The following is a 144179-nucleotide window of genomic DNA, read 5'->3' as shown; positions in this document are numbered from 1 at the left end:
ACCTTCCCTACGAGGGGATGTTCAAAGGAAACTAAAGTGTCTGCTTTGCAGACTAATGTTTTGCAATTGGCAGTGTGCTTTATTTAGAAATCAAAATCAACTCTTCACGTTCAGCTGACAAGATTTGAAAAACTGCTACTGTCTTTTCTGCCGGTGCAGTCTACTGAAAGTGATTTTTGTAAAAAATCTTAAAGATTAAAACAAATAATAACCAAAAAAAATGCTACTATAGAGCAGTTATATTATATTATATGTTATTTAAAACGTGCTTAATACCCAGAGGTTTCTAAGCGCGGACCCGGAAATCGAACCTGTGTTGCTCCATGTCGTCTTGCTTCCAAGGGAGAGCACGTTGCCCCTGAGCTATCCTCCCGAGTCTTAATTTAACCCATGCGTGGGTTTTCAGTGAACATGAAACGTTGCTCTACTTCCCTCAAAGCGGTTCTCAATTAAGCTACATCAGAATGGCTGCAGATTGAATGCTTGGCAGGTGACTGACCCCATCCCAGCCCCACCGGTCTTTCTGTACGTATTGCCTGCCAGCCGACGACTCTCCATATTGTAAAATTGATAATCTCAGGTGCACTCATTAAAGTAATCTCAGGTTTAAAAAAGTGTCATCATGCACTCTCAGTCCAGATGTTACTCTATACCAATCACATAGATTTGTTGGAGCTACAAGTCTGACCGGAACTACTCCTAGTAGGGTAGTTTTATCTGTGCCAAAGGGGCTCCTTTTATCAACCTACTGATCATGAAGTGAGACCCTGAGATCCCTGACATGTTATTGAATTTCTCGGAGCTGCAATAAAATCTCACAAGTACCCACTTCACATGCAAGTATTTCACCACCCCAGGAAAGAATGAGAGGCTAAATTATCCCAACTCGGAAAAAACCTGGGACCAGCATTTTACAAACAGATCTCTGTAGTAGGCGGCTACACTCCATGATATATCTCAAAGCAGAGCGAAATGTGCTGTTTTTATCTTGATAACAATCATAGCCTCACCTCACCCCTCACGTTTCACCTGCTCCCTGCAACCTTTACATTTTTTCAATCTTGTTTGAAGAACAGAAAGTGGGATCACAGATAAAGATTACTAAAAGCTGCCTAGTGACACCAAGTCATCTGGAATTGTGAAAGTACCAAGTCCTGAAACAAAGACGTTGGGCATGATTCATGAAAAAGTGTACAGAGATCCCGCAAAGCCACGTGCCAAGCACACCTCTGGGCGAGCCTGCGTGCAGATGTTTTTCTGTGGGCTACGCATATTCATGGAATTGTTCAGACAAAGTGACCATATATGCAAGTCTTGGCTGGAACGCCCCTGATACACCCCCATGCAAAGCAAAAGGAGCCAGAGACAGCTAGCTGTGTGTGCTCTTTGGGCGTGACCACATGACCCCTTGGAACAGTGCGTGGGGTCCACTGCAACCAGGTAGGCACCTCAGGACACTGCACAAGGCCCCCCGTAACTATTACCAGCACCCTAACAACATGAATACACATTTACATAACTCGGGTAAAACTCCAGAAAATCTGGGTGTGAATACCCGTAAACCATTCATGCACACCGCGATAATGCGTACAAGCATGCCTACGTTAGTTCCAAACCCCTTCTGCATGCACACACTCCTAAATCCAACATGTGATCTCACCACGCAGAGGTGATTGCTATGCGCAAGTGTCTGTACACCTGCCTTTCGGTGGTGGATAGATTGAGGGCTTTCCGTGGGCCTTTCCCCAATGAGAGCTTGCGTGGTCATATCCATGAATACGCCTCATTCCGTGCATTTGTGGGTGTGCATTGGACTGCCTTCAGCCAGTTCCTTGTAATGCCCACATTTTCCTATGTTCTTCCACATTTTGGGTGTTCTGCCCCGTACTCTGGCCTCTGCTCAGGCCAAATCCACCCGCTGCAAGGTGCTTCACGCAGGGCTATCGACAACATGCAGAGACATGCAGAGACTGTGCGAATTACCTGCAAAGTACGCAAAAGTCCTGCACAGTCGAGTCCACAGATCGACGAACGAAATTTCACGCACGTTTTGGCACACAACGTCCCTATTTACTGCACAGAAAATTCAAGGTATCAGGCCCTTTATCGTAAGACATTCTCTTGTTGCAAAACCTTTTCCAGGAAAGAAAACCCAGAGAGCCACCTGAGGTTGGAGAGAAGCCATTTTTGAACGTTTAGTTTCCCCCAAGCTTTAATTAGTCAAAGCCATCAGACTAGGTTTGACACCTCAGGTGTTCTTTATTCCTTCTATGTTTATTTGTTTATCCCAAACCATAAAAGATACCTAATGTAACACTTAAAACGTATATTTCTGAGTGTGTCTGGTCAGTTGATTCCCTTGATGAATGTGACACGAGTTCTCCAGTCTGTGCCTGTCAGTTTGAGCAGGAAATAGCATCAGTCGTCCCTCCTCCCCAGCCCCCCTGCCTTAATAAAAGGGAAGGGTAGGGGTGTTGGCAGTCAGCATTGACCCTGGGGCAAAAGTAATCACACAGGCCTTGAAAGACCACCCATTTTCGTAAATGGACATGAAAAACGATGCCTGTTCTGTTTGTGGCCTTTTTGGGGTGCTAGGGAGACCCTGGGGTCCCAGAGTAGTATATTGACTGCCCCCTACTCATCATATGTGGGCCCGGGCCCCAGGGGACTATGTGCGATCTAGCGATCCAGTGTACATTACAATGCAGTAGTCCAGGCACAGTAGGACCGGGACCCTTCTAACCCCTGTTCACTTATAAGTTTGTAGGAGTGGTAGGATTTTTCAGAGCATAGAGTTGAAATTTGGCACCTATGACCTGTATGTTTTTCTGGGTCCGGTGGAGGGGCAAGTCCAAGTGGAGGTTTATGTTGGCAGACTTTAATTTCTGTTTAAGGGTTGGGACCATCACGAGGAATAAACACCACACTGTCTTGACCTCACAGATAATCGTGTTCTCTTTTTTGGTAATATTATGGTAAAGGCATCAGTAATACATATGATCCAACAATATGATATGATAGGTTATTTATAACGTGCTTCGTGAACAGAGGTTTCTAAGCACAGACCCAGGGATCGAACCTGTGTTGCTATGTGTAGTCTTGTTGCCAAGGCGAGCACGTTGCCCTTGAGCTATCCTCCCGAGACAATTGGGTGTCTTTTACTTTATTCTCTGGCCCATTTTGCACCCTATAGACAAACTAGGTGTTATCTACAAACATCTTGCCCAGAGGTTGATGCTTCAATCAGTTATTTTTTAAGTCATAACAAATTCATAAAATAAAGGCAATATTACAAAAATCAAAACGATAAAATCCTGCAACAAAGGTCACCGTAAAATCAACAGCCTATAGATGCAACTTGATGACTCCTTAGGTTGGAATCATATAAATGCATTATTACATAGCAGTGCATAGCTGATACAAACGTACTCCTTAGTGTGCATGCCTTCATTGCAAAAATGACTGTTGCCATACAGTGTCCTGCAGCTCACTAAGCTTCAGCAAGATCATTGGCTCTCCCATTGGTCTTATTCCATAATTATTCAGTAGTGGTTTTACCCAGCACCCTCTTGGATGCTGCTACAGAGGGCATGCACACCTGAAGTGGTATTCTTCTTTACCACTTACGGTGCACGTGGGACATTCAGGGGACTTCTCGTATCCTTGGAAACTGGTCAATTTAGAAAGCGGGAGAAAGACTAGGTGTGATTGGGCAAATACTATTTGTGGGAACTTTTGTAAGGAAAATCAATATATCTTTCAGCCAGAGCTAATTTGAGCAGCGAAAAAGGTGATTCTAGATTTTTGTTATAGCTTGAAGCAATATGATCATTTAAAGGAGAGTGTTTAAATGCCAGATTCACAACTGATTTATAGTATTCCCGTATTTTGCAAAGATCGTCCCAGAGACTTAAAAGGCCACTGGAAAAGATCTTTCTTTAGTATGTTTAAGCCACACAATTTTCATTGCATCACGTGCCGCCAAGACATCACGCAGGACTGCTAAATATGTACTCAATTCATGGGTGCTCCACATCCCTAGCCGATACACGAGAGGTTTCAATTTGGTTAAATAACCAATTCCTGTAATTCCAACGTCAAGGCTCACTGGAGTAGAAGGGGCACTGTAAGGTAACCCCAGAGGATGCTGTACCATTTAGTTTTCCTTTCTTTGTAAGATAGAGGAGATGCTATTGTCCATATATATGCCCGCTGGACTGCTGCAAACACTGCCTGGGCTTTATAGACTTCTTGGGCATGGGATATAGTCTTTCCTTTGAAATGTATTATGTTATGTTAAAGGTATTTGTACCACGCACCGGCACCACCGGATTTGGTCCCCAGGCACTCTGGAGGATCTGAAAGAGGACGGGTGTGTGGTTATTAGGGAGTAGAGGGACTAGGAGAGTGAGAGCTGTGGTGTCCTGTTGGCAGCTTAAGTTCATTTTGCACAGTGCACTGAGCTTGTGTGTATCGGGTCGGTGGGTGTGCCCATGTGCTGTTGTTGTCAGTTATGTGTTGTTCGTCTGTTGTTGCGTTGTGGTGAATTACGTGCGGTTTGCTGTGCGGAGATGTGGATGTGTGGGTTTCAGTGTTAGAGGCGCATGCGTAGAGTCTGAGGTTGTTTGTTAGTGGGGGAGTAGTTGGTATTTCTTACCTCTTAGATTTTGCAGCCAAGTTACCTCTTAGAGCTTAGAATGTGCAGCAAAGGTGATAACCACCTCGCCTCACTCTTCTCAACCTGGGGTGACCAGGCATATCGTTTGTGGAAACGAATGACTGCATAACAATTCCACCTCCTGGAGGGGGCATCACTTAAACTATATTTAAAAAAGTAAAAAGTGTGCTAAGCACTCGAGGGGCAGGGCATGTGATAACTTTAGTTTTTGCAGATTAATGACTAAACCCAGCTCGCAGCACTTAGCAGCAAATATATTCAGATGGAGTTGTAAACCACAGGGTTCGTCTGCATAGACTTTGCAACATAATGAAATCATTAATGTACAAAAGGAACAGCAGGAGTGCTAAACCATATCTGACCTTCTTCGTTATTAATATTGGCTGGGTACATTTACCTAGTATGCCCCATCGAATAGAAGCAACATTTTTTATCATATAAATTCAAATTGCACAAAGCAATCTAGTTGTAATCTACACCACCAAAGATTGGCAGGCCGTACCAAACCAAAGGCCGCTTTCAGATGAACGAATGCCAGAAATGTGGGCTGTTTTCTTAAATTGATGAATTTGGGAAAGATCAGAAAGAGTCTGACCTATCGCCAAATTTTGTTTAGCTGTTCTAGCCTCGCCAACCCAAGTTTAGAATATCATTTAGCCAAAGAATCTAAAAGGGAGAACAGCCAGTAATTATTGGGTGAATTGCAGTCCCCCTTTTTGAAAATAGGAGAAATGTCATCTGCTTTCCAATTTTGGGGAACTGTGTTACCAGCGTTAACTTTATTGAACAATCTGGCTAAGAAAGGCTCCCAGATTGTTGGGCTACTTTTGAATAAATCCAGCGGACTTCTGCAATGCCACTGTTTTTGAAACAACTTCCAGGTAAATATCATGGGAACAATGGGTGAATGCACTCTTTATTCCTTTGCAGTAGAGCCACTGGGATTACAAAGTCTTTTGTTTTACTTAAGCAATTCGAACCCACGCGAGGCCTTTAACTTTAGCCCGGGGCATTACCTGGCCCGGTAATGACCCCATTCGGAGGTGTTTATTGCTATTAGTATATCGGCACATTGTACCCGGATACTAATAGTGGTGTTTTTTTGTTTTTTTTTTAGAACTGGCGTGTTTGCTGTTTCTCAACTTGAAAAGAAACGACCAAACAAAATGGCCTCCATGGATCAGGGAGAAGGGAACTACATGTAGTATTGTGTCCCTTTCCATGGCAGTCATTGCCGCATCAGGCATGCGCCGGGAACACTAGTGTTCCTAGTGCCGGTGAGGGACTAGGGAGCACCAGGTTAATTGGGCGGGATGGGGGATAAATATGTGGAAAATAGGTGGTAGCTGGGGGAAGCGGACATGAGGGAGCACGGGGTGCACTTACCTCGGTTCTGGCAGGGGAAGAGGGCAGCCTCCAGCTTCAAGGAGGCTCAGAGCCTCCTGATTGGATGGGAGGCTGCCACCACACCTGGTCGTGTACTAAATTTCTATAAAGCAATGACAGCATGTCCCAGTGTGCCAGAGCACAGTGACATGGATCACATTCAGGAGATGGTAAAACATACTGTATATAGACATCAAAAATAACACGAAATATACATTTCAGTTATTCACCTACCAAATCAATCAAGGAAAATCTGGTATATTAAAAACAGAACTTGGGGGCAGATTAGCAAAAAGAGGAAAGGCAGATATCATATGTTTTGAAAATGATTTTGAATGATAGCAAGTCGACCATCTGGTAAAGGGAAATCAGCAACTAATTTCAGCACAAAGCAACCTCCTCAATGGGCAGGAACAGATGTGTCTGGAAACCCAAAGCGCAAAGTCTCCCATTTCTAAGGCCCTGCTGTCCTCCTGAGATCACACGTTTAGTTGCTAAGTAGCTGGGAGTTGAAAGCTGGGCTGCCATACGAGCAAGGAAGGCGATCATCACATTAATTCACACCTGAAGCAGGAGCCAGTACAATTGTTTAAGGATTGGATTTATCCTTTGAACTCTTCTGGCCTCGAGTCAACAACACAAATAACGAAGAAGCGCAGCCTTGGTCTTGGGTACCCAACGAAGACAAAATCACCAAATAATATTACACCTGGAGCGGAAAATCTGGACCAGAACTAAAGGGTTTAATAGGCTTCTTGCAAACAGATAATGGCAGCCTTTACTAGAGTGATAATGCATAAGACAAGAGACTGGACAGGGACGTGAATTGAAGGCCAGAGATTCAACATTGTATGCACATAAGGGAGGGGATCCTTAGACAGGAAAACCATCAAACTAGGGAAGAGTCTACACCATAACATTTGGGGCCAGCAAATAAAAGAAGTTTATAATGAAAATAATCCATAATTGGAAGAAGCCCTCCAACAAGCTATCCCTTTAAAGCCGTTCTCATCAAGCAGGGCATATTTTGCAGCAAGACCGGCAGGTATGCCTGCATGCTGCCCGTCTACTGATGCATGAGGACTCTCATGCTGGTCACTGATGCATGAGGACTCTCATGCTGGTCACTGATGCATGAGGACTCTCATGCTGGTCGCCAGACTTTCCAATGTCTCCATGTACTGCTTGAATAGCATGAGCAGGGAAATCCAATTCTATGCCACATTCAAGTGAGGTCAGAAAGGGCCTGAGGTTTAAACCCTTTCCCGATCAAATCACAGCGATTACACAGGAACGAGAAGAACCAATGAAAGGCTCTTCCTTCAAAGCCCATTACATGGTGACAATTTAGGAGAGATTCCCTTTGCTGATCAACTCAGAAGCCACTGGTGCATCATGTGTGTAAGTGGATGCACGTAGATGTTAAGGAAAGCGCATGACAGGAAGGCTCACCCGGGTCTGTGACATTGGACAGTTATACTGGACTGCATCACATCACAGTAGAACATAGTATGACAAAATGTGATATGTCAAGATATGGCATGATGGAACCCAAAAGTACTGCAATAGATTTTTTTTTTTTAACCATAACACACCTAATACCGTACTTGAGTTTGGTTTCTAACTACGGATCCGTGATTCAAACCTCTGTTGCTCTGCGTGGCCTTGTTTCCAAGACCAGCACGTTGCCCCTGTGCTATCCTCTGTTCGCCTGTCACCGCTAAGTGATTAGGGTTAACTAATAGAGTTCTGATGGTTAATTGGTTCATTTAATGGATGAGTCATCATGCCGATAACTTTTTCGCTGATCCCACGGAATCCTACTACAGTGTCCTGTAGTTATATATCTCTCTTGCAGTATGCAGCAAGCACGGCAAATTGCTTCCAAAAGTCGACCAACATTTTGTTTTCTGGGAAATACTCCTAAGCCAATATTTTCTACACACCTCTGGGAGTCTGTAATCCGATCACAAAACATGTTGATTTGCCATTTGATTTTTTTTCTGAGGGGATTTTAAGGATTACTCAAGTCGTTGGTTACTAGTCCACGGTGAAAGCGCAGACCTTGCCAGAAATCATGGAGCAGCTTAGATTTGATGCCCACTTTGACCTGTTTTTGGTTTGTACCTTTGTTGTGTCACAGCCTGTCTTGCTGAAAAGTATAATATTGCCCTAACTGCCCCCATGAGTAATCACTGCAGGACTTCTATGACAATGAGCTTTTGATGAAAGATTTGAGTTTTACTTTACATCTGTTGGGGCTGGCTAAGAGCGTGCAATGGAACAACATCCTCCTACACGATAGAAACTGGAACAGCAGAAGTGAGAAGCCCTCGCAGACCAGTAAGAAGGTCTGGACTAGCCTTCGATGTTATTGTCATGGCATGAAAGTGTATTTTGGATACTGTACTTGGGTGGCAGGCCGTTGCTGAGGGCAACAATATAGTGCCTCAATATAACCAGAGATTAGCTCCAAATGTTTGCTGTGTTGAGTGATGGCTGTGGAAAAGGGTGTGCTCGTTGTTTAGCATTCACATGGGGGCAGTGCTTTAAGTGGGGTAAGAAATTGAGGGGGGGCCCTCGTTTGGGGGCGTGGCTTCCATTGTGGGCGTGGCCTAAAACGTGCACAAATCATTGTAAGGTGCGCAAACAAATATATAAATGTATGTGAGCATTTATATATTTGTATGCGTGCTACTATGGTTTGTGTACCTTTCAAGCCTTATAAACATACCAATGTTACGTATTTCTATGTTTATAAAAAGGTGGCTTGAAAAGTGCACAAACCATAGTAATTTACGCACACTTGTGTGCTTACCTTACTATGGTTTGTGCACTTTTCAAGCCACCTTTTATAAGCATAGAGATTTGTAACATATGTCTATGTTTATAAAAGACAGCTTGAAACGTAAACAATTCAAGGCATCTTTTATAAAGCGTTGAGGACGGACAAAACCCGAGGTGGCTTTGTCCATCGACAAAGCTTTATAAAAGATGCCTTGAATTGTGCAAGTTTCAAGCGGTCTTTTATAAACATAGAAATATTTCTACGTTTATAAAAGATGGCTTGAAACGTATACAATTCAAGGCATCTTTTATGAAGCTTTGCCGATGGAGAAAGGCGCCTCGGGCTCTGTGATCTCTGCTCAGAGCAGATAGACCACTGAGCCCGAGGCGCCTTTCACTCTCTGCAAACCCGCGTGCTCCCTGATCTAATCTGCATATTAGATCATGGAGCCCGCAGGTTCGCTGAGGGTCAGTGACCTGGCGAGGGCAAACAAAGGAACTGTAACTTCCCTGATGACCCCTCAGATGAGGGGTCATCAGGGAAGTTACAGTGACTGACAGAAGTGCCAGCCAGCCTCAGCGATGCTGTGCCTGGCTGGCACTTCTGTCAGCTCGCCTGAATTTAAACTGGCGGGTGCATCTCCCATCGCGGCTGCGGCCGCGGCGGGATAATGCATCCCGCCAATGTTATGTGGGATGGGGGGCCCGGCAGGGCCCCGGCTCAGTCCTACTTCTTGGAGACTGCCGGGGCCTGGCCCCGGCCCACTTTAAGCACTGCATGGGGGTGATAAGTGAATGCTAGTACCGTGCTGGAGCCCTGCCTGCCCTGACAAGAGGAGTCAGCACAAGCCCTCGGCAAAGCCAGTGAAAAATGGAGTGTTGGTTGTTTTGCGTTCACATGGGGGCATAGATGGACGCTAGGACCCTGCTGGCTAGAGCCCTGCCTGACCTGAAAAGTGCAGTCATCACAAGCTCTCGGCGAAGCCCATGGCAAAGGGCATGCTCGTGTGGCGTTGTTTGGCGTTGTTAGCTGGTGGAGTCTGCAGCTTTCTTTGGTCTCCTGTATGATTGCTTATTGCGCCTACACCTACTGCATACTGCTGCTCCGGGGTGGAACTTGAAATACTAGCAGATCCTTAGTAGAGACGCAGAGTTGTATTGCTGCAGCGAATGTGGTGGCGCGCCCCTGAGCTTCTGAGCGCCGGTATTGTTAACACTGTGTTTCTTTTGTTCTTTCAGCTTATTACAATCTGGACCTGGGCTGTGGCTTTGGAAGGAAGGGCAGGGAGGAGTGTTGGACTAAGGCAGCTCATTCAGCTGTCAGGCATTCCCTGCCCGCCAGTGGTGGAAATGGAAAACAATTGGTGGGGGATTCCACTAGGGCTGGGGTGGGGGCAGAGTTTTGGGGGCGGTGCCCGAGGAGGCAGGGTTTAGGTGGGCGGAGCTGGCAGTTGACCTCCGATAAAAGGAAATGTCCAAAATAATAGTTTAAAACTGCGCGACTTCGTTCATGCTGTTTCTTTTCCAAACTATAAATCAATTCCACTTTAAACCACTTCCATGGCACTGGTGATGAGTTACTTCACTATGCGTATAATAGTTTTGACCAGTGTTGCTGAGTAAATATTCTTTAAAATGCACAATTTGCATCCCATTTTATAAACAAAACTCCCCCTTGGGTACCATTCAAACATAGTGATTTCTGTTCGCCATAAGCAACGTTTTATTTTATTTTAGCCCCACCCTGCACAGCTCCTGCAGCCCCCCCTCTGAAAGCAGTTGGGTGGCTGCATCATGTGTGATACTTTCAATGATAATAGGGCTATTTATTTATTCATGCACTGTTTGTCGGATACCTGTATATTTATTTATTTATGCAATGTTTGTAGTATACATGTTTCCGACAAACGTTGCATAAATAAATAAATAAACTGGGCAGTAGCTGAGCAGTGTAACTTCCTCTTGTGATCCCTTGCACAGGGTCACCAGAGGAAGTTGCAGTCAGTTTCTTTTTTTTCTTTCCCCACATTTTCTTTCTCCACATCTGGTGCCGGATCTCAGATCCGGCGAGAGCCGGCTCAATCACCAGCGCTGCTGCCCACCTTAATATCTTGTGTTTGGGAACCTATAGTATTTGCTACGGCCCCACATACAGTGGCGTGCATTTTTGCTCCCGAACTGGCTTCGGACTTGAGCATCTCTTTTGCACTCCTCTTTGCACAATGGATCGATTGGAAAACATTTTTAAGTACTACTTGAGCACTCACTATCTGGATAGACATATGTCATTTTTATAGGGTTCTCATGTACTCAATTACTTCAAAATGTCTTCGAAAAACATGGGTATTTATGCTTTAAGGGGCAAAAAGGCGGTGGGGAAGGATTTTGTGTAGGGGTAGTAATGAAGTGGAAGGTGAGCATGGAGGATGGTCCCCAAAAGTACAAAAATAAAAACATTAAAATAAAAATGTCAAAGTGATTACTTCGTAGTAAATTACCACAAAGTAATTACTGTTGATGAAATTACATGGAACCAAATTATCTACTGTTATTGTATTATTGTCGTATTATTATATTATTGCCTTGTGTGTATTTCCAAGGAGTCAAGAGGCTAGGGGGTAATTATATTTTTAAAAAAAGCTACACAATACCCTCATAGTACCAAAACAGTTAAAAGGTCAGCACAGTTTACTAAAAAGATCTATTAAGCAAATGTAATGATAGAGCAAATTGAATGCTGCTTCAAAATATTGAAGGGCCTAACCCTAACCTTACTGTACCAGATAAGGGCACTAAGAAGAGGTCTATTGCTAGATCCAAATGCGTGGCTATACACTTCGAAGGAGCTATTGGAGATTAGCCTTGTATGTAGTCAAGAAAGAACTAGTACTGGTACTAACAGGTACTGGTACTGGTACTAACAGTACCCACAAGGGGGAGGGCAGCCATGGCTATTCACTATACAAACCTGTACAAATCAACCCTGCCTATTTTAGTTAATGTTGGGAAAACCCTTGCAAATTCAAAAATAATGCAGCCTGCATTAAAGGTGGAGGGTAAAAGTTATCAAGTACCTATAGAGGTAGTTACTAATGATACCAATAGGGAGGAGAGTGGTTAATCAGAGAGAGCCCAGGAAGGGTGGCACATGAATAGCATAGTGCCACCCTTAATCTACCCAGCAGATATTGTCATCACAAACAGATTCGAGCCTATCTTGAGTAATGATCTGGCAGGGGGAAATAGTGGAGCGGGTGATGTGTTAGAATCCAGTGGATTGGTTATAGGCTCCCTTTTTGGGGTACGTGCAAGCAGATGGAGAGAGTAGTATGCCACCTCATCAAAGAAAACACAGTCTTGCTCAAAGAGCTTGATGACCTTAGGGCCAAGGCAGTTACCTCTAGCAACATCTTGGAGAGGGACACAACAGGCACAGTGTTCATTATATCAACCAGAAACCACAATAGCAAGGGAAGAGCTTCAAGTGTAGTTCATAATGTCCATAGTGAAGTAGGGAGAGTTAGAGATGATTTTGTAAGAAATATCCCTCCTGCTAGATATTGGAACAATGCTAATGTTAGATTCTATCGCAACGCATGCCCCGCAAAGGACATCAGAACGTTACTTCTGTCCCACTTATCAAGCCAATGAACCCAGTTTTTCTGGTTAATGGCCCAAATATCCCCCCAACGCATCCAGAATCACCGGATTTGATGTTTAAGAAAACTATACATTGGTTCAGACATAAGAGGGGATGTTATTCACTTATAAGAAGTGACCTAGTTCGTTGCTCTCATCACACCTGCCCAACCAGGCAGAATAGAAGAGTAGAATAGAGAATGCATCCAGGTAGAACTCAGAGAGAAATATCTACTGGATTGTAGAGGAGCAGCCAGCTGACTTTGCAGGAAGTCCCGCCCCCCTACTACCTGTATGCTGGAAGCCTGAAATAGTGCCATGCTTGACACCAGCAGTTGTAACTATTCAACTTCGAGTCTTCGAGCAAAGGTATCCCCTAAGAAAACCCTATTAGATGTATTCCAGAAGAGATAACAATCTCTTGGAAGAGATCCCTGTAGGAATATCAAAAACAGAGAAAGAGAATTTGGTGACATCACAAGAAGTGAGCATGACCCACTGAGAAGACTGGCTGACGAAGAGAATGTATGGACCTTATAGAAACTGTGGACGAAGTAAAGAATCAAGTACACTTGTGCGAAACGAAGATTGCATGTGTGAAGAGCATTGCAGAAAATGCAAATCATTTGATAACTGTACAGATGCAGCAACGCAAGGAGAATAAGTGATCATAGAAGCTGGCTATACATGGTGAATAGACTGCAGGCAAAGCCGCCATTATAAAGAAGCTGGACATCTATGTCACAATTTTAGTAAGTTCAGACCATGAAGAGAAGGGCTGAAGGGTGTGTCGCTGCAGAGAATTAGCTGGGAGCATGGCAGAAACTAGAAGGTCTGTCTGGCCTGGTGTCAAGACTGGAGGCAGCCAAGACTGGTTATCTATTCTTGAAGGCAGAGAACGTGAGAAGCTGAATCATCCCTCGTTAAGGTGCAAACAAAGAACACCTTGAGTGCCACGTTTTTTAATTCAAGACAAATAAATGCTATAAAATGGGCTGAGTTGCGGTCTCCTGTCATGTGAGCCAAGAATGGGAAAGAGTTGGGCATGCAGTTCAGAACTTTGATAAGCATGTGCTCACACTCGCTTATATAACCAGAGACGAGAAAACATTTCAAAGCCAAGTTAAAAGACAATCTGTATGGCAGAAGGCATGAGTGAAGATAGGTGATGGGCTAATTAGGTGGGGAGGTACAGTCCAGTCTACCCTCTGGCCCCCTGGGTCTGAGCTCACATGCTGCTAAGTGAACCGAGTGTTCCAGAAGGGAACGAGCGTGCCAACCAATTGTAGAGGACCATAAAACAAAGGGCCTTATACTTTGAGAGCCAAAAGAGTACAGTGTTTCTAATAACTGATGAAGATGTCTTGCACTAGGGGTGGGCATGAGTTGTCCACCTGACTGTAAAGACCCAATCACAACCCGAACCCTTATAGAAAGTATATTTAGATATTCCCCTTGAGCTAACCACAATCCCCTTACGTTTTTCTTATTTGCCACGTAGTATGACGTCACATATGACAAGTTATTTGTTGTAAAAGTTTTGTTTTTTTATGAAATGCTTTGAGAGAACGCTGTGCGACATCTGTTGCTGTCCATTGTAGCTCTCTGTTTTAGATAATTGATATTAAAACAGTAAACAAACTTTGTCATCTTCCTGAGTTGGTCTGATTATTGGTGTACAGAGTTATTCTGTTTCCCATCCACCTGCATGACACGCTACCTAAATAAAGGCCCTATGGTCAGGATAATTTGCTAACCATGGAACAGAGGTCCCTAGTCGCCTCCTCTTGGAGATGTCTATTGCTTTCAGCCCACCTATTCGATCTGGCAAACTGAAGTCTAATGAGCTAAGCTGCACTGAGGGGATAGGATTTGGTAATTGTTTTGCTGACATATCAGTATGTGTACTTAGGCCTCCCTCTTGTGCATCATCCAATATTGTAACGTCGAACCCTAGGACCACCCATATCCCCAATGTTTTATCCTTAGTGGGTGGCAATTCTGTGAGAAGTAACAATCCCTGCTTAAATTCAGAGGAAATAGCACTTGTTGGAAATAGAAGCAACAGGAGAAGGTAAAACCATGCAGTACCAGGCATGGAGAGACCCCAGTATGACATAGCCTACAACTTGACCCAAACCCGGCTGCCAAAGTAAGTGGAATGGACAATCCGTGAGAGTCAGTGGTGTCCAATTTGTCTTTGAACTTTGCAGGGCTGAATAGGAATTTAGGGGGTGACCAGTGGATAGAGTTCATAAGAGATCAGGAGACTGGGCCTGAAACACAGGATTGGTAGAGTTTAAATCCTTATTGTCTCTGTGTGCTTGAACCCCTTCTTCCCTGCGGTCCAACCCTTCCCTTTGATCCTCAGCTCACTTTGTTTTCTTGGAAAGTGTGCTGTCCGTCCTGCTTTCAGCGCAGGGGCGCGTTGATTGATGCGGGCTCGTTGCTGCTTAGTTACTTCACTGGCAAGAATCCGACAGGTAAGTATAATGAGTCTTTTGAACAGTTCTCTAACTTCGTTAATTTCCTTCCTTAGATGATGACCGGCGTCCGGGGATGGCGACATGCTGCTGAGATGAGTAGCGCTGAAGGTGAGTAAGAGCGCGATGCGCGATGCGACCCTTTCGTATTTGTATTGAACTGAGTTCTTTTTCTGTGTCTTTTAGGTGCTGCAACGTTTTCAGCGTGGATGCCGGTTATGAAGAAGAAATGCGGTGAGTAAGCACGGTACGTGGCGCCTCTAGATGTTTCCACGCTAACCTGGAATGTCTTTTCCCTCTTGCAGATGGATGAGAAGTTCCGGAGACAGAGTTCCCCCAGAGAGGCTGTGATTCAGGTAAGCGTTTGAAAGCTTGTACAGTCTTTAAAAATAAGCGAAGATTTGCTGAATGCTTACTAATGCCTTTTTCTGTTCTTTTCCCTTTTCCTTAGGAAGCGGCGTGCCGGGATGGGAATGACACCGCCGAAGATGCCCGCAGAACAGAAGAAGTGATGAATGATGGGCAGAAGCGCCGCAAGGTAAGGCTGTTCTTAGCGGTGTTCTTGTTCTTGCAGGAGCTGAGCGCAGAAGAAAGATGCAGGCCTACTGGAGACCGATCCGAACACTGTGAGTGTCACGCTGCAGGTGCAGAAAACACAAAGCATGTTTCTCAGCCTGGGCGTGGCTTAAATAGTCTCTGGGTATCCCAGGTGTCTCTGGGCTGAACCACACCCAAAAGACTAGATTGCACATGCAGTTCTGGGAACCAAAATATGGGGGGCATCCATCTTGTCCCCATCAAAGCACTACAAGTCCAATCCCCAATGTTATCCTATGGGAGTGAGTGAGTCTGGTGCCACAAGCGCCAAGTCTGATTCCAAGTGGGCCTTTGGAGGGATGGAGGGGCCCTTGAGGGCCATGTAGGTGATCGTGGCCTGGCTCCAGCCTGACATCTTGGAGGGCTGGGGACATGTGTGGCAGGAATCATGACAGCTTTTGCAGCAAACATGGGACGGAAACAGCCCTCCTTGACCTCTAAATCCGCTGGATGTATCCAATGAGCAGGGCCTCCAAATAGATCTCCTCCTTCCTGGCTAACAGATCCTCCAGAGACTTCACTGGAGAGGTCGTTGCCACCCCCACACCCACCACATTTGGCACCCCACAAGGTGTTACTCACCACTCCGAGTAGGCCGAAGATACAGAGATAATGACCTTGGAGATGTTGGTGGTATAAGATTCCAAACTCAGCCTTCCATCCCAGCTCCCCTGAGTACAAGACTCAGGCTTCCTCAAAGAGGGGCTCTTTTCCACAATGTACCTCTCTGCTGTTTTAGTTAGAACAGACAGAGATGTCAATTGAATAAAAGAGCGGGGAGAACACACACCGCCAATACCAATGCTGCAAAAGAATACCAAGATATTAGACAGTGTTGATATTATGCAAGTAACTAGAACAGATGAAATGATGGGACAACTACCTATATAGATATTGGAGTGGAGTTGAATTTCCCCGGGAATGATCTAAATAAAGAATAACACAAATGAGTGGAATTGAACTAATTCAGTATCGGTTCCCACTATAGCTATAGGATTGACAACCACTGACCTGAAATAAGATAGTAGAGTATGAGGAGTCCAAGATTCTGAAGACAACGACAGGAGAAAATAACAAACACGGAAGTTAGTACAGGTAAGTAACCCCGAACGGCACGAGGGACGCACTAGTACCGGGTTGGTGCAGTTCAGGAGGGCGTTCGTGTGCACTTAAGAGCAATCACAAGAAAAGTCACTCAATGTCCCAGAATCCAACAGAAGACAATATCCATGGAAGACAATAGGTATGTACCTGAGTACACAAGCATAGCTGAGTAGTTGATCCAGATAGAAGACGGCAATTGAAGAGCAGAGCGGCAGCTGGGAAGAACCGCCGAAGACGAGAGACGTATCCAGTAGCGTTACGAGTCCAACAACCAGATGAGCACGACAGGAATAAAGGATGAGACAAAGCAATCCAAAAGTCAGGCAAAGGGTCAAAACCAGGAGTTCAGAAGGATTTGTGTAAGGAAACACGAAGAGGAAACGGTACAATAACCGCGTGTAGCTGGTAACGCTAATTAGCAGCAACGAGCCCCTTGGAAGACGGTGGTTTTATAGTCGTAAGAGGGGCGTGGCTTGCTGTGCGTCTTCCACGTACAAGACGTGTCAGGTGACCTGGAGTGTGTCGACGTTTGTACAGACGCCATGGTAGCTTGTACCTGGACCATAGAGGAGCCTGTAAAGAAGTTGTATTTTGCAAGGATGCCTGCTGGGAAGTCTGAAGTGTAACACAAGGCTCCTGCATCCCCCCCACACTATACAATGTGTATACCAAACCCCTCTTTGACCTCCTGGATGCTCTGTGTGCCTTGCACACCAACTATGCGGACAACACGCATCTTCATCCCCCACACAGGCGACTACCCTACAGACACCCTCTCTATCAACGCCATCTACGAAACCATCCAGTTCTGGATGGCCGCACACAGCTTATGCCTCAATGACGAGAAACCCGAGCTGTCCCTTAGAGGCCTCCCAGGCCACCTTGCCAGACTCGACAATACCTACAAATCACAAATCCTTCATGATCGATGGCCACACAATACTTGTTGCTTCTTCCGTCAAGACCCTAGGCGTTTACTTGAACACCTCACTTTCCATGGAGCGACAGGTCAAACACATCGCCTCCTCCTCCGGATATGCTACCAAACTCATCTACGCTAGCAAACCATTCCTCTACTCCCAGAACCCCCTCGAAATTGCCTGTTCACTAATAGGATCCAAACTGGATTACTGCAATTCCCTCCTCTATGGTACATCAGCAAAAAATCTTCAGAAATTGCAAACAATCCAAAACAATGCCCTGTGTGCTGCCCTGGACATGAGCAAACAGGCCTACATCTCTGAGGCAAGAAAATCTGCTCACTGGCTACCGGTCAAGGGCAGAATAAAGTCGAAGGTTCTATCCGTCACCCACTGATGCCTCTCCTGTGACGCCACCTCCAACCTGCCTGAAAAAAATCAACCAACACGCTGCAAATAGACCAGTAAGATCTGATTACCAGCACTGTCTGGTAACACCCAGGTTCAACAGAAAGAAAGTGGGAGGAGCTAGCTTCCTAGTCAGCGCACCCTTGCTCTGGAATGACCTCCCCCCAACCATCCCAACAGTCTTTCAGAAAAAAGCTTAAAACACATCTCTAAAACTGACACTGACCCTCAGCACCATTTTCTGTCTGCCACTAGTGCCTAGATAACCATGGGCTTTGTGTGCCTCCCACAAATGTATAAATAAATAAATAAAGATTGATCTCAACCTCCAGTAGGAGCCTCTGCCTCTGACTGAGGATTTATGTGAGGAGGAGGACAGACTCAGGAATGTGGAAGGCCTTTGTGCTGCAAGCCCAAGGCATCCACAAAAGAATGCAGTGGAGATACCCAATATGATTATGTCGCTGAGTACGACAGTGCGCAATGGAAGATTTCCCTGGGAATCTCCTGCAAAGAATACCTTTTTAAACAGTTTGCGAGTTTCACTAATTGATTATTATTTGGTAACCTGGAATTCTGGGATGAAATCAAGGATTTTGAAATCCTAGAAAGAGTGGAAAGTGACCACCGGCCTTTGGTGCTGAGTGTAGCCCCCTCTTTATATCGATTGATGTGGGACAGTCAAGGGATGGAAAATACTGCCCTTATGATATCATGCAAAGGTAGAAAGGCAATACAATGGGAGAGAATTATTATTGGGGAAATAATACCCCATATTTATGGATCTATACTCCCAGTGCTATAAGCCTTCTATCAAGGTGATGGCGGCCCCCCTCAAGGTGTGATCACAGCACACTCCACAGTTGTAGATGGAATGACACCCTTTTTTACAACCAACCTCAGTTTGATTCGTAGACATGCACTAAATGTTAATACCTGATTTGACAACGATTGCACGAGGGCCAAAGGCAATGTATTCGGAAGAGTGAAAGGATTCTCCCATGGCGGTAAAGTGGCTCTACATGAAGCTCGTGCCTGCTACAAAAATATTTTCAAATATATGAAACATAAGTCTGAAAGTTTAACCCGAGTAGCCCTCATGAAATCCATACAACATAAGGACTCGAAAGGTTTTTGGAGACTATAAGGACAGGAAGTAGTCATATCCATTTGCAAAGTCAGTGTAATTTCCCAGAATCAGTCTGGTACTCACATTTCACAGCATTACATGCAGAATCAAGGGTGTTCCCAGGTGCAGAGTGCGTGGATACAACCAGCACTACTGAAGGGTATTTCCCTCTTAAATTGAAGTCTGTATCGCCCTCGCTAGCCAAATAGAGAAAAATAAAGAAAGCACTAGGACCTGGATGCGGGATGTTTTTTGTTTTTTTTGGCTGGGTTTTTTACAGCAGATTTTTTAATGACAAAAAACGAATTTAATTTTTTAGGGGGGTTAGAAAAATATATATTTAGGGTGTGGGTGTTCGGGAATATATAAAAAAAATTAAATGGGACGGAGGGTTTCGGGGCAGGGGTCCCCCCAAAAATAAAAAAATAAGAAATTCAATTTGTTTTTTGGTTAAAACACCTGCAGTAAAAAAAAAAACCTTCAAAAAAACATCCCACGATGAAATGACATGAAACTGACCTGACAAAGTATCCGTGGACTTTTACAAGTCAGAGCCAGTGATCTGGGTGCTATATCCCACCAGGCTTTTCAATACAGCCCTGATAACGAATTATGTCCCAGAGACATTGGGTTAAAGCTGAGATTGCCCCGCTGTATAAAAAAGGTGGAAGAGAGGATCCGTGAAATGATTGTCCCATCTCCTTGCTAGAGCACGGCTGTGAAATAGCAAGTAACCTGATTGCCATGAACATCCCCATAGCCATTATGAGAGCAACACAAAGCCTCTACACTGGGAATAAAGCTGAAATCAGTTGGAGTGCTGATGGCAGGACCACCGATAATGTCCCAATCCAGATCGGGGTGTGTCATGGGTGCGTGCTTACTGTCAATATAAAAAATCAAAACTAAGCTATGGTCTTCAAGAAAAGTAAAACCAAAGGGAATCACAAATTGGAGTTCAGCTCAATGATGTGTCCATTGAACAAGTTAATGAATTTGACTACTTAGGAGTTAGATTCTCTGAAAATTGAAGGTGGTCACCGCAGCTCTCTAAAGCCGAAGTCACCTTAGCCCGCTATAGTGGGGCTATTGACAAGTTTTCTCGGGATTTTGGAAATGGGCTGTAAAAGTGTCGCTAGAGGCATACTCTGCTCAGGCTAGGCAAGCTGCTTTGTATGCGGAAGAACTGTGGGGAGGAATTGTGACCAACTGACAATAAGTGAAAACAAATGTGTTAAGGGTATATTGGGATTCCCTAGAAATGCCCCTTACTCTCCCCGTTTTCCTAGAGGTGGATTTGCAAAGAATTGATCAAAATTGCAGGTAGGCTCTGGAGGACATTTCAATACAAGAGGGCGGAAGCGTATTCCGGTGGATAGCACGTATAAAAGATTATTTTGCCATGCTAGGTTACAGCGAATGCCGGAGTGATCTGCAGCACCTTGTAGTTTTAAATTGCTTATCAACAACGCCCTGCGCTCAGTTGAAGAACGTAAACTATTAGACACTGTTGTAAGCACCGAGGGCCTAAAGAGATATTGGGAGGTTAAACAATCTTTGGTTATGAATGGTATCGGGACGTTTTATCTCCCAAATTCGCAAGACCGTTGTATCTAAAATTACGCATGATCATACTTCCACTCGCACAGGCAGAGCTATTACACAAATGGAGGAGCGAAGTTTCTAACAAATGCCTCTCTTGTGAGGACAGGATTGAGAACGTGATGCACTTCCTGTTAAGTTGCCCATGTTACCTAGGAATACGAAAAAGGTTTTTTGAGCCATTATTCGGGGAGAGAGCTATCTGAATCACCCAACAAATGCTAGCGCTTTTCCGAAATTCAAAAGGTGATTTAGCAGTACATTCTGTAGCCATCTATCACACCCGGGCCTGGTGAAAAAGGGTATTTCTAAATGATTCCTTTCTAATATTTTGTGTATTAACTGACTTATTGATGTCCTTCTAGCATTGCATATTTGCACATTTTGCACTCAGTGATTTATGATGGATTTCTCTTACCCTAATTTGCAGTTGGTCAATCCTTGTTGTTTTTCATTATTATTTTTATTGCAGCTATATGATACATTGGGAGATTATTAGAGGTTATTGAGAAATGATCCAATACCTTAGTTCGAAATAGGCTGCCCGACCCGATATTGACGCTAAAGGGTTTATACCACCAATTTATGGATTTAGGCTTCACTGACAGAAGTAACAATTATCCTTATATATGATCCATGCTCCAACTTTTTTTAATCGTGTGGATAAGTGCGCTGTTTTAATGCCAAATCGTATCTTGTATATTTTACCTTGTATATGTTCTACTTTTAATGAATATATTTTATTTATTTGTTTATTTATTTATTTAATCATGTGATGAATTTGTTGACAGCACCCAAACCCGTAAGTGTCAGGGCGCTGGTAGCTTAGGAACATGGGAAGACTATAGTACGACACACCTGGGCCTTGTGAAAAAGGTATGTCTAACTGATTCCTTTGTAACATTTTGTGTATTAACTGATTCATTGAGGTCCTTCTAGCATTGCATATTTGCACATTTTGCATTGATATGAAATATTGTATGTTAATCCAATGTGCTTGGGGTAACTGCTTTAACGGTCTGGTGACCGAAATAAAGTCAAGTGACTGACTGAGTGAAAGTGAGAGCTGCAAATGTATTAACACTTCTTGGGATGTTTACCCGCCTCTAAGTGGTTTGCCGTGGTTGTGGCAGACTTCAGGAGAGATCTTTACGGGGATGTGTGGCATAGATGCACATTTCCAAGTGTAGAAATGTGGAGTGTCATTGGTCAGTGCACCTACCCAACATTAGATTGAAATGACCCAATGAGAGCCTGGAGGAGTTTTCAGCAGTAAGAGAGACTGCTCAGTAAATTGAGTAGCCTGCCGGAATCTATCCATACTTAGGTCACAAAACTGAGTACCAATTCCATTGGATAACAATGATTGTATCGCCCAAAAGAGTTAGAGGTCTGCATCTAGAGCTGAAGCGCATTATAAATAATAGTACTGCAATTATGTGCAAACAGCTGCAAAAGTCCCAACATTTTGTATTAGCATGAAGTGCTTCGTATGCTCCTTTTGATCATATGTTTAAGTGTTTTGTTTAAACGTTAGATGTTGAGTCTCTGTGCTCTGTTTGTGCTGAAAATAACCCATATCAAATAAATGAAAAAACTGCATGCACTTTGGGAAAACAGCTGATTTTGGCACTTGAGGGATATATTTTTGACTCCAGCTCACCCACTTATAAAGGTCACAAAGCGGCTGTTGCCGTGCTTTGTTTGCGCCTTTGCCCTGCTATCTCTCCGTAATCCTCCATTTTTTCCGCTGGCGATGGATTCGTTGCCGTGCCATTCTATGTGTGCGCTTAAGAATCACTTAGGACAACAGCCTTTTTTCTTACACTCATAATTTGCAGTAATTTCATACTGGAACGCTCGCTGGTTTGTTGAATATGACAGTTATGTATACTATGTTGTTTGCGCGTGTTTATCTCTATAACTCTGTTGGCAGCTCACTTTAAGCTGTGTCTCTGAAATCAGATCCATGCCCCTACCCGTTTTCTTTTAACTTTTTTGATCCCCTTTCTCCCTTTTAGCATTTTTTTTTATTGGAAATAATAATAAATGTCTCTTTAATTGTTTGTTTTTGTTGGTTGATAGGAAGACCTAACGTGGCACACTCAACACAACTTGATGCTGATGGCCAAGCTGGTGATGAGGACCTTCCTGGTTTAAAGGACCAAATGACAAAAGAGTTGACAAAAAGGAGTGGATTTGAGATCATTATTGGTTAGCAGCAGAGTCGTAGACAGGGTAGGGCCTGAGTGGGCAAGGCCCACCCAAAATCTGTAAATGCCCACACAACAGCGCTGTGTGGGCATTTACAGATGTTAAAGCCACTGCAGTGGGCCCAACTACATTAGCTTCAGGCCCCACTTGTTAGACAATCCTGGTTACGCCGCTGGTTAGCAGGGAAAATATAAGCATTTACGATCACGATAACCTTGAGCTCCTACGATGTATCATTGCTATGATCAGTCTTTTTTGTAGATATCCACACCATACTTCTATTTTCTTTGTGTGCATCTACTTAGAAAGATGGCTTTTTGTCAACTATCATAAACCATAATCGCTTTGGGCTTAGACATGCTGTAACCCAACTCTGGCCCATTGGTTGCCACTGAACGTGTTCGGAGGAGTTAGATCGCTGCACGGTGATCCTCTTCCAGAATGAGGCAATCAAATTCCAAACTCATGCGATCAATACAACTTCAGAGGAACAAGTGTCCTGTGTCAGGCCGCGCCAGGCAACTGGGAAACTTAAACAGCTTAGAGCGTCGGAGGGCGGAACCGAGACATTATCCTAAGCATATGGAATCCAAATTGAATTTATCCTATTGTCGCGGGGATTCACTTCACTTAACCATATGTTCGTCCGCGGAGGCACTGAAAGAGATGATGTCAGACTACACCATACTATTGAGTGTAATGACCAAGGGCTGTCGCTGTTTGTGCTGCACCTCTCTGGAGTTTTCTCTTTGCTCTACGGTACATACTGGGAACGGTCCCCAAATCAGGTAAAGTAAGGACCATAGGCATCCCTTTGCTCCCTCACTAGTACACATTGTCGAGCAATCTGAGAACGACCATAAGAAGTGAAATGGGCTGGACATAGTACAACTTAATACATTATTACATTAAATACAAGGCTGCCAACACAAAGGGGGGTTTAAATTTTTGATGTATCTTAATTAAGGAAAATCCAAAATGTGTAGCTTCAGGCAGCGTGATTTGTAAAAAGTATGAAGTACTTATGTAGTAGTAGTCCTTTTTCAAAGAAGGTCACGTCAAGCATCAACTATATGAGAAAAGGGGTTTTTGGGGTTAATTGGTCATGGTATAGTTCATATGTGGTCTCAAGGTGAATGCAGAGCAACCTTGCTTTTCAGCTTGAAAGCAAAGAATGCCCCATGGTCAGGGTGTGAGATGGTCCTGATTCTGAGCTTGCTTAACGTTAGGGCCTACAGTCAGGTACGTAGTCAACAGCAGAGAAAGGTAACACTTTTGAATGAGACTTATTATTATTAGGTGAAGTTATTATTAAATTATATATGGAGGGCGGACCTAGCTTCGGGAAGCAACAGAGCACTTTACAATCATAGGGGGAAGAACAGTGTGAGGGCAGCAGAGATAAAAGGATTGGGAAGCTAACAGGGGGAGGCCAGGGTAGGCAATAGGCAGCAAGGGATCTACAAGCAACCTGGGGGGGGGGAGACAGTGGGGAGCCAATCACTGAGTCTCAGGTAGGGTGCGGAGTGCAGGGTGTGTGAACATAGGTGTTAAGGAGGAGTAATTCCTTGAAGATGAAGGTCGTGAGCTCTTTCTTGAACTGTAGAAGTGATGAACCAAGTCTGATGTGAACGGGGAGGAGGTTCCAGAGTCTTGGAGCATAGAAGGAGAAGGTATGTCTTCTGGTTCTTTCCTTCCTTCACTGTCATAATTCAGTTCTGCACATTTCCTTACTTCTGGTGGATCGCAGGCCTCCGGAGATGCTGAGATTCTCAGTGAAGTAGCTTGAGGACTTCAGGACGACAGCCTTGTAGATGATGTAACAGTATTTGAAGTTGATACAGGCTTTCATTGGGAGCCAGTGCAGTTTAATGAGGGTCAGGTTGATGAGTTGGAATTTGCAGACTCCTTTAATGAGTCTTGCCGCAGACACTTTCAGGGGTTCCAGCATAGTTGCCAGAAGGCCTTCCAAAAGGGCATTAGAACCATACAGGTGGAAGAGGACCAAGGCTTGGAAAGGGGACCTGAAGTTGTTTTCTGGGATGAAGTGCTTGATTTTCCACAGGAGTGATAGTTGGTACCAGGCCATTTGTGTCTTACTTGCTTAGTGCTTTTTGAATGTGAGGCGTCTCTTGATGTTGAACCCAAAGGACTTGGCACAGGCGGCTAGCTGGGGTATGGATCCCTCAAGGTTCATAGCAGAGAGCTAGGTCTGGATGTCAGGGAGTTTGCTTCGTTGATCAGCAGTAGGAATTCAGTCTTGGAGGGGTTCAGATTCAGGTAAGCATGGGACATCCCAGACTAGATCGATGTGAGACAGGCCTTGAGTCTGTGAATGTCTTAGATGAAGGATATCTCGAGGTAGAACTGTGTGTCATTTGTGTATTGTTGAATACGGATGTAATGTTGTGGGGAGCGAGGAGGGTTGTGAGCAGTTTCATGTGAAGATTGAAGATCACAAAGGAGAGGATGGATCCCTGCAGGATTCAACGGGAAATGGGTAGAGTCGGGGATCTGGAAAAATCCGTTTGTACAAACTGTTCGAGATTCGCAAGATAGGATTTTAACCAGCTGAGAACGATATCGCTGATCTCCATGCAGTGATGTAGATGTTCAGTGAGTGTCTGGTGGTCTACTGTGTCAAATGATATGATATGATATTATATGATATGATATGGCATTTATAATGCATCTATACACAAGTGTATCAAGGCACAACGAGGCAAGGGAGGGGAACAAAGGGAGGACAGACAGCGATCCTACTAGGCCAGGTGTTATTCAGATCATGCAAGGGCATGGGAAGGGGGCCGGGAAAGTGCAGTACATGGGAACAGATAATAACAATAAGTAAAGTAGCGGCCAACATGTGGCAAGTGCAAGGGTAAGTGCCGACATCAGGTGTCAAAGGCTGGTGGGGGGACTGTAGGGATACAGAAACAGTCCCAAGTGCGGGGGTTGCCAGGCAGGCAGTGCAGGTGTGTGACATTGGCGGGGGAGGGACCAGGGCCCGAGATCAGAGGGTGACCAGGTAGCCAGTAGCCAGTGCAGTTCCGGTTACAGCCAGGAGGTCAGAAGAGTAGAGGAGGAGAAAAGGCAGAAGCAAAGAGAAAGGTTTTGAGGGGCTTCCGGAACCGGAGATGGTTCTCCTCAAGTCTAAGGGAGGCAGGGAGGCTGTTCCAGGAGGAGGCACCAGCCGAAGAAAGAGATCTAGCACCAACTCGTTGCTTGGAGAAGCGACTGGCCCTGAGGAAGTTGGAGGCGGATGAGCGAAGAGCTTGAGAAGGAAGATATTTAGGAAGAGAGAGTTGAAGGTATTGAGGCCCCAGACACCCCAGAAGGCCTTGTGGACGATGCAGAGGGTTTTGAACTTAATCCTCGCAGCCACTGGGAGCCAGTGCTTAGATTTGAGTCCTGGAGAGATACGATCCCCGGCCTTGAGGTCAAGGACAAGTCGCGCAGTCCTGTTTTGGATGAGTCGCAGAGGGCGGAGAGTAGAGGCAGGCAGATTTCGAATGAGACTGTTGCAATAGTCCAGCCTAGAGAGAACCAGACCTCTGGAGACAGTGAGATTCTGGGGAAGGAGACTTGAGGCCATGAGGCATGCTGCTGGGAGGTCAGGGAGAACTAGGAGGCAAGGATGGCCATCAACAAAGATGTTAATGGCTTTGTCAATCACCTTAATAGTAGCCGTTTCTGTGCTGCATCTGGGTCTGAAGCCAAATTGGTTGAACTGAAGGAGGATATTGGTTTTGATGTGTTTTAGGAGTTGCATGGCTAATGCTTTCTCAAAGTTCTTAGCTAGGAAGGGAATATGGGTGATGGGGCAGTAGTTGCTGAGATTGTCAGGGTCTAGTGTTGGCTTCTTAAGAAGCCAGGAGGATTTGTTTGTTATTGAGGATCGAGGGGAAAGTGCCTTGAGTAATGGAGCTGTTGATGATTGTCAAGTAAGGGAAGAGTTCTTCATTTGGAAAGGTTTTCAGTACAGAGGCAGGGAGGATGTCGTCTGCATACGATGTGGCCTTGAGGGATGCTAAGGTGGCAGTGAGGTCTTCCATTGCTAATGTCTTAAAAGACTTACGGTTAATCTGATGTCTCCAAGTTCAGATCTCGACCGGTGTGACTCAGTCATTCATCCAGCTCAGATCAATGCATTCTGTCCATTAAATTGGTACAGAATTCTCCTCTGAATAATTACAAATTACTATTTTCTGCACTTGTTCAGATGTCAAAAAAATATTTTCTTCTTTCTGACAGGTGTCTCTCCTTGTTACACTTCTGGTCATGCTAAGTGGATGATTTCTAATAGATTGTATTCAGATTCCTTCACTTGTTGACTACATAATTCATGCTTAGGTGGTGTCTTTTGTCACAGTAACACATATTTATTTTTTTTATTTATATTTTACATTTATATCATGCACTAAACCCCTGGGCATCAAGGTGCTGTTGCAGAACAAGTTGCAATGTGGAAAGTCATTTGCTTGGGTGAAGAGTGCGTGCATGGCATGCTTTGTTGTGATCATTCAAATAATTCTAATATGTTGAACTGGAGTCAAATTAGTTTCTCTGCAGTTAAAAAGTGTTCACATAGCAGATGAAGTGACAAGTTCCTTTCTTAGTGTTACCCTTTACTAAAAAACCTAGCACCAGAGTGTGTGACCATGAAGTGGATATGCAATAACTTGAAGTACACTTATGAGAAGTTAATATGTTTCAGCTCAAGCCTGAAGCCTTCAAGAGTGAAGGAATCGTATTCAGACAGAAGCACGCAATCAGTTCTTCATTGAGCACCTGATTTTTTACTCACCCATATATGAGGATCTCAAATGAGAAATAAGGCCTGATTTACAAAGTGTTTTTCAATCAGGGTTTCTAGTTGAAACGGCTTTTGTAAATCAGGCCCATAGTGTTCCAGGGATATGTGACCTTCAATAGTCATAATGGATTATTCTCTGCTCCTACTCCAGCATCTACCTGGACCCAGAATTTTACATGGTGAAAGGAACACCAGAAGCTGGGGAAGGCTACCTGGGGGCATGAGTGGTACAGGGTTGGTAGATGATGTGATTGGCCAATCTCCATTTTTGTGTACCCTATTTTTGGATGCTGTTTTGGAGCCCACAACACCATAACTTCCTTGATCCCGCATGTTCACAAAGTTGCAGTACTATATATTTTTTCTAATAAGAAGATGGCCATACTTTCCAAGTAATTATGTCAGAAGTGAGCCAAAAGACACCTGAGTCTGGCTTTTTGGAAGTCCTGTGCATTGAGAACTGACTCACCTTTGGGCAAACCCTATTTTGATAGGTAAGACTCAGTGATATTAAATGATTCTGTATTGTCACACAATGTGTTAGGTTGTGATGCCGTGAATAAGGCCTATTCTACAGTTTAGGTAGTGACCTCATCACTTCGGTTTACCTACAGTATTTTTGAATTACATTTTTTTGAATGCCATAATGTTGAAAACATTTGGTCGAAAAAAAAAGTTTTAATTTTAATTTTTTTATTTTCTGTTCAAAATGGAGGGGGGATTCCCCCTAACCCCCCCCCCCTTTTTAATCCCTTTTTTCACTCACGAAACAAAAAAGAACATGTAAATTAAAATATAACACATTCGAAGAAAAAGAAATGTGGCCAAATGTTTTCGACATCGTTGTCATTCGAAAAAATGCATTCGACATAGCAACTGGATACCCATCACTTCATAGCTCTGATATCCCAATAAGGTACAATTCATTGTAAATGTTTGGCTTAGGCTCTACAGCATATAAATGTATGCAGCATTTGAATGCATTATTTGGCACAGTTACTTTATGTCATATTATGTTATGTTTTTTTAGGTTTTCTGACTGCGGTACCACCACCAAAAGAGGCTTCCTACCTAGACCAGACTAGGAAAATCTGACGGTTTTTGGCAGTAATGTGGAGGATTTACCTCCAGATAAATGCTAGAGGTGAATCCTCCACTTCACTTCCAAACTGCAAGGACGGTAATTCTGTTACTTCCACGTTACTGCAATACGTCATTTATAAATGAGCTTGTAATATGTCACTGTAAAAATGCCCAGAAATCCTGCAACGTCTGTGCGCCAAGAACATCATTGCGCGAGCCTGCACGCAGAGGTTTTTGTGCGTGCTCCAAGTATTCATGGAATTGTTAGTTTAAAATAACTGTATAGGCAAGGCATGGCCGGAACACCCACGACACCGCCCCATGCAAATAAAAAACAGTCAAAACAGCTAGGTTTGTGTGCTACCTGGGAGCAAATATATGCACCCTCAAAACAGTACATGGCTCCCCCGCAAGCAGGGCTGCATTTCGCGGTCCCTGCACGGCATCCCCCGTAACTGTTACTGGGACCCCGACAACATGCATACAATTTATCGTAACTCCGGTAAAACTCTGAAAATCTGCATGCACATCCCCGTAAACTGTTCCTGGATCCTGCTACACTGCATACAAGCACCCCTAAGTTAGACTGGAACCCCAGCTGCGTGCATCCAACCCTAAATCCGACACCCGATCTTACCTCTGCACAGTGAATCCTATGCGCAATTGTCTGTACGCCTGCCTTCAGGTGGCGGATGGTATGAGGGCTTTGCATGGCCATTTCCCTGCCCTGGAGGTTGCTCGCTCGGATCCATGAATGTGTATTGTTCTGCGCCATAGTGGGCCTGTGATGGAATCCCTGCAAGCCGTCCCCTGTAACGCTCCGTTTTTGGTATGTTCTTCCCCATTTTCTGTTTTCCGCCCCCTTCCCACCATTTTCAGTCCAGAAAAATGGATATCTCTACTTTGTGACCGCAAACGTATTTTGATGGCCGTGGGCCAACCGTCTAATGCACAATATGACTGAATGTAGGTTTCCGAGTTTGCCAATGAACGGCCATTTTGATGTAACAAGAATCGCCATTTTGTTTTCTAACCATTTCTCATTGCTTTCTGTTCTTATTGCTTCGCAGTACATTTTCTGCTTACACTGCTCGACTGTAAAACATTGTTGTCTGCACGTAAAAGGACAAGGCCGCAGGGCCGCGAGGATAACAAGAGTTTGTTGAAACACAACGTATGCAGCGCCAGGAAGAATGCCTGGCTCCCTCCCGAATGTAGCCTTGAAGCAGAGCTGCAGGGCATTTAATCATTTCGCAGCTGCCAGCCGGTCTCGTTATATGGTAGAATATGTTAGAATAAAGCAGCTAAAGGTTTGAATTATGCTCTTCTTACGGCCCCCCCCTTTGCTGAGCCCCGTTAGAGCGTGTCGGCTCCCAGGACACGAATAGCACCTCATAGATAGCAAGGTCTGGAATGCAACTCTCCCCCCGTATGTAGCTCGCTTCCAGGAACAGAAGTGCTGTGTTCTGTTCAACAACTGAAAGATGCCTCCGCACTCACAAATTGCAAATTGTTACTAGAAATAGATGTTTGAAGGTGTCATGGTTGTCGAAAGTGTCTATCATCACACCAAGTTCAAAGAAACTCAATACAGGGGGGTGTTATACATGTCATAGCTGATTGTTTGATATACATTTTGTATATATGTAACTGATGTACGTAATTCACTCTCTTGCGTCCCTCGAGGTCTAGAGATACACATAGCGGGGCGTGAGACCGAGTTGGCCAACTGAGACTTTTGCTTTGCAATAAACCCTAGCTTTGGGAATACAACCTTGTGTCTGGCGACTCGCCTTCTTTCCATAAACGTAAGGGACCCCTAGGGGCCCCTTTCAAGATGGCACCCGAACAGGGACTTTGTTCCATCACATACGCTGTAATTAAGTAAGGCGGAGAACGGTGAGGACGGGACGATCGAACCGGGATCAAGAGGTGTTTGGGGCACCCTGTAGAAGTGATGAGAGACTCCTTTGCAGATCTGCACACATCTGATCCCTGATCGACGTGCCTGGCTAGAGAACAAGGAGGCGAGGGTCCCGAAACGAGGCGGAAGCCAAGAAACGCAGACACAACGTCATTTGGTGCGTCAGTATACAGACGACTTGATTTATCAGGTGAGTCATTCCCCGATTCAAAGTAATCCTTATATTGGTTGAGAGTTGACTTTGCAAAATCAAACGCCCTAGGTAAGGTTGAAACATGCCTAGGGTATTGTCCACCGTAGCAGGGTTTTTCTGCTGTGGTAGACAATATTTGGAAGATGGCCAAATTGTACCACCTGGGGGAACGCCGGCGTATGAGATGTATGTGAAGTATGGTGTGGGTGCGATAATATTATGTGAGACTTGGCATAGGCAAACCAGAAAGCAACAAGACCATCAGTGGCCGATTAATGGTAGTTTTGAAATAGCAAGAATAGATAACTTGGAAAGGGTGTTGATAAGAAAGAAAGCACTTCCTGCAGCATTTGATACCGTTAAAGACTGGAGAAGGGAAGTAATGCTCCGATTTAGAAGTAGAGTGAAGCATGCGCGCAGGCATGAATCGAAAGGTGAAGTAGCGGAAGAGAAAGAAGAGGAGGAGTGGACTGAGAGTCTAAGAAGGGCAGGTAAGCGTGACCAGTTGAATATAGAAAAATATACCCACAACAAGAATTACACATAGCAGATGAATTGATAGAAAACATATTGACCCATACAAAACAAGGCCCAAGATCGGAAGTGAGGCCAGACACGTCAGTAACTATTGCCCAAACCCCGCCCATAGCCCAAGCTCTCCCTCTGGTAGCTCAAGCCCTCCCACAGCCACAGACCGTGCACGTAACACTTCCTATTACCCAACCAGGCCCAAAACAGACACTCCCTGTTCCCATTGTCCCATCCGCACCTCCCACCTCAGACACAGACTCGGTACCGTCCGTTCCTCCCGGGGTTGAAGTTGAAACCACGGGGCGAGAGGCGGGACTGAACAACGGGGATGCACGAGGGTAACTCGCAGTGCGATCAGCAAAGAAAGGAAGGTGGAATTGCAGCATCAGGCAGAGATGTATATAGACGGGAATGATGGGACGGCAGCATTGGCTTCGATGTATGACTTCCGAAGAAGCAACGAAAGACAGGTAGTGTTGGAATGCATGGGTGAATATTTGGTGGAGAAATGTAAACAGTTAATTGGGAAATTACCACCGCAGCGATTGTTAGATTTGAATGCATTAGCACGCTGTAAGGAGAGGGATGAAGAAGTGAGAGAACATGTACATGGACTTTTTGAACTTAAAGATGAATTAGATAATGATTATGCCGAAATGTTTACTACACCTGGGTACAGGAGTAGGGATATCGGGAGACATAGGAAGGAAACTGTAGAGCCGTATATACAACGACGACATTCAATGTCGTCAGTACAGAGGGGCGACAAGTTAAAAGTATGTATACGAAAAGCGTTTAGATGGATGTCAGATCCCAGTATCCCCACAATGGAGATACATGAGATATTTGATGAATATTCCATGCCCATGAAAAGAAAAGCACTGAAGTCGATGGCTGAACATTTATTAGACAAAGATATAAAAAACGATAAGGCCAGCCACCTAAAATAATGGCAGTATATAAAAGAGAACTAGAGCGAGGGACAGGAGAAACAGCCCTATCGCTTGATCTGGGAATATTGTTACACATGAGAGAAGGGGGAGGGACAGTAAGTGGGGCATTTCCTATGAGAGAGGTCCCACCTATCTTTGTGCCCAAAGTAGAGGTTCCCGCAGCGGGCAATGTAGCGGCGCAGGTAACACCAGCCCATTATACCGCCCAATATGTGCATGTTCCCTTTTCCAGACAGGAGGTGAACAATATAAAGCAGACGATTCCTGATATAAGAAAGAATCCTGCAGGGTTTTACAAGGAAGTAGAGTCCTACTTGCAATCATCCGTGCTTACCATGGGTGAAAAAGACCTAAGTAAGGCTATGAGGGGCACAGTAAGGTGGCCGTCTGACTCTTACTGAGGCACATCGTACAGTTTTTGGCAGTGGGCTGAGGTGGAGGACTGATTCCTAAAGGAGGCACGTAGTGGCTGGCAATGGACGTTTCGGGGTCCTCGGTGATTGACACTGGGTTGGTTCAGTTATGCCACACAGGATATGGTAGGCGGCTAATTTGGTGGGTTTGCTATAGGCTGTAGCAAGCAAAGAGAGTTTTCACAATAGGCAGGGATGGCAGGCAGTTTCAAATGGCTAATAAGTGGTTATCACATATTGTATTTGGTGGTGACAGTGAAGACATTACAATTCATCAGAGGCATTATAATACAGTACAGTACTAGTGTGATTATGGCTAGCATTTGGCGCAATGAGCATGCAAAGGTACTGTGAGTGGGCAATGGTAAGAGGTCATCAGAGCATTGAAAGGCCTTGCTAGGGCAGAGTTTACATGAGTTTAGCAGTTGCAGTTATGTCATAACAGATAACAGTTTGCTGGTGTAATTCGAAGTGGATGGGTTTATCTGTGGCTGTTAGGCAAAATGGGTTATAATCATACATGCAAGTGTACATACATCTTTGCATATCTGTGCCTCCATGGGACAATGTAATGCGTATAGGCAAGCACATGAGTTGGAGATAGCACGTTGAAATGGTAGCGTTTACAGTGTGCAGGGTCTGCGGTCCCTACAGGTAGCGTATACAAGGCACTATAATTGATGGGTAAACACACAGCTAACTTTACTGCATTGGTACTTACAGCATAAATATTGTCAGGAGTTGTAGTCCAGTAATGGTCATCATGTGCCGTCCAGCAGCAAACAGGGGCAAACAGGGCCTTAGATGGCCTTAGATGGCCTTTGATGAGGCCGGCTCTTCCGCCTGCCGGCAGATGCAGGGCAATTAGAGAATGATGGTTGCTTAGCAACCACGAGGACACCTAGACTCGTTTTGGCGCTGCATCGCGCCCGACATTTTGTTTTCCTATTCAAATGTCGGCGCTGATGCAGGCGAGTGACCCGGGCTGCCCAGGGTGAAAGTGGGGTGCTGAATGGTTGCACAGTGGCAGCCCCTGGAGGTCAGTGGACATCAGAGGGGGGGTTCACGTCAATGGGGTGGTTCTCCTTCGTTCTGCATGGCACGGCAGATCTCCTTCGGTGCTGAGGAGGTGGGGGCTCCTATCCTCGGTGCTGTAGAGGTGGGGGCTCCTGCCCTCGCCACCAGATGGGGAACTGACAAATTTCACTATGTGGATATATTCCATAGGAGGTTCCGTGTGACATCTGTGAGGGAGGGAATGCACAGCTTGACTTGTCTGTGATGTCACTCAAAAGGTGAAATACACTCAGTGCTTGAAAGCTACACATCTACAAAGTTACATTGAATATGGCACCCCTTTGCTCCATCGCCACTTCTGCACTACAACGTATGTACCAGCATTGTAGCACGTGTATAGTTGAGGCATGTTGGTCTATTGACAACATAAAATACATATTCGTCATTGCAGATTTGGCAGTGCCGAAAAAAAAGGTAGGAATTTGTGGTATTTCCATCACTGCCACTTTACCACCAATTTCCCACACTGCCAAATTCTGAGTTGGGGGTTAAGGGCATTTCCCACAGGCATAATTACTGCCATCGATCAATCCCCTAAACCCACACTGGAGTCCTATAGGCACCAGGAATGGGGGTGAACACTGCCATTCTGCCACTTGTATGTCTTCTATGATTTCTACTGCCTTAAATGGTAAAAGAGTTTGGTGGTATTTCCATACTGCCAAAATTGTAATGAGACCCCAATGGAAATACTTGCTAACGGCGTTTCTACGGCAATATGTTATGTGAATGCAGAATACATCAAGCAAGATGAGCTATTCTAAACTAAATTCACATGTATTTGAATCTAAATAATAAGACTTAATCGCGCCTCCATTTTTCATAGAGGTCCTACCACATAGGGGTGTTTGTGTGTAGACCATGGGTGCACAACATACAGCCCGCGGGCCAGTTGCGGCCCACCATGCTGTTTTGACCGGCCCGCGAGGCACAAACACTTTCCTAATGGAGGGCGGCCCGCAAGCAGCATCGGCTGCCCTCCATTAGGAAAGTCTTTGTTGTCTTCCGGGCGGGACAAAACACTGCCCGTCATTGGCTCAGCACACACGCACCACATCGCTCCTACGAGCCACGTAGTGCGTGTGTGCTGCACCAATGGAGGGCCAGCACTACGGCTGGCGTGGCCAGTAAGGCTTGATGCCGGAAGGCATTTCAGCCTTGCTGGCCACGCCGGCCATAGTACCACTCACCTCGCCAGCGTTCCAGCTTACCTGCCTTCCAGCACGTCCGGTAAGTGGTTTGTTCATTTGTGTTTGTGTGTCAGGTCTGTTCTGCTGTATGTTTGTGTTGTGTATGTTGAGATGGGGGGCGGGGAGGGTGTCGGATATGTATGAATGTTGGTTTTTGAGTGTGTTGTGTATGTTTAGATGGGGGTGTGGGGGGTGTTGGATGAGCATGAATGTTTGTTTTTGAGTGTTTGTGTTGTGTACGTTGAGATGGGAGGGTGGGGGTGGGGGTTTGTCGGATGTGTATGAATGTTTGTTTTCGAGTGTTTGTGTTGTGTATGTTGAGATGGGGGGTGGGGGTTTTGGGTCTGTATGGGTGCATGCTTGAGAATGTGTGTGCTGAGTTGGGGGGTGGGGGGGGTTCGGTTCTGTATGGGTGCATGCTTGAGAGTGTGTGTGCTGAGTTGGGGGGGTGGGGGGTTTGGGTCTGTATGGGTGCATGCTTGAGAGTGTGTGTGCTGAGTTTGGGGGTGTGGGGTTTGGGTCTGTATGGGTGCATGCTTGAGAGTGTGTGTGCTGAGTTGGGGGGTGGGGGGTTTGGGTCGTATGGGTGCATGCTTGAGAGTGTGTGTGCGGAGTTGGGGGGGTTGGGGGTTTGGGTATGTATGGGTGCATGCTTGAGAGTGTGTGTGCTGAGTTGGGGGGTGAGGGTTTGTGTCTGTATGGGTGCATGCTTGAGAGTGTGTGTGCTGAGTTGGGGGTGGGGGGTTTGGGTCTGTATGGGTGCATGCTTGAGAGTGTGTGTGCTGAGTTGGGGGGGGTGGGGGGTTTGGGTCTGTATGGGTGTATGCTTGAGAGTGTGTGTGCTGAGTTGGGGGGGTGGTGGGTTCGGGTCTGTATGGGTGCATGCTTGAGTGTGTGTGCTGAGTTGGGGGAGGGTGGGGTTTGGGTCTGTATGGGTGCATGCTTGAGAGTGTGTGTGCTGAGTTGGGGGGTGTGGGGTTTGGGTCTGTATGGGTGCATGCTTGAGAGTGTGTGTGCTGAGTTGGGGGTGGGGGGTTCGGGTATGGGTGCATGCTTGAGAGTGTGTGTGCTGAGTTGGGGGTGTGGGGGGTTTAGGTCTGTATGGGTGCATGCTTGAGAGTGTGTGCGCTGAGTTGGGTGGTGGGGGGTTCGGGTATGTATGGGTGCATGCTTGAGAGTGTGTGTGCTGAGTTGGGGGGTGGGGGGTTCGGGTCTGTATGGGTGCATGCTTGAGAGTGTGTGTGCTGAGTTGGGGGAGTGGGGGGTTTGGGTCTGTATGGGTGCATGCTTGAGAGTGTGTGTGCTGAGTTGGGGGATGGGGGTTTGGGTATGTATGGGTGCATGCTTGAGAGTGTGTGTGCTGATTTGGGGGTGGGGGTTTGGGTCTGTATGGGTGCATGCTTGAGAGTGTGTGTGCTGAGTTGGGGGGTTGGGGGTTCGGGTCTGTATGGGTGCATGCTTGAGAGTGTGTGGGCTGAGTTGGGGGGTGGGGGGTTCGGGTCTGTATGGGTGCATGCTTGGGAGTGTGTTTGCTGAGTTGGGGGCGGGGGGGTTTGGGTCTGTATGGGTGCATGCTGGGGGTTCGGGTATGTATGGGTGCATGCTTGAGAGTGTGTGTGCTGAGTTGGGGGAGTGGGGGGTTTGGGTCTGTATGGGTGTGTGCTTGAGAGTGTGTGTGCTGAGTTGGCGGGTGGGGGGTTCGGGTCTGTATGGGTGTCTGCTTGAGAGTGTGTGTGCTGAGTTGGGGGGTGGGGGGTTCGGGTCTGTATGGGTGCATGCTTGAGAGCGTGTGTGCTGAGTTGGGGGTTGGGGGGTTCAGGTTTGTATGGGTGCATGCTTGAGAGTGTGTGTGCTGAGTTGGGGGTGGGGGGTTTGGGTGTATGCTTGAGAGTGTGTTTGGGGCATAGTTTTTGGTTGGGGGTGAGGGGGGCATGGGGCATAGTGTTTGGTTGGGGGTGAGGGGGCCATGGGGCATAGTGTTTGGTTGGGGGTGGGAGCCATGGGGTATATTGTTTGGTTGGGGGTGGGAGCCATGGGGCATAGTGTTTGATTGGGGGTGAGGGGGCCATGGGGCATAGTGTTTGGTTGGGAGTGAGGGGGCCATGGGGCATAGTGTTTGGTTGGGGGTGGGAACCATGGGGCATAGTGTTTCATTGGGGGTGAGGGGCCCATGGGGCATAGTGTTTGGTTGGGGGTGAGGGGGCCATGGGGCATAGTGTTTGGTTGGGGGTGGGAGCCATGGGGCATGGGGCATAGTGTTTGGTTGGGGGTGAGGGGACCATGGGGCATAGTGTTTGGTTGGGGGTGAGGGACAGGGGGCATAATGTTTGCTTGGGGGGTGAGGGACAGGGGGAATAGTGTTTGGTTGGGGGCGAGGGGGGCATAGTGTTTGGTTGGGGTGAGGGGGCCATGGGGCATAGTGTTTGGTTTGGGGTGGGAGCCATGGGGCATAGTGTTTGGTTGGGGGTGAGGGGGCCATGGGGCATAGTGTTTTGTTGGGGGTGAGGGACATGGGGCATAGTGTTTGGTTGGGGGTGAGGGACATGGGGCATAGTGTTTGGTTGGGGGTGAGGGGGCCATGGGGCATAGTGTTTGGTTTGGGGTGAGGGGGCCATGGGGCATAGTGTTTTGTTGGGGGTGAGGGACATGGGGCATAGTGTTTGGTTGGGGGTGGGAGCCATGGGGCATAGTGTTTGGTTGGGGGTGAGGGACATGGGGCATAGTGTTTGATTGGGGGTGAGGGGGCCATGGGGCATAGTGTTTGGTTGGGAGTGAGGGGGCCATGGGGCATAGTGTTTGGTTGGGGTGGGAACCATGGGGCACAGTGTTTCATTGGGGGTGAGGGGCCCATGGGGCATAGTGTTTGGTTGGGGGTGAGGGGGCCATGGGGCATAGTGTTTGGTTGGGGTGGGAGGCATGGGGCATAGTGTTTGGTTGGGGGTGAGGGGGCCATGGGGCATAGTGTTTGGTTGGGGGTGAGGGACAGGGGGCATAATGTTTGCTTGGGGGGTGAGGGACAGGGGGAATAGTGTTTGGTTGGGGGTGGGAGCCATGGGGCATAGTGTTGCACTCCAAGAGTGAACCCAATAATAAAGCTAAAACAGGCACAGTTAGGAGATGTACATCCTTTGCTTTTTGAAGGAAACATGACTCAACGAAAGCCATACTCCTCTTGGGCAACCCAAACAGCAAACTATAGCAGTCCAAAATAACGGAATGTCCAATCGAGGGTCAATAAAATATATATAATTTAATTAAACAGATGATATACAATAACTAAATAGAAATAAATTATAATAATGGAAAATGTGTAGTACAAAATGTAAGTTTGAAATGCAATAAAAATCGTTACCCCTCAAAAACATATTTTTTTTCCATGTGTTTAATACAAATTGGGGGTTGAAAAATCCTCCTACCACGCCCCGCTTACCGCCCCGCCCACATTTACTTTTTCGGCCCACTATAGCCCTCATGTAAGGTACTTTCGGCCCTCTGTCAAAATTAGTTGTGCACCCCTGGTGTAGACGATCGTAATTCTCATGCAGTGTCTCTTGATTTTGGCCGTTTTACCTGCAAGCCATTGAACTTGTATACTTCAGGAAAACATTGAGGGTGCACAGCTCCCATCCGACCACTAGGAGTCGCTTGGATCCCACAGCAGGATATGGCGTTCAAATCTGGAGCAGCCAAGAGCGCTCCGGAGAGAAATGAAGCTTTGGGAACCAGACGAGCGTGATGCCGGCGTGATGCTTGCTCTATTCGAATAAAGTGTACTGCGCTATGGAATGGACAATCGTCCCATCTGAGCAGCGGCGAGATGAACCGGGGAGCCGAGAAGACCAAGGACAGTAGGATAGGGGGTGGCACTGTGAACGGGGTCAGCTGAAAGCCCTATATGCTAGGCACTTAATGATTTTGGTGATTCATATAACCCGTCATGCAGATTGGCTGCTTCTAAGCACTAGTATAATCAATGTTATGAACCACTTGCGGCACTTGATTTATCGACTTCGAAAATGATGAAAGGCGGAGTCAACCGTGTCCGGGGTTCAAACCCTGTTTGAACAGCGTTGTCCCGATCCACCGCACTTGAGCGATTCCTTCGTGTCCTTACTAGAGTCTGCTGGAAGAGCATTCGAGAATGACTGAGCTTGGCAGGCAAGCTACGCAGCATGGATGTGTCCTGCAATGGCGCCCACGTTGATTCATTGTGCATGTGGATTGAGAAGTGATGGGCGTGGAACATTCCGGAGTACCCATGCAGTGGCTTATGGGTGATTGTAGAAAATGAACGGATGTGTTTGAAACACTAAGGGCCTAATTCACAGAAGTGTTTTATAATGGTGCAACCCCGCGGGGAAAAGGCTCTTTGATTCATGCCCAAAGAGAGATTGGCGGGGCTGACGTGAACCGAGTGAATGAACATGGCCTTGTCCACGCCCTCCCTTATACTGTTCGTGATGATAGGTTTTAAGAGCGATGCTGCTGTTCCTCTTTTTTCTCTACTCAGAAACACTCCTGTAAGTGACATTGTCAACCTATAACTGAGCTTTCAAGGAGCAAGCCCTGTATTTGTTTGTATTGTATTTGGTTTTATTTTGTGAAAACCTATCTAGAAAGCAACAGACGGTTGTACAACTATTTAGGAGGTCAGTGGAAGGGGGGTTTACAGGTCAGAGCAGTTTGGATATCCCATACAACCGGGGTGGAATATGCCTAGGGGAAGCAGGTCTTAAGTGACAGCCCACCCCTAGGTAGTCCTTGAAGAGAATGGTCTTGTGTACCCTTCTGAACTGCAGTAGTGTTGGAGCAGACCTGATTGTGACTGGGATGCGTTCCAGTAGGCTGCAGCGTAGCCCGAGAATGCCTGTTCCCTTGCTTTGTCTTTGCATGCCAGTGTTGCCTCAAGCCTTACATTATTTTGGCTCTTGGATGAGCGTGTCCCACCTAAGCCCATAAGTTCTGTGGCTATCTAGGCTAGTGTCGGGGCAGTAGTTACAGGTGATGCAGACAGTTTAGAAGAGGATCCTGCCTGGAACGGGTATCCAGGTCTGGAGAGGTTACCTGTGGTTGCTGCACAGCTTTACTTCGTAATACGGCCACCGCAGATGCAGGTAGACTGCAGAGGTAACACTGCTTGGCTGGATCTTGTTAACTGCCGCATGGCTCTCCTGCGATCGATCATTGCTCTGCTGTAACACGGAAGGCTCTGCAATTTTAGTTTTGGCTACTAGGTGGCGCTAAAAGCGCTACATATAAAGCTGAAACTATTGTCATTGGAATAACAGCTTTAACATGAGAGCTTGAAACAGGGGCTTTTGATGCATGTTTGTTGTAATGGTTTTCAATGGAGGTTGGCATATTAGGATGGATACGTGGTAGTTTGACCATGTGTCCCACCCATTTAACGCCCATCGCTAAGTGAAAACAATGGGCTGCTCCTCCCATTCCCACCTATCACCACCCACGACATGCCTCTTTTTGCACTCTTTGACTACATTTCTACTGTGTGGTGGATTTGTCGGTCATTTTTGCGTCCAAAGTGGCAGCCACCATGTTTTAATGTTATAAAATAGTTATTTGACTTGATTGATGCTTTTAAAATTATGTACAGCATCTTTCAAGTTATGTTACACATTCTACAGTATTTTAAAAAATAAACAAGGTAGTTTAATATTATGTTTTTCTTTAAAATTGCACTGAAAATGTACTTCTAATGATTTGTGCAGTGTTGTTCAGTATTTTTGATGCAAGCAGCACCTGATTGGCTGCTAAATTGGTGATGTCATTAGGATGTGATTGGCCGTGAAGTGTCTATTGGTTTCTTGAAGTAAGCCATTTTGTTTCCTCATTTGAAGAGCAATGTGAAGCAGTATTTGATGGGCGAGGTAAAGCTGTCTTTAGTGTGTTTAATAGATATGTTTTGCAGTCTAACGTTACTAAAACAAAGTTAGAGTGGTGCAAACCACTCCGAGTTTGGTAAAAGTTAATCAAAATTAATTCATAGCCCATCGGCTCTAAACTCGTAGCAGTGTAACGTTACTTAAATTAAGTCAGAGCGGGCCTGCATGAAGGATCTCTTGGTGATTGAGCAGACTTGCTTGGTGTGTTTTAAGTTTTAACATGAATCTTTCCACTGTTCCATTGGTTTGTGGCCAAAGAGGTGTGATTCTGCGATGCTGGAAGCCAAGGTGTTCTGGGAAAACATGCCAGCTGAAAGGGGGTCCATTATCTGACTTCACGATTGAGGGGATTCCATAGTCGGCAAATGTTTTGTCTAACACTGGTATCACCGCCTGAGCACTGGTAGAGTGGATCAAATGGACTTCCGGGAACCTGGACATCTCATCAATGATTACCAGTACATATTTACCATTGGCTAGCAGACCGAACATGTCGATGGCGACCTCGTCCCATACTTGTAGTGGCATTGTTGTCATCTTGAGAGACTCAGGAAATGTGCGCTGGGCAACTGCCTTGCACGCTATACATTTCCCTAGTATCTATTTCACTCTATTGTCCATTTGTGGGAACCATACTTTGGTCATGAGCTGTAATTTTGTGGACACGATTCCCTGGTGTCCCGTATGTGCCAGAGCGAGTATTTGGTTTTGTAGAGTTGCAGGGATGACAATCCTGTTTTCTTTTAGCAATAATCCCTCCGGGGAGATAGACAGTGTATGCCTTATGAGTCGAAATGTCTGAAAGTGTTTCTCTTCTACTACCGATAGTGGTTGGTCATGCTTGTTTGCTTTTGAGGTACCACTGGCCAGATGTTACACATTTCTGTATCTTCATGAGCAGCTGGTCATTCTTCAGGCACTCTAACAGTTTTGCTCTTGTGACTGATTTGGGTAGTGCATTGCTTCATAGTTTAGATATTGATTGGCCTTAATGGATTGTCTCTCATCTTTGGCTGTCATCAAAGATCAGGATATGAAGTCCGCAGGGTTGCTGTCCTTTCTTGGGCAGTATATAATGTTGAAAGAGTACTCCTGCAACCAAAGTCCCCACCTGGCGATGCGAAGAGGCGCCTTGGCCGTTGGTTTGCCATAAATGGTTGCGAGAATGCACACACTGTGGCGGAGAGGCTGCGACTCGCGTACGCTACTATGCGTCTTGCCAAATTAAGTGGAGCACCTGGTTTTATTTGTGCTAAAATCGCCCCCCAAACTGACAGGGCCGGCATCTACTGTCATTTCAATTTCAAGTTCAGGGTCGTGATACGCCATGCATGATGCAGAGGCAATGCGTTTTTTGATCTCTTGAAATGCCTCTTCGCAACCTGTCGACCAGGAAAATTCTTGTCCTTTTCCGGTGAGTAGTCAGAGGGGCGTTGTAACTGAAGCAAAGTCCTGAATGTATCTGGTGTAATAACTTGCCATTCCTAGAAATGATCTGACTGCAGATACTGAGGTTGGTGTAGGAGCTTCCTATAGTTCTTGCACTTTGTCTGGGTCTGGTTGTAGACCATTGTGGGAGAAAATGTGCCCAAAGAATCTTGGCGTCGATTTGCTGAACTCACACTTGTCAGCATATAATGTCAGGTTTCCCTCTTCAAGCGCCATGCACACCATCCTGAGTGTGTCATCGTGTGCTTCTTGTGTGACCCCAAAGATTAAAATGTCATCCAAAACTTGGAGGATCGTCTTTCTCTCACCAGGCACCCAAAACCTGGAATGACCTACCTACGAATATACGGAATACAACAAACCACCTAGCATTCAGGAAACTCCTCAAATCATGGCTCTTCAAAACGTAACCACAACGGAGATGCACTAGAATGCCCAGACATTAAAACAATGATGAAAATAACCCCAACCTCGACCGCTCTCAAATTGGACAAACACACAAACCAAAGAACCAACCATTCGACAGAGCATAAGACATCATGGAAAATAGCCACAAAGGAAGGCTGCAGAGACTGACCACATACCTAGACCCAGACAAAAGCCCCAAGTGACACTCCCACTCGTACGTACCGGACCAACATATCCGGAACCGGAAAACACATCTAGATAGATGTTGGCCTGCGTCGCATCTGGATAGGATCGATTGAAGGATAACATGCCCACGCCTAGGAAAAACGTGAATGCTAACATGTGGCACACCTAGAGTTGTGAACACCAGCCTGCATGGCGCTCAGGTGGAGTTGTGAATGTTAGCATCCCCAAACCTGGACGGGTCTCTAGACACTAGCCTGCGCCGCATCTGGATGGGGTTGTGAGGGTTGGCATGACCACACCTGGATGGAGTCCTAAACATTGGCCTGCGCCACGTCTAGATGGGAATGTGAGGGCCAACAGGTACCACACTCAGACAGAACTATGAATGTTAGCATGGTAAAGGTCTGGTAACCCACTAACCAATATAAGCTCAAACTCTGCATACTTATCTCACTCAAAAAACTCACACAACCATCTCTCGCACAACAAGCCGCACGCACTTCACAACACTGCAACAACACATAAGCCGGAACAACAGCACACGTGGACTGACTCCGATCCGATACCCGCACCAAAGCTCAGCACCCGGTGTATACTGAGATGAAGCTGCCAACAGAACACCACTCCTCTCACTATCCTACTCCCTTCTTCACCTTACTAACCAATCCCACCTTTATCGTTTACAGATCCGCCTGAGCGCCTGGGGACCAATTCCGTTGGTGACGGTGCACGGTACAAATACCTTTAACATTTAACATTTAACATCGCTATAGTTCAGGCAGTGAGAGATGTGCTTGATGACTTGGTGTATCTTGTTTTGAAAGATATCTGTGGCTGACGATACCCCAGAGCTGAGCCGTTTATACCTGAACAGCTCCAGGTCTGTAGAGAAGGTCGTTATATATCTGGTGTCTGGATGTAGGTCTAGCTGATGGTAGCATTTATTTAAGTCAAGTTTGGAAAATACTTTTGCCCCGTGCAGCAAGTGCATCATTTCAGTTATTCGGGGCACCAGGTGTCATTCTCTTTCTATCACCACGTTGGGGGCTCTCATGTTCATGCAAATACTTGTGTTATTTTCCTTCTTTGGCACAGGTACGATGGGGGAACACCCAGGGTGTGGGTCCTGATGCTGGCTCAAGGATGTCTTGCTCTAGTAAGGACTGTATCTTGTCCTCCACATGTCTTTGAATGTTAAGGGGTATGCCCCAATAGTGTTGAGCCATCGGTTGAACCTGAGTGTTTAAGGGCTTCTTAAATTGTTTTCCTTTTAGTTTCCAAAGACCTTTGAACAGTGCTGGGAACATTTTCATCATCATTTCCTTCAGACTAGCTGTGTAAGCTAACATGATCTGGTACATCACGTGTACTAGGTCCATCTGGAAGGCCAACCGAAAACTGAGAATACTTCCCTCTGGAACCTCTGCCTTTACCACGTATATCTTGACTTTTAAACTTTTAACTTAATACATACATGTGGCCGTGAACATTCCTTTGCAATCAAAAGGTTTGTTTGTGCCATTTGGTTATATGTCAGTGTCCGCTTTCTTCAGTTCCTTCTTTTGGTTGAGGGAGTTATAAGTTTCTTCATTGATGACATTTACTGTGGCTCCGGTGTCTATGAGGAATTTGTGGCTTTGCCCGTTTAGTTGCAGCAGCAGGGTCGGGCTGTATTCAGTGACCCTGCCATTCCCTATGGCATGTACATATCCTCTTTTCCGGTCACTCGATGATGAATTTGACTTGTGCCTTTGTCTCGGTGACGCTTCTAGGTATCTTATTTTCTGTTGTGATACCCGTCTCTGTGATTCATTTTTGTACCTGGGTTGCTCTGCGTCATCTCTTCTGTTGTCACGCTGCCTATCTCTATAAGACAAATCTCGTGTTCTGCTGTGCGAGCTGTGCCTACTGGTTGTCGGGGACTGCCATGTACTTGTTCGAGGACTTTTGCGCCTTGGACAATAGCTTTCCCGCCATCTGGTATCTCTGCTGTTCTCCGTCGACTGGAAGAATTTGATGTTCTTACAGACCGACTGAAAGTGGTTTTCTACTCCACACTTGCCACAGTGATGACCTACGGCCAGGCTTGGACCGATGTGCGGGAAGTTGTATCCACATGTGTAACATTTCTTTTGGTCTGGGTTTCGTTCAGAAGTTCGCAGGGTGCACAGAAATGCCGGTGACGCAGTTTGTGTGATTTTGATATTGCTCAATGATTCTGTTTGCAGAGACGGGGCAGAGTCCGCCCTCGCAAGTTGAAGGATTTCATTGAGGGTTCTGCTTTTCTGTAGTAAATTTGTCCTGAACTCAGGTGATTCGCAACCTGCGAAAGGCTTGTGTGGAAAATGTGTCGCTCACAGTCCACGTTCTTCAGTGGCGCAAAGTAATTATTCTGCAAGTCAATTATGGCCTGAAAAGTGTCAGTCGTGTTTTCAAATACAATGTCCCTCACTACCGGACCTAGTGAGTTTAATAATATTCCTATAAGGCAGCGTTCTTCCCTGACACCCCTTGCATCAATCTAGACGTGCAGTTCCTTGAGCCACCTGTTCCATCTTGGTGCCAGGCTGCTTGTATCTGAGATATCAAAATGTTGCATGGTTTGCAGCTGTAAAGATTCATGGCCTCCCTCCTCTCTGGGCACGGGATTGCAAGGTGTCCAATTTGACTGAGGGCTCTGTGAGCTACTGCCCACTTCATTGTCTGACATAGTGGCTGGTGCGTGTATTGGAAGGTATTGCAGTACTCACCTTTGGGTAGAGTGGTAGGTGTTGTGCACTGCAAGTGCTTGTTTGGCAATGTTGCAGTCCAGGTGAGCCACAGATGCACAGGGCATTCCAGAGTATGTGTCCTCCTGTGCCTGTTCTTATTAGTGCATAGAAAGTTTCTCTGTGGCGGTGCACGGAGCTTTAAAGTGCTGTGAATACAGAATGGTTTTCCTTCTGGTGGTGCACCAGTAATATGTGCTGCAATCATAGTGAAAATATGTTTCCTCTGTGTGGGTGAAGGTGTGCGCAGGCCCAAAGCTCATTACGCCTGGTGCTTCATCGCACTATGCGGTCAGGGGTACTGCTGTGTTGAAATGCTGCCCGCAGTGCGGACATGGGCGTAATTTTAGGGGGGGCAGGGGTATTTGTTGCCCCCAACTTTCATGGCACACCATTTTGTCCCCATTCATTTGGCTGGGTCACCTTTTCTTCAGATGTCATGTCCCCTCCCAACATTTTCAGCAATGTTACTCCACTGAGTGCAGAGCGGGACAGTGGCTTTTCCCGGCTCTGCAAGGATGCAGGAGAGCAGCGTGTGAAGAGACCGGCGTGCGGACCCAAGGGGTCACCGCAGTACAAATCTCACGCGGGCACACCGTAGGATAAACCTCATCGCCAATGTTAAATCTATTAATGCGAAATCACCATGAGCACATTTGCAAAGATGTCGCAATTCAAATAAAACCAGGAGACGTTGGAGATAGATACGCCTTCTTTAATCATTAGACTCGAACTGGCGTAGAGCCGGTAGCCCCACCTTCAACATCACGTGGGTTGCAACCCACAACAAACACAACAACAGAAAGGGAACAGAGGGCCTGCCCTTTACAAACGTAATAACATAAAGAGGGGACGTTACATGCCTTAAAATGTGGCATTCCATTTTCCATGAACCTCTTGTCAGGGTGATGTCATTATTGCTGTCTTCCAGTTGCCATAGTGCGGGAAATACACAGTTGCATGTCATGGCCCAATTTAAGCAGTTTTCCCTCTGTCCGCTGAAAAAAACAAATGGGTTCGACAAGGATTTCAAAACCGTGCATGTAGTTTAATTTTCCCCTCTGGCAGCTCAGTTAGGGTTATTAAAGAGGTCATGAGGTAACCGAGTGAACCGCACAGCAGGCTGGAGAAGCATGCACAGGGTCTCCCCGTGGTTCTGGGTTCTCACAATCATTGAATGTGTTTTCTGTAACATGAAGACCCATAATCTTTACACATAATCATTAAGATAATAAGAATCGTGAATGTAAGGCGGTGTGGTGGAGAGGGACAGGGAGGAGCTTCAAAATGATAGATGGGTGGGGAGAGGCTGAACTAAACATTCAGATGTTTGCTGAAAGGAATCATTTTAGATTTTAGAGTTGCCTTAGTAGGTTGCATGTGAAGGGAAATAATCTTGAAAGTGTGTTTGGATGTAAGGTTGAGGATCATTGTGTAACCCGTATTCATTTTGCATGAATTTCAATGACCTTGAAAGGTTATTTAACTTAAGATCCGCAGGGACTGGAAACAATAGCAGTAACTGCAAACCTCCCTGGTATTGGGCCCAAGTCATTATATGCAAGTGTCCAACATGGTCACAATGCTCATTTTGTTACTTTCCATTAATTTCCAGTGTTACTTTGTTCCTGATACTGCAGACTGTGGACTATAGTGATGTGGCCAGCAAACCCGTCTGAACTTCAGTGGATGCGCTACCATTGACAACAATGCCAAAAGTTTTGGCTTTTGTGTAAGCATGTCAGGTGCTGCTGTAGCGGTATTAACTGGACATTGATGGTAGTAGCTGCAAAATGGTGCAAGTACTTCGACATATAACAAAAGTGACTGGCAAATGGCTAATACTTATACACAAGCCAAAACTGTTGGCTATGCCAATGCTTGTTTTAAGTTTCAGAGAAAAAGTAAATCCATAGGGATTGGTTGTGATGGTGGCCACCAATTGTCAATCACCACTATGTGCCTGAGTTCAAAGCATACTGGCTGCATGATCGCGTGTTAGGCACCGAATCTGGAGAATGCCCGAGATCTCATGGTTAACATTGCACAATGCAGTGAATGTTTGAAATCCTTTAGAAAAAGCCTGCATTGCTGAAGCAGTAAGGGTCAGGCCCAACCCGGCAGATTTCCTGTTGGCAATAAATGAGGGAATATACTTATGTAATATTAGATATACAAAAGGTATTGTCTTCCCTTCAGTTGGCAGCCATAATTTAAGGTTATGACAATATTAAAATGCAAATGTTTTGAAATCACTGCTGTTTGTGCATTAACAAAAAAACAAGTACGTAAACCATATGCACTTATATTGGTAATACCTTCCATTCTACATACTCATTGATCATACTTTCAGATACAAATCATTCCTATCATATGTGCACCATATGTTTGACAAATGACAGTCATGTTCTGTCACAGCATGCCATTGGAATGTCCTTGGCTCATATTCCATTCTTGGCCAATGGCGCCTCTGCAGTCATACTTTTAGTCATTGGGTCTCATTACTGGTCCTGTGGTAACCGTGCCGGTGATACCGGCGGGTTTTGCGCCAGACCCATTATGATTTACTGGTGCCTGACTTCAAAGTAACACCAGGGCATTACAACCTGGGCTGTCCGGAAAATCAGGCACCGGTAAATTGTAAGTCCCCATTCCCATAGAGTGGCATTGTACTCTATGGGATTGGGGACCACGGATGCACCAGCACCGTTAATATCGGAGCTGGTGCTTCTCTGAAAGCTCTGCGGGAGGGATGGCACCTGCCTGCAGATCTGTAGAATGCCGGTCCGGAAACAACGTTGCTGGTAAGCCTACTGGTACTGTTGTTTCTGGATTGGCACACTTAGAATAAGAACCATTGTCTTTCGAGTAGCATCTGGCAATATTGTGTACAGAATCATTCTGATTCTTCCTACTTACAAGACTGGCACCGCATTAAGGATACTTTGGCGATGAAATGCTGTAGGAATTTAAAAAGCGTGCAAGTTCATGCGAATAATGTATGATCTGAAAGAAAAAAACAAAGGGTTCAACCACAGTCTGGGGCCTTCTATAATATAATTGAAAGGTAGCCATCCCTGTGGCAACTTTGTGGCTTGTAAACATACAAACGGACATTGGTATTTGAATACGCAAATTTGAAAAGCACCCTGAATTGATTTGCAAATTGTAAAAGTAAAACGAAGCTTAAGCATCTCCAATTGTACACCATTATATAGAAAAAGGGCCACGGTCCTATTGTCTTGAAACTGCACTTGCCCAGACTTTTGTTGCATGCCTCGTAGACTTTGCCTGCCAACCCTGCTACTTCACCCCATGCTGGCCCTCTGTCAAGGCATTAACAGCTCCACTTGCGGTACTCCCCATACTCGACTCATCACCACACCCATTCATACTCTACCGCACACCCATTACCATCCTGACCCACCCTCTCAACCACGTGCCCACAACCGTGCATAACATGGCTACAACTGCTATCCCCTTACTCTCCGACATCCCACCCACCCCATAGCTCCCATCCTTCTTCACCAAACCCGTCTCTCAGAGCACTGTCCTTCTAAGGTCCACCACGCACCACATCAACTCCGTTAACTACATGCATAACATACCAGTCCACCTCTTCAAAACCTCCACTGCTGGGAAACGCTCCAGATCTATTGACTCCAGAAACAAACTCCTTTGTCTACGCTCCTGTCATGCCCCAAATCGTAACCCACTACGGGTACACCACTGTGACCCAAAGGCAAAACCCTCACCCAAGACTTCTAAAAACTCAGCAGCTCTGGCCGTGCCAATGGCCACAGAAACCTCTACCACCACCCACTCAGGCAAGACGTATCCTTATAAAATGCCACAACCTTAACTCTGCAATGTGCACTGATTAATGCCAGATCCCTTCCTGCTCATGCCACAGAAATCTATGACCTCCTCACCAATCTCGACCTTGACATCCTAGCCATCATGGAGACATGGCTCCATGAAGCAGCAGGACCAGCCTTTTCACTAGCCCTACCACAAGGACATTCTATCTATATGCAAGATAGACACACAACCAAAGGCGAGGGTGTAGCCCTCATAGTTAAAGACTCCCTAGCTGTCAGACAAACATCCTCACACCTCAGAGAGAATACTGATTCCCTCGCAGTCAAGATCGCCATCTCCCCAAACAGCACCTTGACCATCCAACTAGCCTACCGCCCACCAGGTCCAATAGTTGATTTCCATGAAAACCTCATCCATTTCCTAGCTGAAAACCTTAAACGGTCCACAAAAACACTTCTCCTGGGCGACTTCAATCTAGGTCTTAATGACCAGAAAGATGGACCTTCAAAGCCCTGGCACAAGCTCTGTTAGAGCTTGGTTTCCACCAGAAATCACCCCACCCACCCACTACAAGGGTGCACCCTTTATTGGGTTGCAGACCACAGCTGCTATATAGATATCGGCTCCAACACCCCCCACCTCTGGTCTGACCATCACCTTATTCATTTCTTCATTCCTATCAGCTCCACTACACCTAAAAACCCCATCCCCATCCCACCTGCACTAGCTAGGAGTGCTCAGAACTTCACCAAAGAAAGGACCCTCCCCCACCTAGAAACGCTAACGCTGAACCTCCACACTTCCTCAGACCCATCAGTACTGGGGGATATCTACAACAATACGCTGAAAGCAGCCATTGACACCATTGCTCCACTACAGAACAAAAAAGCAAATAAATCATTCTGACATGTGGTTCTCTGCAGAACTGAAAGAATTACGTACCATTAAAAGAAAAGCCTGGAACAAATGGCTAGGTTCTCCACAGGAACCTACACCATCCACCTACAAATCCCTGGCCACTCAATACAAGAAAGCCATTATCACAGCCAAATCATCCTCCTACAATGGCAGAATCATTAATGCCACTTCTGAAGAAAAAGAGCTCTTTCCCATATACAAGGAACTATCCATCCCAGCCACCAACTCTCAAGAGATTGTCAAAGACAAAGCCTGGTGTACCAGTGTTCAAACTGCCCTTATAAACAAAATTGAGCTCCTGCAGAAAAAGATCCATGAATATCACAAAAACCTCACCAAACACAAATACGCCAGTCCCCACTCCCACTGGATACTCTCCTCACTTGACTCATCTCAACAGATGGAATGGATGGAACCGATGGAGTGGATGGAACGGATGGAGTGGATGGAACGGATGGAGTGGATGCAACAGATGGAGTGGATGGAGTGGATGGAGCGGATGGAACAGCTACTGATAACCACCATATCACACTACCACGCTTACTCTCTCCTATACACCACCACTCAACTAGAACACATTAATCCTATGACACATTTGGTATAGCTGTTCTCATACTAACTCCCGCCACATACTACTCATCATCCTAATTAAACACAGCTAGCTCACACCACTAGCATAAGTGCCTCCTCAGGCCTAACGCAGCCAGAAATCAGTCTGGATGTCAACCCTCCAGAATGAACACATGCACCTGACCTCCTAACCACCACACCTACTGCTAAGAAGCAGCTATCAGGCAACTGCCACTCTGGCTCCCACATATCCGGTGCAGCCACGCACCTTATGACTCTCTCTCTCTACTGACTTGAACTGCGTTCAACCTACCAGCACTTTGAGATCATACCAATGATACATAAGGAGCTATATTAATGCCAAGTAACATAAAATAACATATTGAGTATTTGACATTCCTATAGTTGGGAGTCATAAAGCTCTTTATGGCCTTTATCTGCCAAATTGGGTCTTTTACAAAACCCCTCTTCAGTTTGGCAAACTTTCTTTTCTGCTGCACAGGAGTCCACGCGCCCTCTGACTCAGGGCTGCTACGATTGGTGGTCCACTCCCTGTCCTCTAGGCTTTGCCTACCTCTATGAGACTGGGAATCCTTCCCAGAATGACTGGGTCTGGTCTCTTCTCTCCTGTGGTGCAGTGGGCTCTCAGGGTCACTTCCTTTGTGCTCCCATTTTCGCACAGGGGAGTACTCATCTTGCTCTTCCCATCTTCTGGGTTTGATGGAGAATTCCCCACACCTCCCTGAATGTATGAATGTTTTTAAAATACTCTTTTGAGGCCTGGACTTTGGTACTTTTCTGTCTTAAAGCGGACCAGGTGGTCAATTTGTAACTTGTTTCTGCCAGTCTAACTCCCTGATCTTTTCATCAAAGGAGCCCTCCTCATCAGAAGTACATACTAGGGTATTTTTAAATCTGGGTAGGGATGAATACCCATCAATATCTGATAAGGACTGGCCTTCCAGCTCAGTTGGACAAGGCCTGGTTGAGTCCAACCGCCACATGTTTCACTGTTCTTGAAAACTGGAAGTCATGAAGCTAGCAGCACCCTGTGCATATAAAATTGTGAGTTGGCTTGAGGTCCCTTGTAAGGAGGTCATCACTCTGTGATCTGAGGGTGCCATCCATACTCTAACTGGTTGGTGTGCCTCAAAGCCTGTTTGTATTTGGCTATTACCTTTTCCAATCCTTCAGATTTGTTTTTCTCAGCCCCCATCTCTTGGTGACATATAGAGGCCTGAGTTCTCAACTCAGATACCAGTGCATGAGTAGCTTCTAGCACTTTGTTTTGTGCCAATACTCGGTCACTGAGTCCCTTGTTCTTCTCACAAAGAGACTCATGTTCCTTCTGTGAGGCTTGTATTGTCTCGGCACATTCAGACCTCTTCTTTTGCAGGAGACTAGTCTCCTCCCTTTGTGCACTTTTAGCCTGTGTTGCCTGCTCTAGGTCAACCTCTGTTTGCCTCACATGTTCCATTAAATTTTCTTTTTCTATCCTCATGTCAGTCATTTCCCAAGAACATAACTCACTTTTCTCCATGTCTGTCCTTAACTGATGTACCACCTGAAACAGGGCACTTTTTTTCCTGACGCAATTTGCTATTCTCTTCCCTGGCCTTCTCTCTCTGTTGTTTCAGAGTGTTCCAATTTTGGCGCAGCTGATGAAATTGACATCCCTAATGATCAACTGGCTATTTTCATCTTTCAGCAGTTTAATCTGTGTATGAATTATGAAAATGACCTCTAAGCAGGCTCTATTGTGAACAACCTGCTCACTTAATTTGTGTTGACACACTCCCAGGTTTTCAGCACCTTCTTGATACTACCCTTTCAGTGCATAGAATAGAGCCTCTTGCACTAAATTCGCTAGCTGTTGTGTCACTAACTCCCCTTTTAGCTGCTGAATAATGTTTTCTAATTTCAACTCAGAATTTCGGTTTGTCAGGTGTATTGACCCACGTTTAGTCATTAAGCTGCAACATTTGGTGCTGTGGGCTTAGAAAATCCAAGATGGCCAAAAAGCCTGCATATGTGCCAGAATCCAGGAGAACCGCACAGTTTGTGCGCACACCAAAATGGTCGCCTAACCTTCCACCCACGAGTGCGAGCGTGATGGGCCAGGGGTGCCATGAGTGGAATGTGTGCCAAAGGAAAAACAGCAGTACCTGTTAGCTTAAAAAGCCCTTTGAAATCACCTTGGTTTCTCTGAATGCAAGCTAAAAATGCCTATGTCAAACATTGCAGGATATTCAAAAATCTCACTGAACACCAGCAGACATTTGGCAGAATGAAGTTTTGTGTGCATACAAAATCTGGAAAGAAAAAGAGCCCAAAACCATGTTCATAACAAAACTGGCTGAGCTGTGGAGGTCAGCAGCTTAAGTTAAACTGAACTGAAAACCACTAAAATTGAAATGCTTAAATTAATTGAGGGACCTACTTTTGAGTGTCACATAGTTTGTAACTGTTGAAATTTCATAGTTTTGAACTTAGAATCAGCACTCTAGCTGCATGTGTAAAAATTGTCAGTTTGATTTGAATGTAGAAAACTGCAAAAAAAGTGACATTTAGTTGACATTTAGCTGAAACCTGGCTTAATGAAACTGGATTCTGCCTGACAACTACCCCTGACAGGAGTTGAAACTGGATCAACAGCTGTGTTCCCAGGCCTGGCTGCATTCTGATGCCCCCACAAAAAGGAGGTGACACCTCTCTGATTGAATTACCTGGGGACTGCAGGAAACTGAACAATGGACTCAAGCAAATGTTATATTGGGGGGGGCCGTAAAGTGGCTTCCTCTTGGGAAAAGTGGGAGAAGTGCCTGTGAGAGCCAGCTGAGCTTGGGGGAAAGTGGAAAAACCAGTTATTCCAGCATGTGATGTGGGAAGCCACACCCTTGTTTGACCAGGGCATAATTTTAAAAAGATAGATAACTCATAGTGCGGACTTGTCAGAATTATATAAGTAATATAATTATTTTTGTGATTTTTCTGTGCACGTTTTAAGAGGTGTTAGGACCCTGTGGTGTATTCTGGGGGGTTGCTAGCGGAAAATAGGGTCTTACTCCAAATGTCTGCATGTTAAAAATCGGACACTTCATCAATTAATGTCCATACTCATTGCGCACATGTGTGTAATTTTTGGTAAATATCCAATATTGGTAAACCAGTCAAAAAGCGCAAAATGTTGTCATTTTTGAATGCAAGCCCCCAGGAAGATCAGAGGCGGACAAGCATGGACCATAAGGAATATATAATGTGTACATGTAATTTCAACAAATTGTGTATCTGGAAAATATGTATTTGAATCAAATATAGATTTGTGGGCAAATTGACCAGGGGAGGATCCTCTGACCCATAAACAGACCTCATCATGATGACAATCCATTTCCTTCCCCAATCATGGGAGAGGGGAGAATTGGGCCAAAGACAAGTAGAGAGGGGCAGGCTCAGTTATGCCACGCACACACCCACTTCCAAAACACATAAAAAGAGACTGCTGGGACAGATAGAGACATTCAATTCCATTTTCTGAGGGACGCTCTGCTGGGAGACTCCAGACTTCACATCCATCAATCTCCAAAGACCAGAACTTTACTTCAGAACTTAAAGCAAGGGCCTAAACCCACAAACTGAGAACTCTTCTCAGCAGGCCTCAGCATCCTTAAAATCATCTGCAAACTATTCCACAGCCGGGTGAGCTGTTTGAATTCTGTGCCAAGAACTTTTGCCGGAACCGTAGACCAGACCCAGACCGCTGTGAGCAGAACCAGAGATCCGGATCGCTGTGAGCAGAACCGGTGCCCGATTGACCCGCCGAGCAGACAGAACCGCCGCTGGACGTGTTGACCAGATCCGTGACAAGGCCTATTTCAAATTTATATTGTGAGTACCTAGCAGAACTGTGCAGAACCAATCTCTTAGTTAAAATAATCTAATTCAAGCTATTTTGACCTAAGTAGAACTGCCTCCTAGAAATCATGTCATCTGTCATTTTTAAAGCTGCACAACTGTCACCTGTCAATTCTGCAGCTGCAAGCTGTCACCTGTCATTTTGAATTTTACTTTAAATCCGAAAATCTACCTTTATTAAATCGTCCGTATCTCTGGAACCGTTTGGGCGAGGAACTTTAAAGCTGTGATTCTAGGCTTTCCAAGGAACCTAGAACCGACTTCCTACTCCCTATACTTTTTCCGCACTCGCGAAATTTACCGCGATTTACGATTTGGCTCAATATCTCCACTTGTCAAAATAGCAGCTCCTTTCTTTCCTTTGTTAAAATCCGTTTGCAACCTGGTAGTTACGCATAGAGCATTGCTAAAGTGAGCCTGAACTAATATAAAGTATCTCTCCCTCACCCTGAACCTCCTGCAGGGAATTAAAATCAGTTAGCACATTTTCCCAGCCATTGCCATCACATTCAAAGCATTTTGGGCCTGTGTTTCAAACCTCTACCTGTTTTCCTCTAAGCTTGCTGGGGGGGAACTGCATTTCGTATTGCATTTTGTTGGGATTCTTGAAGACTGTGTGCTCTCCTTCCATTTCTTACATTGCATAGTGGGGGGAGTGAATTGTCAAGGAAAAGTTATTACATTGTCTTTTGTTGAAGCCATATCAAGTTATTTTCTGTACTGCATTTCATTCATCATTGCGTTTCCTTGAACCATATAAAGCATTCTTTCCCACCTTATTCTTCTGTTCCTATTCATAAGTTACCTCTTGCTGATTACTCCTCATATTCACAAGTGTAATATCCATTATCAATTTATTTATAGAAGTGTGATATATATATGTATTGTTTACATGTTCAAATAAACCTTTTAATTTGCAAAACAAACCTACTTCTTGGCTCAGTGGGGTCAGGGGGATTCTAAGAGAGGGGTGTTATATAAGGGTTGTCATCCAGAGTACATGAACTGGACCTAAAAATATATCAATAAGGGTTTCCCTCAGCATCCCAGACTAGGCATTGACTTAGCTGTAGTGTTGAAGTGAAGCCGCTTAACAGGTTCTGTTGCACTTTTTCTGCTAATTTCTTCAACTCTCTCTGTGCTTGATCCAAAATCTCAGACTGATTTTGCACAGACGCTAAACTATTCTGGTATCTTTCTTCCATGATCATCATATGGAAGTATACATATGCTGTGAGCTGAGCCATTTGAATTTGCTCATCTCTGCTGGTCTGTGTCATGTAAAAGTCTGGCAGGGCCTGATGTAGCAGCCCATTATCCTGCCACATATCAACATTTGAAGAGGTAACCTCCTGCATCATTCTAGCTTTCCACATTTCATGCTCCTGTTCTACCCATTCACCTTTAATAAACAATCTGGATAGAAGGTGCTTCCAGGACATATTGATTTCTACGATGCTCATTTTAAAATGTGTTCTGCACCTACTATGCTCTCTATGCAAGGGCAAAATCTCAACCCTGTTCCTGAATAGTTTTTACTCACAATGACAACTCAAATCAACACTGTTTTATCTACTCACCAGCCTGAAACCCAGGGTACAGGTCTGAATGGTGCCTTCACAATGCAGCACAACTTGCCATCCACTGCAATGCAATTACACTGAAATGAATAGTCTTCTGATACTGCACTGTCAGGAGTGGAAACTCTCCACCAATCCAAGCACGAGTCCCCAGTTTTGTCGTAATTTATTATGCGTTCACACTCAACTCAGTGAATTCCTTTCCCCCCCTATTAAGGTGGTGCACAACAAAGCACTCTTCTTTTGGTAAGGGTCAGTTTGGTCAGGTCTCCAACCCATCTCGCACCCAATTCCAGCAAATACCCGGTGCCACAATGAACTAGGAACTAGGCCAGTGTGTAGTAAGAATATAGATTTGTTATTTTATTTTAAGCAAATTTGACAGACTAACATCAGCCACCAATGCTGTGGCAACACAAGAACAAAAATGACTTCCGTAAGGGCACCAACACAGAGCTAATATTGAAATACGCCACAATTCCACAGCTCTCTTTTCAAACCCCTCACCCATACAGAAAAAGAACAATTCAAAACACACAGTGATTTGCAGATTTGGTCATAATACTTTTTCTCCCAGCAACCCCCACCCACCAAACAACAATTAGACTTGACCCCTCTGAATTGAAGACCAGACGCAGAGAGTGGGAACACAGTGGGATAATCGTTTTGGGTTCTGATAGAAATTCACTCTTTGGAAAAAGGTATTGAAGGGAAAAATAGTTTTTTCACTTATTACCACAGATGCAATATGAAAGAAAGAAAACCAATGTGAAAATGTGTTTTGCCACACCTAACCAGAACAGGCAGGGATTTGTGGTTTGGGTGAGAGCACAGTGGGACAAAGAGGCAATTTAGTTTTCCCACCAGATATGTAAAGGCAATACAAGGCTTCATACTTCTGATTTAAAATGAAGAGGATCAATGGGGAATTTAATCTTTGCATCCTGCACACTGACATGGAAACAGGGTTTTGTGATTAATTATTTTGGCAAATCATTAGGTCTATACCGGCTCAAACATACTGGGAAGAGCTTGTTAGTTTCCAATAATAACAAACACATCTCGTGATTTCTATAGGGGAATTAATTGATTTACTTTCATTAAATATGCTAAGGATCTATACAGGCAAACAGGATATTTTGCTATGGGGAAATGACTACAACAATACTTGAGAAAAATGCAGCGCCTAGATAATCCATGGCTTTGGGATAGTTTTACTTACAAGAGAGGCCTTGTAATGGGCATCATGGGACAGCAAGGCACCTCTGGGATGGCAATGGTGTCAGTCAAGGATAGTCCCCTCTGGCTCCTCCAAGGCATCCCAGCCAGCTTTTATGGGCCTCATTACAAGTATGCCAGTTTGGAAATAGCGTTGCAGGTATATCTGTACCAGCACCTTTTTCCGGACCAGTGTAGAGTTGTGATGCTGGTAATACCGGCATTGCAAGTGACCCACCGCATCCGGCAACACTGCTGCCGGTATCTGCGGAGACACATGGAAGGCCTGCCTGAGATACCAGCATGGCGTCAGGAAGTGCACATTCAGAGGTGCTCGGGCATTCAATCAGCAGCATGAACATGCCACTAACAGTGTGAAAACAATGCCGGAAACACTGGAATCGTGTACCAGGCGTTAAGTGGATTCTGGTGTGTAGAAACATGCTAGAGGTGCTCAAAATCAGCACAGGTGGCTCCAATGGGCTGTGCCTCAGTACAAAAGGACCACTCCCACACCCCACACGCCTTCCAACACCACAATGCTAGCACAGAGCTGGTGGCCATGCTTGCAGAGCTATTACTTGAAGAGGCAGTGAGGCGGAGGATGTAGTGGAGGCGCTTGAAGAGAAGTAGGGCTATCATGGCCCAGCAAATCCCCAATGTCCAGCAGGTTGCAACCCGCAGGCAGCCAGCAATCCCTCGCTTTAAGGCCACAACATTCAACCTCAGCCCAGGTCCTAATCAACACCCTGTACCGGCTAGACAGGGACACCATCACCTCACTAGTGGACCTGATCCATGAAGACCTGGTCAGCCTCATCAATATCTGCACAGCCATCCCCCCTTGCAGAAGGTAGTGTCTGTACTACACTTTCTAGCCACAGGCACATACCAAAACACTGTTGGTGAGCTGCATGGGATTTCGCAACCCTGTTTTTCCTGTGTGCTCTTCCAGGTGATTGATGCACTCCTGTGTCATGTACGAGATGACATCAGCCTACCCAGGACTGCTGACCAGGTAAATGGCACAAAAATAGTCTTCCATGCTCTTGCAGGCATGCATAACTTCATTGGTGCCTTGGACTGCACACATGTGGAGCTGGTGGCCAGCAATGCTGTTGAGGCAGTGCCCCACAACATGAAGCTCTTTCATTCACTGAACATGCAGATGGTGTGAGATGCCCGCTACCTCATCGCCCATTGCTGTGCAAGATATCCTGGGTCAACACACGACACAATGGTGCTGTGGAACTCCATGCTGCCTCAGTACATGGCATGACACACTGTACAGCGTACCTGGCTACTGGGTGAGTCTAACTACAAGGCCATGTGCAGTGTTGAATTGGGTGGGGGCAGTAAACAGTATAGCATACCTAGCTGCTGGGAGAGGCTAACTACAAGGCCCTGTGCAGTGTTGTATTGGGGGGGGGCAAACAGCATAGCATGCCTGGCTGCTGGGAGAGGCTAACTACAAGGCCATGTGCAGTGTTGAATTGCGGGGGCAGTAAACAGCATAGCACACCTGGCTGCTGGGACAGTCTAACTACAAGGCCATATGCAGTGTTGAATTGGGGGTGGTGGGTAGTAAACAGCATAGCATACCTGGCTGCTGGGAGAGGCTAACTACAAGGGCATGTGCAGTGTTGAATTGGGGTGGCAGTAAACGGCATAGCATAGCTGGCTTCTGGGAGAGGATAACTACAAGGCCATGTGCAGTGTTGAATGGGGGGGGGCAGCAAACAGCCCAGCTTACCTGGCTGCTTGGAGAGGCTAACTACAAGGCCATGTGCAGTGTTGTATATTGGCCCAATATGACAGTCATGACCAGTGGATGTGCACACTGCATGCATTAATCCATCATTACTCCCACATCAATTTCCTGAAACAATTACACAACCTTCATGTAAGTGCACAGAGGCCGGATAGGGTGGCAAAAGGAAAAGGTAGATCAAGAATAAGAGCAAGGAACATTAGTACCGACAACTGCAGAACAAGTACACCTCAATCATTGAAGTGGAGATGACCGGACTCAGTGTTGGGAGTGAATGAAATGTGCAAGTGTGAAGGTGTTACTCAAGGTGCAACACAGTAGTAGCATGTCAAAGTGCAAGTCCTTGACAGGTGTGTCTCCATGTGTGAAAAATATTCAGTGCATACATAGCCACATCCATTTCATGTGTGTCATTTGTACAAAAAGGGGCAGAGGTCATGTTTACTGTGAATTTCCAATGTGACTGCCACTGCACAACACCCCCCGCTCCCACATGCATTCTGACAAAGTGCCGTTCTGGTACCTGAAAATGGACATATGCTAGCTACACTCAATTTTGATTGTGCATGTTTGTCCCCTCAAATGAAAAATGTACAGCCTGTGCCAACATGAAATGACCAGGAAATTGACATGTACACTTTCTGTTGCTCCTGTGCAGGTGATGCTGTGTATCCCCTGAAGCCATGGTTGATGACCCCCGTCAGGCAACCCCACAACATCCATGAGCAGGCATACAATTGTGCCCATGTACGTACTTGCTGCACCATAGAACAGACATTTGGCCTGTTTAAGGCCAGGTTCCGCTGCCCCAGCAGATCAGGGGGAACACAAGTGAAAAGGTTGGAAAAATAGTGCTTGCCTGTGCCATTTTGCACACATGTGCATAAGGCGCAACGTCCCCTTGCCCCCAGACATAGACATGCAGCCAACAGAGACTGAGGAAGACAGGGACGATGAGCTGGTAATTGCACAGCACTGCAATGGCATGGATGGACGTGTCGCACGTGAAGACCTCATACACCACTACTTCTGAGCACCTGTCACACACACGGCAAGGACATTGAGTGGCACTGGGCACTGTACATGAATAAATACACTCACACTGAAAGATCAATGTCCAATCATGATTTCATTTGCAACACCAAATATATTGTGTGAGAAAAGGTATGTAAATATGTGGAAAGACTTAACACACTATACTATCCCACCCAACTTTCCCTCCGCACCCACAAACCTCAACTATCCCCACAGCCCCACCCCCTTCCCAACTTTCCCTCCCCATTCCCACCCCTCAACTATTCCCACACTCTCACCCCCTCCCCAACCTTCGCTCCCCCCACCACCCAACTATCCCCACACCCTGTCACCAAACTGTCCATGTGCATATCATGTCCTGCACAACTATCTACATAAGCAGAGTACCCAGACAGAGCAGCCATGTTGCAATGTACTATTTACGGTCCCTTTTGGATTCTTTGGGTTGGCCTTCTGCAGGCCAAGGCACCCACTCTGAGCGACGCCTTGGGCTTCACTGTAGCAAACTCCCTCTTTTGGAACTGGTGGAGGGAGCTGGAGGTATGGCCAGGTGCCTTTGGTCCACTAGGTCCTGGACCAACATGGACATTGATTCAGCCATGGTGGAGATTACACTATTGCCCTCCCTCATGCGGCGTGACATCTGTAATATGGTACTGGTGCATCTGCCCAGTGCCTGTGCGCTCCTCCTTGAGCTGGCCTGTAGACTCTCACGCATGAGTTGGGCCTCATGCAGGTGCTGTTGGATGAGCGTAGATAGGGCTTCCTGCCTTTGCTCCATTCTTGACAGGTGTCCTTCAATGTCCCTGACACTGTGTAGTGGTGGTGGTTGGGGACTCATTGGGCCCACAGGTCTACAGGTCATGGCCTCCTCATAGCTCTGGTCTGATGTAATGCTTTCTGCTCCACCTTCCTTCCCAGTGTTCTCATATGGACCCCCTTGTGGACTCTCTTGTGGAAGGGGTGCAGGTGACTCCTGGTTCGGGGTTGGCAGGGGTGCAGGTACCTCCTGGTTGGGGGGGTGGCTGGGGTGCATGTGCCTCTGGTTGGGGGGTGGCCAGGGTGCAGGTGCCTCCTTGTTGTGGGTGGCTGGGTTGCAGGTGTCCCCTGATTGGGTGGTGGCTGGGGTGCAGGTTCCTCCTGGTTTTGGAGTGGCAGGGCTGTAGGTGCCTCCTTTTTGGGCAGTGGCAGGGGTGTGGGAGCCTCTGGGATGGGAGGTGTCCGGTGGGATGCAGATGTGTTTGCCCTCTCACATCTGCTGGTGGATGAAGTTAAGTCCTGTGTGGATGTGGTGGTGGTCCGTCGGCGGCGTGGCCTGTTGCCCCGGGATGTACTCAGCTGTTCAGCCTCATTGCCAGATAATGCGCCTGAGCGGTCAGAAAGGCAGGGCATCAGTGATGGGTGTGGATTAATGAGACAGACATAAGTTCTAGTACTGTCTGATGGCAATGTTGTGTCATGGACATGGTGGTGGCCATAGCATGGTGCACTCATGCCAATGTCAGGGATGCTGTGCGGGTGCATGTGTGGTGTGTCAACATGGTGTGTGCAGAGGCTGTTGTGTGGTGTACTGTTTTTTCCCGGTTAGAGTGTTATGCGTGTGCCACACAAGTGACGGATGGGAAGAGTTGCCCACATGTATCATTGAAGTGTGCGGCAGGTCATTTGCTGGTGGTGGAGGTGCTTGACACTGACGTATCTCTGGGCATGTGCTAGCATGGCAGTGACAACAAAAGTTGGGCTGTGTCAGGGGGATGTGTATCTGAGTGCCTGCAGGTGCATCTTGTGAGGGAGACACATGGGGCCTGTGTGATGGTCTATGTGTGAGTCGTGTATGAATGTGGTTTGGGTGTAATGTCTATGTGGATGTGTGCAACCGGGTTGAAGGGGAGGGCACCAGCAGGGCTGTACTGGTAATGGGCACAACATACTTGACATGTTTGCCTACTGTGCTGTATTCAGGGTACAAGGTGTATGATCTGACATTGGGCTTACGGGTACTCACTAGCCTCCTCCAATATCACACCCCCAGCCTCCTCTGCACAAACTCCCTCAATAGCCTCTAGGTGCAGTATGCTACTGTATGTCTCCTCCCATGGCTGCAGGTGGATGGGAGATGCAGGGCCTCCTCCTGTGCCCATGCACTGGGTGCTCTGGGCCGACAGGAGGTTTTGCACCCTTAGGCGAAGGTCAACCCACCTTTTGTGGCAGTCCTGGACTGTTTGGGATGTTGTCCCGACTCCTGTGACCTTCTGGGCCACCTCCTCCCAGATGGCCTTCTTGCGCATCTATGCCTGCCTTCTGAGGTCGCTGCTGAAAACTTCATCTGCATGCGCAACTAGGGTGTCAGCCAGCATGTTTAATTCAGCCCTGCTGAACTGCGTCTTGCGCCTCTCTGTTGCAGGTACCCTGGTAGACATGCCTCCTGTTGATAATCTTTGCTCGGGATGTGGCTGTCACAATGGATTGTGTTTTTTTCATGGCCGCCGGTTCATTTCCTGTTCCGGTGATCATGTTATTTCCGGTCACTGTAATAACTGCACCATTGTTACCAGTGCCTGTGAGTCCAGTAACATGAAGCCATATTCGGAGTCACAGGCATCGAGGCTGCCGGTGTGGAATTTTTTGGGGAGTTTGGTGGTATTACCGACATGCCAGTGCAACCTTTTCCGGCATTCCGGAATGCGCGTACATGCTAACATGGAATCAACCGTTGATTCCGGCAGCAGTGCTTCACGGACACGGTAGCACAGACATGCTGGTAATTAAGATGTTCTACTGGCGTATTTGTAATGAGGCCATATGTCTCCTGGTCCCTGTCTCCAATGCAAGATTTGGGGTCTGTCTGCTTGGGTGTTTCTCATAAAAGTTCAGCAGCAGGTTACCTCCTGTAATAAGTGAAAAGACCTAGTTCCGATGCAAACTGGTTTACTTATTGGGCAAATGACATTACAAACTTGTCATGATTCCTGCGAAAGGGATTGGTTGGTTTTCTCTACCCACCTCCCACCATTGTGCTAATAGGACAAAAAGATGAGGGGTGTGAGTTAGGAAAGCTGTTGGAGGAGAAAGCTTTGTCATCCCAAACTGGCATGTGGGCTGGCCTGTTTAAACTCTGAAAATCTAGCAACATGGCAAGTACCCTGATTTTTCAAATCTGTAAATGTATGGATGTATTTCAAGAGCTACATTTAAAGGCAAAACAGATGATGATAATCTGAAGTTGGCACGCCCTTCCTATGCAGAGTTAGGTTTCTTCTTTGTTTACTCAGGAGCCATGTACGTGAAAAATATGCCACTTCATAGTTCCCATGGTAATTTTGTCCTTCACCCTCACACCAACTTTAAAATCTTTCGGAATCAAGGGAAGGCCCAAATCCAATTTTCCTTAATGACTTCTGCGATGTTTATCACAAAAAAATAAAGAAAAGTCTAGAATGACGGTTGTGGCATATACACTGCCCTTTTCAATGTAATAATGTGTATTTTTTATGAACTAAACTCCAGCCTCACCGTTATTCTCTTTAAGCTTCATTTCTCCTTATGCATGGGATCAGCCAGAGGCTTGCTCATGATTATCTTTGCCCATCCCTTCTTGGCCTTGAAAACTGCATTCCGTGCAAAATAATAGGCAACTGTCTTAAATCCTTGTAAATATACTGCATTGCTAATGTGTACATGTCTACTGTAAATATTGTATTTGTTTGCAAATATTGTAACCTATGTAACTAAGACATTGTCTGTAACAAGCGCCATGATGCCCCCGGGCTGACGTGCGCTCTACAAATCTGAATAAATAAATAAACAAATAAATTGCCCTGGCTGCAACTCTAATATACATTTTATGGGAGTTATGACCTCAGGGTCACTTCTTCTAAATGAACAGGCATGGCTCTCTCTATTTCCACCATGGTTTAAATCTAGGCATTGTATTTCTTTATATTTCTGCAAGCAATGGACCTGATTGATGGTTGACAACCAGACCCCCCTCTCCAGGACCAGCAGAAGAAAGGTTTTGAGGTTAAGTTTCGTTTTCAGGAGAAATGCCCAGCTGCATGTAAAATCCTGCAAGAAATGGCTTTTAAACTCACACAAACTGCATTTTTGTATTTATTTATTTATTTATTTTGGCATTTGGAGAGCACGCCTAATCGTGAGGCATCTGGGCACTGATATTCTTAGGAGGTACATACATTTTATCAATAGCAGTTGAATTAGCATATGTGAGTAGTTATGGTTAAGTTTGTGTTTACATAGGAAGAGCATTTTTTGGGTGGCTTATAACTTCGCTCCCCCTGGACGAATCCTCACCAAACTTTGCAAAAAAAGTTTATGGCCCACTCTGAATTTTGGAGAGGTTTGGTCCAGGGGGGGCAAAGTTATAGGGGGGTCCTAAAAATTTTGTTTTTTCCCATAGACATAATGGGAAAAAACTTTGCGCACGCCTACAGCCCAAAAAGCTGGATGGATCTACACCAAATTTGCAGCAGGAGCGGGGGCTTGGTCCCGAAAGCGTGCTTTTGCAAATTTGGTGTAAATCCGTCCAGTAGTTTTTTTAAAATGACCAAAATGTAAGGCAAAAAAATTAGTGATATCTCAGTTCGCTCCGCGGACGGACATCCCGGTTCGCTCCGCGGACAGGGCTCTGATTGGCTGAGCGGCTTGCGCGATGTCCGCGGACATCTGACGTGTTCGCTGACTGGACGGCGTGGAGCACGTCAGATTTTTGGTGGCACCCGCCATCTTGCATTCGCGGACGACCACGGACAACGAGGTGAAACTTGGTTTAAAAATTGTATTTAGTGAAGTGTGTTGGTGTGTAAGAGTGTGTGGGGAGGGTGGGGGAGTATTAGATAGGTGCAATGTTGTATTTTATTTATGTGCTAGACGCTTTTCTTGTGTTCGATTTGTCTGCGGACAACACGGCTGTTCTGAAATGTTCGTAAATAAACAGAATGGAATCGGTGTCAAGTTGAAAGTGTTCTAAGAAGACGCGTGGGGTCCTGGAATGTTCGCAAGGGGTGTCCTGAAGACGTTGTCTGTATTGTTCGTTGTCAAGCTGAAAGTGTTCTAAGAACACTCGCGGTGTCCTGAAATGTTCGTACATAAAGAAAATGGGGGTGTCCTGATGACGCTGTCCGTAACGTCCTCTGGCAAGTTGAATGTGTTCTAGGAACTTCCATGTGTCCGCGGACATTAAAATGGTTCAAATGCTTGAATCTATGGGTGTGATATGCTGCGGTGGTTGTGGCCAGGGTATAGAATGTTGGGTGCATGCACCCAAGAGTCTATGCCCTGGCCACACGCACAGCAGCTTATCACACTCATAGTGGCTTTTAACTTTGGGTCAAAAACAAATTTATAAGGAACAATGTTATAACCCAGTATGGGTGTGATATGCTGCGATGGTTGTATTTATCATGTTATACTTACTATTTAGTTTAGTAACGGGAGTCCATGTTTTTCTTGTTCATTTCTGTAATAAAAGAAAATAGCATGTTAGTATTAGTATTTTATAAAGACTTATTACATTGTACAATCACATTTTTTTCTTTTTTTTTACCCTCATATTTAGTAGATGACAAACCAGAGTACTGTGCAATTTGCTCAGTTTCTGTGTGTGTTGCAAAAATCATTGGGTCTGTGGGAGAAAAAAAATCCATGTTGGATTAAAAAAAAACTTTTTCTGTTATGCTACAGTTTATTTGTTTGTTTGTTTTCAGTGTTTACTTGTTGTTTCTGGCTAATGCTTTATACATTGGAATGTTCCAGTTTTTGGGAGCAGTAAGATATTAGGTATTTGTTTGGATATTGTAACATTTTGGAGCACTTAGATACCAGTAGGCGTATTCTAACTGTTTATTTTTTAATATAATTTCGTGGTATTGCTTTATCTATTTGGATATTTCTAAATTTGGGAACAGTTAGATACCAATTGGCGTATTCTAACTGTCTATTTTGTGCTCTTATTAGGATATTTCTAAAGTTTGGGACAGTTAGATACCAATTGGCGTATTCTGTCTATTTTTTGCTCTATTTGAGTGGTATTAATTTATCTGATTATTTGTTGTAGTATCTTTGGGCAGTTAGATAGCTTTTGGAATATTGTGACAGTTTATATTTTTTTACTACAAGTGTACTTAAGGTTTAAATACAGTTTAGTTATCAAATTTTGGTTTTAAGAACATTAAATAAGCATTTGTAAGATTTGCTGGTAATCTCTGCTTTAGAATCTCTGTACTATCATTACATTTAAACCATCCACATTTCTTTTTTATATATGCAGTGTAGTGCCCTGAGTTGGTTGTGGCTCCTGCGTGGTAGATTATACCTATTGTTGTTAAGGTTTTCCTACCAAGTGATATTTGACCATGTGTGAATCCAGTCAGCTTGCAGTTCTTTTTGGTACCATCTGCATTGTAACGTAGAAGCATTAGTATTACGTATTTACTATGTGTTTGTATTACTAACGTGGAGCGATTATCTGAATTGCAGCTCGAACATAATCTACCGTGGTTTGCATTTTGTACAAGTTGCTGAAATGGAACGGATTCACAATTAGGTATTGATATATGCACAAAGCGCTCATTGGGGATTTGTTCTTGTGTCACATTGTTGCAGAGTGCATGTATGTTTCCACATGTATGAAATCTGGAAGATTTCATTTATAGGTATGTTTTTGTTTTCCAGTACTAATAGTAAGTACATTAGAAATTCTTGTGGATCTTCCTGTGAGTTTATAGTGAATTTCACCATTCCAGCACAGTAGTCCAATTGTTGTCTTATTCCATAAACACTATACGTGTTGTCAGGATTGTTTGCTGCATTTCTGTGAAGTACTAACATTTGCAAACACAATGGGTCTGTACTGTGTAAGTAAATGTTCTCAACAATTGGTGGTAATTGAAATAGAATATGCATTGCTACATTTGCGTAGCAACTTACACCAACTATATTTGAGAGTTTAAATGGACCAGGTAGTTCTGTATCTGACGGCTTTTTTTGGAGTGTGTCTTCCTTCTTTGAAGAAGTACCTGGTTTACTTTCCCTAATTGATTCTTTTTTGCTTGTGGCACTTGATGAAATATTACTTTCTTTTACTCTCTTTGGAGGATGTGCAGTGACATCCTGTTGCATTTCTGTTTGATTTATTTTTCTTCTATAATGTTTTACTTTTTGTGGAACAGAATATGTGTTTAGATGGGGAGTGTATAGTGAACCAAGTCTATTGTATTCTAAAATGCAAGGAATATCAGCGTTTATTTTACTTGCATCAAAGTTGATTAGAAATAGACCCTCAAGTGTACGTAAGTGTGATAGTGCTACGTAGCTCATGCCTTCTTTAAAGACTGTGTTACCAATGTCTATCATTGCTTTGTCTAGGGTAAGGCCTTGTGATTTATGAATGGTGACTGCGTATGCAAGAGATAGAGAAAATTATTCTCTGCGTACATACATGTGTTTGAAGAGAAGGAATCAATATGTTGAGCGTCCTATTCTTTTTACTTCTGAAAGTTTGTCAAAGAGAATATTGACAAACTGAATTTTGTTGTCACGTGGGTATGTTTGAAAGCCAACAACTGTACCCAGTGCTCCATTACCTAGCCCTTGGTCCACGTCAAGGTTACATTTCAGCATTACTCTGCAATTCAAGGAGAATTTTAATATTTTTGTCCAAGCCTGCTGTGTTTGAGATTGATTTTTCTAAACTATTTAGTCTTGTTGTGGCTTGGTCACACATGGGTAGTGTCATTCCATGTACATCTAGTTTGTCTGTGGCGCTAATTTCCATTATTGGTTGCATTTCTTTACTTAACATTATTTCATTGAATTTGAAACAGCTTGCAAGAGTTGGCATTAAGGCCATACAATTGACATTTTTGTGGGCTAATTGTTCCATAACATCTGTAGCACATGCATTATCACCATAAAGTGCATGAATGTGCCGGGTTTTCAATATTGCTTCTGCTTCTTTAGAAAGTATACCAACTCTGATACTTTTTAAGATGTTGGCATAAGTGAGATCTTCAGATTGGTGCATGTTTTCTGTTAATTCTCTGTATTGGAAATGTTGCCAAAGGTTGACATTTCCAATGCTGCCAACAGTTTTACGGCAGAGTTTGTGTCCTAATTTTTTAAAAATAGGCTCACCTTTTACTGGTGTCAATTGAAGAAGATCTCCGAAAACAATAATGTGTTTTCCTGCAAAGAGCTCTTCATAGTTTGTTTTGAGTACTTCTTGTAATCTGAGGTGAATCAAAGCCAACATTAGGTTGGTCACCATGCTCACTTCATATATTAGTAGCATTTCCATTTGTTTCAATACTCTGCGTAGTTCCATTGCAGCTTCTGCAGAAAGTTAGTAATAATCTAATTTGTTTTGGTGTTCTACTGGCAGGAGTAGTAATCGGTGTAAAGTGACACCACCTATGTTGTAGGCAGCTAAACCTGAGGGGGGCAGTGACAACAGCTGACAGTTTGTTGTTTGTCAATTGTTGAAGGAACTTACTGATGATTTTGATTAGGAATGTTTTGCCAGAACCAGCTTCACCACTGACATACAATAGCATAGGTTTGTAATTTTGACAGGTGCATTCTTTGTTTTCATGTTGTACACCATGTGCAATTTCTTTTGTTACTTCTTGAAAAATGCTACGTTGCTCATTGTTTAGCTTTGATTGTAGTATAGTTAAGTCTTCTTTTTCTTCATACTGACACATGGGGCCTCATTACGACCCTGGCGGTAAGGGGTTAACGCCAGCGTTAGCTGCGCCGACCCCTTACCGCCAATTACGAGGTCCCCTAGCGCCATGGTGCTTTTAACACCTGCTTTTAGCAGGTGTTAAAATCCATGGCGCTAAGGGACCATGGAGTTAATTACGCCACCGTAATATACGGTGGCGTAATTAACGCCTTCCCCACTCCCATTATGCCCTATTGGGCAAAAATGGGAATGGGGAAGGGTAAATGGGGATTGGGGACTTACCGCCCCGCCAAGGTCGGAATGGGGCGGTAAGTCCGCCAACCACCATGGCGTAAACGTAGTTTACGCCATGGTGGTAAAGTCACGGCCCAGGCGGTAACTTACCGCCTGGGTCGTAATGAGGCCCATGGTGTTTTCTACTTCTATCATAGCTATTTCTGCCTCATTTGTTATTAGTGGGTCTCCCAGTGGTTCTTGGCTTCCTGTGATAGAAGGTTGACTACTGTCAGGAGTGTCATTATCTAGTTGGGCCTGGAGTTCTTCTTCGTGTTGCTGTTCATTGTGCAACATTGTTTTGTACTGTAAAAAGTTTACATCAGTTATACTGCTTTCATTTGCTTTTAAAGCGTCTTCATATGAGTCATAGTTATCTAGTATTTCTTCTTCTTTTCTCCATGGTTTAAAGAATTGTAGCAGGGACATGAAATATACTTCTTTATGTTGAGGAGTCTTTAATGACAATTTGATATGATTAATTAAATTTGGTTTGGTGAGTTTTACTAAGCTGCCTTCACAGTTTGTCACTTTGTATTTACAGTTTTGTTCATCAGGTTTTATATTATTTTTGTATGTGTAGTTCTGGGCTATGTGGTATAGGCTCATGGTTTCCAAAGTGGTACTCCTGTTTGGGTAGTATGTGTCCAATAAATTGTTTTTTTAAAATGTCTTGGCTGTTGGGATCTTGTTTGGCTATTGTTTCTATATCTTCGTATGATTTTAGAACTCTTTTTCTAGATTTAGCTGGACCAAGACTTAGCGATACTATATTTGCAGATTTACCATACAATGCAGTACCAGTTAATCGATCAGCTGCTTCATGGGATCTACATTCTCTATGGGACAGCTTTTTTATGCCCAAACTGTATAATTTCTGAGACACTGTTTTATCTGATGACAGGTCATTCCAGAGGTCTTGGAGCTCTGTCTTTTCTGATTTGGTTAAGTATGCTGTGACATATCGTGCAACTGCAGTAGAATTGTCTGCAATGTACTGCACGTCTATGTTTGCATTCCATAAGTGGGCAATGATTGCATTGTAATCATTGATATATTTTTCTTCTTCTTTTCTTTTTATGAAATATGTATTTTTAGGTGACTTACCTTTAACACTATGTCTAACTGAAGACATGCGGTTGTTCACTTGACCTGTATTTGTAACTGGTCTAGGGAAACCAAATCGGCATTTGGTGTAGTATTTCCCTTTGTTTTTGTATTTGCAACGATCATATTTGCCACATTTGTGTCTTTGGAATTGTAAAATTTTTGCTTTGCATGAAGATCACTATTTGTGGATTCTGATGGAATTTCACAAGTGACATATTTTTCAATAAACTGTAAAACAGTAGCATCACTGTCTTGACCAAATTTAGGAGCATCTTTAATCCATAAAAGCATGTGGACATGTGGTGCTCATCTGGCTTGGTATTCTTTTCTCCAAAAGAAGTGTTGCACTTCTCCAAGGGGAGGAACAGTTGTGTTACAAATAAAATGTGCCATATCAATGAAGCAATGGTGAAAATATCCTGAAACATTAACAGGATCCTGTGAACAAAGTTCTCCAGGTGTTAGTATATCTATGTTTGTTTGGTTTTCATTTGCTATGCACAGGAAAGCATGTAAATGTTCCCATGCATATTCTGCACAACTTAATGTAACAAACCAAGTGGGTGGGCCAAGGTTTCTGATCATACAACGTACATCTCCTTGATGTCGAAACCAGTACTCTTTAGTACCACGCATATTTGCTAATAGATTTGTAAGATTTGCTTGTAAAACCTCATCTTTTTATTGAACTTTTTGTAATGATTGTGTAGCTGTCATATTTTGAAAGTGTGATCCTGATTTTAATATGTGTGCAACTCCGTAACATAAAGTTGCTATTTCACTTTCAAAGAGTAGGTGGAATATGTATTCCACATTTTGTCGAAATCTGGGATCTTCAGAATACATTTGTAATGAGCGATATTCATATGCTGATATTTGAATAGGTCTATCATCGTATCTTGCTCCTTTGCCAGTAGGAAAGAGTAGAGGAAAAGCATGTGCTTCTATACTTTTTTCCCATATGCTGATTGGTGATCCTTTTGTTTGATGCATTTGGTAAGTTTCCAGTGCATCTTCTATGGTGTCATTAGAGTGCAATGGATGAATTGTATAATGGTCTAAAGTGTTTGATATTGTTGCAGTATCTAGGAGCTCAAATTGACCAGCTTCCTGTGTCTCTTGAATTATTTCAGTTGTATCTTTCAAGTTTTCTTCAATATTAATTTCTTTGTAATATTCATTATTCTCTTTAAGATATTGCAGGGCTTCTCTAACTTTATGTAAATCTACCAGTTGTTACCAATTTTTTTTGTCTTTTGTAGGTACTCCAGTTACCAAGATAATTAAAGATTGCTGCATTGGACGTTGCACTCCTAGAGTGTGCACATTTTCTTTTAGCTCTAATGGTAAATACACTACTTTTCCACAAATACCTTTTACTAATTCAGAGGGAGGTAATTTTGCAGTTTTTGGTTGAAGGCGTATTATTGCTTGAAATGGGTGCACTGTTTGAATTATGATGCTCTCATATAAATTAAGTTGTTGAAGGGAATTTGGTAGTGGGTATAATTCCAAGTTATTTGTGATAGCACGTGAAGGAGTTTGGTTGTTGTCAAGTTTTGTAGTGCAGTAACTGCAAGTATTATGGGGTCAGGTATTTCGTATTTGTTTTCTGCTATAAGGTAGAGAGCTAATTCAAACCATTTAGAATCTTCATTGTCTTCTATTTTGTATGATAGGTCTACAGTTTTTGTGTTACTTTTATAAAAAGTTCTGCGGCAACATACACACACGTGGTTTGGTACTTCAGCTGAAGTACTTTCAAATTTTAGTATTTCTTTTTCATATGTGTGTAGTGAAAGGTTGCCATGTGCAGATTTGTTTCGAAGTTGGTTTACAGCTAATTCATCTTGTAAGTGGGTTTCACCTCCAAAATATTTTGTCTGGATATAGTCCATTTCTTCTAGTAGGTCTTTTGCTGTACCATGTAGAAGAATGTTATTTAAATTGTCTAGTGCTAAAGCAGGACTTTTAGCATAGTACAGTTTATAAACTAGATTTCTTATACTTGCATGATGTGTTGATATCCTTTTGATATCATGGAAGGGTGTTTTGCAAGTAGGTCCTGTAATGCAGGCCAATGAATGTCCTTGTAGTCCTGTGTACTTGCGTACTGGACAAGCATCCATATTTTGCAGTAGTTTAATTTTGATTTTGTCTTTGCTTTTCACATATTGATTGAGGAATTGGCGTAAAGACTTGAACTTTTTTTGGGAATGTTACACATTGACGTGAATGGCCATTTGTACACTAGATGTTCTGATTCAGTTGAATGGTTGGGTAAATCTACGTTTTCAGGGCATATTTATGTAAGGAGTACTTCTTGTTCCCTTATGGTATTATTAACTTTTTCATAACCTCGACCACTGCTATGTATGGCAATTGTATTTGTTTGCTTTTGTTTGTAGGCTTCTTCATTAAAGTATGGTTCTGTGATTGTAGTGTGACTCCATTCACCTCCACATATATTTAAGAAGTTATTTATGTTGACATTTCGTTTATTGAGAAGTCTCTTTTAGTAATTTAGTTATTAGTTTTGTTAGTGGTTTCATTCTGTTTAACACTAAAATAAATAACTTTCTTTTGAGAAGAAGTGCACTGTCTATCAACACTTCTAAGATTACTTTCCTACTATAGGTTTGAAGTGTTGAACCTGGTTTCTCTCCTGTTTTTATAAGATTTTGAAGGACTTTGTGACAGACCATTTTGGCTAAAATACTTTTCTTGGTTTCTTGGTATGCTTACTTTGTACTATATCAAGATTCATAGAAGAAGTTTTATTTGTAGTGATAGTTGATTTTCTGTTAATTGTTTTTTGGGTTGTTTTACTTTTTGATAGAGGAGGCAAAGTTTTTGTACTAGAAACCTCTTCTGTTTCACTACATGACTGTATTAGCTGTTGTGTTTCAACTTTTTTTTTACAAATTCTGCTGTAGATGGATGTTTATGTTGGAGACTTTTCTTTTCATTTGCTCTACTTCTGCGTTCCTTTCTATGGAGTTGCTTTTTGGTAGGCATGCTGTAGGGTCTGTTATAAAAAAATACAGAAGGTATGGGTTGGGGTGTTCTGCAATGCATGTGTGTTGTGTGCATGAGTGTTTGAGTGAGATGATAAAGATGTATGTAATGGTGTGTGATTGTGCATTGGGAAGTTCAACTACTAGGGATGGGTATTCTTGAATTAATGTGTTAATAAACTGGAGTTCAGATGACAGAAAAAAGTAAGCCAGTGGTGTGGAGAAGTATAAATAGTATATCTAAAGCTATACAATTAAAACAGTTGTTTCTTCTACAACATCTAAATTCTAGTGGCTGAGTTGGGTAATTTGTGTGGCGAAAAATAGGAATTTGTGGGCCATTCTGCCAGTAAATCACTGTTTAAGACGGGAGGATTTTTGGTCAGAATGGTGCAGAATCTCTATTTTTAGGCACAGAAGTAGCATGAATTAACATTAGAGTGTGTTTGAGTAATAATTCAAATATTATGGTAACAATCTACTTACTTTTTTTCTAAAATGAGCAGTTTGCTTCTTAGTACTTTGTAATTCAAATGTGGCTGCTTATTTTCAGGAGAATGGTCCTCACTGCAATTGTAAAAGAAAGAAATTAGTAATTAGGTTTGTATATAGCACTGTTTTTCATTTAGACATAGATTTTTTAAATTGAAATGCTCAGCGCCTTCCTCAAAACCATTAAAACTATCTTATGACTAACTGTAGGAAAGAAAATATCTTTACTATGGCTTGTCAAAATCATAATGTACCACTGTATACCACTATTCCTGTAACAAAGCTTTTCCACGTAATAGTGAGTCCATGTGATAGCCTGCTTTTCCACGTAAGAGGGAGTAAATGTCATCGCCTGCTTGTCCTATATAAATGTAAGTAATTATATAAACTAAAAAAATTAAAACCAAATATGTGTTTGTACAAATATTATTCTTTGAGATTTGATGATAGAGTGTGCATGTAATTTTGTTTGATCATATGTAGTCTATATATTTTATTTAAAAAATGTTAGTTTAACATTATTTGCGTGTGTGTGTACAAAGAAATTAAACGGTATAAAGGTTTGTAAGTCACAGTTCATTTTAGGAGAATGAAAAAATGATCGTAGATTAATTTTACAGATTATACAAGGTAAAAGTCGGTTAGAAAATGTGTTCATGTACTGTATAGAAAATATGCATACCTGTAGTTTGTGTTCATGTATATGGATATGGACGAAGCTGCAAGTAGAAATCTTGGACACTTGTCTAGTATTTCTCGTAGATCGTGCATGCCAATCGTATGAGACTTGTAGTCCGAGAGATTCACCATACATTTGCAGAGCTGATCTTTGATGATGCAGTTACATGTAGAGGTCTTGGATTTGATTGGTGGATGGTCATGTGATTTCTTAGCTACATCCAATGAGGGAATGGCACAGGGAGTGAAGTGGAAATGGTATAAGGGCTGTCCATGTTACGATATGTTCGCGGACATGGCGGTAGTTCAAGGACACAGCGTATTACATCTGGGGAATTTGGGGTGGGGAGGCATGCGAATGAGATTGAATGTAGCAAGGGATTGGTCAGTAAAGTTTAGTGAGTGTGTTGTGCTAGGAGAGGTTTTCTCAGATATTCTTTTTGCTGAGAGAAGAACAGATAGCTATGGCTGAGTGTTTTAAAAATCAGATTGTATGGATTTTGGGAGACTCGTGGATACATTGGTTGAAGGTGCATGCAGAAAGCTGTGTAGTATCTATAGATCTTGGATTCCCACATGCGGAAGTGCACTGGCATGGAGTCCATGGAATAAAGTGGCTGGACTTGCTACCTCTCTGTGCACCTTTGAAGATAGAGGAACATCCAGACATAATTGTAATTCATTGTGGAGGGAACAGTTTAGGACATGTGTCAGGAATTTCTTTGCAATTTGCAATGAAAGAAGGACTTCAGAAGATCATGGACATGCTTTCAAACTCCAAAGTAATTTTTTCACGGATTGCACGCAGACAAATGTGGCTTTGTTCTTTCTCATGTGGTCCACAAATGGAGAAAGCAAGGCGTAATGTCAATAAGGCTGTTTGTGCCTTCCTAAGAAATTTTGGCATGTCCTCTTTTCACAATGAAAATATTATGTTTCGTAGTATACACATTTTTCGCGGAGATGGTGTCCATCTTACCTATGCTGGCAATCAGATTTTTCTGAGAAATGTACAAAATGCATTGCAACCTTTTTAAGAAATGCAACATGCATTTCGAAGTAGGTGTTAAGTATTTATAATTTTTGACATACAAACACCTCCCAAAGGCTCTTTTCAGAGCCACCACTTCCTCCCAGAGAAAAATGCAATGGTGACAATAGGATAGCATCTCAATTTTTTTATATTCGCGAACTGTCTGCGGACTTTCAAGAAATAGAAACAGCTCTGCGTTATTTATCTTTACTTCTGTTTTTGAACTGTGAAAGGCGGCTCTGAAAAGAGCCTTATTTTTTTTTTGATTTTTGTTATTTTGTATTTTTTGGGGTTTTTTAACCATGACACACTAGGAGAAGAGGGGAAACGAGGGTAAAGGGGTGGACACCAACCACAGGGATAAGAAAGGGAAAGCTGAGAGAGGAAGATGTAGAGTGGGTTTTATTTGGGTAGTGAGCAGCTCTTCTCGTGCTCTGAGACGATAGTCTCAAAAGCACTGCGAAGTCGCTTCCCCCTGCAGAGTACTGTGTCAAAGTACATACATACAACTGTGACTCTCGAAAGGTAAGGGTCATCAGAATTGTGAATGGCCTGTGAGGCAGCTTGAGGAAGACGCTGTCCCAGAGAGGTGTTCCTTGTGGTGGCAGGATCAGAAACGGAGGATGAAGTAGAGGCAATCAACCTACAATGCTCTTCGCAAGGTACAACCTTGCGAATGGCCCCAGTGTGGAATGAGTTTAGGTGTCGCTTCATGGTCATAGTCCCAAAGCTATACAAACCATGCCTCCTGAAACTGAGTACCATTTTGCACTCATTGCAGGTGACACGGTTCGCACGAGCCTTATGACCATTCCCATGAATGGTAAACAACCGTCACACCCAAGAATCACGCCGAGGGCGGGTAGTAGGGTTTTCCTCTACCTCATTCTCATCATCCTCTTCTTCCTCCTCTGTATCCTCACTCCTGTTCCCCTCCTCAGGCCCTTGGGAAGGTGGTGGTGGTGGAGGGGGCGGGGGTGGTGCTGAGGCAGATACAGCACCAGGTGGCAGCAGTGGAGCCACAGAAGCCATCAGGTTGAAGATGGAAATCTGCAGGTTGCAGTAAAAATCTCTGTGCTCTGTAGAGTAGCCAGAAACACAATGAGAATGAGCTCTAGGGCGTGGTCTTTTATAGGGGTGCTTGTGCGCGGTTCGCGGACATGCGCGCCATCCGCAAGACAGATCAAACACCAAAAAAGGTTCAAAAAGTCACAAAAACTATGTGGAAACTTAGGATTAGTATGTGGGATTTGTGGTATGTTGTATTTTTAATGAGAAATATTGTGGATTACTTGGAAATGTACTTTTAAAGTTTTCGGGGACACAAACAGTGTCCGCATTCAGAACACGCGATCAGCGTGGGCGCGGTCACATGATTATTTCATGAGCATGTTCGCTAAGTTAGCAGCCGTCCGCAGGACACCCAATGTACGGACATTGTTTTGCGCATGCGTGTTGATGTTCTACGGACAGTGTTCGGGTCCTGAACTAATTAAAAGTGCGTCACACATAAAACGAACAGTTACGGACAGCTGTTTGTTCTTAGCACATTTTAATTTACTTGTGCAAATACGGACAGACATAGCGTCTCAAGCATACCTCCATTTTCGTTTATTTACGAACTATTCAGGACACCACGAGTGTTCTTAGAACAGTTTCAACTTGCTAACGAACACTACGAACAGGCATAGTGTTCGTAAGGACACCTTCATTTTCATTTATTTACAAACATTTCAGGACACAGTGTTCTTAGAACATTTTCAACTTGCATGAGAACTTTACGGACAGATATAGTGTCCTCAGGACACTTACATTTTCGTTTATTTACAAACATTTCCAAACAACCGCGCTGTCTGTGGACACCTAAATTGGTTTTACCACAAAGAACTCAAAGTAATTACAACACAATATAACAAAGTTACTTTATTTAACATATATAAACAATTTATGACTGGGAAGGTGGGGAAGAAACGGAAACAAAAACAGGAGAATTAGGGTTTTCAATATAAGTGGGATCAGGTGAAGAAGGGATGGAAATCTCATCAAAACTTTGTGGTCCATGGAGAGAGTTTGGGGTTAAATGAATGGGATATGGTGAGGGGGGACAAGTACAGGTGGGACAATGGTATGTTGTTGGTGTTTTTAGATGATCTTCCACAAAGTTCTTTAAATCCGTAAAATTTGCCATAAATTGGTCCATTTTGTGGGTAATGTGTTCAAGAGTGTTATCCACCGCTTCTTTTTCTTTGGAAGTTGCAATTTTTGTAGGGTCTGTAAAAAAAAAAATGTATATGTTGAATGTATACAAAATAATATTTATTAATTGGTTTATATAGTAAAGTGTGTACCATTAGGTGGAAGATCTTCTAAAATTTCGTCTTGTGGGAAATGGTCCTCTAGCCAGTCCAGAGTACTACACAGTTCTGTGTGAAAACAAAGAAGTAATATGTTTTTTTTTTCTAATATAGAAAGTTTATAAATAAATGAGTAAAATGAAGTGCACTTACTATTTCTGGTAAGATATGTAATCAGTAGTCTATACGTCTGGTCTTGCTGTTAGTTGTGGAGTGTCTGTGAGGTAATTATGTTGGAAGCTACTTTATCTTCTTTTGGTATATTCCATTTTAGAACATATTTATTTAAATGAATGGTTAGTGTGTTACATATATGGGTTACATTTCTTACGTATTACTACATATACTTTGTATGTGTGCTGCTTTGTGAATTTGTTAAATGTTCCTATGTTATGATATAACAATTGCACATACCCCCCCAGAGTTTTTAGGTGCTGGTACTGTTGTTCGAACATGTCCGCGGACCGTCAAATTCAGTAGAAAGGGTTCAGTATGTTCCATATTACATGTACATAAAGTCAAAGTTATTATTGTTAAGTTGTGCTACTAGAAAACTAGGAAATTCAGTAAAAAAACTTTCCTAAAGGGACGTTATGTTTAAGTTGCGCTACTAAAAACCTATGAAAATCAGTAAAAAATCTTTGTTAAAGGGACGTTATGGTTAAGTTGCGCTACTAAAAACCTATGAAATTCAGTGAAAAAACTTTGTTAAAAGGGACGTTATGGTTAAGTTGCGCTACTAAAAACCTATCAAATTCAGTAAAAAAATATTTGTTAAAGGGACGTTATGGTTCAAAGTAAAACCGAAAAACCCCTGAAATTCGGCAGTTATGGTAAGATAAGCAACCATAACTCGCGCCACCGTGCACTGCTAACACTAACACCCAGGACATCAAAGATGACATCACAAATGTCATTGATGACATCACTGATGACATCACATGGCTGGCTCTCCCTTTTTTTCCTTTACTGACAAATCTAAGCCACATAGTTTTCTTCCGTAACAGTCAGGAAGTAAAAATTGAAAAGGTACTATATTTGTAGAGTTAGGGTCAAGTCATATCACATGAAACATATATATAGCGGAAGACACAGGCTTGAAAGAGAGCAATCCTTTCTGTGCATATAGATAATCATTGGAGTTATCAGCACTTTCTCATAGTTTTATTTTGATTACTATACCTTCCCTGTATATGCTCATATTTGTATACATTGTACTCACACTCCTTTCCTTAGGGTTCACTGACATCATTTAATACACATTCATACAGAAAGTAGCACCTTTGAAACAGAGCAATCATTTCTCTGCATAAAGATAATCAGTTAGGTTATGAAGTCTTTCTGCTACTACTTCTGCTTTTTTGCTTACTTCTCTGTCCCTGTATATACACATATGTGTATGTGTTGTTGTCTCTTTGTGTTTTGTCTGTATTAAGTGTAATTATGTATTAAGTGGGTCTTATTAGCTACTTATTACATGTTTGATTATGAATATTGCACCTTCATCATGTATACTGCACAAACTGACTAAGTTTCTGCATGAGTTGCTTAGTACACTGGATAGGACTTCATAGTAGAATGCTATTTATATCAATGCATTGCTTAATTCACTAATTAGCTCATGATGTTTATTCAAATGATTCTTCAGACTTTTTGGTCAACATTATAAGAATCCCTCCTACAGAGTTTTCATGAAAAATAAATGCACATGTGATGTCATCAGTGATGTCATCAATGACATTTGTGATGTCATCTTTGATGTCCTGGGTGTTAGTGTTAGCAGTGCACGGTGGCGCGAGTTATGGTTGCTTATCTTACCATAACTGCCGAATTTCAGGGGTTTTTCGGTTTTACTTTGAACCATAACGTCCCTTTAACAACGTTTTTTACTGAATTTCATAGGTTTTTAGTAGCGCAACTTAACCATAACGTCCCTTTAACAAAGTTTTTTCACTGAATATATATATAGTCATACATAGATGTACACAGAATGAGTATAGGATGAGGTAGCATGCAAGTTATGCAGAAGAAAACCTTTTAGGTTATATTTTTGTGGTACAATATTCATTGACAATACGGCTAGGCAGAAAGTCACTGCATTTTGTGGTACAGCAGATGAGAGAGCATGCAGATAAGGGTGTCAGTAATTATAGCTGATGGGATGTATCTGATATGTGGTTGGGTTCATTATGTTGCTCTATAGTGAATAGTCAGGTTTCCAGATTTTTGCAGAACATCCAGAAAGAGGATACAGATTTTAGTGATGTTGGTAGAGAATTCCAGTGTTTAGCAGCTAGCACTGGGAAGCTGTTGACTCCTGCTTTCTGTAGTTTGTATTTGGGAATGGTGAGTAAGTGTGTGTAGGCACTATTCGTGGGTCTGTTAGATTTGTTCAGTGCAAACGTATTTGAAATGTATTTGGGGACAGATTACGAGATACATTTTTGTGTCAATGAGAGGGTTTTGAAAAGGATGTGGTCGTGTACTGGCAACCAGTGGGCAGAGTGACTTGCCTCACTGATATGATTCTTTTTGGGGATTGTAAGTGCTGCTCTTATAGCATTATTTTGGATCAACTGTAATATTTTATGTTACGTTTGTTGGTCCCGATGTAGAGGGCATTGGAGTAATCCAGTCTGCATAAAATGATAGCTCTGGCTAGGGAGGTGCAGCTGACTGGGGACAGGGAGGGTCTACAAGCGTTGATGAGCTTGGATATGTAAGCAGCTGCAGTGGCTGTGGCGTCGACTTATCTCGTTAGTGTGAGGGTGGACTTAAGATAGATGCCTAGGGTTCTTACTTCCTTAGACACTTTAATGTTGACACAGTCTATCATAAAGGAATTGTAGGTATCGTCACGTTTATTTAGTCAGTGTTGAGATCCAATGAGAAGAAGCTCTGTCTTTTCATCATTGAGGCAGAGGCTGTGTTGGACAATCCATGCCTGGATTGTTTGGTACATTTGATTTAGAGATTTTGTGTCATAGTCGTAGAAGCCTGTCAGGGGTATGAGGATTTGGCTGTCATTGACATAATTGGTGTAGGTGACACCCAAATTGTCTAGGAGGTCGAATAGAGGTTTTGTGAAGATATTGTAGAGCATGGGTGAGATGCAAGATCCTTGTGTCACTCCACATGAGACTGGGGCTGGCGGTGCTGATTCGGTGGGTGAGAAGACCTTCATGGTTCTATTGGTAACGAAGGACGGCATGCAGTGTATGGCACCAGTTAAGAAGTGGACTGCTGTTGCAAAGTGATTGCAAAGTATGTTTTGGTCGACTAGGTCAAAGGCTGCTGATTAGTCAAGTTGGAGGAGGAGTGTTACCTTCCGTTTTCTTTAAATTCGTCCATTTCAATTTTCAAATCCAGGAGGGTTTTTTCAGTACCATGTCTTGGTCGGAAGCCTGATTGGTGAAGACCTAGGAGGTTATTGGTTTCTAGGTGTTTTTGGATTTGCAGGTAGGCTGCTCGATCCAATATTATGAGGAGGAACGGAACGGTTCTTATGGGGTGGTAATTTTTAGGGATGTCGGGGTCAAGGGTGGGTTTCTTTAGTGTTGGGAGAACCCAGGCATCTTTGAGGTTGGACGGGGGTGGTGTTAGTGTCAAAGGAGGCGTCTATTAATGTTGTGATGATGGGTGTGAGTATGGATGCGCATTCTTTGATAAATGAAGCTGGGCATTTGTCAACTTGTCATTTAGAGTGTTTGAGACTTGTGATGATGTTCATTACTTCGGTTGTTGGGACTGGAGCAAAGTCGAAAGTATGAATTCGCATTCTGTACCAAGTATATGGGCATATGTGCCAGTTGGTTGCAAGCAAGGTTCAGCTTTTTTAGTTTTTAGTTCAGTTTTAGTTTGGAGCAAGGCAAATTTTCCAAGAAGAGCTTTTTGTATACCTGTGCACCAGGCAGCATCGTTGTGGCAGGATTCTTGCAGAGGCATTGTTAACTCAAGCTCACGTAGCATAGTAAATAATTATTTGGTGCCTGAATTTGCTTTGGTAATTCTATCGTAAGTGGATCTCTTGGTTAGAAGGATAGCCTTTTTGTAGCTTTAGAAGTTCTGTTGAAAATGTGTTTGTTAAATTCAGTAGGTGATTTCTTGCAGTTGCTCTCTGCTGTTCTCTTGGAGCTATGTAAGGTTTTGAGGTCGATGTATACCAAGCGTTAAGGTGCGCTTGAGGTTTGGCTTTATGCAGGCTTAGTGGTGCTACCTCGTTGATGGCAGCTAGGATGGTTTGATTGTAAAGCTCCACTGTTGAGGATGGGTTAGTGCTAGTGTTCTTCTGGTAATAAGTGATTTGAGTCAATAGTGGTGATAGTTTCTCAGGCGTTATGGTGCAAGAGTTTCTGGTAGGGGCGGCTGGGGCTTGAGATGGTGGTGTGTCTTGGGTCTTGTTTTTGTTTTTACATGACATTTTATACGGCACCTGGGCCTTATAGCCATGTGTAATGTACTTGCAATAAGCTTGGTTTCACTTGAGATTACTGGAGCACAATCTGGTATTACATTGAAGATAATGTACACACAGCTATCTTTCTCTTTAAGTAAAAAGTATAGCTTTCAATGGATTTAGTAAAACAGTATTGTCAGCCACATGGCTTTCTTTTCCTTTCTGAAATGCACTGCGCATATCTTCGTACTTAAGAACTTCCCAGGTTTCGTCGCCTTCATTTCAGATTTATCCCTGTCTTTAGTTCAATAGGAATCATGTCAGACATCACCATTTGTGTGCTGGCTTTAGACCTAAATGGGGCTTTATTCTGGCCTCTTAATTTATGGCATTCAGAGGTTATATTTTACCCCACAGAGTGATGCCTTCTTTCAAAGTCACGGCACCTTTTGTGTATGGCATTTAGTGCTTACATTGTAGGACAGTTGACAATGCTACATGTTGGACTTAGGTAAACATCAGGCATGGACAGTGTGTTTTTTTATTAAACACCTACCAGTGGAGAAAATAAAACTGTATAGGTTCAGATAACTTAAGGTTAATCGAGGGTGGAAGAAAAAATAAATATATGTGTGTTGACATCACAAATGTTGATGAAAAGCTTTGTAGGTGCCCTACACCACATCTGAATGCACTCTTAGTTGCTCTAGGCCATACTCTGGTCCGCTCTTCTACTTGTGTGTGCTCCATGACACACATTGGCCCCATCAGTCACAGTATGTTGTATTATTGAGTGCCCTAGTGCACTCTCAGATCACCTGGACAGCTATTTCAGTGCACCCTTGAGTACTGTTGGCCACCCATATATGGCCTAAGCCACACTTCAATGCATGTGTGCCCTTGGCTACTCTTATGTGCCCTAAACTACTACTGAGTATTCATTGTTACCCATAATGACCAATAGGAGTGCTTAATAAACAACTGTCATTCATGGGTGCTCACAGGTACTGTGAACCATCTTCAGGTGCCATTGGTCATCATCAGGCTCCCTAGTCTACCCTGTGACCCTCTATCCCCCTTTGGTTGCACCCATGAGCCTTGTAAGCTATACAGTTGCCCAAAGGCACAGATGAATGATCTATACATATTTAGTAATAACTTAAGTCATCTATTTGGAGTGTCAGGCTCATCAGTATCAAGGCCAACCAGATTCCCAGGATTTATTATGGAGAATGCACAATTTCAATATGTTGACACAATGCTAGCCTTGCAATTATTTCTATAGCCCCCCCCCACCTACCTTGTGGATGCGACAACGGCATTCATCTTTTGAATACTGTGTTTCCATCATTCGTTTTTTGGTTAGCATGAGAGTATGTTGGCTCTCTGTCACCACATTCCTGGTTTGTAAACTTTATTTTACATCTGTGGAATTGATGATGTGATGATATATTTAAAAACAATAACACCTTAAACATGTTACTAGGAATTATGATACTGCCTCTGCCAATAGTCTAGAAGTGCAAAGGGTACAGCAAACATTACAGCACAGGGATCGCAGAGCTGACAATGTTTCAACATCTTTCTGAAGGCTCGTCTTTACGTACCAGGAAAGTTGAAGTGATGCCTCTCGTAATGTGGGGAAAAGGGACACCTCGTGGGGTGAAATATAACCCCTGGATGCCAAAAATACTGAGGCCAGAGTCAGTTATGAGTGCTCACCAAAATATAATGCCAGCACAGAAATAAGGTCCAACATAATGCCTATTGAACCCAAATCATAAAGGAAAGGAAGTGGGCCTAAATCAGAAAATGCTAAGATGTGTGCAATTCATTTCAAGAAGGAAAATTAAGATGTGTGATAAATATAAGAATGTCATTTTCATTTTTCCCTCATCCAGATTGACAATCTGCTTAGCGATATGCTCACCAGACTTTCAAAGTGTGAACGTGGTGTTCTCAGATAAGAGCATTATGCAAAGAACAATTTCAAAGCAACACTCATGTATGTTAAAACTGTGAAAACCTTATAAGATGCTGTGTAAAGTTACAATTATGTGCAAGTTTGAAGACTAATTCTGGCAGGGTACATGTATGGTAATTTCTCCCAAAGTGAAACTAAGCTCCAGGACCTACCCCTCTCCCGAAGACAGGCCTAGTTGTCTTCACCTATCATTGCTCTTCCTTAAAAATACAAGAAGGAATACATTTTAGATCAGAAGCGCTGTGAAGCACAGATGAAGTCATGTCTGTTCTGCAGCAGGAGTGAACACTAGGTCACAAGTCTCATAACAAGTCCATTAGTTTGGCTATCAGGCAGCTCTGCTTAGGTAATGTGACTGAAGAGAAGCGGAAATCAGGAAGCGAGGGTGGGGGCCAGAGCTAGAGGATAGGAAACTGCAGTTTGATTAAATGAGAGAAATACATTTTATCACATAAAAGAGGCAGCGTACATGTCACAACGCTCATTTGGGGCTTTTATTAAAGGTGACAGACACGTCCTTCTAACCATGCTAAAACAGTTTTGGTGGGATAAACAACTAAAGTTAATAATGAAAATGTGATTTGTGCCTTCCCTTGATTCCGAGAGATGTGAAAGTTGGTAAAAACATGCTGGTAATAATTAATATGACAACTCTAAAGTGGCATATTTTTCATTGATATGGCTCCTGAGTAAATGAAGAAAAACAGTATCTCTGCACAGGAAGGACGTGCAGATTACAGACTAGCCTCATCTGATTCACTTTAAAATGTAGTTCTTATAAATATATTCATGCATGTAAAGATTTGGAAATTTAGAGTACTTGCCATTTTGAGAGATTTATATGTCCTAAAGCATGCAAGCCCACCTGTCAAAGTAAAATTATGAATCTCTCTCCTACCACAGATTTCCCAAATCACTTCCCCATCCCCTTGTCATATCAGTACACAGGTGGAAGGTAGGTAGTAAAGACTGGCCAATCCCTTTCACGAGATTCATGACAAGTTGGTGATGTCGTTTGCCCTATAAATAAGCCAGTTTGCATCAAAACTGGAAATGTTCCACGTATTCCGAGATCCAACCTGCTGCAGAAAGCTGGTGAGAAACATCTCACCACAGAGACCTGAATCTTAAATTGGAGAAAGGAGCCAGGAGACATAGAAGCTGACTAGAAGTCCATGGAGGAAAGAGAGGAGACCCTTGACTGACCTCCTGCTGTCCCAGCGGTGTCCTGATGCTCCCTGATGACCTGTTCTAGGCCTCTCCTGTAAGTAGAACTACCCCAAACCTATAAATTGTATAGGCCCTATATATTTCCAGCATTGTTTTAGTTATCTCCCCATAGAAAATATCCTGTTTCTCTGTGTAGATCCCTAGCATATTTATCAAAGTAAATCAATTGATTCCCCTATTGAATTTACTGGATCTGTATTGTTAGCATTCGAAACCAACAATCTTTTCCCAGTGAGTTTTGAACCGGTATAGACATAAAGAGCTGCCAAAAGTATTAATCCCAAACCCGGCTTCCACGTGTGTGCGCAGGGTGTAAAAACAATTTTCCCATTCTGTGCTGACCAAAACCCCAAAGCCCTGTGTGTTATGGATAGGTGTAACAAAACACATTTTCCATGTCTTTCTATTCTTTCATGTTGCAGCTGTGCTAAATATCCCAAAATCGATTTTCCCATTGTGCTCTCACCTAAACCCCATAAGCCCCACCTGTTCTTTGTAGGTGGGGCAAAACAAATGTTAACATTACATTTTCTTTCTCACAGTGCATCTGTGATTCGAACAAAAAAAAGATGTTCCTATTTTGTTCTGACCAAAACCCCAAAGCCCTGTGTGTTATGGTTAGGTGTGGCAGAACAAATGTTCCATTTCTTTCTGTTTGCAGTTGTGCTAAATATCCCAAATTGATTTTCCCATTGTGCTCTGATAAAAAAAAACAAAGCCCTGTGTGTTATTGTTAAGTGTGGCAAAACAAATTTTCCCATTGCTTTTTTGCCTCCCATATTGTTTCTGTGATCAAATATCACCAAAACCGATTTTCCCATTGTGTTCCCACTCCCTGCCACTGGCCTTCCATTTAGGGGATCCAAGTTTAATTGACATTTGGAGGGTGAGGGTTGCTGGGAGAAAGTTTAATTAAATCTGCAATCACTGTGTGTGTTGAATTGCTCTTTTTCTGTATTGGTGGGTGATTTAAAAGGTAATAATTGTGACTGCATATTTCTGTGTTGGTGCTTTACGGAAGACCTTTTGTTCTTGTGTTGCCACAGCATTGGTGGCTGATATTAATCTAGTTGTGATATTTGGTGGGAACAAAATAATAAATATATCCATTTTGAATACACACCGGCCTGGTTCCTTGTCCAATGTGGCACTGGGTATTCGTTGGGGTTGGGTGCGAGATGGGTTGGAGGCATAGAACCTGAATAAAAACCAAAGTGCTTTATTGTGCGCCACATTCATTGTGGGGGAAAGGAACTCAATGAGTTGGGTGTGACCACGTAATAAACCACAACAAAACTGGGGGCTCATGCCTTGATTGGTAGAGAGTTTTCACCCATGACAGTGCAGTAGCAATAGACTATTCATTTAGGTGGATTGCACTTCAGTGGATGGAAAGTTGTGTACATTCAGACCTGATTGATTGTCATTTTTAGTGCAAATTAAGGAGGAACAGGGTTGTTATTTTGCGCTTGCATAGAGAGCATAGTAGGTGCAGAACACATTTCATAATGAGCACTGTAAAAATGTATATGGCCAGGAAGCACCTTTTATCTAAATTGTTTATTAAGGGTGAATCGGTAGAACAGAAGCATGACATGTGGCAATTTAGAATGCTGCAGGAGGTTACCTCTGTAAATGCAGATATGTGGCAGGATAATGAGCTGTTACATTGGGCCCTGACAGACTTTTATATGACACAGACCACCAGAGATGAGCAAATTAAAATGGCTCAGCACACAGCATATATGTACTTCATATGATGATCATTTAAGAAAGATACCAGGAGAGTGTACCCTCTGTGTGAAACCAATCTGAGCTTTTGGATCAAGCACAGAGATAATTGGAACAATTAGATGAAAATGTGCAACAGAGCCAAAATTCAGAGTTGAAATTAGAAAACATTATTCAGCAGCTAAAAGAGGACTTAGTGACACATCGGCATATGAATTTAGAGCAAGAGTCTCAATTTTCTGCGTTAAAAGAGCAATGCACAAAGTGAGGAGATTAGTCTCCTGCAAAAGAAGAGGTCTGTGTATGCCCAGATAATACACGCCTCTCAGAAGGAAAATGAACCCCTTTGCGAGGAGAACAAGGGACTCAGTGATCAAGTAGTGGCACAAAACAAAGTAATAGAAGATACTCAAGCCCTGCTAGCAGAGCTGAAAACTCAGACCTCTATGTATCACCAAGAGATAGGGGCTGAGAAGAACAAATCTGAGAGATTGGAGAATTAGATGGCTAGATACAAGCAGGCTTTGAGCACCATGAACAGTTAGATTATGGAAAGGCACCCTCCGATCACGGAGTGATGTCCTCTTTACCAGGGACTTCAAGCCAACTCACCACATTATATGCACAGGGTGCTGCTAACTTCATGCCTGCCAGTTTGCAAGAACAGGGACACAAGAGGCAGCTGGACTCAACCAGGCCTAATCCAACTGAGTTGGAAGGCCAGTCCTTATCAGACATTGACGCATATGTATCTCTACCCAGATTTAGAAATACCCTAGCATGTACATCTGACCAGGAGGGCTCCTATGAATAGAAGATCAAGGAGTTAGACTGGCAGAAACACAAGTTACACAGGAACCATCTGTTCCGCTTTGCAGACAGAGAAGAAACAGAGTCCAGGCCTGAAAGGAATATTTTAAAAACCTTCACACATTCAAAGAGGTGGGGGAAATTCTCCACCATATGTGGAAGAAACGATGAGGAAGATTGGTACTCCCCTGTGCGAAAAGGGCAGCCCAAGGGTGGGGACCCAAGGAGGCCACAGCATCACAGGGGGGAAAGCCCAGACCAAATCATTCTGGGAAGGATTCCCAGTCTCATAGAGGTAGAGAGTACCTAGAGGACAGGGAGAGGACCACCAGCTCTGAGTCAGAGGGTTAGTGGACTCAGGTGCAGCAGAGAAAGAAGACTGCCAAACAGAAGTGACTGCTGCTAAAAGACACAATTCAGCAAATAAAAGCCATCAGGGGCTTTATGACTCCATATCACAAGAATGCCAAATACTCAGTATGGGAGCATCTAGATCTGTATGATTAGATGATGACTTCATTTGGCATAAAAATTGATCAAATTTCCATGGAGTTGGTCATATGGACATTCTCCCCGGAATACTGCAGATTCTTTGCACGGCTGGAGGGTCATGATCACAAAAGATGGTCCACCTCTAAGGTGGCCATCTTAAAGCATTTCTCTGTTCACAGGAACCCTCAGTAGGCAAGGCAGCCTACAACCTGCAATGCGGAGAAGATGAAGCACTTAAAGAGTTTGTGCAAGAGCTGAAGAGGGCATATGCCCAAACCTCTAAACGGTGCGCATAAATAGCCAGGAGTTCATTAATACTTATTTCCACGCACAATATATTATGACTCAACTTGTTAGGGACTTCCATTTATGTAGGACCCTGGATTGGGTGGTGGAATAGGCCACCCAGAGTTATGAAGTCTGAAATCCATCTGAGAACAAAAATAACCCCAAAAACCCAAAACAGTCAAACACCCCTGCAGTTGCAAAGGTGGCATAGGTGAAAAATACCCCCATTCTGGACTTGGAAAAGGGGGGTCCTAAAAATGTGCCTCATGATAATCCAAATAAGCAGAATGAGAGCAGAGAAGACACTCTGATCCATCCCAATCGGGTGGTAGCCAGGCAGGGTACCCGACAAATGCTCCATCTGACCCTGCCAGCCTGAGATACAAGGGTAACAGACCAATCTTTGGGTATGTATGTACTCCCCAGTCACAAGGTGGGGGTCCAATCAGGTGAATACTGCCCGAGGAAGCCTCCCTCAAATCATCCCTCAGAACTTCCCTCAGGAAGGAAGAAATACTCCACCCTCCAACTTAAGCTTCTTTCTCAGATAGCTCCAAATCCCAACTTCTCGAACAACACTCCTCTCTCTCCCCTACTTTCAGGACAATAGATTCCCAAATCAGGCAGAAGGGCGACCAGGGATGGAGGACTATCAGGCAAGCTCTCAATACCTGAGCTACTCTGAGAGAAGGGACAGATACACTTTCCGAGAGCAGCAAAGGTGTGAATCTAGACACCCATACCATCCAGAAAGGATGTCTCAACTGGAGCGCCAAGTCCAAAATTTGACAAAAGACCTGGGTCACATATTGAGGGCTCAGCATAGCCCTCAAATGGAAATTGCTGCCCAGAACAGCTCAACACCTGGGTCTGGTGCCCTGGAGCAATGACGGAGAGAAAACCCTGACAACCAACAGGCTCCAGAGGAGGGGGTCGAGGAGCAAGGGCGAGGAAAGCCCTAGAGGAAACTTCCTTTCACACCGAGAAATACCCTTCAAAACCTCCGAACTGGAACACAAATTTCTGACCCCCGAAAAGCTGGAACCTAGGGAACAGAGGGTAAGTAGGAGAAATCAAGAGCCAAAGAAACCCTACTTTGTGGAAGAAGTCAGCATCATCCCTTTTGAAGGGGAGGAATCCCTGCAGGATCCAGGGAAGAAAATCTCTTTTAGGGATGGAGGGATTCCTCCAAAGGAGAAATGGTCCTAAAATACCCTAATTTAGACTGGCTAAGTATGAAGACTGACCCAGAGCAACCAATTCTTAAACCCGATCAATGTCACCCAGATCACTCTGATAGCAATGAGGAGTCCTTCACCCAAACAGGTTCAGGTAACTGTCTCCAGGAAAGAGGGGGCAGCAAAGAATCAGGGGAAAAGGGGATTTTCCAATCCCACAGATATCTGGGTGTACATTTTTTCTTACAGATTCTCAGACTCTGACACAGATCACACAATTAACTGCCAGGCTGGCACAAAATGCACATTTTCTTTGCCCCCTCGAAGAAAGAGATAGGAGATTTTATGCCTCTGTCAAGGTACAGACTCAATGTGCATTTTCAGCGTTGGTGGATACCGAATCCCAAGCCACCCTCTGTCCAAAAATGTCTTTGACCGAATAAATTCAGGAAGGGGGGAGAGTCAGAAAATTCCCCTCACACATCTTCCTGGGCAACTCCAAAAATGATATTTCCATCAAAGGGACAGGAGATCTGGAGATCAAAATTGGGTGACATAGGGTGAAACACCAGTTGATAGTCATCACTCCAGAGGGCACACCTTGTCTACTGGCGAATGACCTCCTGCGGAGGATATCACCCCTGATTGACTCTGTGAACAAGGTCCTCCAGACTCAGACTAACAGGCCAATCAAATTCATTAAATAAAGTACCAATTACATGAGTTTAAATGGCACCTGTCACATGATTGAACAGTGGTCAGACCAAATAGATTTTCACTTCAGGAACAATCAAGTCACAGACATCCCTGTCATCTCTGTAGGAGAACAAAATTGTGATAGGAACCCTTCTCCATTTTTGAAAATTAACCTTCCTCCCAGTTTTAAGTGGCATTCCACACTGGAAGGGAATACTCAGAAATGTTACACCGATCCACAATCTGAAGAAAATCCAAATACCATGACAAAAGTTGATGACAAACCAGCTCCAAGCTTGACTGACATCTGGAAAACGGGTGACCAGCTATTTTTCCCCATTCAGGTAAATGAGGGTGGGTGCCTGTTCTCGGCAGAGTGTGCATGCATAATAGAAAAATCTTAATCAGCAAAGCATTATTCAGGAAACTCCCAAAAGATCAGGCCATTCCCACATTTAAGTTAATTGATAAGTGGGGATTGTGCCTGGAAACTCCAAATTCCATAAATCTCCTGCCTAGCAGGTGTATGCTAAATATGTCCATTGGTAACAAAAGCATAGACTGTTATTGTTGGGTTGTGGGGGATGTCCCCTCCTGCATGTTACTTAGACAGTAACATTCTGAAATGATTTGCAATTAATTTGGACCTAATTAATTACAAAGCCTGGTCTTGACTGAGGGGTTACCCCATTGGCTTTGACAACACAGAGAAAGCATTTTGTTCAGCTCAATTGCTGCTGTATGCAGTTGAAGTTCAAATGGGAGAAGAGGTCACCATCCCAGGACAGATACGACAATTCACAATTACCCAAAAAATTAAGCGAGGACAGAACCTCAAAAACAAGGACGCTTATATAAATTTGAATTATCACCTCCATCAGCAAGGTTTGTATTTACATCCAACACCACAAGTTGACCTAGAACATGACACCATTTGAATATTGGTAGATAACAGAAACCCTAGAAGTATCACTTTGGGCGCAGACACCTTTATTGGAATGGCGGTTGATGCCCAACATTATTATATTGACTTAGGGAATGAGAGCATTTGACCAATTCCAAATGACTGTTACAATTTTGACGACCATTTCCCTCCAGAAAAGATTTTCACGCAGCAAGGGGGGAGTTTCTTGGTGTTCTCTTCCTGCCCTTATGGTGGGGAAGAGGTAAACAATGAAATCAGGAAGGATGAGGTGGTATTTCAAGTCAACAGTGACTACATCCCCTCCTTGAAACCCCATGTCCAGAACAACACCATAACAAGAGATCTCTCCACTCAACTGGAGGATACCGCCAAAATTGCAAAATCTGAGGTATTTCCAGTCTTATGTTTGAGGAACGAATCAACCTCGCTGACCAAGGGGCAAAAGCAAAAGCTGAAACAGGTGTTTTGGGATTTTCAGGACTCGCACGACTGTGGGCGCACAGAGATACATTCAACCTCCATACCAACAGACCCTGAGATGGCTCCCATATTTGTGAAGGAATACCGGTTGCCACTTGCATCTATGGAGCCACTCACAGAGATTATAAAAAACGTAGGGCCTCATTACGAATCTGGCGGTAACCGAGGTGGTAAAACCGCCTGGTTACCGCCGGACTCGTATTACCATTCCGCCTCCGTGATTTCCGGAATAACCGGGGCATTACAACCCCAGTTTTCCGGGAATCACGGAGGCGGAATGGTGTTAATCCCCATTCCCATTGAGTCCTATGGGACTCAATGGGAATGGGGATCATGGAAACATCAGCAGCATCTCGTAATGCTGCCGGTGTTTCCTCGTCTGCCTGCAGGCGGGCGGTGTTAAACCCGCCAGGTCAAACCTGGTGGGAACATCACCTCCCGCCTGCATTAGTCGGGATCAGGCGATCCGGAAACAACGGTGGCGGCGGGTTTACCGCCACCGTTTTTTCCAGACCGCCTGATTTGTAATGAGGCCCTTAGAATCCAGTGGGATAATTTGTCTAGTAACAGTACCTTTAATAACTCGGTACTGGGGATACTCAAAACCAATGCTTAATGGAGACTTTGTGCAGACCTTAGTTAGTTGAATAGAAAGGTCCACATGTCAAGATGGCCCTTCCCTACATCGATCAGGGACTGGCCCAGATCCAAGGGTCAAATGTGTATACCGCCAGTGAGCTGGCCAAGGATTACTGGACAGTACCCATGAGTAGGGAAGACCAGTACAAGCTTGCCTTTACCTTTAGGGGGCAGCAATACATGTGGGCCCACACCCCCTGTGGATACATAAACTCTGTCAATTAATTTAACATCTTCCTGCATAAGGCCATGCCCAAATTGGATGAAAGGGGAAACCTAGCCTATGTAGATGATGTTTTAATCAAGAGCTCAACTGTGGAGGAACACATAGATGAAATATGCTATGTTCAGACCCAGTTGTAGAAAGCCGGCGTGAAACTGATATTTCAGAAGGCATGGTGGTGTAAGACCCATTTGAACATATTAGGACATGTAATCACCCCTGAGGGTCTCAGTCCTCAGGCAAAAATTGTGGAAGCCTTATTAAAATGAAAAGACCCTGTGAACCTGCATGAACTACAAAGCCTTCTTGGACTCACTAATTATAGTAAAAAGTTCATAGAGGACTACACAGAAGTCATGTGGCCCTTGGTCCATTTATTAAAGGCTGGGATCAAGTGGGAGTGGGGTCCAGAACAATCGAGGCAGTGAAACGACTAAAGAGAAGTCTTTCCCAAGCACTTGTTTGGCTTACCCCATAAAAACAAGTAGTTCTTCTTGGACACAGGGTTCTCAAATACTTGTTTAACAGCAGAATTATACCAAAAGCACGACAAGGTCAACATATTCATCTTGGATGCGAGCAAGACTTTGCCCTCTGTGGAGGAAAAATTTAACGATTGCGAAAGGGCACTTTTGGCAACAGTGTGGGCATTGAAGAATTACCACTCGTTCATCCAGGGGGAGCACATCATTATCGATTGTCCTCACCAGTTATTACAATATCTCCAAAGTGACCGAATCCGAAGAGAGAATGTGAGTAATTCCAGAATTACACCCTGGATTCTGTCCGTGCAAGGCTTTCCTGTGGATACCCACAGTTTATGTGGATGGGTGCTCCTACCATATTGATAGTCATGGAGAAAAAGAAGTAGTGGATGGTGTTTGGGAATTCCTGGGTGAATGATGTCCCATAGCCCTCTGTTGGATACAAGATAGGTCCCCAAAGTAGTCAGGTGGCAGAGTTGATGGCAGTACATAAAGGAACCCTCACTTCCATGCAACACCAACTCAAAGAACTGGTCCTAATCACTGATTCAGATTTTGGGCCTCATCACGACTTGGGCGGTAAATGTGGCGGATTATCCGCCGGACCTAAATAGCGCTAACGCCCAGGCACCCGGCGGATAATCCGCCAGATCATGAGTTATCGTGCACGCGCCCTGGTCCAAGGCGTTAGCGCGATTAGCGCGAACCCTTAAATCCGGCGCACCATGCGCTACCGCTACCTCGCGCTTATAGCGCACGGGAAACGCGTCACCGCCGGAACGGGAAATAAAGCGGCGTCCATCTTGGAAATCACAATCCGTTGGATATCACAGCCACTGGAAGCCATCCACACGATCTGAACCCTGAAAATGAGTCAAGAGCGCACTAGGGGCAAGTCTGCACTGGACAGGGTCAGAAAACCCAAGTTCAGTGACCAGGAGCTTGAGGTACTTGTGGAGGAGGCACTGGCGTACCATAATGAGCTGCAGCAGCGTAAAACCAGCGCCCAGCGCAGAGGCCAAATATGGAGATCCGTTGCACAAAGGGTCAGTGCAGTGGGGCACGTGCCCCGGGATGGGGAGGACTGCCGCAAGCGGCTGAATGACCTGCGCGTGCTAGGCATCCTGTCCCAGCACAGGAGTGCAAGCAGGGGCACAGGAGGAGGGCCACCACCCCCCCACCCGACCTCACACCATGGGAGGAGAAATTGACGGGCCTTATCGACATCTGAACCATTTAGGGCATTGGTGGAGCGGAGGCAGGGACTGGCATAAATCCAACGGCAGGTAAGTCCCATCCATGAATACATGCATATCAATGAGAGTGAAGACATGTGTCTGAAGCACTGCATACACCCGTAAGTGAGGGCCACATCCCTAGAACGGTAGTGCTGCCTAGACGACCCTGTACGTGCAGTGCATGAATGACAGGGGCAGGGGATAGACTCCCATACCCATAGGACAGCTACGTAGAGTGGTACTGTGCATCAACACAACCACAAAAGCCTGAGCGCAGTCCACCCCAACCACGTGTTCCCATGCAGTGTACCTCCATGCACATCCACAACAAGCACCACATGGTGACTGAACGGAATGCAAGTTACTGCGTCATTGTCACTGTCTTCATTCACACTTGTTTGCATGACCTGCATCACACAAATGTATTTAGCATTGTACTCAAACCACCCCCTATGTACCCAACAGGCACACGTCGATCCCAACAGCCTGGTGATGATGGCGATGAGGCCACACCGACAATGCCTCCACCAGCACCAGCACCCCACAAAGACGCCGCACCCATGGGAGACAACACAGGGGAACACCCACCTCACCCCAACGCAGCCCCGCCAGACAGCAGCGGCAGCCACATGGCCGCAGGGAGGCTACCAGCAGCTCACCAGAAGCCACCATCCACAGCCCCGTTGCCGAGGGAGAGAGGCCTGAACTGGAGCCCGACGTGGGAGCAACACCTCCACTGGGCATCATGCCAGCGCACAAAACTCGCAAAGCAGTAGTGATGGAGAAGGGGTGGCAACACCCCATGGAAGCCCAAGCCCAGGCAGACACCAAGCAGGAGTCGCCATGTGCCTGTGCGTCGCTGCAGCACACCGCAGCCCGATGTGGACACTCCGTCCTATGGGAGCCCCGAGGGCCAGCGATCTGAGCCAGGCAGCCCAGTCCAGTCTGGTGGCATGTCGCCATGCAGCCCCCCCCCCCACAGCGCCCAATTTGCGGTCTACCACCTGACGCACCAGGAGAGGCCTTTGTCACTGGGGCAGCACTCATGGGCCGACTGGATATCATTGAGGCAAAACAGGCCCGGGTGGAAGGAATGGCAAGGGTCCAGAGCCGGCACATAAAGGCCGTGAGTAAATCCATCCGGCATGGGTGCAAGTACATTGCGCGGGACAATGTGCGTACACGGCAAGTTGTGCAACAATGCACCACTGCCCTGACAGGATTTGGGCAACGAGTCCACAAATTCACGGAGGCAGTGTCAGCACTGGCAGAACAGCAACGCGAGTCCAATAACCTCCTGTGCCAGCACATGATGGCCAGCGCTTCTCCATACCCTCTACTTCCACAACACCCACAGAGGGTTCACTAGACCCATCTCCAAGGCGCCGGTCCATGCGCCACCTGAGAGCACGCACACCGGAGTGTCCTGGGAGAGGGAAGCACCCGCGCCCATCCTAGTGGTGCATGGCAACATTGTTGTTGGCCTGATGAGGCAACTGCACAGTTGGGGGTTGTACACTGGGGGGGGGGGATTATTGGGTGTTCACTGGGGGGAGGGAGGATTGTTTGAGGGAAAATAAATCACGTTACAAAAAACACAATGCATGGACAGTAGTGATTGTAACAAATGCAATTTGATGCTGAAGTGACATGTTCACAATTTACCTATTACCCATTTCTAATGTAATTCATCAATCAATCCCTGTCTGGCCAACCTCCCTTCCCTCTGCCCAACCGTTTGTGCATGTGCAACACCTTCTGGCACTTCATCACCCTCACTACCATCATCAGGTGGCTGCACATGTGCATCAGGGGGCAGTGGCACATTTCTGCGACAACAGATGTTGTGCAGCATGGCACATGTCAGTGCAATTTATACAGCTTTTTCTGGTGCATACATCATTTCCCCTCCTGTGTGGTCGAGGCACCGGAAGCGTGCCTTCAGCAGTCCAAATGCCCTCTCCACGCAGATCCGTGTACGGGCATGGCCAAAGTTGTATGCCCACTCCGCCGCCGTGTGTGGGTGACGCACAGGGGTCATGAGCCACGTGTACTGGGGATATCCAGAATCACCTGCAGGGGAGAGGAAGCCGGTATGGGGACAAGGTAAGTCCAGTGGGTTGTACAGAGCCCTGTCATCAGTGTGATTTTGCCATAATTGGCATCTGGCCTATAACATTGTGGAGTGTGCTGTCCTACGGGCACGATTGAATCAAAGGGGTACTCTCCACTTGGTACACCTATGTTTCTGTATGTAACAGTGCTCATTCACTTGTCGCAGGATGAGGGGGCCCTTCCATCTACTTCTGCTTGACAGAAGTGGCTGCCTCATGTGTCATTGCAAGTCCATTTGGCTGCAGTTGCATTTGCTGCTCTTCACTATTCTGTACTGTTCTCCATGCATTTCCATGGCCATTTTGGGGACAGTGTCTGTGGGATGTGCATTGTCATTACTCGGCCTACTTATGTGTGGAGTATTCGTGGATGTGCCAGCTCATGGTTTGGAATTACATTACTGTCGGATGGCCAGGGTGGGATATATGGACTGTGTCAGTGTTGTGAGCCATGGTGCTACTCACACAGGAGGCTTTGTTGTGGTGGGGATTCCATATGTCACTGTGCCGCCACATGTCTTACATCCTGCATGGGTGTGTTCTGCTGTGTAGTACATGTCCAAGGTTCATCGTGCAAGGTGCTTGAATGTGTATGCTGCTGTGATGCTGCTGACTATTGGGAATGATGGATTCTGTGACAGGCACCATCAGTTGTGGATTGACATGCTTTGTGGGATACATTTGTACTCACCCAGTGGCCATGTGTTTTGGCCTCGGTGCCTTTCCATGTATGCTGGCAGGGTACTGTTGCGTAGGACCATAGAGTCGTAGGTGGATCCTGGGTAGCGGGCACAGCAGTGGCTGAAGGTGAGGTCAGGGCCACATGCCATCTGCACGTTGAGGGAATGGTACTGTTTACAGTTTCTGTAGGCAGCCTCATGTGCCTGGGTTGGTACAAGTGCCACATGTGTGCAGTCCAGGGCTGCTATTACATTTGGGACTTGGGCAATGGCATAGAATTGACCCTTAAGCAGGTGCACCTGTGCCTGTGTGGCTGGCAATGCAATGTGTTTGTTCACCTGATTCAACAGTGCAACCAGTACCTGTCCCAGCATGGCACTGAATGTGGACTGGGCCATACATGCATCATGGCAACGGTATGTTGGTAGCTGCCAGTCCCAAGTAATTGAAGCACAGACACGAGCTTCACTAGGGGAGGTACTGCCGTGCTGGTGGCTATGCGGCTGCATATGTCACCCTGGATTGTGTCCAGCAACTGGGTGATGGTTGCCCTGTTCAGCAGATCTTCTGTCACCAACTGACCATCAGTTAGGGCCCAGGGTGTTGGCCTGACCCTAGTGATGGCTGGCCGCCTTGCTGGTGCTGCTCTTCTCCTCCTTCTCCTCATCCCCACTGCCCCCTGCTCTCCCAGGGACTGGCCTCTGTAGCTCCAGACGCAGCTGGTAGAAGTCGACATCAAGGCTCCCAGCTCCAAATGGCAGCATGGTGTTGGGGAGGGTGTGTTGTGCATGGGTGGGTCCTTTGTAGGCCCTCATTGCTGTCTCCTCCCTGCTCCTGCTGGTGTAATGGGGTTGGGGAGGGTGTGTTGTGCATGGGTGGGTCCTTTCTGATTTGCATTGCTTCCACCTGGGCCCTTATTGCTGTGGCCTGTGTTCTGTTACCTCCCAGCTTTTTGCTGGAGGTATTTTCGGCGGATTATCCGCCACTTTTCTGGCGCTAATAGCGCTTACGCCGGACTTGTGATTCATGATGTTTTAGCGTGAATGATTCCTGGCGCTGTTATGGCCGGTGCTTGTACAGCCGGCTGTCCTTGCGCCGGCTGTTATTGCGCCGGCGATATTTGGAGTCGTGATCCGACGGACCCTTAAAATCGGTGCTAAGAGCGTTACCGCCGATTTTAAGGGTTACCGCCCAAGTCGTGATGAGGCCCTATGTCAGGAATGGGTTTGTGGAGCACCTGATTAATTGGAATAATCGAGGCATGCTGTGTGCGAATAACAAACTACTCAAGCATGGGAAATTAATCCAAGCAATTGATGATCTGGTCACCTCTAATGAGACAACTATCTACTGGAAAAAAGATTAAAGGTCCCTCCAGAACAGAGGGACCAGACAAAAGTGGAAATTACTTGGCTAACCAGTTGGGCAAAAAACTGACCCATCAAGGGGGTCTCATAGAAATCAAATCTCTGTTGGGGGAAATCCAGGTTGCTGCTGTCACCAGGTCCAAAACACATGCCCAAAATTAACTCTCAACTGCCTGTGGAGTAAAGAAACCCCAGATGCCTATTTAATTACGGCACAAAAGGGGGACCCGATTATTGGGAAAAGTTATCAACATATTGAAGAACCTGTGAATTTTCCTCTGACTAAATATGATTCTATCAGGAAAGAGGATCTCTGGGTGTTGATGAAGTTTTCCAAAATGTTCTGAATCCAGGACGGTTTGTTGGTACAGAGATCCATCTCTGGATGTGACCAATGGGTGGTACCTATCTCATTCCGAAGCCTGATGTTAATTCACTCGCAAACACGGCCACCGACAGTAATAGGGGTTTCATACAGGTTCCATACTTGCTACACATGGGTCAGAACCTCAATCAATACTTGAAGGGGTGTCTTGTGTATGCTCAGTTTCAGCCAAGTTCCCTCACACTCACACACCAAGCTCCCCTACAGAAAAGGGGAATAACACTGCCTTGGTCAGATGTGCAAGTTGATTTTATAGGGCTTGTGATTCACTCCTCTAGGGGTAACAGTACATGTTGACCATGACATGCTTGTTTACCAAGTGGGTGGAATGTGGGTGGAATGTCTTCCGGACACAAATTTCAAGGCAGAAACAGCTGCCACCCTAATGATCAATCATATCTTCTCGCATTTTGGCCTTCCCCAAAGGTTTGAGTCAAACAGAGGAAGTCATTTTACCAGTGAGGTGATGAAAAAGATGTGGGAGATACTCAGTGCAAAGAGAAAACTCCAGATTGCATACTGCCGAACCTCGAGTGGGGCAGTTGAGAGGTACAATAAAATGATGGTGGGCATCTTGAAGAAATTTGCAGCAGACTGTAGACTTAGTTGGGACATCCGATTACCACTTGTCCTGCTGTCCATCAGGTCCACACCATCTTCTCCGACAAAAATATCACCATTCGTGCTCATGACTGGACAAAAGTTTGTGCTACCTCAGCATCTGCTCTACAGAACTCAAGAGCAGACACTGATCAAAGCGTCCATGACCCATGCGTACATTGAATATTTACGAAAACCCCTTCAGCACTCTTTTGCTTACACTCAGGGAAATTTAGAAAAGTCAGCAGAGGGGGTGAAAACCCACTAAGACTTAAAGACCACCAAGAATGAGTATGAAGTAGGAGTCAGGGTCTATTATTACAATGTTTAAAAGAAACAGACCAAAGAGCAGAAATACCTCCCCTTCTGGCACAGTGCTTTTGACTAAAGAACCCATTGAGGGTAGTGCCCCGGGACCATCTGAAGATTAGAAATGAAGAATTGGAACCTGGATGGAGAAAATCACACATTTACAGGAAGTAGAAATACTTATACTTATTATGAAGTTATCAATAATTATTGTCATGTCCAAAATTGTTATGCCATGAAACGTGAAATGTATCTCGTTGTTTTGTTGTCAATTCGCACGTCAATACTGGGGAAATTAGCACTGTATGAAATACTTAACCTCTCTTTTATTCTTGGCAGTTAAAATAACTCCTTGCCTCTACAGGCCGGAGGTGTAGCTGCCTGAAAGGGAGGGGCCCAGGACCAAAATCTGAAAAGAGTGGAGTGCAGACTGGAGCGCCACTCCCCCAGGACCAGGAAAAGGACACACATGCTCTAAAGGAGATCCCTGGAATAAACCCAGGCAATGAGGAAATGGACTCCCCACTCTCACCTTGCTCTACTCTCCGTCTCATGTGAATCAGAGTCAGGAGGGGGCACATGTGGGGTGTAATATAACCCCTGTGTATGAGGCTACCAGACCCCTCCTCAAACTGAGTATAGATAACATGATAGGCTGATCAATGGTTTCTGTATTGAAAAAATCAGAAATATAGTGCTTTTTGAAGCTAATGAGTACTTGTGGTGTGACACATTTGTTTTGGGTCAGAATGACCCAGGAAGTGAAGGGTGCCTCAGATATTACATGCACATGATGAATAAGTAAAAATATATTCTGGAAACCGGATAGAAAATGAGTTATGCTCAAAAGTAAACAATGACTCACCATTTGAAATCGAGCTTGAACAAACTGAGACATTTTCTAAATGGATGCCAAATACAAAATGCAGATAGAAAATATTCTGGTATATTTATAAACTTGGCCATGGAAAAGGAGTCATCATTGATGGTAAATCAGAGAAAGGCAAGGAGGGTTACCAATTAGTAAAGATCATCTGCATTAGTTGGCCACAAACAAATGAGCTCATGGGGTTTTCCATGGTATAAGCTGCCAATGACATTTGGCAGGACCTTCAGAAGCAGATAAGGACTGTTTCTTGGCAGGAGTTAAAGGATGTGTAATTTTGTCCGGCTGGGTCTAAAATAAGTTCATCAGTCTATGTGTTAGTCAGCCAGGGCTTTCCAAGAGTGACTAATGTGGGCTTTGTGAGTGACAGATTAGCCAACCAATCAAAGATAAGGATGACTTTTATTCTGTCTAAGAGAACCAATCAGATATGTATCCTGAAACTGCATGAACGTATTGCATCATTGAAAAGACCTATGTAAGCAAGCTGCTTGTAGCAGCTCGGTGTGCTTCCAGTGTGTCTTTAGAACTTGTATTAAAGAATATTGTGAAATTGCATCCAGGCATCCATTCCTCCTTTATTCTTGTCCCAGTGTGAGAGTCCACAGATGCCAGAGGCTTGGTGAGATGCAGATGGACCTTCTTTAGACCTGGATGCCAGAAATACAGAGGTCAGAGTCAGTTGTGAGTGCTCACCGAAGAATAAGGCCAGCACAGAAATGAGGTCCGACATAAGGCCTATTGAACCCAAATCATAAAGGAATGGAGGTGGGAATAAATCCGAAAATGCTAAGATGTGCACAATGCATTTCAGGAAGGAAAAGGAAGACTTGTGGCTGATAATCTATGGAGCGTTGCACTGACATATAAAGAAACTGCAGTGCACAGTATCTTCAATGGGATACTAGATGTGTGCTCCAGGCAGCTAAAGTAAGATGGAACGTTTCATGTGTAATAAATAAAAGAATGTCATTTCCATGTTTCCCTCATCCAGATTGACAATCTGCTAAGCAAAATGCTCAACACACTTTCAAAGTGTGAACGTGGTGTTCTCAGATAAAAACATTATACAAAGGACAATTTCAAAGCAACACTCATGTATGTTGAAACTGTGAAAGTCTTATAAGATGCTCTGCAAAGTTACAATTATGTGTCAGTTTAAATGCTAATTGTGGCACGGTACATGGATGGTAATTTCTCCCAATGTGAAACTAAGCTCCAGGATTTCCCCTCTCCTGTCCTGAAGACAGGCCTGGTTGTCTTCAACCATCCTTGCCTTTCCTTAAAAATACAAGAAGGATTACTCAGAAATGCAGTGAAGACCAGATAAAGTCAGGTCTGCTCTGCAGCAGGAATGAACTCCAGATCACAAGTCCTATAAAAAGTCCATAATTGTGGCTATCAGACAGCTCTGCTTAGGTTACGTGCCTGAAGAGAAACTAAACTCAGGGAGCAAAGGTGAGGGCTAGAGAGACAGAGGATATGAAATTGCTGTTTGATTAAATGGGAGAAATACATGTTATCGCATAAAAGGGGTAGCATACATGTCACAACTGTCATTTTAGGCTTTTATTAAAAGTGACCATGAATCATGACAAGTTAGTGATGTCATTTGCCCTACAGTATGGATAAGTATGCTACAGTAAGAAGGAGAGGGGAGAGGCATTGGGAACCAGAATACTTGTTGTCATGTCAACAGGCAATGCTAGGGGAATGAAAAGGCTTGTTGTTACTTTTCTATGTTCGGCAGCCATCTGAATCAATGAGGGTTGGCTAAACATTATGTGGTCCTATCAAGAGTTGGATAACAGGTCGATCCTCTGTAGATGTTGCTGAGCACCAGGCTCACTGTTTTCCTAGCAGCCCCTATCCCATGCTAAATATGGTTTCTCTGGGGAACTTTCTATGTATTTGAAAAATGTACACCCTGCCCCATTAATTCATCCCTTTTAGGATACCCAAATTAGCAACGAGGTACTGGCGCAAGAATCTGTAGTACATCTGCCCCTTTGCGTAATACTAACATTGCGTGGTGATGTGTAAATGGCAATTTCTTTGTCCCCTTTTATTTGCAATGTAGTATATGACTTTTAATTTCCCCACTGTATTCAATGTATTGCACAACTTCATTTTCCAAAGTATTTGGTGACATGTATTTTCCTCTGTGTCCCCTGCACTGTGTGTGTGGGGGGTTGTGGACCCAAGCCATGATCCTTCTAAAGAACCAGTTCCATCTGTTGCTCAGCTGCAGCCTGGAACCCCTTTCATCTCTTCCTCCCACTCACCCTACCCTATAATCAATCTCCCCCTTGTCTTGGCATGAAGCCTCTCTGAACCCTGCAAAACCAGTTCCACTAATTGTGTACATTATGGGAGGGGGCTCCGGAAAGCCACATCCCCTCAACAATGTGTCTGCCCTTTGGCCCCAACTGTCCTGCACTGGATAATTTCATCTCCCCATACCCTACAATTAACATCCCCTCTGGGATCAAATTGCCAACTCCCCTGATCTGGTAATCACACAGAATACCTGATAGTGTGTGTCCCAGTCTGCATCCCATCTCAACTGGAAACGACCCTGGCAACACTTGCCTGAGTGAGATGCCGGACCTGCAGTGAGCGGGAACAACAGCCTTATATAAGCCTGTGGAGAAAGGACTGGAGGCTCTCTCTTTTTTCCTGCTGGTGGTGTGTTCTGACCGTAGGGTTAAGGGCAGAGAGGCCTACCCTTCATTTTCCCCTTCTTTCCCAAACTGTTCTATGTATCCTCTCTGCCCTGCTTCCCCCGTGTCTCTCTCTCCTTGTGTCTGTGTCTCTCTCTCTCTGTGCCCCTCTGCACCTGCCCCTCTCGTTTTCTCTCTCTCTCTCCTTTTCCCCCTCACCATCTCTTCCAGCCTCCCTCTCCAACCCTTCCCTTTCTCCCTTGGTCTCCCTTTCCCCTTACATCCAAGGGTACTCCCCAGGCCTGGGGGTTCCATGCCAGTGGGTGTGCCTAGGTAGTCCAGTGTGTCTTAATTTATCCTACTGGCAATGAGTTTCCTGTAATAAATATGTTCCTGGTTTATACATAGACATTGGTGACTTCATTGTGTTCCTACTTTTCAGTGCAGCCTGCCTATTATTGCCAGAGCGGTGACCCAGTCTGTCTGCGTACACAACACCCCCCCACCAGCTCTGTTGACTCCCTGGTCCAAAAGTGTGGCTCTGACTGGGGCCCCCCACACGGTCTCCCCCATTTTGGCCTGCTTCCCACTTCCACAGTGACATTCACGCGCTGATGCTTTTTGTTTACCGCAACCATCAGAACAGACTCTTCAGTTTGCTGGGGTAAGTATGAAATGAAGCTTTCATGGCCATAGTGCCCAGCATGTGTAGTGTTAGCAGACAGCTTTGGGTTCTCTGGGCACACGTCCAGGTCCAATCATTTCTTTATTTCTATCCACGCTGCAGCCTCATCTCTCCCTTGCCCTACGAACCGTCCCATTCTTACAATTTCTGTGTGTCCGGTGTCCGGGTGAGGGCTGAGGAGCGAATGGCATTCCCTTTGCTCTCTCCGGCCATGAGTTCATGTCCTACCCCTCCCCTTCAGGGCTGTACCTGCTGCCCAGAACCCCACGATTCCGGCTCATACCCTTCCATTTGTAAAGTCCTGAAAAGGCATGCTAAGCTCTTCAAAAGATATATATATATATTTTATTCTCCAAATTGCATTGTATGATACTCAAATTGCATTGATAGGCCTCTCTCCCACTACACAGGTCTCTCAAGTCTAATAGGGTTTTGGGTCCAAATTGCACTGCATGATATTTAGATTGCAGTGATAGGCCTCTCTCTCACTACTCAGGTCTCTCAGGTTTAGCAGGGGTTCTGTCTCCAAATTGCTCTGTATGACACTCAAATTGCATTGATAGGCCTCTTTCCCACTATACAGGTCTCTGAATTCTAGTAGCGTTTTGGGTCCAAACTGCACTGTATGGTATTTAGATTGCATTGATAGGCCTCTCTCCCACTATTCAGGTCTCTCAAGTTTAGCTGGGGTCCTGTCCCCAAATTGCATGGTATGATACTCAGATTGCATTGATAGACCTCTCTCCCACCATACAGGTCCCTCAAGTCTAGTAAGTTTTTGGGTCCAAATTGCACTGCATGATATTTAGATTGCAATGATAGGCTTCTCTCCCACTTTTCAGGTCTCTCAAGTTTAGCAGGGGTTCTGTCCAAAATCACATTGTATGATACTCTGATTGCATTGATAGGCCTCTCTCCCACTATTCAGGTCTCTCAAGTTTAGCAGGGGTCCTGTCCCCAAATTGCATGGTATGATACTCAGATTGCATTGATAGACCTCTCTCCCACTATACAGGTCCCTCAAGTCTAGTAAGTTTTTGGGTCCAAATTGCACTGCATGGTATTTAGATTGCATTGATAGGCCTCTCTCCCACTTTTCAGGTCTCTCAAGTTTAGCAGGGGTTCTGTTCAAAATCACATTGTATGATACTCTGATTGCATTGATAGGCCTCTCTCCCACTATTCAGGTCTCCCAGGTTTAGCTGGGGTCCTGTCTCCAAATTGCATTGTATGACACTCAGATTGCATTGATAGGCCTCTCTCCCACTATACAGGTCTCTCAAATCTAATAGGGTTTTGGGTCCAAATTGCACTGTATAATATTTAGATTGCATTGATAGGCCTCTCTCCCACTATTCAGGTCTCTCAAGTTTAGCAGGTGGTCTGCCCCCAAATTGCATCATTGTATGATACTCAGATTGCATTGATAGACCTATCTCTCAAATCTGACCAGGGCTACTGTGTCCAGATTGTATTAAGTGATATTCAGACTACATCGATAGGCTTCTCTCCCACTATTAAGGTCTCTCATGTTTAGCAGGGGTTCTGTCTCCAAATTGCACTGTATGATACTCAAAGTGCATTGAAGGCCTCTCCCCCACTATACAGGTCCCTCAAATCTGGTAGGGTTTTGGGTCCAAAGTTGCACTGTAGGATACTTAGATTGCATTGATGGGCCTCTCTCCCACTATCCAGGTCTCTCAAGCTTAGCAGGGGCTCTCTCCCCAAATTGCGTTGTATGATACTCAGATTGCATTGATAGGCATATCTCTCAAATATGACCAGGATTACTGTGTCCATACTGCTTTAAGCGATATTCAGACTGCATCGATAGGCCTCTCTCCCACTATATAGGTCTCTCGAGTCTAGTAGGGTCTGGGTCCAAACTGCACTGTATGATACTCAGATTGCATTCATAGGCTGTTCTCTCAACTCTACCTGGGCTGCTGTGTCCAGACTGCATTAAATGATATTCAGACTGCATTGAAAGGCCTCTCTTCCACTATACAGGTCTCTCAGAACTGGTAGGGTTTTGGGTCCAGGTTGCACTTTGTGATGTTTAGACTGGATTGATAGGCCGGTCTCTCAAACCTACCAGGGCTATTGTGTCCAGATGGCATTAAATGATATTCAGACTACATTGATGAACCTCTCTCCCACTATAGGGGTCTCCTAAATCTGGTAAGGTTTTAGGTCCAAATTGCACTGTACGATATTTAGACTGTATTTATAGGCCTCTACCCCACTATACAGGTCTCTCAAGTTTAGCAGGGGTTCTGTCTCCAAACCGCATTGTATGAGATCTAGAATGCATTGATAGGCCTCTCTCCCACTATACAGGTCTCAAATCTAGTAGGGCTCGGTCCCCAAATTACAGTGTATGATACTCGGATTGCATTGATACACCTGTCTCTCAAATCTAGCAGGGCTTCTTTGTCCAGATCGCATCAAGGCAGCAAGTCCTAGCTGCGCCCCTCTAAGTTACTCCTCAACCAGTGCATGTCCTTCCTAAACCCCCATGGCTAACTCACCACAGTGAACCACGTTCAGGGAAACAGAGACTAAAGAGAGCCACTATTAACGCTCAACTATATAACCCTTAACCAACTCCCATACCCCCACCAAGATAGCGACTGAACGAATTAGGCAACATCAGCCGAAAATACCACCTACAGACAAAGACTAAAACCGGTAGCGGACAACACCCACACCAAGTTCTACACCACAAGACAACCAGACCAAAACAGTACCAACGGGACTTCAGCAAACAAACAAAGAATAAACAACTTGGAATCTTATATAATGTCACGCAAACGACCCATCCCTAGGGAAATAAAAGATGAAAGAACAAACACTCCAGAACTGCAAATAAGAACCGCAACAACAGAACACAACCCCACAGACAGGTTCAAAAATTGAACCAACAATAAGAGAAGAGACAAATCCCTCTACCTAACTCCATACCTCACTGAGAACTGCTCATCAGACCAAACCAACGCAACGCTAGAAGCAGCAACATTAAACAACCTAATAAAATCATGAAGAAGAAGGAGGAAAAACACCAGAAACAGCAAACACACGACCAAAGCAATAAAACCTTACATCACAAAAGCTAGAAGCACTTCCAATCGACAACCACAACTCCTCGAAGACGAACCCGATGAAAACAAAAACCCAAGACAAAACCTAAAAGAACTTTTCGAGGAAGCCGACAACCCGAAACGTACACCTGAACAAGATCAGAAGAAAACCCTAACAAGAAAAGCCAAACTAAACTACACCTACAAACTCCACTGCAATCTAAATAATGCAAGATCCATGTCAAAACACTCTACAGAGATCTTCGACAGATTTCATGACAACGGCATTGACATCCTATTCATCACAGAAACATGGCTGGACGACAACTACAGAATCAGACTCCAAAGCTGCCCTCCAGCAAACTTCAAATGCCTTCAAATAAACAGGAAAAACAAAAAAGAAGGAGGCATCGCAATAGCATTCAAAGAGCACCTAAAAATAAGAACAGACAAGGGCCTCATTACACGGTAGGCGTTGCCGCCGGTACCATACCGGTACCACCATGGAGGAAAGGGGAATTACCACCCCATTCCAAGGTTGGCGGGGCGGTAATTCCCCATGGCCCTTCCCCATTCCCATTTTTGCCCCTTAGGGCATAATGGAATGGGGAAGGAGCTAATTACGGTACCGCAAATTGCTGGAACAACTGGAGTTAACCAAACACTCAACTACAGAACTAGAGCTAGCGAAACCAGATGGGAAATCAGAGATATTATACAAATAGCTAGCAGATACAATTGACAAGATGGCTCCAGAAAAACCATTCACACCATCAAAAAAGAGAGCAATGGCAAAATGGTTCACCCCACTATTAAGCACCATGAAAAAGGAAAACAAACAGATGGAACTGGAATGGAGAAAAGAATACAACCCAGACAAAAAAACACTGTTCCAGAAACAAATCTGCGCATACAAGAAGGAAATTCAAAAGGCTAAGAGAAGGCATTATGATGACAGAATCACAAATGCCACCAACACTCAAAAAGAAATGTTTAACATCATTAAAGAAATGAGAAACCCACCAGGCTGTGACAACACCCCAAACCCGTCAGAGAAACTCTGCAACGACATGGCAGACCACTTCAAGAAAAAATCAATGACATTCATCAAACCATTCAACAGAGGCCAACCAGCAGTAACACACAACCAAACAAACCTAACTCAGAACCGCAGCACCAACTCAATAACTTTCCTGAAATATCAACAGAGGCATTCCCAATGCTGGTAAAACACAGCAAGAAAGCTGGTTCACCCATGGATCCCTGTCCCTCGGACATCTACAAATCAATCCTCGCACAAGGAACGCCATCAGAATATTACAGAAACCTTCTAAATCTATCACTAGCAACAGGAACCATACAGAGGATCTTCAAATCAGCTTACATCAAACTACTTCTGAAAAACACAAGCAGCAACGTAGATGACCTCTCCAACTACAGACCGATCTCAAACATCGCCTACCCGGCAAAACTCCTCTCAACCTACATATACAAAATAACACAAGAACACATTGAAAAACACCACCTACTAGACCAAGTTCAAGTCGGCTTCAGGCCCACAAGAGGAACAGAAACAGCACTACTATCCATCTAGGACGACCTAAAAACAAACGCAGACTGCATCACAACCTCAGCCCTGATTCTGCTCGACCTCTCCGCAGCCTTTGACACAGTTAGCCATGACACCCTAACCAAAAGACTAGAAGACATAGGCATAACAGATACAGCACTAGCCTGGACTAAATCATTCCTAGCAGACAGAACAGAAACCATATGGATTAAACCCTTCAAATCCACCCACGAGTTAACGACTGTGTAGTGCCACAAGGATCCTCACTATCACCACTGTACTTCAACATCTACCAAACCTTAGTTATCAGAATCTTCAAGAAACACATTAAATGCTACAACTACGCAGATGATACTCAAATCATCTACAAAATCAAAGACACCCAAGCTGATCATTCAAACGTAATCGACTGTCTAAAAGAAGTCTTCAACTGGATGAATGCCAACAACCTGAAAATCATCCCAGGAAAAACAGAAATCATGATCATATCCAAAGACCAAGAGAACGAAACCGCCATCCCATGGCCAACGGAAATGGGAACCGCACCATCACTGTCTAAGGTAGTAAAAAATCTGGGAGTCCTGATGGACAACTCTCTAACCTTAGAACCGCAAATAAATCCAACAGTCAAGAAATGCTTATTCCTCCTCCACATGGCAAGAAGAATCTCACCTTTCCTCTCTTTCACACACAAAACTCTCACTATCGTCACCCTCATCATGTCAAGAATCGACTATGCAAACAGCCTCCACCTTGGAATAACAGAATACCTCCTGAAGAAACTACAACAGATCCAAAATACAGCAGCCAGACTACTCCACAAACTGACCAGAAGAGACCACATCGCCCCTGCCCTAAACACACTACACTGGCTCCCAGTAAAACACTGTATGTATTGCCTTCAAAACAATGTGCCTAATGCACAGGGCAATTTGTGGACAAGGCGCAGAATTCCTACAAAAGAAAATAACAATCTACAAGCCAACGAGACCCCTCAGGTAAAGCAACGAAATCTGCCTGGAACTAAAAACATACATGAAGAAAAAAACTCGGAGGCACTGCCTTCTACCACTTAGCCACAAAAACCTGGAGCAACATACCAAAATAAATAAGAAACACCAAAGATCACCGAAAATTCAGACAATTACTAAAAACCTGGCTCTTCAATACCACAGACTAAAACCGAAACAACAGAAATGAAAAAGAATGACTAAATCAGAAAAGACACTGACAACATCCCAGAACCGACTGAGAAACATTGACGGCACCTGGACGTATGACCCCGGACAGGGTGAAACACAGGCGACACCCATGGAGATGGAGTCAACAACCCCAGCCAATCATATCCAACATATTTAACAACCGCCCCTTAGTTGCTACTGGGTACCACTGGCTTCTAGAACTGTTGAGATACTACCAATCACCACGCTAACTGAGGTGTGGACACTGGCAGATGCATTGGCCATATAAGTGGGAATGAGGAAAATGTGGGGTTGTTGGGAGGTGGCAGCGAGATGTGAGAAAGGGCCTCGAATGCAGAATGGGCCCAGATCTAACCAGTGACATAGGGTGCCCACGCACCCCATCTGGAGAGATTATCCAAGCCCATCTCTTCATTTCAGGATAGAGATGCCAACTAACCAACTCTACTAACAATTTCCTCCTCTGCATACACCTCTCAAACTCCAAACCAAACACAACCACTAACCTACAGCACAACAAACCGTGCAAACTTCACTGCACTGCAACAACAAAACAAAAACACACACATAGACTCGCACAACAGTACACGATGACTACCGGCCGCAAACACCCCAGGCCCAGCCAACAACACATCACTGCACTCTTGCACTTTTACAGCCTCCTCCCACTAACTCACCATCCCTCCCTCTTTCAGAGCCGCCAGAGCGCCAGGGGACCACTCCGGTGGTGATAGTGCACAGTACAAATGTCCTTTAACATTAACATATAAATGAGCCAATTTGCATCAGAACTGGAGATCTTCCACTAAATCCGAGATTCAACCTGTTGCTGAAATCTGGTGAGAAATATCCCAGCAGAGATGCCTAAATCATACATTGGAGACAGGACACATAGAATCTGACTGGGAGCCATTGGAGGAAAGAGAGGGGCCCTTGATTGACCCCCTTGCTGTCCCAGCAGTGCTCTGATGCTCCCTGATACCCAGTTCCAGGCCTCTCCTGTAAGTAGAACTACCCCAAATCCATAGATTTTGTAGGCCCTGTATTCTTACAGCATTGTTTTAGTTATTTCCCCATTGAAAATATCCTGTTTTTCTGTGAGGATCCCTAGCATATTTAGCAAATTCCCTGATTGAATTCATGAGACCTGTATTGTTGGCATTCAAAACCAACAATCTTTTCCCAGTGTGTTTTAAACCGATATAGACAGAAAGATCTGCCAAAAGAATTAATCCCAAACCCTGCTTCCACGTGTGAGTGCAGGGTGTAAAAACAAAATTCCCCATTGATCCTCTTCAATTTCAATCAGAAGTGTGGAGGCTGGTAGTGTTTTTGCATATGCAAAGTGCAAAACAAAATTGCTCCTTTTTATCCATTGTGCTCTGACCAAAACCCCATAAGCCGCACCTGTTCTTTTTAGGTGTAGCAAAACGAATTTTCCAATTTGCATTTTCTTTCTCACAGTGCATCTGTGATTCCAACAAAAAAAACGGATTTTCCCATTCTGTTCTGACCAAAACCCCATAGCCCTGTGTTTATGGTTAGGTCTTGCAAAACAAATTTCCTATTTATTTCTATTCTTTCATATTTCAGCTGTGCTAAATATCCCAAAATTGATTTTCCTATTGTGCTTTGATAAAAACCCCAAAGCTCTGTGTGTTATTGTTATGTGTGGCAAAACGATTTTTTCCCAGTGCTTTTCTGTCTCCATATTGTTTCTGTGATCAAATATCCCCAAAACCGATTTTCTCGATGTGTTGCCACTCCCTACCACTGGCCTTCCATTCAGGGGAGTCAAGTTGAATTGATGTTTGGAGCGTGAGGGTTGCTGGGAGAAAGAGTAATTAAGTCTGCAATCACTGTGTGTGTTGAATTGCTCTTTTTCTGTATTGGTGGGTGATTTATTTAAACAGTAATAATTGTGACTGCCTATTTCTGTGTTGGTGCTTTACAGAAGTCATTTTATTGTTGTTTTGCCACAGCCTTGGTGACTGATCTTAATCTAGTTGTGATCTTTGGTTGAAACAAAATAATAAATATATCCATTTTGAATACACACCATCCTGGTTACTAGTCCAATGTGGCACTGGGTACTTGTTGGGGTTGGGTGTGAGACGGGTTGGAGGCTTCACCAAATAGAACCTGAATCAAAACCAAAGTGCTTTATTGTGCGCCACATTCATTGTGGGGAAAGGAACTCCATGAGTTGGGTGTGACCGTGTAAGAAACTGCGACAAAACACAATGCAGAGAGGAGTTCTGGTAGGCACCGTGTGCAATGAGACTCTTTCCCAGCCTACCGTAGTCATTTAGATGTTCCTCAGGATTTCCCTCAGTAGCGCTCATGATGTTCTGTGGCAGAGAAATCTGTGCTACTGTGCACGTTTGTTATGGGAATGGTTCCCTTGCTGTCTGTCATGGGATTAATTCTTAAACACAAAATGAGCAAATGTCAAACTCTGCTGCGTGCTGAGCTTGCTGCTGCCTACTTCTACTAACCCTCGCTGGATGTTTTCCTGAGCTTAAGAAGACCTTTAATCATCCTCAAAGCATATTAGCCCATATTTCCATGCAAACACCTTGCCCTGTCAATTCAATTCCTCCCTATAAGAAAATCTCCAGAAATAATTACTGTACACAATCCAAGCATATGTCGGGATGCATGTTCAAATAATTGCCCCTACCAAATGATTCCGATTGCAGAAAATATATTAATACGTGTAGAGGATGCTGTAGGGGGAACCTTATAAGTGGAAGCAAATGGTGGGAGACACATGTATTTTGAAAGCCTATACAGGGGAAACTAACTATTTGCTTTGCAATAGTTTCACATAGAATACATTGCATGGGTGCGACGTTTATAGCATGAACTAACACTGCATTTAAGAGTAGGCCTGAATCCTCCAGGCCATGTTGCAGACATTGAACGAGGCCCCATCTCTTGCCTGATTATCACATTCCAATTCCTTGGCACGGTAGGAAATACGTGTGTACACCCACATATAACTGTATCTAGCTAGACCTTTGAATAATTCTGTAGGAATGCAAGCAGCCAAATGGGCGAAGGGCTGCAGCCCAATACGAAGGCCACACTCATGAGAGCAAGCGCAGAGGTCTTCAGCTGCCAAAACATGAACTGAGATGTAGGACACTAGCGCCGCCTAGAATAATGGTCATTTTATTTGAGTTACCAGATGTGCAGGAATAAGACTCTTAAATCTTTCTTGAATTGGATGGATAAGTGGGACACCAGGCCTTCCCCTTGGGAGGGTGACTGATACAGAGGGGAGCAGAGAGAAAAAAGGTTTGTGATTTATACCAGGGAGAGCAAAGTGTGATGCCAATGCTTATACAATTGCACCGGGGAGGCATTATGGGGCTTTGTTTTGCAAGGACAAGACTGACATCGAAGTTATCTGCCGAGTTCATGTTGATCACCAGGTGGACATCACATGGTTAGGAGCAAAGACGGGGTTGTGCCTTTCTTTAACCAATTACCATGCAGCACCATGAGATGTAGAGGCCGTTACCCACACGTGGAGAAGATGGAAGAGATGATGACACAACCATTTGGAGAGCGACCCATATGTGACTATTAGCATGTAAATAGGAGGCAGCCAATGAGGGTGGGGGATGAATACTGTATATCGAGTGCATCATGAATGTCGATTTCTACATTTATAAAGGTGAAGTTCACTTTAATGAAGGGAGAGAGCTCTACTGCAGTGGACTTATAAAACTCTGTCGCCATGTTCCTTTTTTTATACAAAATAAAGCTCTTGGTATTCTCAAAAAAGGGTGCACCTCACCTTTTTCCCTAGTGGGTTGATTTTCCTGTGTCTGGTTGTTGTGGAGCTACCCTACACTTGTTACCAGTTTAATAATTCCAATAGCCTCCAAATTCTACAGCTCTAGAATAAACCAGGTTTGACAATCCCTGTGCATTCAAGGTTTGCATGATGCAAGTTTTTCCTACTAACAATGCAGTTTCCCAAACCTCTGTTTAGCATCTCCATGATATATTTCCCACTTGCTAAGCCCATTATACGCACAATTTGTAAACCTGATAATATTCCAAGTTTACAACTTCCTTTTGCATTACTAGTTCCAGTACACATACCATTTGCCGAATTGCAATATAATCTTGTTTTTTAAACCCAAAGTATGTTACCATTTTGAAATCCCTTTAATTGCCAATGCCAGTGAGTCCCAGATATTATAATTCTAATATAATTCCTGTTTGACATTCAAAGTAACAACTCTACATATTCAATGATAACCCCAGTATACACAAAATTTGCAAAATCCCAGTTTGGCAATTCCAATTTACTTTGCATTTGATGATTCCATTACGTGTATTTTTTGACAAACCCAGTATGTTCCCATTTTTCATTATCTCAGTATTTTCACAGTTTTATAATCCAAGAACTCTCAGTGTTTACACAATCCCAGCATATTCTGAGATTGTGAATTACAATAAAATCCAGTTTCTACAACCCTGATATATTCCCAGTTGGACTTTCCAGTGTACTCTAAAGTTGTCAACCACCTAACATATTTCCATTTGACTGTGTTTTTTTATACTTACATTTTACTGTTTTACAATACATTTAATTGTATTTCCAGATAGCAACATCCTGATATTTTTCCATGATCCAAAATCCCAGTGTATGTCAAGTTTTACAGTCCCAATATACAGCCAAGACACAATTAGGCAAGGGTAAACTGTGTCCAATTGCGCTCGGGTCTAAGGTGTATAGTCTACAAGCAGCGAGGCGAGTGATAAATGGTAACCCTTGTACCACTTGAAACTAAGTAAAGAAAGAAGAAAACCCCTCGCACTTCACGCTTGGTTAATGCAGCTCTACCACATGTTTTACAAAAGATTATTCGGTTTTAGTACTGCTCCAGTTAAAAGTAATATAGTCTTAAGTGGGATTGTATTTACAGGACACCTGTTTTTGCAAATAATAACCACATGAAAGGGATATTAAATTCTTGATGCGTTTCAAGATTTGATACTTAAAGCGTCCTGTAAGGAATCTCCTCCAAAACTACCATCTGCATATGTCAGGATCCTCTCTTGAGAATAATATGGACATAGGAGCCTTGTAAGGAATCACCTCCAAATGCTATTCTCTGCTATGTTCAGTCAGGTCCCTCTCATTTGGTTATTATTTCCAAAACAGGTGTCCTGTAAATAAACTGTACTGAACAAGCCCACTTAAGACTATATGACTTTTAACTCGAGCATTACTAAAAAAAAACAAATAATGTTTTCATAAAACGTGTTGTAGAGCTGCATTTACCAAGCGCGAAGTGCTAGGGGTTTTCTTTTTTCTTTACCCAATATACACCCACTTTAACAATCTGATGATGTTCCCAGTTTGCAGAATTCCTGTATGGGCTGTGTTAAGGAATCACAGTATATTCCCAGTTTGCGCAATACCAGTATACTCGTACTTTGAAACTCTTGCTTACTCACAGTTTGCACACGCTGAGCATACTAAACATTTCACAATTCCAGTAAGCTACCACTTTGATGTTACAAGTATATTCCTAACTTCAGTATACTCCAGTTTATTTTGTGTATATCCCCAGTTTACCCAATGCCATTGCTATTTAGTTACTATTGCTCATCTCCAGAATATTCACTGTTTTGCAATCCAGTTTGAAGTATTCCATCATACAGATAAACAATTCCACTATTCTCTTAGATTGAAGAGTCCCTGTATATGTCCAGTCTGTATATTGCCAGTATCTACTCAGAGTGACAGTTCCTTTCAGCCCAATCTCTCTGAATTTCCTCTTTGTGTACTGCACCAATATATTCCTACTTTGGAAATCTAATACCATTTTGATAACTGCAGAACACTCCTACTTTGACAAGCACTCACATTTCCCCAATAATTATATATTTCAGTTCCATAATCCCAGTAACCTCCTAGTTTAAAAAACATAAAATGATTGATTCCTAGAGACCATCATGTGCAAACTAGGCATGACTTATAATGGTAAAAACTGGATCAGAGCTATCCACGGTTAATGGCAGTCCCTAGTTGTTGCAATATAGGGTTCCATAAGGCTGTTTGCAGGAATGCGCAGGTTGCACTGTAAATACCATCTTGCCAAACTGCAAGGCATCTGCTGGTGGATGTCATCAGACAGACTTGGCAGACTGACATGTTTGCACTGTACCTTTCAGCATGGACCATTATAAAAGTAAGTCTGATTAGCAGTTCTCATTTTCAGAGGCAGAAGTGTTAGCGTAATTTTGGGCTTCAAAAAGTTGAGGCTAGTACCCATTCACAGATGGCATTCCAACACAGCCATAGATTGAGACTGCAGGTAAAAATAGTTGAAATAAACCTGCTGGATTCCTCTCTTCCTTCCCCTAGTGCACATGTAAATCCATTTATCATGGCTGGGGAACTCCAAGGAGGAGCAGGGATTTCTAAATGTACTTTTGCCAGACTTGCTGCTCACCAAATTTCCAAATGTAGGGGTTTTCCATGCACCAAGGAGAATCAATGGAAGGTAACCTAACAAAAAGACATCATGGTCCCTAATGGCTTGCCAAGATCACAGAAAGAAAAATATGTTCCTTAGAAAAGTGAAAAAGAAATATGGAATTCACAACAACATATAAATGCAGGCAAACAGGGCAATGTGTTCATTTTATGCAGATAAAGTAGATCTACACTTCTCTTGTACATGCACCAAAAATGTTGCTGCTTATTCTTACCAAAGCTATACAGGAGACTCTCCAGGTCTCCAGGTCTGTTGATCAGCTATATTTCATGTTCTTCTTTGAAAATTCTCTTTCAGGGGCAGCTAATCCATAATGGATGATGGTGCGCGTACCCTCCACCAAGCCAAGCCAGCCCAGTTAAAACTCTAAGTGCTCCAACAGATGCAGAGTTGAGGGTGCACTCCTGGGCTGTCTTTTACTGCCAAAAGTAAATGTGGTTTCCCTTTGACAGTTCTTGCAACCGAGTCTGCATGCCCAATGGGGCATGCAAGAAAGGTGGCATTTTGTTTCTCCAGTCTTGCCTGGTCTATTGTAGATTCAGGCTGTGATACTGCAGTTCGGAATGTGTGTAGGGGTGTTCCTGTATCTCCCAGCACATTCAGAGGGCCCGGGGCATGATGCTGGGATCCCTCCAGCAACTCTACTGCACATGTGTTGGAACCAGGAAGCTCTCCCTTCTTTTTGTTTTCTGTTCAAGCTGAGCAGGAGCCAGGGAACTGTAGTGGGAGCCTGAGGTGGGACATATTCTAGAACGGGGACTCCATCTAAGGAACAAAATATATGTATGTGTTTATGCATACTTGGGTCCTTGTGAATGAATTAGTGTATGTTGTTTGTCTGAACACGTAAATGAAAGATTGTATGTTGAATGGGTGAGCGTGTAAATAAGAGAGTGTACTTTGTATGGGTACATGGTTGAAAGTGAGTGTATGAATGTACTATAGGTGTGCAAGTGAATGTGTATGAATACTGGTTGAATACATGTGCTTTTTGCTTGCAAGTGTGCCAGGGAGCAGGTCTCTGATTGTGCTGGTGGGGCTACCTTTGTGCAGCGGGCCGTGGCAGCCAACCTGGCTGCATTTTCTTACTGTTTCATAACACTTAAGGCAACCTGATGAGATTTTCTTACTGTGACATGACATTTTTGTAATGGTAATGGCATCAAGGGTGAAACCAGAGTAATGAATGATATTACATTGCTAGAATGGCGTATATTGGTGCAGCCACTCTGGTTATGTTTTACTACTGTTTTGTGGTATTTCCTACTGACCATACGGGGCCAAGCCAACATGGTAAGTGCTTTGATGTGGCTAGACAGACCTACATTGGTGTAGCCAATCTGGTTATGGTTTTTTTTACTGTAGCATGCCATTTCTTTACTAGTATCATGGGACAAGCCGGCATGATAAGTGTTGTTATGTGGCTAGAATGGCCTGCATTTTGGCAGCTAGTAAAGTGATGTTTTCTTGATATGGCATGGCACTAACATCACATGTAAAGCCAGCATGATGAGTGTTACTGTGTAGCTATACTGGCTGGTGCAGCCAGAATGGTTATATTGTAGTAGTGTGCATTGGCTGTTTTATTGGGCAAAAGTGGTAAAACAAACATGTGTTATTATGTGTCTTGACTGGACTTCATTACTGCAGGCATTCTGAGTATATTTTCTTTTTTTTAAAAACCTTTATATTTTCTGTCATATGCATTACAACTCACAAGCGAACATAGTCTACATCGTATTAGCTTATTGTTTTCAAGCAAGTAAAAGTACATAAAAGCAAAGGAACCGGTGCGTTCGGAGTCAAGTGTTCCGGCAGTTTTGCTGATGTTGTCGCAGAGTATGGTTTATTCAGTATCTTCCTCTGGCTCCCCCCGTCAGTGTTCAAATATCGTCTGAGGGGGCTCCAAATGTCTTTAGCTCTACAGGAGGTAACTATTCCCCTTCTATACGTTTCTTTGCAGTCTTCAACCCATATAAAGGCTTTCAGCCATTCTCGTACCGTAGGAGCTGTTCTTGCTCTCCATGCCTTGAGAATGTTCCTCTTGGACACTGCGTTGGATATAGAGAATAATCTGCAGTGTTTGATAGACATTTTGGCAATATCACCCAACAAGTATTTGAGTGGGGTGGCCGGTATATGCCTGTCCAGTATATCACTCACCGTTTTGGCTACTTCCTCCCAGAATTGTTTTATGGGTGGGAATTCCGAGTACATGTGAATGGAACTATCCACTGGGGCATTGCATTTAGGGCAGCACACTTGTCTGGGGGTGTCAAATTTGGACATTTTGTTAGGCGTGATGTGTAGATGATTCAAGATTTTAAATTGAATTAGTCTAAGATTGGAGTTCATAGAGATAGATTTGGTATAGTGGCAGTACTTGGACCATTTTGGCTCTTCTATACTAATGTTTAGATCTCGTTCACATTTCTCCTTCATATTATTAGTGGATGGCGTGTGTACTTGCACTGCTTTGTATAATGTGGATATGCCTCCTAGAAATCCCCCGGGAGACATTATTGTGGTCAGGAATGGATGTGAGGTCAGCTCAGTGGAGAATGCTGGCCATTTCTTTTTCAGTGCTGCTTTAAGCCTGTGATGTTGTAGTGTCGTAGTGAGGCCTGCACCTATCTTAGCTTGTACTAGCCCTAACGGTGCAAACTTGCCCTCTCGGTATAGGTCTCCCAACTTCATTTCGTAGTCTGGATCCCACTTTCTTTGTTATGTCGTGTCTGTTGTGGGTGTGAGGTCTGGATAGTGCCATAGGGAGGTCTGAGGCCAGTAGGGATCAGTGCAGCCGACTCTTTGGAACAGGTATGCCCTTGCTCTCACCGTGGAATTTAATGGATCTATTTCTCCATGTCTTTTTTACATTTGACGAATATCATGGATTGTAATTTGATCGGGGAGGCTGCAAATTTCTCCGCCTGTATATGTGCATATCGTTCAGTGGATTCAGACCAGTATTTTGCAAAGTGTGCCTGCGCCGTGTAATAGTACAGTAGAAAATCTGGAACTGTCAGCCCTCCCATTTCATACCTTTCGCACATTTTCGGCCATCGATGTCTCACAGTACCACCTCCCATACAAATGTGGAGTCCAGTTTTTGTAGTATGATAAAGAATTGTCTGCCTGGCCAGATCGGTATGTTGCTGAATAGATATAATAATTTCGGAACTACCACCATTTTAAGCAAGGCAATCCGGCCATATATTGATATTTGGAGTGTGTCCCAGACTTTAAGTTTCTGCTCGAGCAGTATTTTGAATGGCTTGTAGCTGTTTGAGTATAGTGTATGTCTGTCAGTGGCCATGATAATGCCCAGATAGCGTGCTGTGTTTGGGGAGCAACGGAATTGAGCAGTGGCCTGGGATTGTTTAGTAGCTCGTGTTAGGGGGAGTATATCTGATTTCAGTCTATTTATTTTGTATCCAGAGTATTCTGCAAATTTAGTTGTATAGTAATCCTATGTATTTCTGGAATCCAGGGCCGAATCCCAGTTTTTTGAATATGGAGTACATGTATTTCCATGAAACAGAGTCAAATGCTTTTTCAGCGTCTAGGGCTACCGCCACTACTTTCGCTTCTGGGTCCATTTGTGAGACTATTGCGAAGAACCTTCAGAGGTTTAAGGAGGTGGAGCGGGTGGGAAAAAGTCTGATTGGTCTGGATGTATTAATTTATTCATATAGGGAAGTGGTAGATTAGCTATTGCTTTAGAAAATATCTTTGTGTCCACGTTATTCAAGGAGAGGGGATGGTAGGAGTTGGGGTCTTGTGGGGATTTGTGAGGCTTCAAGAGGGCTGTTATTATAGCTTATTTCATTGTGGCCGGCAGCTCGCCCCTTTCCAGAGCTTCTTCCCATAATTCTGTTAGTTTGGGGGCGAGTTCCTCTTTGAACATTTTGTAGAAGTCTACCGGAATCCCATCTGAGCCCGGCGCTTTGCCTGATTGTAGCACCTTGATAGCTTCTATGATTTCCTCTGAGGTTAGTGGTAGGTCTAGTGCCTCTCTATCTATCTGACTCAGTTCGGGCAGGGGGAACGAGTTTATGTAGATAGGGAGCTCCTCTTCTTCCATTACTTGGTCAGTGTTTGTGTACAGTTTTGCATAGAACTCTAGGAACACCTTGTTTACTGCTTGGGCATTCGTATGTAGGATTCCCTCCGAGTCGACTATTCTTGTGATATGCCTTACCCTGTGTACGGCTTTGATGAGGCTAGCCATTGTGCGTCCAACTTTGTTACCTTCCCCATACCTTATGGCCCATATTGGTTGCACTATATATTATACTTCCTGTTCCGCCAGTGCTTTAAATTTGGCCATTTGTTCTTGCAGTGGTCGTAGAGTGCTCTTTCCTGGTGTCTGAGAGTGGATGATCTCTAGTCTCCGCAATTCCCGTTCTGCCTGGCTGAGATTGTTTCTTATTTCGCTGAGCGTGCCTGCTGCCTTTGATATTAAGTGACCTCTCAGCCACACCTTAAAAGTTTCCCATACCGTGATTGAAGATCACGCTGATCCTGTATTACGGTCAAAGAATTCTATAATCTCCGACCTTAATGGTTCTATTATTGAGTCGTCTTTGAGCAATGACGGGGTCATCCTCCATGACCGTGAGTTGTGTTGTGTGTCGCCCAATTGTACCTCTAGCAGGGCAGAAGAGTGATCTGATATCGTGCATGGAAGTATTGTGCATTCCTGCAAATATATTCGGGCAAGCAGAGCCAATAGTCAATAAGAGAGCTAGACCCATGCACGTATGAATGAAATGTGTATTCCTTTTGTCCTGGGTGCATCTCCCTCCATGTGTCTGAAAGGGGTAGCGTTTCCATGATCTGCATATGGCTAGCGCAGCTTTAGTGTGGGTCCTCTGTACAGTAGATGAACGGTCGATTGCAGGGTCGAGGATTGTGCTGAGATCATCTCCCCATATAATTTTGGCAGTGCCCACCAGTGTGATCTGTGCTAGTACTTGCAGGTAGAATTCTGCAGAGTCTGTGTTTGGGCCGTACGTGTTGATTATTATCACCTCTTGCCTGCACATTGCCCCCCATATTATGACGTATCTGCCCTCCGGGTCTATCTCGGCTCTGGACACCTGTAGCCCCGTGCATTTGTGCACTAGCGTTAATATGCCCCTGACTTGCGATGAGTAGTTTGTTGCAAAACGTAGCTGGCCCCAATTGTGCACAAATGATTCTGTAACCTTTCGGATCGCATGAGTTTCTTGTAGGAGAAGGATATCTACTTCATCCCTATTCGCATAGGTTAGTTTTTTCCTCGCTTTGATGTGGTTCGCCAGACCTCTGATGTTCCAAGTCATGAGCTTCAGACCTTGGGTCTTATTCTTCGCAGTCATGTCCTATTTGGAAAATTTTCATCCATATGTTTTCAGCCTCGCTTGAAGTGACTGTGAGCCTTGCTTCTGACAGTTTTGTGGAATTAACGTTGAACTCTCCAACATTCCTTCGGCAACAGGCCTGCTCTCCCCCTGACCCCCATTCCCCTCCCTCACCATCCCCCCAACTGGACAGTGTATTCCCCTGTGTGTCTGTGTGTTCTGAAACTTTTGCTTCCTTGGGATGCACTGTTCTGCGTGCAACTTTGCAATATTGGAGGGGGCGTGTACTGTCGCTGTGCCCGGCGTGGCAGCCTTTAAGGTTGTCGGAGCCCCTACGGTGTATCTCTTTCTGTGGGGATCAATGTTTGAGCTAATCTGGTTGTCCATGGTCTGGTCATGCGATTTAGTGATCAAGTGTTCCCAGCCGTAGTAGGGATGTTCGATTCGACATATGCCATAGCTTCTTCCAGTGTCTCAAAAAAGTGGGATCTGCCCACATGCTGGATACAGAGTTTCCGGAAACAACATAGCGTCATAATAGTTTTTTCACTTTGTCTAATGAGCCTCTGGCCGACTGTACCCTAGTCGAGAAATCCGGGTAAATGTGGACACGGTTGGAATCGTATGACAGGGGGGCCTTTTCTCATGCCAGTCTAAGGATTAGATCACAATCTCTGTAGTTGAGCAGACGTGCTATGATTGTTCTGGCGGGGGCCCCTGGTTTTGGGGGGGCAATGCCCTGCGTGCCCTCTCGACTAGGAACTGACTTGAGAATTGGCCGTCAGGGAATAATGTGCGAAAGAACTCCTCGAGGAATTGCTCCATGGGGACGTTGAGTTTGGATTCTGCAATTCCGACCACGCATATATTATTGCGTCTTAATCGGGATTCTAGGTCCTTGCATTTTGCCTTGAGGGTTTTGATGTCTTTGTGGATGTGAGCTATAGCCTTTCCCTGTGTGGTGGATGTGTCTTCCAGAGTACTCACCCTGTCTTCAGCCTCTGACACCCTGGCATTTACTTTCCGAATGTCTGAGCGTATGGATGCTATGTTTTCAAAGATGTCGTCAACTTTATTGTTGATGGCAGCAAACCCCTTTTCCATCGTCGCCATGCATGGGGCCATACCATGTTCGGGTGGGTCTGTTGAGGAGTTTTCTGGGGGATGTGGTTGAGCTACATCAGTATCCATACTGGGGGTGCTAGCAAATGTGTCCATTGGTCCTTTCTTTTTGTTCTTTGCACCACCTGTCATCGTGAGATTTCGTGTGGTGGACGTGCAGAGTTTGCACTATTCTGGGTGAATATGCACGCTGGTGATGACCCTCTGAGCAGGGTAGGTGTCCTTGGATAGTTCTGTGATGGCCTTCACCACACCCCAGGGATGGAAGCTCCTATCAGGAAGTTAGGGGTTCTGGGTGCCCTGCTAGGTTGTGCTATAACGTTGTTGCATAGTGCTGACCGCACTTCCAGTATGGTATGACTCTATGAACAGGTTTAGTACATATAATGCCCGAGCCCTGTTCTGGCAGGCTCCGGAATTTGCTTCCCGCGTACTTCATATGCTGTGTTGTAACTCGGGGAGCCCCTGGTGTTCCCTGACCTGTTCTACCTGGCGCCCCCACCAGTAATGAGCAGCTCCGCAGAAGAGAAGCATGGCTGTGAGGTGCTGTCCAGCGGCAGAGGAAGGGGGTAAAGTTTGTATCGGGCGGGTAAGTCCCGGCCAGGGCACTGCTCCGTACTGAGTGTCCATCCGCCCTGAGCATACATGTTATAAATTATGGATCTGGCACGTGCCTCGATGCTGTCTCGGCTGTCTATGGAGGTTGCAGGCTGATAGTGTCAGGCTTGGGTGTGCGGCGCAGTGATCCAAAAGCAGCAGGGCTGTCCAGTGACCATGCCCCTATCCGCTCAGGGTTGCGTTTGTTGTCAGGGAGCGGGCAATCGTGTGCGCTCTCGTTGCTTCACGTCTCACATTCTCACGGTGCCCGCTGCTACCTGGTGTATAGTTAAGCTGTTCTTGGGGCTAAGCTGCGTCCCGTTTTTGTGTGTGTGGCTGCTGGATCACACACGGGGACCCCACATGGAGCTGGAGGTGCAGGAGGCTCGCTATCCAGCAAAGGATGTCGAGCGCTGGACTCTAGTCACCAGGTATCTGCCGATTGGCGCGCAATTCTCCGACCGTTGGTTTCCCCTGCCGATGGTCTGGAGGCAGTTTTACCCGGAGCATAGGCACGTTTCAGCCCGAAACTTGGACCGGTTGCTCTCCGAGTATTCCGCTTTTCCTTTCCGTCCTTGATGTTGTACAGTTCAGAGGCTAACCGCAGGATTTAAGAATTCACATTAATATACAGGCCGGCAAGTCCTATCACATTGAGACATTGCTTTCTACCTACATCGAGATCAAAGATTGCTTGCAACGACATAAGACGATAACAGCCGAGGATGCCTATAACATATAAGCCAAGCTCTTGGGAATAACAAGTATATTACAAGTACAAGTAGAGGTACGTGGAGACTTCCAGACCAGCATTAAATAAATACGTGAATACACATCACGTATTAGGCTATTGCACAACATAACCCTGAATTTTTGTTTTTCTCCAGATATTGGAAAACCTACATTTCTTGAAATATTACTTAATCAAACATATATTGAGGTGTGAGCGTCCAATGCCCACATCTTGGGTTCTAGTGACATTTGTGTCATGCTACCTTGCCATTTGATCATGCGACAAGAACACAGAGGACAATAAAACTGCTCTCTCTCTCTCTCTCTCCCTCTCTCTCTTGCTCTCTCTCTCTCCCTCTTTCTCCATCTCTCACTCACTTTTTCTCTCTCTTTCTCTCTTGCTCGCTCTGTTTCTCCCTCGCTCTCGCCCTCTCTCTGTCACTCTCTCTTTCTACCTCTCTCTCTGTCTCTTTCTCTCTCTCCCTCTCTCTGTTTCTCTCTGTCCAGCTCTCTTTCTCCCTCTCTTTCTCTCTATTGTTCTCTCTCTGTCTCTCTCGTTTTCCATCCCTCTCGCTTTTTCTCTCTCTTTTTCGTTCTTGCTCTCTCTTTCTCCCTCTCCGTGCCTCTCTCTCTCTCTCTTTCTCACTCTCTCTCCTTCACACTGTCTGTCTCTCTTTTTCTCCATCTCTCGTTCTCCATCTCTCTCTGTCTCTCTCTCTGTGTTTCTCTCTCTCTCTATCTCCCTCGTTCTCTCTCCCTCTTGCTCTCTCTTGTTCTCTCTCTCTTTCTCTCTCTTTCTCCTGCTCTCTATCTTTATGTCTCTCTTTCTCTCTATTTCTCCCCCTATACCTCTCTGTCTCTCTTTCTCCTTATCTCTCTCTCTTTCTCTCTCTTCCTCTCCCTTTCTCTCCCCCTCTCTCTCTCTCTTGCTTGATCTGTTATTTGTGCATTATGCCTTTGCATCATGCTACTGAGGCGTTCTGTGAAATCAATGGGCCTCATTAGAACTTTGCAGGTCCAGTAACAACGGTGCCGGAAGGCTTACCTGCACCGTTCTTACCGGACCGGCACAGTATGACTTTGCAGGCGGGTTCCGTCCCGCTCGCCAGGGTCAGAGCTGCCAGGTGGGATGGCACCATCTCGCAGAGTTCTCGCGGGAGCACAGACACCGTTGTTAAAACTGCTGGTGCTCCTGTGTCCCCATTTCCATGGAGTCCTGTAATGGAGATTAAGAGATTTACCAGCGCCTGACTTCCCGGCCACCAGACTTGGAATAGCCCGGTGGCACAGGGAAGTCAGCCGCCGGCTACCTGCCGGTTTTACCATCACGGCTACCGCCGGACCCGTAATGAGGCCTATTGTCCTGTAATGTCATGGAACAAAGAGATAACTGGTATATAGTGATATGGTGCACTGCATACTGCCCATTTATTGTGCCATTCTCCATGCAATGTTATGTGAATTCCCATTTTGGAACTAATATGTATGAAACAAATGCCTACAATTCAGAAATGTCCTTTGCAATATGACTTAAGGCGAAATTAATTAGCACTCAACCATTCACCTCCTCTCCCTTCCTCGAACAACCACTTGCTCGGACCCCACCGACACACACAAACCCACATTCCTTTGATGGTCTCAGCCGAGTCCCTGAAGGCACACTAACCATATATCTGACACCATGAGGCTGTTTCAAACACATCACATTATCAAGCCTGGATGGGAAAATGACTGGGAGGGCCGTTAGGGCTCTGGCCTCCTGCCCGGACCAGCCCGTCCCAAAGCCATCCTGGAAAGTGATGGGGTAAGCTGCAAAGTTCTGGAATCCTGCTCGCTCCCCTCTTAGATATACATCATGACTGACCCCCGCAGCTTAGCAATTCAGCAACCACAGAAGAAGATTGCCAGCTGGAGCACTAAGGCTATTTAAAGGTCACAGGTGCACTACACAACAAATTCCATGCAACATAAAATAATTCAGGTAGTTTATCTTAAAGAACAGCAACTGGGTGTGCATGATGTCATCCCCCTAGCAAGTATGATATGATGTTATGGCATTTATAACGCACCTGTACACAAGTGTTTCTAGGTGCGGCAAGACAAGGATGGGGAAACAGAGGGATGCCATAACAACAATCTTACTAGGCCCTGAGTCATTCATATTGTGCAAGTGCAGGGAAATGGAGAAGTGCCGAGGGAGGGAGGGCGAAAAGTGTAGGTAACTCAAAAGGTGCAGCCAGCGTGTGGCTCAGTGCAGGTAACTCAAAAGGAGCAGCCAACCGGTGGGTCATAATTGCAGAGAGAAGGGACTCTAGGGTTGCAGATACATACCACAAGTGCTGGGGCAGGAAGTGTGAAGTGCAACTGAACATGCAGGAGCCTGGGCCCAAGTTCAGAGAGTAGTCAGGTGACCAGTGCATGGAGCAGGTGGGACATCAGCAGGGGAGAGGAAGAGAGAAAGCAGAAGCGAACAGGAATGTCTTGCGTTTCTTCCGGAACCAGAGGTGCTTTTTCTTAAGTTTGAGAGAGGCAGGGAGGCTGTTCTAGAGGGAGGCCCCAGCTGAAGATCGAAATCTGCCCCCAACTCTCTGCTTGGAAAAGTGATTGACCGTCAGAGAGTTGGAAGTGGATGAGCAGAGAGCTCGATAAGAGAGATGTTTAGGATGAGAGAGTTGGAGGTAGTACAGACCCAGGACACAGAAAGCCTTGTGGACGATGCAGAGGGTCTTGAACTTGATCCTTGCATCCTTTGGGAGCCAATTAAGAGATTTCAGAGCTGGAGAGATATGATCCTTGGGCTTGAAGACAAGAACAAGTCTTGCAGTCCTGTTCTGGATACGGTGTAAAGGTCAGAGAGTAGAGGCAGGAAGATTTAGAAAGAGACGGTTGCAGTATACCAGCCTTGAGCAGACCAGAGCTTTGGATGCAGTGAGCTTCTGGGGGACAGTGAGGAAAGGAAGAATATCTCTGTGGAGGTGCAGCTGATAGTATGACTTCCTAAAGACATCAGAGAAGTGAGGAGAGAAGGAGAGGGTGAAGTTGAAGATGACCCAAAGGTTCTTAGCCTCATAGGTTGGAGCAGGTAGAGGGCCCAGAGTGGCTGGTGTCATCTTTCTCCCTCTCCGTGCCTCTCTCTCTCTCTCTTTCTCACTCTCTCTCCTTCACACTGTCTGTCTCTCTTTTTCTCCATCTCTCGTTCTCCATCTCTCTCTGTCTCTCTCTCTGTGTTTCTCTCTCTCTCTATCTCCCTCGTTCTCTCTCCCTCTTGCTCTCTCTTGTTCTCTCTCTCTTTCTCTCTCTTTCTCCTGCTCTCTATCTTTATGTCTCTCTTTCTCTCTATTTCTCCCCCTATACCTCTCTGTCTCTCTTTCTCCTTATCTCTCTCTCTTTCTCTCTCTTCCTCTCCCTTTCTCTCCCCCTCTCTCTCTCTCTTGCTTGATCTGTTATTTGTGCATTATGCCTTTGCATCATGCTACTGAGGAGTTCTGTGAAATCAATGGGCCTCATTAGAACTGTGCAGGTCCAGTAACAACGGTGCCGGAAGGCTTACCTGCACCGTTCTTACCGGACCGGCACAGTATGACTTTGCAGGCGGGTTCCGTCCCGCTCGCCAGGGTCAGAGCTGCCAGGTGGGATGGCACCATCTCGCAGAGTTCTCGCGGGAGCACAGACACCGTTGTTAAAACTGCTGGTGCTCCTGTGTCCCCATTTCCATGGAGTCCTGTAATGGAGATTAAGAGATTTACCAGCGCCTGACTTCCCGGCCACCAGACTTGGAATAGCCCAGTGGCACGGGGAAGTCAGCCGCCAGCTACCTGCCGGTTTTACCATCACGGCTACCGCCGGACCCGTAATGAGGCCTATTGTCCTGTAATGTCATGGAACAAAGAGATAACTGGTATATAGTGATATGGTGCACTGCATACTGCCCATTTATTGTGCCATTCTCCATGCAATGTTATGTGAATTCCCATTTTGGAACTAATATGTATGAAACAAATGCCTACAATTCAGAAATGTCCTTTGCAATATGACTTAAGGCGAAATTAATTAGCACCCAACCATTCACCTCCTCTCCCTTCCCCGAACAACCACTTGCTCGGACCCCACCGACACACACAAACCCACATTCCTTTGATGGTCTCAGCCGAGTCCCTGAAGGCACACTAACCATATATCTGACACCATGAGGCTGTTTCAAACACATCACATTATCAAGCCTGGATGGGAAAATGACTGGGAGGGCCGTTAGGGCTCTGGCCTCCTGCCTGGACCAGCCCCTCCCAAAGCCATCCTGGAAGTGATGGGGTAAGCTGCAAAGTTCTGGAATCCTGCTCGCTCCCCTCTAAGATATACATCATGACTGACCCCCGCAGCTTAGCAATTCAGCAACCACAGAAGAAGATTGCCAGCTGGAGCACTAAGGCTATTTAAAGGTCACAGGTGCACTACACAACAAATTCCATGCAACATAAAATAATTCAGGTAGTTTATCTTCAAGAACAGCAACTGGGTGTGCATGATGTCATCCCCCTCACAAGTATGATATGATGTTATGGCATTTATAACGCACCTGTACACAAGTGTTTCTAGGTGCGGCAAGACAAGGATGGGGAAACAGAGGGATGCCATAACAACAATCTTACTAGGCCCTGAGTCATTCATATTGTGCAAGTGCAGGGAAATGGAGAAGTGCCGAGGGAGGGAGGGCGAGAAGTGTAGGTAACTCAAAAGGTGCTGCCAGCATGTGGCTCAGTGCAGGTAACTCAAAAGGAGCAGCCAACGGGTGGGTCATAATTGCAGAGAGAAGGGACTCTAGGGTTGCAGATACATACCACAAGTGCTGGGGCAGGAAGTGTGAAGTGCAACTGAACATGCAGGAGCCTGGGCCCAAGTTCATAGAGTAGTCAGGTGACCAGTGCATGGAGCAGGTGGGACATCAGCAGGGGAGAGGAAGAGAGAAAGCAGAAGCGAACAGGAATGTCTTGCGTTTCTTCCGGAACCAGAGGTGCTTTTTCTTAAGTTTGAGAGAGGCAGGGAGGCTGTTCTAGAGGGAGGCCCCAGCTGAAGATCGAGATCTGCCCCCAACTCTCTGCTTGGAAAAGTGATTGACCGTCAGAGAGTTGGAAGTGGATGAGCAGAGAGCTCGATAAGGGAGATGTTTAGGGTGAGAGAGTTGGAGGTAGTACAGACCCAGGACACAGAAAGCCTTGTGGACGATGCAGAGGGTCTTGAACTTGATCCTTGCATCCTTTGGGAGCCAATTAAGAGATTTCAGAGCTGGAGAGATATGATCCTTGGGCTTGAAGACAAGGACAAGTCTTGCAGTCCTGTTCTGGATACGGTGTAAAGGTCAGAGAGTAGAGGCAGGAAGATTTAGAAAGAGACGGTTGCAGTATACCAGCCTTGAGCAGACCAGAGCTTTGGATGCAGTGAGCTTCTGGGGGACAGTGAGGAAAGGAAGAATATCTCTGTGGAGGTGCAGCTGATAGTATGACTTCCTAAAGACATCAGAGAAGTGAGGAGAGAAGGAGAGGGTGAAGTTGAAGATGACCCAAAGGTTCTTAGCCTCATAGGTTGGAGCAGGTAGAGGGCCCAGAGTGGCTGGTGTCACAGTTTATTACACGGCACATGCCAGCCAGGGAACTCCTTCCCCTACAATGAATGTGGCACACAATAAAAACGCTTTTTATGTTTAGTATACTACGGATTCTTTTTGAGTAGTCCTCCAACCGTCTCGCACCCAACCTCCACCAACACCCCTTTCACAATAGACCAGGAATCAGGCTGGTGTGTTGTCAATGAAAACTTTATTCATTTATTATTTAAATATCAAATCAGAACAAATAGAACAGCAGCCACTACTGTTGTGGCAACACAAATGCACAGACTTCTAGAAAGTAACCAGGATAAGAGATACTGTGATGCCACTCCTATTTTGTTTTATGAAAATCAGTATAAAACAATTTAATTCAAATGATTGCAGGAAGGTTAAGCACTCCCCCCTGTGACACTCCACCCCCTAAACAACAACTGGATTGAATCCCTTTGAATGGAAGGCAGTGGCAAGGGTAAGAATACAATGAACAAATATGTTCTGGGCTGGTGCCCACAGACCCAGGATGGGGAACCAGTAAAGGAGGGGGACATTTTGTTTTGGAGTACATTGAAAAATAGGTTTTCAATGATTTAATACTACTACTATGGGACAGCACACAAGGAAATTCGGGCTGCTTACACTAGAAGACAAATAGAGCTTCAAAACAGACTAGCTATCTCACATAGGAAATTTGATTTTAATATAGGCAAAACATAACAAAATAAAAAAATAAAAAAGGAATGCAACTCAAAATCCATTATCAGGATATGGTAGGGGAAGAGATATAAAGTAGGAAAAACATCTTTAAACAGGGGAAGTGAAATTATTAAAAAATGCAAATCACACTAATTTTACTGGGGCTGAAATGACAGGCACACTTTCAACAATGACAAAGGCACATAGGAACCACAGTGTTTGATGAAAAGGACAGGGGCAAACTAACAGGTAGGCTTTGGGCAAAGAGATTACTCACAATGGGAACAACGCTTTGGGTTTAATAGGACAGATGCAAATAGGAATGACACTGGCAAATGAAAATTCGCTTAGCGGGGCATAATTCGGACACAGGGACATAACAATTAACAACAACACTGTGAAAAGGATTGTTGGTTTTGAACGCCAACAATCCCAATCCTGTTAAATTCAATGGGGGAATTAATTGATTTACTTACAAAAATACTAAAGATTTACACAGTCAAATGAGGGGTTTTTCAAAGGAGATATGCTAACACACACAGGCAAACAAGAGATTCTTCTATGGGGAGATGGCTGAACTACACTGGTAATTTGCGGTTTTCAATGGGGAAATATTGAATGCACTGCTACAAAAAAATGAAGGGCTTCTACAATTTAGAGCTGGGGTGATTGCTACTTATGTAGCAAGCCTTTGTTTAAGTTTCAGGAAAGCCAGCTGCATCCCAGGATACTCTGAAAAGATAGGGCAGGGGGTCTGGTCACTCTAATCTCAAAGATGGTAAGTTTCAGCACCCATCTCTCCGTCCTCCTTTTCTGTTTCCCCGGTTTTTGTGTGTGTGTCTGTCCTGAGTCCTAGTACAGTCCCCCTTATATAGCAGCAATGATATCACTCATTTTACAATCTAGGGAAAGTACCCTGTGATAATCCCTGCCACCAGGATTGGACAGTTATCCTTTCTCCGCCCCGAGTCAGGATTGGTTTATGGATTTTGGAGCACCATCTTTTCCCATTCATCAGCATCCTTTGTTCTCCTTTCAACTTTTTGGCAAAAAATAGTTATGTATCATAACTTCATAATTGTACTAGCAACTGCCATGTTAAACATGTAGCTGAACGCACGGCTCCAGACATCAAGCACGAACTTTAGGTCACACTCCATTTCCCTTGGGAGCCAGGACCACAGACGGGCCCCACGGAAGAGAGTAATGTACCCTGCGGAGCCAAACACAAGGATGCACATGACACTGTGTCTTTGCTGGAATATGGACACGGGCTGAGCCCAGCTTTGATTTTCAAACACAGAGGACTACACGAGAGCCCAATAACAGACCATCAGTCCCCAGAGTCCTTTCACTCAAATTTGAAGTGTTTTCTACGCACCTCATCTTGGGTATAACGGGATTGTCCCCTCTTGCAAATTAACAAACAGCCCTTTGAACTGCAGAGTCCCGTCCGGGAACCTGCCCTATCAAGAGTTTCTTCAGAAAGATTCTGTGGGGCTGCTCACTCGCCCTGAAGGAGGCGGCCAACACGTCCCTCTGATTTACTTCAAGATGGATGCTAATGCCGCCGAAACGACCTTTTCAAGCAAGGGGGAATAATGAGCTTAACCTTTTTTTGAGGTTCAGCAATGTAGATTGTACATGTGATAGATACATACGTGGTGGGGTTACCTCCACTTTACCCTCTGCGACGTTGGCATTTAGCTATTGGGACCACTCTTTCCCGATAAAATTTACAGATCTAATGCAGATCTAAGACTGCTGTTACTACCTATGCATCCTAAAAAACTTCCAAATAGGGGTGCAAGGTAGATTAATATATGCACCAGCCATTTTGAATCTGGGCAGTTTCCAAGAAAACAAGTTGTTGTATATATGTGTTACTTTATATGCACATTTAAAATATTTATCTTGTTCTAATTACGTTTTATGTTATGTCTTTGATTTTCTCTGACACCCATGTTTAAGCTGCATACTGTTTTTACCATTTCTCAAATCACATCGACTCAAGGAAGATAATATGTTGAATGTTGTTTTGTTTAAAACACTACTATGTGTTTTGGTTTGTAATCTTGTAATTTGTGCACAAGAATATTACACATTTTTTTTTGTTTCCATACAATCAATCTATATCCACAGCCCCTTTTGTATATGTGGGTTTTTCTTCCTGGACATTTCTTATGGGCCACTTACTTGGGGATACATTCATTAGTAAAATTGGCAAAGGTTCTCTGATATAATAAATATGTCTTGCTTCATTTAATGACAGAATCAGATTGAGCCCACATCAGTAGCAGTACTACCCTTTCTGTACATGTTAAACTTATATTCTGTTTTAGCGGATCATGGGGAATAAGATAAGTCGACCGCAAAATCTGTACGATGTATCATGTCACATTTTTCTCATTTTCATAAAATATACAACAGTTATGAATATGTAAGTTATCAAGCATAATGCTAATTTCATTTTCCATCTTTTCACCAACTCTCACAAATGTCACACATTCAGATCAGCCAGGAACCTAGTCTAACTGGCCATTACAGTTCCCAGAGTCACAGCTAGATGAATTTTATACCCTCAAAACTGCCTGGAAATTACATTAAAATGGTATAGAAATTAAATCAATCCTCAGTCTAATTGCTGCGCAAAATGCCTAAAGTGAAAATAGTCTTTAAAATTAATTGGGAGTATCTGTACAGCAAACGGGAGGGCTGCTTCATCCCCCACAGCATCTGTCTCCCTGGGCTCGCCTGTGACCAGTGTTTTTTATGAGTCTCTTTGAAGTCAGTGTGGGCTCTTTTGAAGTGGGTGCAAAAAGGATTCACACCTTTTTGTCATGCTTCAGCGAGGGATGACTTTTCCTTGAAGTCCCTGCTTTAACTGGCTTCAGGGCCAGCCAGGCTGGGGAACAGTCAGCTTTCAACACCTTCAGCAGCAGATTCTATTGCAGGGCGTCAATAGCTGGGAGATGTGACATCCATGGCTGGAAGTGGGGCTTTTCTTTGTGAAGTTTTGACCTCAGCCAGATCATGTTTTTTTTTCCTGAAGTACGTGTCTTTTGACTTGTTACTGGAGTTTTGGGGGTGAAACATAATATACATTTGCTTTGGTCACCCCACACATCATGTTTTGATTTCCTGACATTTTCTGTGAGCAGTGATATCTTTTTCCATTGTGGATTTTTAAAGCTGTTTTTATTTGCAAACACACGTACAGGCCGTTTTTACTTTTAATGTTTAAAAATCCTGTTTTCCATGTCAGAGGATTCTTTGATTCCTCCTTCTTGACTGAATTACACTGCTACTGGTCAATTGATAATTATAGGTACGCCCATTTCCACAAGGCTCTCAAACTTTACATGAAACATAAGAAAAAGCCAGGCCATTTTTGTTGCAATGTTTAAATTCCTTGCATTCATGTGACAGGGAAAGCAAAGGCCAGGCAGTTTTTGGTTGCAGTGTTTAAATGCCTACTATTCATGTGAAAGGGATTTCTGTTGGGGGCCTTTAAATGCACCTCACTTGCCCCCCACCCCCGTTGTTCTTCCATAACTCTTTGTTGGTGAAGAGCAGGGCAGAGTGGGGTTTCCTTAGGGGTAATTTTCCTTCTTCAGGGAGTGGGCCCTCCAGTATCCCCTTCCATCTCTGGGTAGGGGGTATGGCATGGCACCCCCTTTTCTTCCTTCTTTTGGGAGTGGGCACTCCAGTTGTCATAAATCACCAATGTATCAACTGAAAGGATACGGTAACCAAAAAAGGATACAATTTGGTAGGGCTCTTCTGGATCCTATTTTCACACGACTTGATTGTAGGTAGGTCAAATTAGACCTTCCAAATGATACAACTCTCTGACTGAATGAAACAGGCAGAGAGATGGATCACTGGAAAGGGCGTGGGAATTGTGTCGGAAGTATGCCTAGGATAAATAAAGTATCATTAGAAACTGTCCCAATCGAATTACTAAGATAACACAATATTAGCATTAATTCAGACACTGACCTTATGGCAAAACTGAAGTAATCCACGAAAGTTTCTTGAAGAAAACCAGGAGTTGAACAAACAACAAAGGAAAGGAAGATTAGTAAGGGAGACTTATCCCGAACGGCACGAGGCTCTCGCTAGATACCGGGTTGGTGCACCACAGGATAGCGTCCAAAGTACTGTGCACAATCACCTTCCAATAGTTCATGAAATACTTCCTTTCCCACGAAAAACAAAATTAGAATTTCACCTGTTAACTGTCACAGGTACAAAACCATGTGCAGGATTGCACACGATAGCATACACGCAGCCAGGCCAGCCACGCTTGGAGACAGCGTTTCCGCGTGAAGATTTGGCACGCAAACTGGATACACGCAGCCCAGGACAGCCGCGCTTGAAAACAGCGTCCGCGTGTAGAGATTTAGCACGCGAACAGGACACACACAGCTCAGGACAGCCGCGCTTGTAGACAGCGTCCGCGTGGAGATTTGACACACAAACAGGATTCACGCAGCTCAGGACAGCCACGCTTGCAGACAGCGTCCGCGTGGAGATTTTACACGCGAACAGGATACACGCAGCTCAGGACAGCCGCGCTTGCAGACAGCGTCCGCGTGGAGACTTGACACGCGAACAGGATACACGCAGCTCAGAACAGCCGCGCTTGCAGACAGCGTCCGCGTGGAGACTTGGCACGCGAACAGGATACACGCAGCGCAGGACAGCCGCGCTTGCAGACAGCGTCCGCGTGGAGACTTGACACGTGAACAGGATACACGCAGCTCAGGACAGCCGCGCTTGCAGACAGCGTCCGCGTGGAGACTTGGCACGCGAACAGGATACACGCAGCTCTGCAATTAGTGTGTGGAGGAAACACGCTCAAAATAGGCCAAAGAAGTTGCTGAAGGGAATGCGAAAACGCAGGTCGGGAGTTCAGCTACCAAAACGCCAAAATTGACTTGATAAGAAGCAGCGATCGGAGTTTCCACGCTGCTTATGTACGCACTGCCGTGATACACGTGACGGAACTAAGTCACGTGAAATTTAACGACGTGAAAAATGCAGACGTCGTTTTCCGGGCAATGCATCGAACAACCTCCATTTTGAGTAGAATGGTCTAGTGGTTCTATGGGCGTAACTCATTTTGTATGGAGAGGTCGTTCCTGGTCCAGAGATATGTCCAGCAGGCATGACAGTGCCACCCCCCAAAGGAGCAGCCTCTCCCCTTTTTGAGTGGAATCACCTTAATAAAGCTGGAGCATGAATGTTAGACAGAGGTTCCCAGGATCTATCCTCGGGACCATAACCTTTCCAATCCACCAGATAATATGGTTTCCCAGACCGTAGCCTCATGTCCAGTATGTCTTGTACTTCATATTCGTCTGACCCTTTCACAGAAATAGCAACAGGCCGTATAGGCAATCTAGTAGCATCCGAGCACGGTTTGATGAGTGACACGTGGAATACAGGATGCACTCGCCACCGTTGTGGCAATGCCAGATGGACAGCAGCCGGATTTATAACGTGGAGCACTTCATAAGGCCCGATGTATTTAGGCAACAATTTCTTTTTACCGGGTATCCTCAAGTTTTTTGTGGACAGCCATACCTTCATACCTGCTTTGTAGACAGGTGCAGGGATTCTATGAGCATCGGCATAGGTCTTATCTCGTTTTTTTTAGTTTGCTCCAATTGCTGCTTAACTTTCTTCTGTAGACTCTTAAGATCTCTAAAATTATGTCCTGCTGCAGGAGTATCCAAAGACAAACTGGAATCCAAAGGAATGGATCGTGGGTGTTGCCCATACAAAGCATAGAAAGGTGAAGTACCTATGGCACTATGATAGGAATTGTTATAGGCGAACTCCGCTGCCGGCAGAACATTGAGCCAATCTGACTGAAACTGCAGGCACAAACATCGCAGATATTGTTCCATAGTGCTATTGACTCTCTCAGTCTGTCCATCCGTTTGAGGGTGATAAGAACTAGACAATCTGTCATCAATTAGTAATGCCGAGTTTAGTGCTCTCCAAAAATCGTGACGCAAATTGTGAGCCCCTGTCAGTGATTATCACTGAAGGTAGACCAAAAAACTGGAATATATGCCGGATGAATAGATCAGCCAGACCAGCAGCTGTTGGTACACCAATACAGGGGATAAAAAGCGCCAATTTTGTAAAGTAGTCCACCACCACCCATATGGTATCGTAGCCTTTATTTCTTGGAAGTTCTACCACAAAATCCATTGATATCATGTCCCATGGTTTTTTAGGAACAGGTAGGGACTGGAGTAAACCCACTGGTTTGCCAGGAGTGTTCTTGCATTGACTGCATACAGAACATGTTGAAACATAATTTATAACATCTTGTGTTATAGACGGCCACCAACACCATCTTTTCAGCAACTCTAGAGTCTTCTTCTGTCCAGGATGGGCGGCAATCAAGGAATCATGACCCCAACTGAGGGCCTTGTTCTGAGTGGTACCAGTTGGTAGATAGAGTACTCCTTGTTTAAAAGGCAAACCATTGTATATATCAATATTAAATTCCTGAATCAATTGTGGATTTAGTTTCACCCACTCCTGTAACTTGTTTTTTAGGGAAGGTTGTGCAGAACAACTACATATCACGTGATCTGCCAACAACTTATTTTGCACCGATGGTTCTTCTTTCACCTCTTCACCGATGCGAGACAAAGCATCCGACTTGACATGTTGTCTGGCAGGGCGATAAGTAATTTGAAAATCGTATTGAGCAAAAAAGACATGCCATCTGGCCTGTCTAGCTGTATGACATTTCATAGTTTTGAATGCCTGAAGATTTCTATGATCCGAATACACCAGCACCTGATGTTTGGCCCCAAGAAGATGATGTGGCCATTCTTGGAAAGCATCCTTGAATGCAAGTAATTCACGCTCAGCGACAGTATAGTTTTGTTCATATGGGGTAAGTTTGCGTGAGAAGAAAGCAACTGGATGCTCCTCCTTAGTTTCTGCACAAACTTGCGAGAGTACAGCTCCTGTAGTGACACTGGAAGCGTCTGCTTCAACGATAAACTGACAATCCGGATCAGGATGTTGAAGTGCAGGTGCAGTGGTAAATGCTTCCTTTAACCTCTCAAAAGAAGCTTGGGCATTCTGGTTCCAACAGAATGGAACTTTGGAACTAGTTAAAGCTGTCAATGGGGCCACTGTTTTGGAGAAAGAAAGAATAAATCTGTGATAGAAATTCGCAAAACCTAGGAATGACTGTAATGACTTGACATTGTGTGGAACAGGCCAATTCAAAATGGCCTTCACTTTGGAACGACTCATTCGAACACCTTGATTGGTAATGTCGTAACCCAGAAATTCCACTTCTTGTGTATGAAAGACACATTCCTTGGCTTTAACAAAAAGTTTGTTCTCTCTCATTCTTTGTAAGACAGCTAACACGTGTTTAACATGTTCTGGAAAAGACGATGAATATATCAAAATGTCATCCAAGTAAATCACCACGAATTGGTCCATCATATCTCTGAAGATATCGTTCATGAAGAACTGAAATGTGGCGGGAGCGGTACAAAGACCAAAAGGCATCACTAAATATTCATAAAGGCCGTACCGCGTCTTAAAAGTGGTCTTCCATTCGTCTCCTTTGCGAATGCGAACCAGATTGTAAGCACCGCGCAAGTCCAATTTAGAGAAATACTTGGAAGTTCCTAATTGATCTAACAGAACATTAATCAGTGGTAAAGGATACTGATTCTTTATGGTGATGTCGTTAATAGCCCTGTAATCAATGCAAGGCCTTAGATCTCCTTCCTTCTTTGGAACAAAGAATAAAGGAGAGGCAGCCGGCGATTGAGATGGCCGTATAAATCCCATATCAAGAGCTTTATCGATGTATTCTTTCAAGACAACATCTTCTTTGGGAGTTAAAGAATAAACTCGACCAGTAGGAATTTTAGCTCCAGGAATTAATTCAATTGGACAATCATACTGCCTATGTGGAGGCAGCTGTTCTGCCTGACCTTTGTCAAACACATCAGCAAAATCTGCATATTCACTTGGTATATGTGTACCGCTCTGATGTACCACACTAATAGTGGAAATTCCCTCAATAGAGGCCAAAATATGTGATTTATTTGACACCACCTGACTGGTAAAGCAATGTTCGTTGCAAAAAACGGAAGGATATTGGATCAATCCCGTAACCCAGTCTATGGCGGGATTATGAAGAGTCAACCAATTAAGTCCCAGTAATATTTTGTATTGAAGAGCCGCAATGACATCGAAGACTATTTCCTCTGAATTACCATTTGATAAAGTCATCTGAATAGGTACAGTCTCCTGAGTTACCATACCAGAAATCAAGACCGATCCATCCACAGTATTAACAGTTTCAGGTTTGTTCTTGTCTATAAGGGGTATAGAACATTTCTTGGCATATGTGATATCGATGTAATTATTAGTGGCTCCATAGTCAACCATAGCCTTGGAAACCAAGTTTTGATCATCGAAACGTAAACTCATCTCAACAGCTATCGGTGCATGTGCTGGAAATGTAATGGAGTCCAATGTAACACTCGACACAGGGACTCCTGCTACTGTCGAGTTTTGGCGTTTCCCGAAGGCTTATTTGGTTTTTTAGGACATGCCGCCAGTAAATACATAAGTTATTTTTCCTTCGGTTCTCTCTTTCTGCTCTAGACAACCGGCCTCTCACCGCACCAATTTGCATTGGTTCAGGATTATTCGAAGAAGCTGTCGGTGTATCAGAACAAACCGGTGCATGAAGGAAAGGTTTTCTCTCTCCTTTGCGGGCATTTCTTCGGGCATCAATTTGTAAAATTAAATCAAGAAATTCTGAAAAACCTGTAGGAACCACTGGGACCGTGGACAAGGCATCTTTGAGTTCTTCTGAAAGACCCTTGTAGAAAACAGCCGTCTTCTTGTCTTCCGGCCATTGGGTTTCGGCTGTTAATTGGTTGAATCGTACAATGTAAGCCAACAGAGGTTGAGTGCCTTGTTGTAGATTCAGCAACTCCAGATCTGTGGCTTGAGTAGCGTAGCGCATATCAAAGACTTTGTTCATAGCAGCCAGAAGATCATCGCAATCTTACAACAAGGGGCTATTTGATTCTAATAAAGGATTTGCCCAAGCAGCAGCTGTACCCCCCAAATGGGAAAGCACGAATGCTGCTTTAGTAGTTAGATCGGGAAATGAATAAGGCCGGCAAAGGAAATGAAGTAGGCACTGATTAACAAAAGTTCTATAGGTTTTAGGATCACCTGTGAACCTTTCCGGGGGAGCCAAGGGAAACTGTGTGGGCATAACCACTTTAAGAGTTTCCTGTGATAATAATGGTGTTGTAGTCCCAGATCCAGATGCAGTGGCTACTGGAACCTGTGCTCCCTGAGGAGTGGCATGCATGGAATCTTGCATAACATCCATTCGATGCCGTAGCATGTCCTGTGCCGTAATCATTTCATTTCTCAAGTCAGCGATTAACTGAGTCAAAACAGTTAAAGGATCCGTACCCTCCATGGCTTCTGATTCTGTCATAAATCAACCAATGTATCATCAACTGAAACGATACGGTAACCAAAAAAGGATACAATTTGGTAGGGCTCTTCCGGATCCTATTTTCACACGACTTGATTGTAGGTAGGTCAAATTAGACCTTCCAAATGATACAACTCTCTGACTGAATGAAACAGGCAGAGAGATGGATCACTGGAAAGGGCGTGGGAATTGTGTTGGAAGTATGCCTAGGATAAATAAAGTATCATAAGAAACTGTCCCAATCGAATTACTAAGATAACACAATATTAGCATTAATTCAGACACTGACCTTATGGCAAAACTGAAGTAATCCACAAAAGTTTCTTGAAGAAAACCAGGAGTTGAACAAACGACAAAGGAAGGGAAGATTAGTAAGGGAGACTTATCCCGAACGGCACGAGGCTCTCGCTAGATACCGGGTTGGTGCACCACAGGATAGCGTCCAACGTACTATGCACAATCACCTTCCAATAGTTCATGAAATACTTCCTTTCCCACGAAGAACAAAATTAGAATTTCACCTGTTAACTGTCACAGGTACAAAAGGTTCAAAGTAGTTCAGAAAACCACGTGCAGGATTGCACGCAATAGCATACACGTAGCCAGGCCAGCCGCGCTTGGAGACAGCGTTTCCGCGTGAAGATTTAGCACGCAAACTGGATACACGCAGCCCAGGACAGCCGCGCTTGAAAACAGCGTCCGCGTGTAGAGATTTAGCACGCAAACAGGACACACACAGCTCAGGACAGGCGCGCTTGTAGACAGCGTCCGCGTAGTTTTGACACGCGAACAGGATTCACGCAGCTCAGGACAGCCGCGCTTGCAGACAGCGTCCGCGTGGAGATTTGACACGCGAACAGGATTCACGCAGCTCAGGACAGCCGCGCTTGCAGACAGTCCGCGTGGAGATTTTACACGCAAACAGGATACACGCAGCTCAGGACATCCGCGCTTGCAGACAGCGTCCACGTGGAGACTTGACACACGAACAGGATACACGCAGCTCAGGACAGCCGCGCTTGCAGACAGCGTCCGCGTGGAGACTTGGCACGCGAACAGGATACACGCAGCTCAGGACAGCCGCGCTTGCAGACAGCGTCCGCGTGGAGACTTGACACGCGAACAGGATACACGCAGCTCAGGACGGCCGCGCTTGCAGACAGCGTCCGCGTGGAGACTTGGCACGCGAACAGGATACACGCAGCTCCGGAATTAGCGTGTGGAGGAAACACGCTCAAAATAGGCCAAAGAAGTTGCTGAAGGGAATGCGAGAACGCAGGTCCGGAGTTCAGCTACCAAAATGCCAAAATTGACTTAATCAGAAGCAGCGATCGGAGTTTCCACTCTGCTCATGTACGCACTGCCGTGATACACGTGACGGAACTAAGTCACGTGAAATTTAACGACGTGAAAAATGCAGACGTCGTTTTCCGGGCAATGCATCGAACAACCTCCATTTTGAGTAGAATGGTCTAGTGGTTCAACCTTTGGATTGGAGGGTGTGGCACAACACCCCTTTCTTCCTTCCCTTCTAGGTCACTGGGGGTTCTCCGGACTCCGCTTTCACTTCCAAGCTGGAGGTTAAGTAGGTTAGTTCTCTTAATAAAAGATAAAAAAGGAAAGTTACAGGACTTTTTACACTAATTTTTCCCAGATGATTTACAAAGAATTTCCAACAACAATAACCTTCAGTGATCATATGACATTTCTTATTTCATACACATTCTTTTATAAAATTATATATATAAATATTTCTGTCTGATATTTCATCCTTCCTTTCCATTCTTTGGATGGTTCCTTTGCTCGACTTTCATTTGGCTCATCAGTCAGTCGCAAAGCGTGTCTAGAATGACAGCTTTTCAACTGATTGATGTGATTCGGTTGAGCGTATGCAAAAGCATGCTGAAGGTGTTTTCTCAGATTCTCAATATAGTCATGTGTCGTGGACGCGTTAATCAGGGTCTGCTCTTGTGTTCTGTAGAGCAGATGCTGGGGTAGCACCATTTTTCGTCCAGTCATTAGTTCAAAAGGAGACATGTTGGTCGTAGATGATGGTGTAGACCTTATGACCATCAGGACAAGCGGTAGGTGGATGTCCCAACTAGGCCCAGAGTCCGCCATGAACTTCTTTAGAATACCCACAGTCATTTTATTATACCTCTGAACTCTCCCACTAGAGGCTGGATGGTAAGCAATGTGAGGTTTTCTCTTTAACCCAAGTATCTCCCACATCTTTGTCATCACCTCGCTGGTGAAGTGACTTCCTCTGTCTGACTCAATCCTTTGTGGAAGGCCAAAACACAAGAAGAAGTGATTGTTCATCAGGGCAGCTGCTGTTTCTGCTTCACAATTTTGGGCCGGCCAACATTCCACCCATTTGGTAAACAAGCATGTTACCGTTAACATGTACTTGTTTCCTCTAGAGGAGCGAATCATGGGCCCGATGAAATCTACTTGTAAATCTGATCAAGGCAGTGTCATCCCCCTTTTCTGGAGGGGAGCTTGGTGTGTGAGTGAACCTGGCTGAAATAACGCACACACAAGACGCCACTTCAAGTATTGGTCAAGGTCCTGCCCCAGGTGTGGCCAGTAGGCAACAGGAGGATAGCTCAGAGGCAATGTGCATACCTTGGAAGCAAGATGACATTAAGCAATACAGGTTTGATCCCCGGGTCCGTGCTTAGAAACCTCTGGGTGTTTAAGTGCGCTATAAATACGCAACTAAGACACACAAAAAAACCCATTATCAACTAAAAAAAACGAACAATTTCTGTAACAGCGCCTCGATGCCCGCGGGCTGTGTGAGCGCTTTAAAAATGAAAAATACATTTTTTAAAAAACCTCTCACAAGATTTCCAAAGTAGTATGAAACCCCTGAAGACCGGCTGTGGCCGTGTCATGGGTGTGACTCAACATCAGGCTTCAGAATGATGTAGGTACCACCCACTGGTCACTTCCAGCGATGGGTCTCCGTACCAACAAACCATCTTGGATTCAGAACATTTTGAGAAACTTCACCAACAACCAGAGATCCTCTTTCCAGATATAATTGGTTTTGGTCAGAGAAAAGTTCATTGGGTCGTCAATGTGCTGACAACATATCCCAATTATCGATCCTCTTTTTGTGCCATGATCAAATCAGCATCTGGGGTCTCCTTACTCCAGTGGGCAGTTCAGATTTCATTTTGGGCAAGTGTTTGGGACCTTATGATAGCAGTGACCTGGATTTCCCCCAACAGAGACTCAATCTCAAGGAGCTCCCCATGGATGGCTCTGGTTTTGGCAAACTGGTCAGCCAGGTCAGTTCTGGTTTTGTCTGGCCCCTCTATTCTGGAATGACCCTTTATCTTCTTCCAGTAGATGG

Source organism: Ambystoma mexicanum, chromosome 1p (assembly GCF_040938575.1).
Source record: "Ambystoma mexicanum isolate Mex_15411 chromosome 1p, UKY_AmexF1_1, whole genome shotgun sequence".
Lineage (NCBI taxonomy): Eukaryota > Metazoa > Chordata > Amphibia > Caudata > Ambystomatidae > Ambystoma > Ambystoma mexicanum.
The sequence above is the reverse complement of the archived record's forward strand: the minus strand, read 5'-3'. Positions refer to the sequence as shown.